General features: G+C 44.4%; 3 protein-coding genes and 1 pseudogene across 6 annotated transcripts; 3 read left to right on the top strand and 1 right to left on the bottom strand.

Annotated features, from left to right (window-relative positions):
• The first annotated feature begins 10,716 nt into the window (after positions 1-10,716).
• LOC311141611 (inactive carboxypeptidase-like protein X2) lies at positions 10,717-40,811 on the top strand. Its single transcript, XM_084176990.1, has 23 exons — positions 10,717-11,647; positions 14,130-14,438; positions 14,583-14,630; positions 14,835-14,993; positions 17,016-17,099; positions 18,160-18,237; positions 19,191-19,262; positions 24,833-24,910; positions 25,064-25,173; positions 26,853-26,992; positions 27,691-27,775; positions 27,926-28,070; positions 28,175-28,266; positions 28,480-28,603; positions 28,750-28,946; positions 30,296-30,472; positions 30,678-30,862; positions 31,155-31,487; positions 31,566-31,696; positions 31,938-32,077; positions 36,160-36,259; positions 36,527-36,693; positions 39,079-40,811. The coding sequence occupies exons 1-23, from the start codon at positions 11,407-11,409 to the stop codon at positions 39,454-39,456; spliced, it is 3,573 nt and encodes a 1,190-aa protein (XP_084033116.1). The 5' UTR covers positions 10,717-11,406; the 3' UTR covers positions 39,457-40,811.
• A 35,715-nt stretch (positions 40,812-76,526) lies between these two features.
• On the top strand, positions 76,527-95,501 carry npc1l1 (NPC1-like 1). 2 transcript variants are annotated; one of them, XM_084176989.1, is made up of 22 exons: positions 76,527-76,670; positions 76,762-76,882; positions 77,139-77,298; positions 78,591-78,752; positions 79,004-80,215; positions 80,413-80,636; positions 80,796-80,896; positions 81,251-81,423; positions 81,658-81,786; positions 82,212-82,394; positions 82,631-82,745; positions 87,876-88,141; positions 88,257-88,346; positions 88,529-88,719; positions 90,276-90,403; positions 90,545-90,674; positions 90,761-90,816; positions 92,861-93,011; positions 93,164-93,395; positions 93,656-93,769; positions 93,909-94,071; positions 94,198-95,501. In XM_084176989.1, the coding sequence occupies exons 3-22, from the start codon at positions 77,242-77,244 to the stop codon at positions 94,464-94,466; spliced, it is 4,146 nt and encodes a 1,381-aa protein (XP_084033115.1). In that variant the 5' UTR covers positions 76,527-76,670; positions 76,762-76,882; positions 77,139-77,241; the 3' UTR covers positions 94,467-95,501. The 2 variants fall into 2 exon arrangements, with proteins under 2 accessions (XP_084033115.1, XP_084033114.1); XM_084176988.1 differs by lacking the exons at positions 76,527-76,670; positions 76,762-76,882 and having other exon boundaries at positions 76,904-77,298.
• Positions 95,502-111,373: 15,872 nt separating this feature from the next.
• On the top strand, positions 111,374-120,411 carry LOC311141136 (cytochrome P450 2J2-like; annotated as a pseudogene). Its single transcript, XR_014615525.1, has 5 exons — positions 111,374-111,512; positions 114,838-115,014; positions 115,472-115,595; positions 115,916-116,098; positions 119,960-120,411. The product of XR_014615525.1 is annotated as a cytochrome P450 2J2-like (transcript).
• Positions 120,412-122,612: 2,201 nt separating this feature from the next.
• LOC311141622 (uncharacterized protein) lies at positions 122,613-140,635 on the bottom strand. Of its 2 annotated transcripts, none has more exons than XM_084177010.1 (6): positions 140,510-140,635; positions 137,343-137,488; positions 136,521-136,567; positions 131,168-131,245; positions 123,957-124,041; positions 122,613-123,508 (listed from the first exon to the last, which is right to left on the bottom strand). In XM_084177010.1, exons 1-6 carry the CDS (start codon positions 140,524-140,526, stop codon positions 123,462-123,464), a joined length of 420 nt encoding a protein of 139 aa, XP_084033136.1. In that variant the 5' UTR covers positions 140,527-140,635; the 3' UTR covers positions 122,613-123,461. The 2 variants fall into 2 exon arrangements, with proteins under 2 accessions (XP_084033136.1, XP_084033137.1); XM_084177011.1 differs by lacking the exon at positions 137,343-137,488 and adding an exon at positions 140,117-140,200 and having other exon boundaries at positions 122,614-123,508; positions 140,510-140,629.
• Positions 140,636-144,179: the final 3,544 nt, after the last annotated feature.

Here is a 144,179-nt window from a genome sequence, read left to right as displayed (position 1 = left end):
CATCAAGGCAAAGGGTGGTTATTTGAAGAATCTCACATATATCATATATTTTGATTTGTTTAACACTTTTTTGGTTATTACATGATTCCATATGTGTTATTTAATAGTTTTGATGTCTTCACTATTATTCTACAATGTAGAAAATAGTAAAAAATAAAGAAAAACCCTTGAATGAGTAGGTGTGTCCAAACTTTTGATATATATATATATATATATATATATATATATATATATATATATATATATATATATATACAGTACCAGTCAAAAGTTTGGACACACCTGCTCATTCTTATATATTTTTTTAACTGTTTGGATTATGTGTGTATTGTTATTGTATTGTTACATTTTACTGCACTGTTGGAGCTAGAAACATAAGCATTTCGCTGCACCTGCGTAACATCTGCATATCTGTGTACATTACCAATAAACTTTGATTTGATTTGACGTGTGTTTATTGGGGTTGTGAAAAGAGTTTCGCATGAAGGTCACTGACATTTGGGATAATGTCTGATTTAGTTTTGTAATATGACACAATTTTTAAATGGTGTCATATGGTACCATTGCCTCTCTCGCTCTCTCTCCATGGGCCCAATTCCGACCTAGTTAATCTCACGTAAATGGAACGTAATATAATTTGTATGCACTTTTCTCTCTATGCGTATTCTGACCTTGAATTTAAGCATGCTATTCACCTGCTATTCGTTTGGGGTGGAGATCGAATAAATGAATGTGTGGTGGAGGTGTGTCTACATATACGCTGTATTCTGACCATGACTTCCCTAATAATTCCACAATTTCTACTGGCGCAGAAACTATAAATAAGGTCTAGCGAATCTACCAGTTCCAAGTGGAAAAAGCATCTGCTTTATTTAATTCGATAGAAATAACACCATTCTCCATGCACTGTAATTTACAGCTTGATAAGAGCTATTGATAAGAGCTAGGTAAATTAGTAATCTGTTTGGAGAAGGGAATTGTAAATATAATGACACTTGTTTTAGATCTATTTTACCTTATAATTGCTGGAGGCAAATGTGAAACCAGTCATATGGCAGCAAACTGAAGCATATCAACATATCAACTTTCCCACAGTAAAGATCATGAAATGCTGTGCCATTATGCAGAATTTAAATTGTACAGCCTTTTAACTTGCAGAGATGGGCGCTCTCGAATGTCTTAATTATAGACTACCCCGACTTTCTCTTTTTCCTATTTCTATCATGTTAAATATGATCCACTATCAGTATCGATCTGTTTCCTATTTCTATCATGTTAAATATGATCCACTATCAGTATCGATATGTTTCCTATTTCTATCATGTTAAATATGATCCACTATCAGTATCGATCTGTTTCCTATTTCTATTATATTAAATATGATCCGCTATCAGTATCGACTGTCAGTAGGCCTAATAACCACTCATATTTAACAGCCAATTTACTGTCAGTTCCCTTCAGCTGGTATAGCCTACATTATCATTTCATTGAATTACATTGTTTTGTTTACCTTCATTTGCTTCCACTGTAAACGTCATCATGGCTGTGTGGTTGTTGCTGAGGATCATTAGTAACAGTTGATAATATATAGTGAACAAAAATAAACGCAACATGTAAAGTGGTGGTCCCATGTTTCATGAGCTGAAATAAAAGATCCCAGAAATGTTCGATTTTCTCTCAACTTTTATGCACAAAGGTGTTCACATCCCTGTTAGTGAGCATTTCTCTACTTTGCCAAGATAATCCATCACCTTACAGGTGTGGCATATCAAGAAGATGATTAAACAGCATGATCATTACACAGGTGCAGCTTGTGCTGGGGACAATAAAAGGCCACTCTAAAATGTGCAGTTTTGTCACACAACACAATGCCACAGATGTCTCAAGTTTTGAGGGAGCATGCAATTGGCATGCTGACTGCAGGAATGCCCACCAGAGCTGTTGCCAGAGAATTGAATGTTCATTTCTCTACCATAAGCCACCTCCAACGTCGTTTTAGAGAATTTGGCAGTACGTCCAACCGGCCTCACAACCGCAGGCCATGTGTAACCACGTCAGCCCAGGACCCCCACATCTTCTTCACCTGCGGGATCATCTGAGACCAACCACCCAGACAGCTGATGAAACTGTGGGTTTGCACAACCGAATAATTTCTGCACAAACTGTCAGAAACAGTCTCAGGGAAGCTCATCTGCGTGCTCCTCGTCCTCACCAGTGTCTTGACCTGACTGCAGTTCGGCATCGTAACCGACTTCAGTGGGCAAATGCTTACCTTCAATGGCCACTGGCACGCTGGAGAAGTGTGCTCTTCACGGATGAATCCCAGTTTCAACTGTACCGGGCAGATGGCAGACAGCGTGTATGGCGTTGTGTGGGCTAATGGTTTGCTGATGTCAATGTTGTGAACAGAGTGCCCCATGATGGCGGTAGGGTTATGGTATGGACAGGCATAAGCTACGGACAATGAACACAATTGCATTTTATCGATGGCAATTTGAATGCACAGAGATACCGTGACGAGATCCTGAGGCCCATTGTCGTGCCATTCATCTGCCACCATCAACTCATGTTTCAGCATGATAATGCATGGCCTCATGTCGCAAGGATCTGTACACAATTCCTGGAAGCTGAAAATGTCCCAGTTCTTCCATGGCCTGCATACTCACCAGAAAGGTCACCACCCATTGAGCATGTTTGGGATGCTCTGGATCAACGTGTATGACAGCGTGTTCCAGTTCCCGCCAATATCCAGCAACTTTGCACAGCCATTGAAGAGGAGTGTGACAACATTCCACAGGCCACAATCAACAGCCTGATCAACTCTATGCGAAGGAGATGTGTCGCGCTGCATGAGGGAAATGATGGACACCAGATACTGACTGGTTTTCTGATCCACACCCTACTTTAAAAAAAAGTGTATGTGACAAACAGATGCACATCTCTATTCCCAGTCATGTGAAATCCATAGATTAGGGCCTATTGAATTTGTTTCAATTGACTGATTTCCTTATATGAACTGTAACTCCGTAAATCCTTTGAAATTGTTGCATGTTGCATTTATATTTTTGTTCTGTTTAGGAAAAAAAAACACATAGGCTAGTTAAATCGTTATGGGGCGGTACGCAGACCAAGCCAAGCGGTAACAGTTTGAACCCGACATATGGTGCAATACTTGGCCGTGTTATCACACAGTTCCATGGTTTGTGCAGGCAATAGCCGAGGGTATAGCCTACCATTGTACACTATTCACCCTATTATAATTATATATACACTAATCTTCCAACATTACCATGGGTTGAAGAACTGAATGTGGCAATTTTCAGAATGAATCAAACCACCGTTTAGTTTCTTTCGTGTGTAAAGGCTATCCAAACCTGTTTTTTATGATTCATAAATACTTTCCTAAACCTAAATAATCTACAAGATAAGAGGATTTTTAAATCTGCCAATTGGTTCTGAAACGGAGATGAATATGCATATATTTAGATGGCTCGATATATTCTAGTGAGTCTGTTGACAAAATTCGAACTAAAAGGTACACCGTATTTAATGGGATGGCTTAAGATAAATGTGCTGAAAACTCTATTGAATGAAAACTCCACGAGAAAATCTGTTGGCCAGGAAGTGGGAGGGTGCGCGCAAGTGAGCCACACCTGCAGAGCGCGTTACGCGACTAAATAAGGTAAGTCTGAATACTAAATACTGAGAAGTGCATAGGAAAGGCGTGCGTAGGAAAGGTGTATTTCGGAATTCGGAATCGAGCCCTATGTGCATTTGTGGAAACTTATTGGGAATATGAAGAAGGGAATACCGGCCAAAATACTATAAATCCAGCTTGCTTTCATCAAGCAAACAGAGACAAAAACAAGATTGGTCAAAAACAACCCTGCTTACTCACTTTAAGTCATTTTCAACCAGATGCTTTTAACTTGATTTGTGGGCTATAACTTTAAACACATTTCATCAATAAGTCCTTTTGGCCAAATCTCAAGAGACACAGTACTACTCATCATCTAAACAATCCTGCTTAGAATCTGTTCGTTTTTTTGTTACTGTTTTTTTTTCTTCTGTAGCAGGTTGGTCCAGTCTGTGAGTCAGCCGAATTGTAAACATATCGGTTTCTTTTTGCAGCACTACAATTTAGTGCTGAAAAACATGCTGTTTGTTTTACGATGAAGAACTTTCCATTCAGATTTCCTCCAGTGGCTGCATATCTTTTGCACATTTAGTTTGCTCTCCAATTCATCCATCTTGGTTAAATGGTGAAGGTACTGTAATAGGGGACTACTCCTCCCTCACACTGCTGACACACACAGGAGGATGGGGAGGCCATAGACAGGGCAGAGCAAAGAAAACACAAAGCCCGAAAAGAGCAAACTTCTGTCATCTTCTCAAATAGTTCTCCTCTGTGTGTGTGTATGTGTGTATGTGTGTGTGTGTATGCAACTGTGTGCATATATGTGTGTGTGTGTGTGTGTTTGTGTGTGTGCGTGTGCGTGCGTGCGTGCGTTCAGGCTTGGCTGTGAATGAGTTTTCCTTCAAACTAATAAGAAGGTTTGCTAAGCTACATTCTAAGGAAAGAATGCTGCAGTTCCACTGAAATCTGGATAGAAAGATGAGCAGGACATTGTTAATCAAAACAAACGTATCCAGTTTGAGCTGGAATATTAAAATCAAATCAAAGTTTATTGGTCGCGTACAAAGTCACATAATCCAAAAAGTAAAAAAAAAGAAATTAAGAAATGTCAGAACGAATCCAATTAACAACCCAAATAGCACTGTTACATTAATCCAAATGCAATCTATACGTATCTATCTACACCGGGTGAATTTACACAAGATATACTAGGAATGATACAGTGCCTTCAGAAAGTATTCACACACCTTGACTTTTTCCCAACCTTTCTCGTATTACAGCCTGAATTTAAAATTGATTACATTTGGATTTTTTGAGTCAGTGGCCTACACACAATACCCCATAATGTCGAAGTGGAATTTGTTTTTTGATGTTGAAACTTTTACAAATTAATTAAAAATGAAAAGCTCAAATGTCTTGAGTCAATAAGTATTCAACCACTTTCTTATGGCAAGCCTAAATACATTCTGGAGTAAACATTTGCCTAACAAGTCACATCATAAGTTGCATGGACTCTGTGTGCAATAATAGTGTTTAACATGATTTTTGAATGACTACCTCATCTCTGTACCCCACACATACAATTCTCTGTAAGGTCTCTCAGTCGAGCAGTGAATTACAAACACAGATTCAACCACAAAGACCAGGGAGGTTTTCCAATGGATAAAAAAACAAAAACAACAACAGACAGACAGACATTGAATATCACTTTGAGCATGGTGAAGTTATTAATTACACTTTTGATGGTCTATCAATATACCCAGTCACTTAAAAGATACAGGTGTCCTTCCTGACTCAGTTGCAGAAGAGGAAGGAAACCGCTCGGGGATTTCACCATGAGGCCAATGGTGACTTTAAAACAGTTACTGAGTTTAATGGCTGTGATAGGAGAAAACTGTGGATGGATCAATAACATTGTAGTTACTCCACAATACTAACCTAATTGACAGAGTGAAAAGAAGGAAGCCTGCAACAAGGCACTAAAGTAATACTGAAAAAGAATTGGCCAAGAAATTAACTTTTTGTCCTGAATACAAAGTGTTATATTTGTGGGAAATCCAATACAACACATTACTGAGTACCACTCTCCATATTTTCAAGCATAGTGGTGGATGCATCATTTTATGTGTATGCTTGTGATCATTAAGGGCTGTGGAGATTTTCCGGCTAAAAAAGAAACGGAATGGGGCTAAGCACAGTCAAAATCCTAGAGGAAAACCTGGTTCAGTCTGCTTTCCACCAGACACTGGGAGATTAATTCACATTTCAGCAAGACAATAACCTAAAACACAAGGCCAAATCTACACTGAATTTGCTTACCAAGAAGACAGTGAATGTTCCTGAGTGGCTGAGTTACAGTTTTGACTTAAATCTACTTGAAAATCTATGGCAAGACCTGAAAATGGTTGTCTAGCTACAGTTGAAGTCGGAAGTTTACATACACCTTAGCCAAATACATTTAAACTCAGTTTTTCACAATTCCTGACATTTAATCCTAGTAAAAATTCACTGTCTTAGGTCAGTTAGGATCACCACTTTATTTTAAGAATGTGAAATGTCAGAATAATAGTAGAGATAATTATTTATTTCAGCTTTTATTTCTTTCATCACATTCCCAGTGGGTCAGAAGTTTACATACACTCAATTAGTATTTGGTAGCATTGCCTTTAAATTGTTTCACTTGGGTCAAACGTTTCGGGTAGCCTTCCACAAGCTTCCCACAATAGGTTGGATGAATTTTGGCCCATTCCTCCTGACAGAGCTGGTGTAACTGAGTCAGGTTTGTAGGCCTCCTTGCTCGCACACGCTTTTTCAGTTCTGCCCACAAATTTTCTATAGGATTGAGGTCAGGGCTTTGTGATGGCCACTCCAATACCTGGATTTGTTGTCCTTAAGCCCTTTTGCCACAACGTTGGAAGTATGCTTGGGGTCATTGTCCATTTGGAAGATCCATTTATGACCAAGCTTTAACTTCCTGACTGATGTCTTGTGATGTTGCTTCAATATATCCACATAATTTTCCTTCCTCATGATGCCATCTATTTTGTGAAGTGCACTAGTCCCTCCTGCAGCAAAGCACCCCCACAGCATGATGCTGCCACCCCCGTGCTTCACGGTTGGGATGGTGTTCTTCGGCTTGCAAGCAACCCCCTTTTTCCTCCAAACATGACTTTGGTCATTATGGCCAAACAGTTCTATTTTTGTTTCATCAGACCAGAGGACATTTCTCCAAAAAGTACGATCTTTGGAGATGTGCAGTTGCAAACCGTAGTCTGGCTTTTTTATGGCGGTTTTGGAGCAGTGGCTTCTTCCTTGCTGAGAGGCCTTTCAGATTATGTCGATATAGGACTCGTTTTACTGTGGATATAGATAGTTTTGTACCGGTTTCCTCCAGCATCTTCACAAGGTCCTTTGCTGTTGTTCTGGGATTGATCTGCACTATTCGCACCAAAGTACGTTCATCTCTAGGAGACAGAATGCGTCTCCTTCCTGAACGGTATGACGGCTGCGTGGTCCCATGGTGTTTATACTTGCGTACTATTGTTTGTACAGATGAACGTGGTAACTTCAGGCGTTTGGAAATTGCTCCCAAGGATGAACCAGACTTGTGGACGTCTACAATTTATTTTCTGAGGTCTTGGCTGATTTCTTTTGATTTTCCCATGATGTCAAGCAAAGAGGCACTGAGTTTGAAGGTAGGCCTTGAAATCCATTCACAGGTACACCTCCAATTGACTCAAATGATGTCAATTAGCCTCTCAGAAGCTTCTAAAGCCATGACATCATTTTCTGGAATTTTCCAAGCTGTTTAAAGGCACAGTCAACGTAGTGTATGTAAACTTCTGAACCACTGGAATTGTGATACAGTGAATTATAAGTGAAATAATCTGTCTGTAAACAATTGTTGGAAAAATGACTTGTGTCATGCACAAAGTAGATGTCCTAACCAACTTTCCAAAACTATAGTTTGTTAACAAGAAATTAGTGGAGTGGTTGAAAAACAAGTTTTTATGACTCCAACCTAAGTGTATGTAAACTTCCGACTTCAACTGTATGATCCACAACCAATCTGACAGAGCTTGAAGAATTTTTAAAAGAATAATGGGCAAATGTTCCACAATCCAGGTGTGGAAAGGTCTTAGGTCATGTCTACACTTGACACTTACATGCGACATCTGCTATCAGAATTCAAATCTCGCATTGAAAATACGGGTCTGTTTGACCACATGTTTGACCACATCCCTGACCACAGGAGGTGGTCAAGGATGCATTGTGTGCGGAGTTCTCCTCAGTCTGGATGCAATCAGGCTACTGAAAGCGCATACAGTGGGCGACGTCATCAGCACTCCCCCCACAAGTCTCCAAGAAACGTATGTTTTCGGGACCGAGAGGTACCTTTTCATTATAACGCTGGAGGAAATACGGTTCTACCGTGTGAGGAACGTGTTTGCTGGCCTCATAAATGCTAGCCAGCTATCTAATATTTTGCAAAACGAGAGTTATGCTAACCCGTTTGCAATCCCTTTAGCGTTGCTTGCTATCTTGCTTTCTAGCTACAGAGGTTAGCTGGCTAGTTAGCTACAGTAGTTAGCTAGTGCCATCAGTTGTTGTTGTGTTATTATGATATTTGGCCTATTCCACCATTTGTAGAATGCATAATGGCATTTGATTATAGCGTGGGAACGGACACAATATGGACATGGTGGACACATTTAAATGTAAATGTAGATGCATGATGTGTTCAGAATTCCATGATCAGAACTCCATTATCAGAATACAAAAGCTGCATGAACTGTCAAGTCTAGACACGGCCTTCAAGACTTAACCAGAAAGACTCATAGCTGTAATCGCTGCCAAAGGTGCTTCTACAAAGTATTGACTCAGGGTTGTGAATACTTGCGTAAATGAGATATTTCTGTATTTAATTTTCAATACATTTGCTAACTTTTAAAAACATTTCACTTTGTCATTATGGGGTATTGTGTGTAGATGGGTGAGGAAAAAATATATTGAATCCATTTTGAATTCAGGCTGTAACACAACAAAATGTGGAATAAGTCAAAGGGTATGAATACTTCCTGAAGGCACTGTATGTACAGCAGTAGGTATATTAGAGTGAGATATGTCAAGAATCCAGTATATAAAATAAAATAAATATTTGGTGTGTATAAACAGTGTAACTAAAATACAATGTATAGTAGTAGAAATATTAGAATAAGCTACACTACCGGTCAAATGTTTTAGAACACCTATTCATTCAAGGGTTTTTCTTTATTTTTACTATTTTCTACATTGTAGAATAATAGTGAAGACATCAAAACTATGAAATAACACATATGGAATCATGTAGTAACCAAAAAAGTGTTAAACAAATTAAAATATATTTTATATTAGAGATTCTTCAAATAGCCACCCTTTGCCTTGATGACAGATTTGCACACTCTTGGCATTCTCTCAACCAGCTTCATGAGGTAGTCACCTGGAATGCATTTCAATTAACGTTAATTTGTGGAATTTCTTTCCTTCTTAATGCGTTTGAGCCAATCAGTTGTGTTGTGACAAGGTAGGGGGGTATACAGAAGATAGCCCTATTTGGTAAAAGACCAAGTCCATATTATGGCAAGAACAGCTCAAATAAGCAAAGAGAAACGACAGTCCATCATTACTTTATGACATTAAGGTCAGTCAATACGGAACATTTCAAGAACTTTGAAAGTTTCTTCAAGTGCAGTCGCAAAAACCATCAAGCGCTATGATGAAACTGGCTCTCATGAGGACCGTCACAGGAATGGAAGAGCCAGAGTTACCTCTGCTGCAGAGGATAAGTTCATTAGAGTTACCAGCCTCAAAAATTGAAGCCCAAATAAATGCTTCACAGAGTTCAAGTAACAGATGCATCTCAACATCAACTGTTCAGAGGAGACTGTGTGAATCAGGCCTTCATGGTCGAATTGCTGCAAAGAAACCACTACTAAAGGACACCAATAATAAGAAGAGACTTGCTTGAGCCAAAAAACACGAACAGTGGACATTAGACCGGTGGAAATGTGTCCTTTGGTCTGGAGTCCAAATTGGAGATTTTTGGTTCCAACCGCCGTGTCTTTGTGAGACACGGTGTGGGTGAACGGATGATCTCCGCATGTGTATTTCCCACCGTAAAGCATGGAGGAGGAGATGTTATGGTGTGGGGGTGCTTTGCTGGTGACACTGTCTGTGATTTATTTACAATTCAAGGCACACTTATTCATCATGGCTACCACAGCATTCTGCAGCGATACGCCATCCCATCTGGTTTGGGCTTAGTGTGACTATCATTTGTTTTTCAACAGGACAATGACCCAAAACACACCTCCAGCCTGTGTAAGGGCTATTTTACCATGAAGGACAGTGATGTAGTGCTGCATCAGATGACCTGGCCTCCACAATCCCCTGACCTCAACCAAATTGAGATAGTTTGGGATGAATCGGACCGCAGAGTGAAGGAAAAGCAGTCAACAAGTGCTCAGCATATGTGGGAACGCCTTCAACACTGTTTGAAAAGCATTCCAGGTGAAGCTGGTTGAGAGAATGCCAAGTGTGCAAAGCTGTCATCAAGGCAAAGGGTGGTTAGTTGAAGAATCTCAAATATAAAATATATTTTGATTTGTTTAACACTTTTTTGGTTACTACATGATTCCATATGTGTTATTTCATAGTTTTGATGTCTTCACAATTATTCTACAATGTAGAAAATAGTAAAAATAAAGAAAAACCCTTGAATGAGTAAGTGTTCTAAAACTTTTGACCGGTAGTGTATGTCGATAATACCGTATATAAAAACACAGTACAAAACCCTATAGAAAAATGGATAGGATTGCAGTAAATTTGCTTCTAGACCTGAGTCAGGAATATCAATTATATATATGTATGGACAGTATGTGAATAGATAAAGGTGTGTATAGCAGTAGTATTATGTTCTTCTGTTCCTTAAATATCTGTGGGGTTCAATATTGTTAGCACAAACACACTCTGTCCTCGACTCCTCCCCCACCTTCTCTCCCCCCCTTTCCATTCCTGTGGCAGTCTGCAAAGGGGAAAGCAGGCAGTGTGGAGGAAGAAGTGGAAGAAGTGCTCTGCTGCAGGACTAAGCTCTTTTCACCTCTCCAACCAGGAGTTACAGCCTCTATAGAGCCAACCTGGATTCTTCCTTCCATCTCCTGGCTTCTCCAGTGAGCTGCTCTGCTCAATCTATGCTGAGATCTCCTTTTGCTCTCTGCACCTGTTGCAACTCATCAGTTTAGTGAAGGGGATTATATCTCTCTCAATAATAATTTTTTCAGCTGTCGATCCAGGAGAAATGTGGATCTCGTTTTTCCTTTAGTTCAATTGCAGGACAATTGGACTGATCTCCCTCCCTCTTCCTTCCTCCCTCCCTCCCTCCCTCACTCTTTCCTTCTCTCTGTGTCCAGCCCTGCCTCATGCTCTGAGTGAGTCTGGTTCTGGCTGTGACTTGGAGCTCCAGAATCTTCCTCACCGGAGAGAAGGCATGGAACACTAGAGTAGAAAACTGAGACAAACTGAGGTGTTTTGGTGAGGTAGAATTCTGTGGTAGAATACAGATATAGAACACTTCGGTAGAATTTCTGAGTAGCGTTCTGAGCTGGAACTTTTAGCAAGAATTTGGGAAATCTGAACTAGAGTACTGAGGTGGGATACTTAATTGGAACACTGAGCTGGAACTCTTCAGTGGAACATTGAGGTAGAATCCTGAGGCAGGTAGAGTAGGGAGGATGGGAGGTCATACTGCAGTGGTGTGTTTGGTTCTGCTGGCCTTATGCTGTGTGCTACTGCCCAGAGCAGGCGAGAGTGCAGGAGGCATTGTCTCTTTAGGCCAGGCTGGGGAGGAGGGAGGGATGCCGGCCCTACATGGAGAGGAGTCCCAGGCTGAACCAGCTAAAGAAGAGGAACTCACAGAGACACAAAGCCAGACTAGCAAGGCAAAGAGAGCCACAGAGGAGGATGCCCTACCAGGTAAGAACAAAACCAACCCACTGGGCACAGACATCAGTTCAACATCTAGTTTTTATTTACATTTGGTCGAGTTGTCAACTAGCGTGAATTCAACTCAACCAAAAATGTCACCCTGTCATTGGAATTAGATTAAACAAAATTTAAAAAACAAAATTCCCTTACGTTGAAGACTTTTTGCAAATTCAGTTTTCCACGTTGATTCAAAGTCATCACATTGAATTTTTTGGTTGAAATGACGTGGAAACAAAGTTGATTCAACCAGTTTTTGCCTAGTGGGTACCTTCCTATTATAATGCTATATATGTTATTAAGTGGATAATTGGGTCCCAACTGAGTTGTGGCTAGAAACATGGATGGTTTTATCAGCAAACTGTTTTGGAACCCCTGGCTTATGTTGCATCAGTGTTCTTGGATCCTAGTCCTAGGACTCACCGGGTGTACAGGCCTTTGTTCCAGCCCAGCAGTAACACATCTTATCATCGTATGAACTAATGATCAAACCCTTAGTAGTAGAATAATCAACAGTGTCTGGTTGTTGGGCTGGAACAGATGCCTCCTTCCAGGATGAGGATTGGAGAACATTATATTACATCATCAGGCAGGCACAGGGGACAGGGCACAGGGCAGGTGGAGGAGGAGGATGAATGGAGAGTGTTGGTCTTGAAAGAAGCCAGCGGTTTCCTGAATTACCCACACACTGTTCAGTCAACAGTGTCCGCGCCCCACAAACACACACCACACCACACCATACAGTACTCTTACCTTTCTGTCTCCAGCTCACACATATCTGGACTGTGTCTTTTGGCCCAAAGCAGAGTAGACCTGGGACTGGGGAAGATTCAGTCTGCTGCAGTAGCAGAACTGGCTGGGCTCTGAACTGAGCATTTTGCAGAAAGATTCGTACAGTTAACTTTTATTTTCCAAGGTACTGTGCTGTACCATAGAACCCAGCTCCACAGTGGAAGGATTCACCCTCTGAGACGGACTGATGATATAGTGTTAGTTATAAAACATTTTGTTTCTGAGATTCACAGCTTAACATCGAGGAAACTTCAGCACACACATCTGTTAGTTTAATCAGTCCCATTTCCCAATTAAATTGCACTAAAACCTTGTATTTACATGGTAATTACATTAGCTAATAGGTACTGTATAACTATGTAAAACTTACTACTACTGTTATAGGCTACCTATTTGTGGCTTGCACAATTGAAAATATATTAGAAACACCAACTACACAGAATCAGATTTCTTAAGGACAGGGACAGGACAATGTTGATGATGCTCTGACAGCGTGCCATTACAGTTTGACTGGGTTTACAAAACGGAGAGGAATATTTTCCTTGAATACACAGCCTCTTTTCCACAGATGTCACTGGCACAGGTACTCAGAAAGCCACTAATAGAGAGAGGGAAATACCAATGAGACACTCCACTGACTTCTGTAGTTACACAACTTCTTGTTTCCCAATACAATACAATATAATACAATACAATACAATACCCTCCGTGGCAATTTAGGCAGCACCATCAGTAAGTAGCACAAGAGCACAAGAGCACAATTACATCCACATCCTATACATAGCATGCAGAAAGAAGAAGATATTTATATTTTATCCATTACACATCAGATAGAAACTGATTATGTGATTATGGAATGTTTTAATGTTATGTGACGTAATGTGGAAACATTTATAAAAACCCAGATGAGATCTCCTTGACCTTCGGTGTGATGATGTCACTACAGTCCCTCTCCTTGATGTGTTTGTGTGTGTGTGTGTGTGTGTGTGTGTGTGTGTGTGTGTGTGTGTGTGTGTGTGTGTGTGTGTGTGTGTGTGTAGAGGACCCTATTGTTTCACCATGCGAACAGAGGAGCCTTTCTTCTGCACAGGACACCGTCATCTCCTCTACGTCACACACGCACGCACGCACGCACGCACGCGCACACACACACACACACACACACACACACACACACACACACACACACACACACACACACACACACACACACACACACACACACACACACACACACACACACACACACACACACACAGCCTGTCTGCCAGACGTTAGCTCAGCTGTGCCCCCTGCTAGAGTGATTCTGTCTGGCAGATTCCCCTTCCCCGTTACACCTGTCTGGACCGGGATTTCTGTCAGTATGTCTGTCTGTCTGTCTCTCTTTTTCGCACTCTCTGTCTCCATTTCTCTCCATCTCTCTCGGTCCCCTCTCACTCTATCACTCTATTTCTATTTGTTTATATGTCTCTCTATCTCTCATCAGTCTGTTTCAGTAGCAGAGAGTTGGTTTTGATTTATAACCTTTGTTTGAATGCCGTCTTGTCATATCCTGGCATATCCGACTGCTATAGGAGTGTTATATGCTGTTAAACTTGACGTTGGACCCTCAGGGATCAACACGTCAAAATTACCAAGTTTATTCACTTTCCTTTCCTCTGCTCCGTTGTCCATCTCCAAGCCAGGGTCAGGAGAGCCTCAGAGGAAGAGGAGGGCAAAGGGAAGAAAAAGAAGGACAAGAAGGACAAGAAGGACAAGAAAGACAAGAAAAACAAGGAGCCCAAAGAGCCCAAGGCCACCAAGAAGCCTAAAGCAGACAAAAAGCCAAAAGAGAAGGGAGGCCGCCGGGGCAAAGACAAGGAGCCACAGAGAGAAGCACCTACAACTCCACCACCCACTACTACCACACCACCACCCACAACTACCACACCACCACCCACAACTACCACACCACCACCCACAACTACCACAGAGGTGTACAGAGAAGCAGGTAATGCAGTAGCACACCACTTTACTACTGTAATCAACGTTTTCAATCAAAACAGACTAGAATTGGTTGATTAGATTTTAAAGGCTTTGTATTGTGTGAGGAACTAAGTTGTTTGTAAGACTTTGATCTCTGTCCCATCTGAAGCTCCCACAGAACCTGACCCATACCCAGACTACCCCTACCCAGACAACGGTGAGATCATGTGTACAGATGACAAAGCATTATATAATTTATCTGAAGCCGGTGCCTCAGTGTTCTAATACCACTCAAAACTTTATAGCATAGCCACTTTGTTTATGGTTTTATTTGTACGTTGAAAAACCATGTGGATTTTGTTTAAAAAAAAATCTCCACACTAATAATTTTACCTCTACTGTCCATGTGTCCCTCTGATAGAGGATGACTACTGGAAGCCAGATGAGGAGGAGCCTGCAGGCCCAGTGGTCGACCCAGAAGATGACTATTGGAAGGGAGAAGACCCAACGGCCACGCCCCCCACTTCTGTGGTGGATGGAGAGGGGGACAAGGGAGACGAGGACTACTGGGACGCCAGATGTATGTTTCATCTCCCTCTGTGTTCTAAAATGACTGACTCATTGACCGAATGAATGAATGAATCAGGGGAGAACGACTTCCCCCTTTCATTGAAGCCATGAAGTTCAAGGTCGACCGGGGTACAAAAGGCTGTTATGGCCAGGAAGCAGGATCCCCCAATATAGGCAATGGAAAAATGGCAATCTTAATGCTCAATATTCATGTAAATAAAATAAAAATTAGAAGACAATCATGGTACCAATACTTGCTTCTATTACATCAGATGTAAGTCCTTGAATCGATTATTTCGAAATCACACACAGTATGCCTTTCTAGACAATCAGAAACGAGTATTCAACAGTGCTGTGGAATAAATAAGGAAAATAGAGGAATATAAGGATAATTTATTTGCTGCAGCCTGCAGTACTTGAAATACTCAATGAGAGGGGGCAGCACTGAGCTAGCTTGAAACGTCACTTCCTGGAGTAACTCAAACTGCGCATGTTATGTCTAGCAAGCTAAAACCGACTTCCTGAGCTTCAAATGTGCCATTGAGTCTTCACATTTAATTGAATGGTGTGACGTCATTGATGGTTGTCCATTTACACTGAGTGTACAAAACATTAAGAACACCTTTCCATGACATAGACTGACCAGGTGAATCCAGGTGAAAGCTATGATCCCTTATTGATCCACTTCAAATCAGTCTAGATGAACGGGAGGAGACAGGTTAAAGAAGGATTGAGACAATTGAGACATGGATTGTGTTTTTGTGCCATTCAGATGGTGAGTAGGCAAGACAAAATATTTAAGTGCCTTTGAATGGGGCATGGTAGTAGGTGCCAGGCGCACCAGTTTGTGTCAAGAACTGCAACGCTGCTGGGTTTTTCACGCTCAACTGTTTCCCGTGTGTATCAAGAATGGACAAAGGCACCAACTACAAAAAAATACCAGATTGAAATAACTTTGATTATACATTTCAAGTATTTAGTCAAGTATTTTTTTAAATACTAGCTATTAGTTTAAACGTGTATAGGGTTATAACCTACCAGCTCTCACAGTATCATGTCAGAATTAGATGTTCATCCATGTTTCTCAAACGTCAAATTGCGAAGTTGTTCCAAATGTCGAATTTCAAAGTCTTTAAGGTTAAGTTTAGCTATTAACTCAGAATTTTTAAGGTTAGGGTTAAGTTCAGGCATTAACTCCAAATTCTTAAGGTTAGGCATTAACTCTGAATGGTTAAGCTAAGGGTTAAGGTTTGGGATAGGGTTAAAAAAAACCATCAAAAATTACTTTCTATTGCTGGATTTTAATTTGCAGCTTCTGGAATCAGAGGTAGATGCTTACACCCATCAACCATCCCCGTTCACAATGCCCTAGTAAAACCGAAACCTACTTGAAGGTAACAGCGCTCACTGTTGCCCCTAGTGGCCGGTTTACACATCATCTCCCGACGTCCTCAGACATGGATGGACGTCGAATACTGACTTGTATCACAGGTGACCTGGATGTTATAACAGCACATGTTGAACAGATTGGCCTTGTGCATTTCTCCTCCAGATCCTCTCTAAATCGAACCCTTTATGATATTTGCCAACTGGACTCTTTAACCAATGAGTCAGGTTTTCCACCTTATATGATGGAAATCTCATCTCATGTGAAGGTTTGTCAGTGACATTCATTGCAAAGCTCAGCTCATCTGTACTTTATATGATGGCTGCAACAGGTTTACATTACGTTTACTGTGTCCATAATTCCACTACTGTTTCACTCTACCATTCCTCCAGATTTCCACTCCTACAGTAACTCACTCTCCTGTACCTCTCCATTTCTCTCTGTTCTCACTCCATCATCTCTCTCCGTTCTCATCCTCTCCTTTCTCTTCTTTCTCTACTCGTACTTCTCCATCTGTCTCCTTCCTTACTCTCATGTGCGTCTTTTATCACGCGCTCTTCCATTTTGCTCTCTCTTTTCTATTTTCTGCTCTCTTTATTCTCTGAGATCTCTCAATTTCTCATTTTCTCCATTCTCCAATAACAGACGAGGTGCCCGAGAATCTTCCTTTCCCTGACGGTAAAGAGGTCGTCCCCACAGAGAAAGATGACTGGAGCTACGCTGTCACAGGTGACTTACATCTCAATTAACCAATCAGACAGTCAGTCAGTCGGTCAATCAGTCAGTCGGTCAGTCAGTCAGTCAGTCACTGTTTAGAGGGCCATAGTGTATGCTGCTATTCCTCCTTTCTAAGAATGAAAAACAACCCCTGTTTTAGGGTTTATAGTGTGGGAGTAGATCCTATAAACCATACGCTTAGACCTAGATTCAATCAGATCAGCTGATGTTTTGCCGGTGTCATTGGAGCTGTCAAATCGGTGAGCAGCTGCTCTTGATCATTGTCACAAAGCCACACCCGTCCCACTGGCATTAGAATTTCAGAACAAGAAAGTGTAGGCTATATAGAAATAATGGCGCTCAAATAGAAAATCATTAAACTAAATAATGAGGATTTCTATCAGCCTAGTCGAGGTATAGATTACACTTCTCACATTCCTGTGTTTGAACTAAGCTGCATGGGATTTCTCTTAATGCAACTCAGTGCAGCCAATGCCAAAAACAACCGCTATGCGGATGTCAGCTAAAGCGGATCAGATTGAATAGAGCTCTTAGTCCAGGGAATGACATCAGAGTAGGAGGCTAGATCATCACTCTGCTTTTTAGATGAGAGTGTAGTGCTAAACAATCAAAGGCTTTTCATGGTTTTGTTTTTGAGCGAGAAGCCTTTCACAAGATGGCTGCTCTGTTATATTCCTTGTAAATTTAAATTAAACATTTAACTAGGCAAATAACAGGCAGCGTGTTACGCTAGCTTTATGTGGGTCCAAACAGAGAGTGTCTGTTGTGGCTGCAGAAATAAAGGCACTGTTCCACCATCACTGTATTGGAAGATTACTGTATTCATGTTTTGAAACTATATACTACATTTTAGCTTCAGAGAGCTTTGGAAAGAGACTCTCTCTGTGATGTTGTTTAGTAAAAAGCTAATAGTCCTACTAGACAGGCTGCCAGTCTGCTCCTGCTTGAGCCAAGTTGTCGTGGTTTTGCCTGTTGAATCAATGCAGAAACAGTGTGCTAATCAGTCTAGGCTACTGTAATGATGTGTTTGTGTTTTCTCCCTCCAATACAGAGGAGCCTGTTACACCACCAGCCACCTATGAAAGCCCATGGTACGAGGAGTATGACTACGGGCATAGTGGTGGACAGAGTATGTACACACACACGCACACACACACACGCACACACACACACACGTTTGTTTTACTGTCCTTGTGGGAACCAAACAATTGATTCCCATTCAAAATCCTATTTTCCCTAACCCCTAAACCCAACCCTAACCCTTAACCTAACCCTAACCTTAACCCCTAACCCTAATTCTAACCTTAACCATAATTGTAACCCTAAAACTAACCCTTAAGCCTAAAATAGCCTTGTGGGGACTGACGAAATGTCTCCACTTGTCTGTATTTTTCTTGTTTTACTATCCTTGTGAAGTAAAACCAAAAACACACAGACATACACACACACACACACATACACACACATGCACTCTGACCTGTAACATTAACCCTTGGCCATATCTTCAATAGAAATATGTTTTTCATTTCAATTGGACCCTGCGGTAAAATGAAGATTAGATAGACACAATAAAGAACTGGACCTTTACCACAGAGTCAAAAGTAATGGGTTTACACTTCTCATTCCCCACAAGAATGAAGAAGAGTGTATACTGTCAGACTGTTTCAATTACATGGTCTGGGTTTAGCAAGACTTTGGCAGCTGATGTTACAAACAGCCAAATAAGCAAATACCAAGTAACTGGAACAAACAACAGTCAGGTCAATGACTAAGATTATTACCCCCTTCAAACGCTTTGTCATGTTTATCATTTGGATATGTGGCAAACCTTAAGAAACACCTGGGCCTGTTCAGGAGGGGGAAACTGTAAATGTATTGTGTATATTATGATTGATTGTCTGTCAGGTACAATAGGAAATCATGACAGCTATTTGTTATTCTATCTCCAACATTGTAAATGTTTCACTCCACTGAAAACACCCCACCTACACAGTATACTGTTACATGGAATGGGGAGGTGGGGGAAATGAATTCACCCTCTAATTCATCCATGATTGTTTTTCACTCCTTTGTTTACCACAGCGAAAAAACAGGAGGAGGGGGAGGAGAAGGAGAGAGAGACACAAAGGAAAGAAAAGGAGAGAGAGGATAGAGGTATTGTGCACAGCCTATTTTCCATTATGATCTGAAGGACTGTGATCCATCTATCTTCAGTTGTAGATACTTCACATTATACAGTAACATTTGCATTTATCCAGAGCAACTTACAGTCAACGCACTCACAAAAAAATGCTGGGTTAAAATCAACCAATTGTTGGGTTTTTGGTAACCCAGCGCTGGGTAAATATTGGATAGAACACACACTGGGTTATTTTGACCCAGCCAACCAATTGGGTTGCGTGAATAACCCAACATGTTGGGTTGTTGGGATTACCCAAACATTAATTTAACAATCAGTTGGGTTTTAATTAACTTTTATTCTGGGTTGACAAGCATTCTTTGGAATCATGTTGTTGATTTTCAAAACAGAGTCCATAAGACACAGAACTCCCTTTTGCAAAACAGTAAATGTGTTTTCAAAATGTAGTTGCCTTCTCAAAACATAAATACAATCATCAAAACTATATTATACAGTCGAAATTGCAAATACATTCATCAAAAGAACATGACTGCCCTGCAAAAAGATTAACGCAACCATACTTTTGTCCAAGCAGACAAATCAGAAAGTTAGTCTGTCTTTTAAAAATCCCAGTAGATCAAAACATTTTCTTTGCATTCACTAAATCATGATAATTAAAATTGGAAGTATAACTATACAAACATGCAAAATTATGGGCAATTATTCGCCTTTAATGCATATTTCACCAAACACTTTCATACACATCAAATCAAATATTATCCCTGATATAAAATGATATAAAAAATAAGCACATTGTGCAGGATTCATTCATGGGTATCATCAAAATCCATTTCCATGTACAGTATTCAATTACATAGGCTAGGTTGCTCATAGTTTTGTAGAGTTTCCAATTGGGCACAGAAACACAATCCCACAATAGAAATAGGAAAGGTAAATACAATGGAGGAACACAACTGATATGAATGTATAGGCCTCAATCCACACCAAAGCAAAGCTCCATAATGGAAGGTCACAATGTTGGAGATGATGATTTAGGAGTAACCCAGAGTTAGAAGTAACCCAACTTCATTCTCTGCATAGCTGCATGTCCGCAATATTGTAAAACAATCCTAACAATTAGACAGTCCCCATTGCCTAGATCTTTCTATATATTGTACATGGCGCTGATGGGATGATTTAGAATTTCGTGCATTAGTATTTACTGATTACCAGTAACAGTGAACACAATTGGACACATTTCTCTTCTGATGAAAACAATGTGTTAATATTCTGTGTGAACAAAACACTTAACAGTGAATTTTGTATTCACCGAATCATTTGCATTTAATGTTTTGCAAAAGGTGGTCTAAGATATGCAAGTCAGGTACTAAGGCAAGAAAATTATCAGAAGTTTTGTAAATTTATTTGAGCATTTGATGATTGCTTTTCTGCTATAGATACGTTTCAACACAGATCCAAAATGTTGTTGTACGCGATTGAGAAAAACTTTAATGTAATCCTTAGGTAATTTTCAGGAGGCGTGGCTTATTAGAGGTGTGGCTTTCAGATAGTTATTTCTGGCCACCCATGAGAGTAAATGTCATTCTTGTTCATCATGTTAAGTTTGAACACTGCAAGTTTATATTAATAACATTATTATTTACTAATTGAAAATTCTAACATTGTGATTTTCATAGGCTCTTAAGGAACTCATACAGTTGTATAAGCCTCATTAAAGCTACAAAACTGTCAGTGTTCAACCTTAACATGTGATAACAATACAACATTTGCTCTCACTATCTGAAAGCCACTCCCCTATTAAGCCATGCCTTCAGTCTTCTGATCTGATCCACTGGATTACAGTGGCTTGCGAAAGTATTCACCCCCCTTGGCATTTTTCCTATTTTGTTGCCTTACAATCTGGAATTAAAATGGATTTTTTGGGGGTTTGTATCATTTGATTTACACAACATGCCTACCACTTTGAAGATGCAAAATATTTTTTATTTTGAAACAAACAAGAAACAAGACAAAAAAAAAGAAAATTTGAGCGTACATAACTATTCACCCCCCCAAAGTCAATACTTTGTAAAGCCACTTTTTGCAGCAATTACAGCTGCAAGTCTCTTGAGGTATGTCTCTATAAGCTTGGCACATCTAGCCACTGGGATTTATGCCCATTCTTCAAGGCAAAACTGATCCAGCTCCTTCAAATTGGATGGGTTCCGCTGGTGTACAGCAATCTTTAAGTCATACCACAGATTCTCAATTGGATTGAGGTCTGGGCTTTGACTAGGCCATTCCAAGACATTTAAATGCTTCCCCTTAAACCACTCAAGTGTTGCTTTAGCAGTATGCTTAGGGTCATTGTCCTGCTGGAAGGTGAACCTCCGTCCCAGTCTCAAATCTCTGGAAGACTGAAACAGTTTTCCCTCAAGAATTTCCCTGTATTTAGCGCCATCCATCATTCCTTCAATTCTGACCAGTTTCCCAGTCCCTGCCGATGAAAAGCATCCCCACAGCATGATGCTGCCACCACCATGCTTCACTGTGGGGATGGTGTTTTCGGGGTGATGAGAGGTGTTGGGTTTGCGCCAGACATAGCGTTTTCCTTGATGGCCTAAAAGCTCAATTTTAGTCTCATCTGACCAGAGTACCTTCTTCCATATGTTTGGGGTGTCTCCCACATGGCTTTTGGCGAACACCAAACGTGTTTGCTTATTTTTTTCTTTAAGCAATGGCTTTTTTCTGGCCACTCTTCCGTAAAGCACAGCTCTGTGGAGTGTATGGCTTAAAGGGGTCCTATGGACAGATACTCCAATTACCGCTGTGGAGCTTTGCAGTTCCTTCAGGGTTATCTTTGGTCTCTTTGTTGCCTTTCTGATTAAAGCCCTGCCTGGTCCGTGAGTTTGGTGGGCGGCCCTCTCTTGGCAGGTTTGTTGTGGTGCCATATTCTTTCCATTTTTTAATAATGGATTTAATGGTGCTCCGTGGGATGTTCAAAGTTTTGGATATTTTTTTATAACCCAACCCTGATCTGTACTTCTCTGCAAAATTGTCCCTGACCTGTTTGGAGAGCTCCTTGGTCTTCATGGTGCCGCTTGCTTGGTGGTGCCCCTTGCTAAGTGGTGTTGCAGACTCTGGGGCCTTTCAGAACAGGTGTATATATACTGAGATCATGTGACAGATCATGTGACACTTAGATTGCACACAGGTAGACTTTATTTAACACATTATTTGACTTCTGAAGGTAATTGGTTGCACCAGATCTTATTTAGGGGATTCATAGCAAAGGGGGTGAATACATATGCACGCACCACTTTTCCGTTATTAATTTTTTAGAATGTTTTGAATTTGACTTCACCAATTTGGACTATTTTGTGTATGTCCATTACATGAAAATCAAATAAAAATCCATTTAAATTACAGGTTGTTATGCAACAAAATAGGAAAAGGGCCAAGGGGTATGAATACTTTTGCAAGGCACTGTATATTTCAATAACCCAGCATCAACAACTCAAACTTGCTCTTTTTAAAGAAAAACAACCCAACTAAGTGACCCAATGTCTGCAACCCAGCAGTTGGGTCAGCCAAACAACCCAGCATTTTTTTGTGTCCATTCAACTAAGGTAGGTAAAACAACTAAGGCAGGTAAATCAACCACATATCACAGTCATTGCAAGTAAAACTTAGTAACACTGCAATGTCATACTTTGCACTGTCAAAGCTCCCAGTCAAGCAGATTAACATTAGACAATGTCACTCACAGATTCATAATGTAGTGAAGTCCCTATTGGTTCATGTTTCCGCTTAAAGCGAATGCGGGGAAAAAACACAGATGTCAGTCTCTACCTGGGAATTGCAAACATGTGGCTGTGAAGCTTCAGTATGGCTTCACTTGCTAAGACGAGGGACAAAAGTTCATTCTCTCTAGAACAGGTCAATTCTCCACCATAGAAATGTGTTGTGAGGGAAGGTAGGGAAGGAAAGCCTGGGGTAGAGTGAGAGCGTTAGGTCAGTAACCGAAAGGTCACTGATTCGAATCCCTGAGTCGATTAGGTGAAAGATCTGTCAATGTGCCCTTGAGCAAGGCACTTAACCCTAATTGCTTCTGTAAGTCCCTCTGGATAACAGAGTCTGCTAAATGACTAAAACGTAAATCTCTTTAATGTGTATTGGTGCATGGAAGAAGTTTTGGAGCTTTGAGCTGGAGCAGAAAGAAAGGGAGAGACGGGGCAGCCAAGAGAGGTTACAGAACATGCTGGAAGGAAAGATAGAGGGAAAGAGAGAAAACAACATAAAGGATAGAAACAGAGTAGAGAGTCTAACAGTAAGGGGAGAGATGTTGAAATCACGAGCTTAGAATCAAGATCTAAACACTTGGGATGAGAACCAACAGCTGTTGCCACATGTTCTATTCTGTACTGCACCTCCTGCACAGCGAGGAGGGTAGAACCAGATAAATGTATAATCAGAATGGAACCAGGGACATTTGTCTATGGGAAATTACACTGAGTGTACAAAACATTAAGGACATCTGCTCTTTCCATGACATAGACTGACCAGGTGAATCCAGGTGAAAGGTATGATCCCTTATTGATGTCACTTGTTAAATCCACTTCAAATCAGTGTAGATGAAGGGGAGGAGACAGGTTAAAGAAGGATTTTTAAGCCTTGAAACATTTGAGACATGGATTGTGTATGTGTGCCATTTAGAGGGTGAATTGGCAAGACAAAAGATTGAAGTGCCTTTGAACGGGGTATGGTAGTAGGTTCCAGGTTCACTGGTTTGTGTCAAGAACTGCAACGCTGCTGGGTTTTTCCACGCTCAACAGATTCCCCTGTGTACCAAGAATGGTCTGCCATCCAAAGGACATCCAGCCAACTTGACAGAACTGTGAGAAGCATTGGAGTCAAAATGGAACTCAATATTAGGAAGTTGTCCTTAATGTTTTGTACATTCAGTGTAGATATATATTGTGTGGGGTTAACCAGTGAAAGGATGACAGATATACAGCATTTTCAGCTTGGGATAATCTTTATAAGGTTATAAACCAAAACCACTCAACTGAAGTCACTGAGTTATTAAACAGGTGTGTGCTTGCTTGTGTGTGTGCAAGTGTGTATGTGTGACAGTGTGTGTGTGTACATACTCTGTCCACCACTGTCTGTGACTGAACATGTGTATGTAGAACAAAACCACACTGAATAAAAAATGTGGCAGCTTTCACATCCAGTTATAGATGTTGACACTTTTAGCAGGGTTACCCATAAAATGTGACTGGTGGTTATGAAAGCTTGGATACAACAGTGTGCAACCAACGTAGGGAGTATGCTGCGGCCTGTCTTTGATTTACTGAAGAAAAAAAAGAACAATCTGAATTTAATCAGCACATTCCTGAATTTTGAGAAATAGAATACATCTGGTTTCCTTCCTATCTGCAACGTGAAGGCATGTGGGTCCTCTGAGGCATTACTGCATTTGCCCATACACACACACACACACGCACACGCACGCACGCACACACGCACGCACGCACGCACGCACACAGACAATCCATTACTGGAATTGTACTTAGTGATTGACTATGGTGCTGTTTGACAGAGAGAGCTCAGCAGAGGAGGGAGGAGGAAGAAAGGGCCAAAGCCAAGAAGAGACCACAAGTATTCAAGGAGCCCAAAAGTAAGTAACTTGCTACCATCCAATGATACAATACTTACATTTATTTGAGATAATCGGTTGGCAAGAGTTTTAGCAAACGCGTAAGAGGTTTTTCATTGTGGTTAGAAGTTTTTGAGATGTGTGTGTGACTGAGATGTTTTCCCCTGGTGGCAGAGTGTCCTCCCCTGGGTATGGAGTCTCACAGGATAGAATCAGACCAGCTGCTGGCCTCCTCCATGTCTCACTATCGCTACAGCCAGGGCAGGGCACGACTCAACATGCAGGTAACACTAACCCTCACACACTGACCCTAATCCTCACACACTGACACTAACCCTCACACACTGACCCTAACCCTCACACACTGACCCTAATCCTCACACACTGACCCTAATCCTCACACACTGACACTAACCCTCACACACTGACCCTAACCCTCACACACTGACCCTAACCCTCACACACTGACCCTAACCCTCACACACTGACCCTAACCCTCACACATAACCCTCACACACTGATCCTAACCCTCACACACTGACCCTAACCCTCACATACTGACCCTAACCCTCACACACTGACCCTAACCCTCACACATTGACCCTAACCCTCACACACTGATCCTAACCCTCACACACTGACCCTAACCCTCACACACTGACCCTAACCCTCACACACTGACCTTAACCCTCACACATATCCCTCACACACTGACCCTAACCCTCACACACTAACACTAACCCTCACACACTGACCCTAACCCTCACACACTGACCCTCACACACTAACCCTCACACACTAACACTAACCCTCACACACTAACACTAACCCTCACACACTAACACTAACCCTCACACACTGACCCTAACCCTCACACACTGACCCTCACACACTGACCCTAACCTTCATACACTAACCCTCACACACTGACCCTAACCCTCACACACTGACCTTAACCCTCACACATAACCCTCACATACTGATCCCAACCCTCACACACTGACCCTAACCCTCACACACTGACCCTAACCCTCACACACTGACCCTAACCCTCACATACTGACCCTAAACCTCACACACTGACCCTAACACACTGACCTTACCCTCACACATAACCCTCACACACTGATCCTAACCCTCACACACTGACCCTAACCCTCACACACTGACCCTAACCCTCACACACTGACCTTAACCCTCACACACATCCCTCACACACTGACCCTAACCCTCACACACTAACACTAACCCTCACACACTGACCCTAACCCTCACACACTGACCCTCACACACTAACCCTCACACACTAATACTAACCCTCACACACTAACACTAACCCTCACACATTGACCCTAACCCTCACACACTAACACTAACCCTCACATACTAACCCTCACACACTGACCCTAACCTTCATACACTAACCCTCACACACTAACACTAACACACTGACCCTAACCCTCACACACTGACCCTCACACACTAACACTAACCCTCACACACTAACACTAACCCTCACACACTGACCCTAACCCTCACACACTAACCCTCACACACTAACACTAACACACTGACCCTAACCCTCACACACTAACCTTCACACACTAACACTAACCCTCACACACTGATCCTAACCCTCACACACTGATCCTAACCCTCACACACTGATCCTAACCCTCACACACTGATCCTAACCCTCACACACTAACATTAACCCTCACACACTGACCCTAACCCTCACAAACTAACTCTAACCCTCTCACACTAACCCATAACCCTTATACACTAACCCTCACACACTAACCCTAACACATTGACTAACCCTAACCCTATGTCTCAGTACTGCTCCAGCCAACACAGAGCATGACTCAACATGCAGGTACACTCCTCACACTAATTCGAACCGTACCTGTAAGCCCCCTTACCCTCATCTCCAACACTGTATGGTTTCCATGGTTTCCAGGCTTCGGATGATGAGGAGGACATGCGTGGTGGGGCGTGGTGTCCTAACCCAGAGGACAATATTCACTGGTTTGAGATGGACGCTCGCAGAGCAACAGAATTTACTGGGATCATAACACAGGGACGAGACTCACGCAACGAGTAAGACACACACACACACACACACACACACACACACACACTTATTTTACTATCCTTGAATCCTCCAAAATCCTATTTTCCCTAACTCGTAACTCTAAACCTAACCCTTAACCTTAACCCTAACCCCAAACCCCTAACTCTGAAACAAAATCTAACCCTAACACATTTACATTTACGTCATTTAGCAGACGCTCTTATCCAGAGCGACTTACAGTTTGTGAGTGCATACATTATTTTTACATACTGGCCCCCCGTGGGAATCAAACCCACAACCCTGGCGTTGCAAACACCATGCTCTACCAACTGAGCTACATCCCTGCCGGCCATTCCCTCCCCTACCCTGGACGACGCTGAGCCAATTGTGCGCCGCCCCATGGCTCTCCCGGTCGCGGCCGGCTACGACAGAGCCTGGAATCGAACCAGGATCTCTAGTGGCACAGCTAGCACTGCGATGCAGTGCCTTAGACCACTGCGCCACTCGGGAGACAAATAACCCTAAACCTAACCCCTAATCTTAATTCTAACCCATAAACCTAAAATAGCCTTTTTCCTTGTTTTACTATCCTTGTGGGGACTTTGGTCCCCACAAGGATAGTAAAACCACACCACACACACACACAAACACACATACAAGCGCACAGACAATTTCAGAAATATCAAAGACAAAATGGTGACAAAATTTGTGTGCATCTTTTCAGGAGTGACTTTGTGACGTCCTACTACGTGCAATTCAGTAATGACAGCAGAGAATGGAAAACCATCCATGACGGTTACTCTGACTGGGTGAGTCTGTCAGCCTCACTTCTTCAAATGTGCTTTGGACCCAGGGTTCACTGTCATGCTCTTTTTGTGGGGCACAAAAGTTTACCATGTCAATATATTTGTCTCTCCCTCTCTCTTTACCTCTCCCCCCCACCACCTCTCTCTCTCTAGTTGTTTTTTGGTAACTCCGATAAGGATACCCCAGTGCTGAATCAGTTAGCTGAGCCCATACTAGCACGTTACATCAGAGTTATCCCTCAGAGCTGGAATGGCAGTTGCTGTATGAGGCTTGAGGTACTAGGCTGCCCTCTGCCTGGTGAGTGACACACGTACCCACCCTACCAGACTTCTGGTCCCCACACGGATAGTAAAACATAAAACACACACAAACACTCACACTGTGTGTTTTTATCTCCTCAGACCCCACCAGTGCCTACCAGAGGCTGCAGAATGAGGTGACTCCAGTCCAGTACCTGGACTTCAGACATCACAACTACTCAGACATGGTCACGGTGAGATGGAACACTCCTATTTCAGGGGACTTCAATCCTTAAGGTCATCAGTACCACCTGTATGAACCTAATGTTTTGTGTGCCAGCTTGTGACAACTGACTTCAACACTGTCTTGACACTTAATTGAATAAGATGTGTTGCACATACTCACTGTAGGTGTCTAGGACCAGGGTTGGTGACTGCTGCTTTCCCCTGTATGTCTCTTCTGTTAGCTGATGAAGTCTGTGTCGGAGGAGTGTCCCAACATCACCAGTATGTACAGCCTGGGCCGCAGCTCCAATGGACTGGACATCCTGGCCATGGTGATATCAGGCAACCCCACAGAACACGAGATAGGTGGGATGAAACAAATATTGTGTCTGTGTCCACACTTTTCAGAACATGCACCCATTAGTTATTCCAGGCTAACTTTCATAGAAAGCTCTGTACTTGTGTCCTCTCAAGCATGGAAAGACAATGACAATCTGTGTTTTTCTCCTTAGGTGAGCCGGAGTTCCGCTACACGGCCGGTCTCCATGGAAACGAGGCGACGGGACGGGAGATGGTTCTTCTTCTGTTGCAGTACCTGTGTAAGGAGTACAGGGATGGCAACCCCAGAGTGCGCCGCCTGGTGGAGGGAATACGTATCCACCTGGTGCCCTCACTCAACCCTGACGGGCAGGAGAAGGCCCTCACAGCGGTCAGTACTGGGTATAATACGGTTAATTCTTGAATTGCGGTGGTAAATTCTGTCCCTTGACTTTGGCACCATGTAAAAACAATAAAACATGACAAAAACATGACAAATAATACATTCTAATTTTATTTCACTGTTATTTAATAAGAAAACATATGTAAGTCCTTTATACTGCAAAACATATATTTGTATGCATTTTTGAAACTACTGGGGGCTAGCAAAATGGCTTGTCCCACTGGTGATGTGTAGGGGTGTAGTGACATGTTTTGGGGTTTAGAGATACTGTATCTATCTATTATTTTGAATGCTAGACAGTGAACAAAAGTATTTAATATTGTATACTTTAGATACCTCAAACTCAACTCTGGACCTCGAAGCCAGTTCCACTGTATTTTTTCATTGTTCCCCTCTAATCAGGGACTGATTTAAACCTGAGACACAAGGTGGGTGCAATTAATGATTGGGTAGAACAGAGAAGCTGCAGGCTGCGGACCAAGTAGTGTAAGAGTTGAATACCCCTGCTGTAGATCAATAAAAACACCTATTTTTTTACTAGTATAATGTGTGTCCCTCTGTTTTATGTCATTGGTGTTACCGCCTTGAAAATCACTGATTACAAAGATATACAAGGACCTTGAGCATTCTCTCCAGTGGCAAACTGTTATTGAGGGAGGGTTCTATATTAAATTAAAGTATAAGCTATTCACAACCTTTAAGTATGTCATAGATTTGAGAATTCTATTAATACTTTTGTGTCACTTGCTGTCAGCCAATTTAAATGAATGGAAATAATTAATCTTATCACTTTAGTAAATTATTTTTTAAAGGATTGATGACCTTTGATTTGAGCATTTGTGACCTCCATTTCAGAAAATCCTCATTGGTGTTACTACTCCACTGGTGGCACAATGTTATCATAATGGTAAAAAGATATTTCAAGTCATTACGCTCCCATAGTACTTGATTTAGAATGGGAAGATGTACCCAACTACATTTAAATTAAAAAATTAAGTAATTATTTTCCAAAATGCCATGCCCAAATGCCTGTATTTATACTTTACTCTTCCAAATCTGTTTTCTTCTATTAAGGAAAAGGGGTGCCAGACAGTTTCTGTTTTAGCCAACTTCATGTCCTGTAGGAAAGTATTGTTGTATGCAGGAACAGTCTGGCACGCAGCTTTATTTTCCTCAAGAGAAGAAAACATATTTGATATGTTAAGTCAAGACTAGATACATTCAAGCAAATCCTAAGACGTTTGGTTTGAACACGTTGATATTACTGTAGTAAATATGCAGTCCTGCTCGGTTCTGTAAGGTTCTCTCCATAACATCCTGTCCCATTGCCACCACAGGGTTCCGAGCTGAGTGGTTGGACCACAGGCCACTGGACGGAGGACGGCCATGACATCTTCCAGAACTTCCCTGACCTGAACAGTGTTTTGTGGGAGGCCGAGGACAAGGGCATGGTGCCCAAACTGATCCCCAATCACCATGTCAAGATCCCTGCAGACCAAGAGGGGGATGACAGGGTGTGTGGAGGAAGGAATTGAAGGAAGGGAGAGGGCAGGGAGGGAGGGGAAGGTAGGGGAGAAAGAGAGGGGATAAAGACAGGAGGGGAGAAACAGGAGGGAAGGAAATGTAGATGGTGTGAAGAGCAGAGACAGTACAAGCAAGTTCATTTTTCTGTCTATTAACTCAACAAGACGGCTGCTGTTTGTTCTTCTTGTCCTGCAGATTGCTGTGGAGACTCGAGCCATCATCTCGTGGATGGAGAGCCACCCATTCGTACTGGGGGCCAACTTCCAGGGGGGGGAGAGGCTGGTGGCGTACCCCTACGACAATCACCGCCTAACCAAGACCACCGGCGCCAGCACCAGAGAGGGCGACAGAGAGAGGGCACAGAGCCGCAAGAAGAGACAGTACGAGGCGCTTCCTCTCTCTTTCTCTGTTTGTCTTCCCGTCTCTCTCTCGCTCTCTTTCTCTTCCTGCACTCTCTCTCTCTCTTCCTGCACTCTCTCTCTTTCTCTCTTCCTGCACTCTTGCGCTCTCTCTCTCTCTTCCTGCACTCTTGCTCTCTCTCTTTCTCTCTTCATGCACTCTTGCTCTCTCTCTCTCCCTCCCTCTCTCTTCCTGCACTCTTGCTATTTTTGGCAGATTAATAATGACATGAAACCAAATAAACAATAAACTAAATCTAAATCATTCTTCTAGGTACGAGGAGGAGTTTGACCTGACGGCATGGGGGAGGGGCTATGACCGTGAGGAGCCGGAGGAAGATTATAACATCAGGGGATACCAGCAGCCAGAAGAAGACCAGTGGAACAGGGGATACCAGCAGCCAGAAGCGGACCAGTGGAACAGGGGATACCAGCAGCCGGAAGAAAACCAGTGGAACAGGGGAGACCAGCAGCTGGAGGAGGAGTGGAGGGGACATGGCTATGGCCACAGGGAAGAGGAAGAGGAGGATGACAGAGGGAGAGGGGGAGGGGGGTACACAGAGCCTGAGGATGAACCCAGGGCCGCAGCAGACGCCTCCTTTTTCAGGTGTGTAGCATGAAGTTAACCACAGATCTAGGACCAGATTACCCTATCTGACTGTATGTGTGTGTTTGTGTGTTATAGGTGGTTGGCCATCTCTTACGCCTCTACTCACCTGTCGATGACATACACTTCCCACGGCTCCTGTCACGGCAATGACGTCACTGGAGGCGTTGGAATCGTCAATCGCGCCAAGTGGCAGCCCGTCACAGGAAGTAAGGACACAGTCTGACCGACAACATCCCATTTTTATTCCATTGTTGTCTGCTGTTCATTAAGCCATTTTAGTCGACATTACATACAGTAGTTCAAAAAGGTTGAAAGCTGTAATGTAACATTGATCAGAGTAAAGTACCCAGTTTTGAGGATAATGGTGCTCTCTGGTGACTCATCATGTGCATTGCAGATTCTCATTGCCACCTATCTTCCCCTCCCATCCCCTCCTCTCATCCTCAGGTATGAATGACTTCAGCTACCTGCACACTAACTGTCTGGAGCTGTCAGTGTTCCTGGGCTGTGATAAGTTCCCCCATCAGAGTGAGCTGGTCATTGAGTGGGAGAAGAACAGAGAGGCCATGCTCACCTTCATGGAGCAGGTACACACACACACACACACACACACACACACACACACACACACACAGACACATGTATGCAGACACACATACAGACACACACACACACACACAGACACATGTATGCAGACACACATACAGACACATGTATGCACACACAGACACATGTATGCACACACACAGAGAAACAATATACAAAGTTGGAGAATATACCAAACACACACAGTCCTGGAGTGTGGCTATAGAGCAGTGGTATTCAAAGTCTGGGTCGCGCCAAAATGTCATACAGTATTCAGACCCCTTGACATTCTCCACATTTTGTTACGTTACAGCTTTATTCTAAAATTGATTAAATTATTTATTTCCCTCATCAATCTACACACAATACCACATCATGACAAAGTGAAAACAGGTTTTTCTAAAATTTTCTAAATGTATTTTAAAAAACGGAAATATCTTACTTACATACAGTTGAAGTCGGAGGTTTACATACACCTTAGCCAAATACATTTAAACTCAGTTTTTCACAATTCCTGACATCTAATCCTAGTAAAAAACCCTGTCTTAGGTTAGTTAGGATCATCACTTTATTTTAAGAATGTGAAATGTCAGAATAATAGTAAAGAGAATGATTTATTTCAGCTTTTATTTCTTTCATCACATTCCCAGTGGGTCAGAAGTTTACATACACTCAATTAGTATTTGGTAGCATTGCCTTTAAATTGTTTAACTTGGGTCAAACATTTCGAGTAGCCTTCCACAAGCTTCCCACAATAAGTTGGGTGAATTTTGGCCCATTCCTTCTGACAGAGCTGGTGTAACTGAGTCAGGTTTGTAGGCCTCCTTGCTCGCACACGCTTTTTCAGTTCTGCCCACACATTTTCTATAGGATTGAGGTCAGGGCTTTGTGATGGCCACTCCAATACCTTGACTTTGATGTCCTTAAGCCAGCAAAGCACCCCCACAGCATGATGCTGCCACCCCAGTGCTTCACGTTTGGGATGGTGTTCTTCGGCTTGCAAGCAGCCCCCTTTTTCCTCCAAACATAACGATGGTCAATATGGCCAAACAATTCTATTTTTGTTTCATCAGACCAGAGGAAATTTCTCCAAAAAGTACAATCTTTGTCCCCATGTGCAGTTGCAAACCGTAGTCTGGCTTTTTTGTGGTGGTTTTGGAGCAGTGGCTTCTTCCTTGCTGAGCGGCCTTTCAGGTTATGTTGATATAGGACTCGTTTTACTGTGGATATAGATACTTTTGTACCCGTTTCATCCAGCATCTTCACAAGGTCCTTTGCTGTTGTTCTGGGATTGATTTGCACTTTTCGCACCAAAGTACGTTAATCTCTAGGAGACAGAACGCATCTCCTTCCTGAGTGGTATGACGGCTGCATGGCCCATGGTGTTTATACTTGCGTACGATTGTTTGTACAGATGAACGTGGTACCTACAGGCGTTTGGAAATTGCTCCCAAGGATGAACCAGACTTGTGGAGGTCTACCATTTTTTTTCTGAAGTCTTGGCTGATTTCTTTTGATTTTCCCATGATGTCAAGCAAAAAGGCACTGAGTTTGAAGGTAGGCCTTGAAATACATCCACAGGTACACCTCCAATTGACTCAAATGATGTCAATTAGCCTATCAGAAGCTTCTAAAGCCATGACATCATTTTCTGGAATTTTCCAAGCTGTTTAAAGGCACAGTCAACTTAGTGTATGTAAAGTTGCCTTACCTCCATAACTTACTACATTTGCACACACTGTATATTGATTTTCTATTGTGTTATTGATTGTACGATTTGTTTATCCCATATGTAACTCTGTGTTGTTGTTGTTTTTACCGCACTGCTTTTCTTTATCTTGGCCAGGTCGCAGTTGTAAATGAAATCTTGTTCTCAACTGGCTTACCTGGTTAAATAAAGGTGAAATAAATACAATAAATAAAAAAGTTCTGACCCACTGGAATTGTGATACTTTTTTTACATTTTTACATTTTAGTCATTTAGCAGACGCTCTTATCCAGAGCGATTTACAGTTAGTGAGTGCATACATTGATACAGTGAATTAAGTGAAATAATCTGTCTGTAAACAATTACTTGTGTCATGCACAAAGTGTAGCTCAGTTGGTAGAGCATGGCGCTTGCAACGCCAGGGTTGTGGGTTCGATTCCCACGGGGGGCCAGTATGAAAAAATGTATGCACTCACTAACTGTAAGTCGCTCTGGATAAGAGTGTCTGCCAAATGACTAAAATGTAAAAATGTCCTAACGGACTTGCCAAAACTGTAGTTTGTTAACAAGAAATTTGTGGAGTGGTTGAAAAACAAGTTTTAATGACTCCAACCTAAGTGTATGTAAACTTCTGACTTCAACTGTAAGTATTCAGATCCGCTGCTATGACACTCGAAATTGAGCTCAGGTGCATCCTGTTTCCATTGATCATCCTTGAGATGTTTCTACAACTTGATTGGGGTCCACCTGTGGTAAATTCAATTGATTGCACGTGATTTGGAAAGGCCCACACCATTCTATATAAGGTCCCACAGTTGACAGTGCACGTCAGAGCAAAAACCAAACCATGAGGCCGAAGGAATTGTCCGTAGAGTGCCGAGACAGGATTGTGTCGAGGCACAGACCTGGGGAAGGGTACCGAAAAATTTCTGCAGCATGGAAGGTCCCCAAGAACACAGTGGGCTCTATCATTCTTAAATGGAAGAACTTTGGAACCACCAAGACTCTTCCTAGAGCTGGTCGCCCGGCCAAACTGAGCAATCGGCGACGAAGGTCCTTTGTCAGGAAGGTGACCAAGTACCCGATGGTCACTCTGACAGAGCTCCAGAGTTCCTCTGTGGAGATAGGAGAACCTTCCAGAACGACAACCATCTCTGCAGCACTCCACCAATCAGGCCTTTATGGTAGAGTGGCCAGACGGAAGCCACTCCTCAGTAAAAGGTAAATGACAGCCTGCTTGGAGTTTGCCAAAAGGCACCTAAAGGACCATGAGAAACAAGATTCTCTAGTCTGATGAAACCAAGATTGAATTCTTTATCCTGAATGCCAAGCGTCATGTCTGGAGGAAACCTGGCACCATCCCTACGGTGGTGGCAGCATCATGCTGTGGGGATGTTTTTCAGCGGCAGGGACTGGGAGACTAGTCAGGATAAAGGGAAAGATGAATGGAGCAAAGTACAGAGAGATCCTTGATGAAAACCTGCTCCAGAGTGCTCAGGGCCTCAGACTGGGGTGAAGGTTCACCTTCCAACAGGACACCAACCCCAAGCACACAGCCAAGACAACGCAGGAGTGGCTTAGGGACAAGTCTCTGAATGTCCTTGAGTGGCCTAACCAGAGCCTGGACTTGAACCCGATCGAACATCTCTGGAGAGACCTGAAAATAGCTATGCAGCGACGCTCCCCATCCAACCTGACAGAGTTTGAGAGGATCTGCAGAGAATAATGGGAGAAACTCCCCAAATACAGGTGTGCAAAGCTTGTAGCATCATACACAAAAAGACTAGAGGCTGTAATCGCTGCCAAAGGTGCATCAACTATCATCAAGGCAAAGGGTGGCTACTTTGAAGAATCTAAAATATAAAATATATTTTGATTTCTTTAACACTTCTTTGGTTACTACATGATTCCATATGTGTTATTTCATGTAGAAAATGTAGAAAACAGTAAAAATAAAGAAAAACCCTTGATTGAGTAGGTGTGTCCACCTTTTTTGACTGGTACTGTATATATTGATTTTTTTGATTTTGGAAATTCTCCTGCGACCCCATTTTCATATCAGGTGACCCCACATAGGATCGCGACCCCTAGTTTGGGAACAGCTGGTACAGATTATTGTATGGGACAATATACAAATGTATTTTAGGAAGATAGCATTTTCATCTCTTATCAAAATGAAAATAAACCTATGAATTGACTGATTTCAAGGTTCTGTCATTAGATTTAGGGTGCGGTGGGATCGCAAAATAAATTTGAGGAAAAAAATGGGGTCCCCAGAAATTATTTTGGGGAAAAATGCAGTCCCTGCTGAAAAAGTTTGTATGCCACTGCTGTAGAGTTACTGACCTTTTGATCCTTGGTTTTCACCCCACCCAGGTGCATCGTGGGATCAGGGGTGTGGTAAAAGACAATGAGGGAAACCCCATCGCTAATGCCACAGTTTCTGTAGAGGGTGTCAACCATGATGTCTCTACAGGTGGGTACAGTGTCTGGCTTTATGTCAGCCATAACCCATAGCCTACTGCCCTTGGCATTCTGACTGCTGTGAACACATCAGTGTAGCAATGCACCGTCATATTGGTATATTCATTCAACTACAGGTGAGATAGATAGAGCACTATTGGTAACAGCCTGCTGTCCCTTACCCCTGAACAAACCTATATGCAGTGGATGTCCAGGAGAATGCTGGTGCTATCCTTACTGAATGTGCAGTCTAAGCCCTCTCCTCTCTCCTCCCTCCCAGCTGTAACAGGGGACTACTGGCGCTTGTTGAACCCAGGTGAGTACCGTGTGACGGTGCGGGCAGAAGGCTTCACCTCCCTGACCAAGCTGTGTGTGGTGGGCTACGAGCCAGGGGCAACTACCTGCAGCTTTAACCTGGCCAAGTCCAACTGGGACCGCATCAAACAAGTGGGTTCTGTTTAGCAAAAATGTTTATTTTCAATTCACAAACTGTAGAAACAATGAGAATAGAAAGGTTCAGAACTTTTGTAAAACATCACAGTACAGTTGAAAAATATATGGCAAATAGAAATCCAATATGGTTGGTGTTAAGAGATAGATGGGAGGTGTTGAATGGAGCTGAAGGATGGGACTAACAACAAAAACTAATAACAACAAGATAACTAGTGTAAGGCATGCTGTGTCCATAATAAGTATATACAGTGGGGAAAAAAAGTATTTGGTCAGCCACCAATTGTGCAAGTTCTCCCACTTAAAAAGATGAGAGAGGCCTGTAATTTTCATCATAGGTACACGTCAACTATGACAGACAAAATGAGAAAAAAAAATCCAGAAAATCACATTGTAGGATTTTTAATGAATTTATTTGCAAATTATGGTGGAAAATAAGTATTTGGTCAATAACAAAAGTTTTGTCAATACTTTGTTATATACCCTTTGTTGGCAATGACACAGGTCAAACGTTTTCTGTAAGTCTTCACAAGGTTTTCACACACTGTTGCTGGTATTTTGGCCCATTCCTCCATGCAGATCTCCTCTAGAGCAGTGATGTTTTGGGGCTGTCGCTGGGCAACACGGACTTTCAACTCCCTCCAAAGATTTTCTATGGGGTTGAGATCTGGAGACTGGCTAGGCCACTCCAGGACCTTGAAATGCTTCTTACGAAGCCACTCCTTCGTTGCCCGGGCGGTGTGTTTGGGATCATTGTCATGCTGAAAGACCCAGCCACGTTTCATCTTCAATGCCCTTGCTGATGGAAGGAGGTTTTCACTAAAAATCTCACGATACATGGCCCCATTCATTCTTTCCTTTACACGGATCAGTCGTCCTGGTCCCTTTGCAGAAAAACAGCCCCAAAGCATGATGTTTCCACCCCCATGCTTCACAGTAGGTATGGTGTTCTTTGGATGCAAATCAGCATTCTTTGTCCTCCAAACACGACGAGTTGAGTTTTTACCAAAAAGTTATATTTTGGTTTCATCTGACCATATGACATTCTCCCAATCCTCTTCTGGATCATCCAAATGCACTCTAGCAAACTTCAGACGGGTCTGGACATGTACTGGCTTAAGCAGGGGGACACGTCTTGCACTGCAGGATTTGAGTCCCTGGCGGCGTAGTGTGTTACTGATGGTAGGCTTTGTTACTTTGGTCCCAGCTCTCTGCAGGTCATTCACTAGGTCCCCCCGTGTGGTTCTGGGATTTTTGCTCACCGTTCTTGTGATCATTTTGACCCCACGGGGTGAGATCTTGCGTGGAGCCCCAGATCGAGGGAGATTATCAGTGGTCTTGTATGTCTTCCATTTCCTAATAATTGCTCCCACAGTTGATTTCTTCAAACCAAGCTGCTTACCTATTGCAGATTCAGTCTTCCCAGCCGGGTGCAGGTCTACAATTTTGTTTCTGGTGTCCTTTGACAGCTCTTTGGTCTTGGCCATAGTGGAGTTTGGAGTGTGACTGTTTGAGGTTGTGGACAGGTGTCTTTTATACTGATAACAAGTTCAAACAGGTGTGATTAATACAGGTAACGAGTGGAGGACAGAGGAGCCTCTTAAAGAAGAAGTTACAGGTCTGTGAGAGCCAGAAATCTTGCTTGTTTCTAGGTGACCAAATACTTATTTTCCACCATAATTTGCAAATAAATTCATAACAAATCCTACAATGTGATTTTCTGGATTTTTTTTTCTCAATTTGTCTGTCATAGTTGACTTGTACCTATGATGAAAATTACAGGCCTCTCACATCTTTTTAAGTGGGAGAACTTGCACAATTGGTGGCTGACTAAAGACTTTTTTTCCCCACTGTAGGTTATATATTGTGAGCTTTTGTGAAAGAGCACAGTTAGAAAGATATGGCATATAGAAGCATACCAGCCAGATGGACATCATGAAAATGATCGGAGGAAGTTCAGGAGTAAAAACAAACAAAATATAGTTATTGACTGTGTCCATAAAATGTATATAGTATGTATCAGCATGAAGTAGAGGCCTAAGCATTGTTGTTCACTAGTTTACTCGTATTAGGGAAGGGATGGTGGGGTTGGAAATTAATAAAGGGAAATATATATATATATGCGCGTGTATGTATGTATGTATATATATATATATGCGAGAGAAAAAAAAAAAAAAAACATATGGGGGATTGGAAGTGATGCAGACAATTACATTGATGGAAGTTACAATCTATCTGCAATATTAAAGCTGATATACCCCCTTAAAAAAAATATAAAAAAATACTAGTGGGTACTGTTACACCTACAATTATAATTAGATTGCCTATTAGCCACTTTAGAGCCAATGAAGCACTATATAAATGCTATCTATTCATCCACAGATCATGGCCCTGCACGGCAACAAGCCCATTCGCCTGCTCAGCCACGGCAACGGGGGAACACGACTGAACACAGTCTCCAATGGTAACAGGCGTGTGGTGCATAACAACGGTGGTACCGCCATGGATCCTGAGATGCGTCGCATGCAACAGCGAAAGCTAAGGCTCGCCCGCCTCCATCGTCTACGACAACAGAAACTGATGAGATCGACAACAACGTTGCCCCCGACGACCACACCGGTTCGCACAACAACAGAGGCGGAGCCCACCACTGCCTGGTACGACTCGTGGTTCATAGGAGAGGGGCAAACGTCAGCGCCGGAAGGTTTCACGGACTCCATCTTGGATTACAACTACGAGTACAAGATCAACGATTACTAAACTAAACACTAAGGCCTTGTTCCAATACATTTACAATACATCCTTCCTCCCCACTTCCTTGAAGTAATCAAGGTAGGCAGGAAGGAAGTATGCATTCTAAGGTATTTGAACAGGACCGATGTCATAGGCCTAAGCCCAGGCTGTTAACTCAATTCTTAGAGTAGACAACTAAGTGACCCCTTAAAAGGATACTTCAGGATTTTGGCAATGATGCCCTATATCTACTTCCCCAGAGTCAGTTAGGTCTCTGTGTCCAGAATGAAGGAAGTTAGAGTTAGTTTCGCAAGCCAATGCTAACTAGCATTAACACGATGACTGGAAGCATGCTAGCAGATACCCATAGACTTCCAGTCATTGCGCTTAAGCTAGTTAGCAATTGCGCTAGCGCTAGTTAAGAACTTCCTTCAAACTCCACACATATACATAAAAATGGTATCCACGAGTTCATCTGATTCTGGGGAAGTAGATAACAATCCCTTTAAAGAACTGACAAGTAGGGATAGGTTTAAGCAATATGCCTGAAACTCCAATAACTCTGGTAGCCCCTCACCCATCCATTCCTTCAGATCAACAAAGGAGCCGCAAGAAGTGTTTAGGTATATTTGCAAAAACTGATCAAAGGAACAATGCAATGTTGTTGAATGCAAAAACAGTCAGACACACAAGCTAATGTCAGTGGTCTGTATAATTGCTTGATTAGGTCTTTTGATACAACGTTTTTAACACACGAAAATGTCACTTTAGAGTAGAAAAATAGAACCACTGATATCTGGAAAATAAATGTTATACCAATTCAATTTGAAGAGTTGTTGTAAAGCTTTCCTAGAGAATGTACTTCAGAGATAATGTAGATGTGCTGGTTGCAGATTACAAACTTTTTATTACTATCGCCTACACCCCTGAAGAGTCAAAACAAAGAATCAAAGTTTATATTTTTCTTATAAAGGTGTCGATTCATTTACATTATTTTCACACATTGAAAGCAAAAGCCATAATATCAACAGACAGTAACTTGACAAAATGTTTGTTGAAGGTTAAGAGAGAAATCAAGAGAGATTTCCTGAAATGTTCCTCATAATTTAGTGGAGGTAGAGGAGAGTTATTTTTTCAATTAATAAAGGCTTGTTTACGTACAGCATTTGTGTTTTGTTCTTCATGTGCACCACACTGAACAAAAATGTGACCGACCGCCTCGATTCGGTCTTATGTAGCAAAATTTGAAATTGTGTTTTTTTTACATTGGATAAAAGTAGAGACTCAGAGCTAGAAAATGGTATATCATACACTGCAGTTGAGGAACAATGGGAAAGTAATTCTGCTTTGAAAGTTAATAAACTTGTAACCACACTTTTGAGAAAATGGCCCTTGAATGTTTTGTTACACCTACTGGAGAGCTCTTCTTTGTCTACACCCATTCAGCATCGTTCACACCCTCTTAAGCCTTAGCCCCACCCATCTCTTTAAGGATTCACATGTGAGGCCATGTGCTAAACAGAGTGAGTAGTTTAGTAAACAACCAAAGATTAAGACTAAAAGTGGTAAAAGTAGTAGCCTACAATAAGGAAAAAATACAGGTAAAAATACACTTTATCTAGTCCTTGGCCTATATCCTAATCTGACTTTGGTGCAGGTGATGTTGTTCTTCACATTACCGTCTCTGGTAAACACACACTATATCAAATCAAACCTAAGTTTACTTGTCACATGCACAGGATACAGAAGGTGTAAAATGTACAGTGAAATGGTTACTAGCATAGTAGCAATAGCAAAAAGAGAAAGTGGCCAGATAATTTTTTAAAATAATTATTAGATGGCGCTTACCCGACACACTTGTCTAAATTAATGGGTTGTGTGAAGAAAATGCTATAACCACCCCCAGCCACATCTAGCGGATGTGGATGGGTCACTATTGTCTAGACATGTACACATGTTCATGAAATACAATAGATGGCCATAATCACCCCCAGACACACCTGGCTAACTTGATGGGTCATGTAATCATCTGGTGAAGTGGAGTGTTTTGTGTAGACATGTAGCTAGCTAGGTTGCTACCTAAACAATGAACCGGCATAATCCCAACTCATACTACTACCAATACAAACATTGTCATAGCGGTAGTATTAATGTGCAGGTAGCTAAATCTAACAACTAGGTTCAATGTTAGCTAGCTAACATTAGGCTATAACTAGCAATGCAAATGTCTTTCTGATTTGAATAATATTACTACACAGATCATACACGTAACGTTAGCTAGCGAGCCAGCAAGCTAACGTTCACTAGCTAGCGAACAGTACGCTTTAACTTGCAATGAAAACGACTTTCTGACAAAATTAGAAACTTATAATATCTGAAAATGTAGCTAGACTTACCCATATACAGTGGTGAAAAAAAGTATTTAGTCAGCCACCAATTGTGCAAGTTCTCCCACTTAAAAAGATGAGAGAGGCCTGTAATTTTCATCATAGGTACACGTCAACTATGACAGACAAATTGAGGAAAATCCAGAAAATCACATTGTAGGATTGATAATGAATTTATTTGCAAATTATGGTGGAAAATAAGTATTTGGTCACCTACAAACAAGCAAGATTTCTGGCTCTCACAGACCTGTAACTTCTTCTTTAAGAGGCTCCTCTGTCCTCCACTCGTTACCTGTATTAATGGCACCTGTTTGAACTTGTTATCAGTATAAAAGACACCTGTCCACAACCTCAAACAGTCACACTCCAAACTCCACTATGGCCAAGACCAAAGAGCTGTCAAAGGACACCAGAAACACAATTGTAGACCTGCACCAGGCTGGGAAGACTGAATCTGCAATAGGTAAGCAGCTTGGTTTGAAGAAATCAACTGTGGGAGCAATTATTAGGAAATGGAAGACATACAAAACCACTGATAATCTCCCTCGATCTGGGGCTCCACGCAAGATCTCACCCCGTGTGGTCAAAATGATCACAAGAACGGTGAGCAAAAATCCCAGAACCACACGGGGGGACCTAGTGAATGAGCTGCAGAGAGCTGGGACCAAAGTAACAAAGCCTACCATCAGTAACACACTACGCCGCCAGGGACTCAAATCCTGCAGTGACAGACGTGTCCCCCTGCTTAAGCCAGTACATGTCCAGGCCCGTCTGAAGTTTGCTAGAGTGCATTTGGATGATCCAGAAGAGGATTGGGAGAATTTCATATGGTCAGATGAAACCAAAATAGAACTTTTTGGTAAAAACTCAACTCGTCGTGTTTGGAGGACAAAGAATGCTGAGTTGCATCCAAAGAACACCATACCTACTGTGAAGCATGAAGGTGGAAACATCATGCTTTGGGGCTGTTTTTCTGCAAAGGGACCAGGGCGACTGATCCATGTAAAGGAAAGAATGAATGGGGCCATGTATCGTGAGATTTTGAGTGAAAACCTCCTTCCATCAGCAAGGGCATTGAAGATGAAACGTGGCTGGGTCTTTCAGCATGACAATGATCCCAAACACACCGCCCGGGCAATGAAGGAGTGGCTTCGTAAGAAGCATTTCAAGGTCCTGGAGTGGCCTAGCCAGTCTCCAGATCTCAACCCCATAGAAAATCTTTGGAGGGAGTTGAAAGTCCGTGTTGCCCAGCAACAGCCCCAAAACATCACTGCTCTAGAGGAGATCTGCATGGAGGAATGGGCCAAAATACCAGCAACAGTGTGTGAAAACCTTGTGAAGACTTACAGAAAACGTTTGACCTGTGTCATTGCCAACAAAGGGTATATAACAAAGTATTGAGAAACTTTTGTTATTGACCAAATACTTATTTTCCACCATAATTTGCAAATAAATTCATTAAAAATCCTACAATGTGATTTTCTGGATTTTTTTCTTCTCATTTTGTCTGTCATAGTTGACGTGTACCTATGATGAAAATTACAGGCCTCTCTCATCTTTTTAAGTGGGAGAACTTGCACAATAGGTGGCTGACTAAATAATTTTTTCCCCCACTGTACATGGATGAACGCTTCACGGCAGACTGGAACCATTTAACTCAGTTTTGTTTGTAGCTACATCTTGTTTGGCCAGTGTTGTGTCAAATCACTTCAGTTCACACTGACTGTGGCGGGTGCAGAAAGTAGCTCATCACTTTTTCCAACTGATCTGTCTATAGCGCGTGCTAAATTCAGGGCATCAATGTCGTTGAGAAAAGTAGCAATACTTTTGTAGTTTTTGAGGACTAACGTTATATCTTTCAAAAACGACGCGGTAGAAAGGACTATCAACACACACTGTGCAGCTCACGTTATAGACAGACACATGCTACATGGCAGACCAATCCAAACCCATCTACCGGCATGTCCAGCCCATCCGTAATCTCAGCCAATCATGGCTAGCAGGACGGTTTCTGTCTTTTTCCGTGGCTAAACCAACTAGGCTCGTAATTTAACAATTGTATTGTATTTATGGATGGAATACATGTTTGAATTTAAGGCACATGAAAGTTCACATGTTCCCGAGGCATTACACCAAAGTAACGCATTTTGATAAAAAATAAATGTTTACATTCAAATGCCTGTCCTGTGAAGTAGTGACGTGCGACATATGCCTAGTTTCCTGAAACCAGTCACAAATATAAACACAACACGTAAAGTGTTGGTCCCATGTTTCATGAGCTGAAATAAAATATCCCAGAAATTCTCTATACACACAAAAAGCTTATTTCTTACAAATGTTGTGCACAAATTTGTTTACATCCCTGTTAGTGAGCATTTCTTCTTTGCCAAGATAATCCATCCACCTGACAGCTGTGGCATATCAAGAAGCTGATTAAACGGCATGATCATTACACCTTGTACTCAGGACAGTAAAATGCCACTCTAAAATGTGCAGTTGTGTCACACAACACAATGCCACAATGCAATTGGCATGCTGACTGCAGGAAAGTCCAAAGTATCTGTGACCAACAGATGCATATCTGTATTCCCGGTCATGTGAAATTCATAAATTAGCGCCTAATTAATTTATTTCAATTGACTGATTTCCTTATATGAACTGTAACTCAGTAAAATCGTTAAAACTGTTGCATGTTGCGTTTATATTTTTGTTCATTATAAATTGGGAACCATGTGTTGACAAATACAGGAGTGTGGGCACTGGCACAGATACGAAACGCTTCATTAGAAATTAAGTTCCATCACAATCCTTTTCACACCACACACACCTTTCATTCGTAAGAGCTTTCAACTCAAACAGTACTGGGATACTGGGATGACTGCACAGCATTGTTGAACCAACATATTCACAAAATACACTGCTCAAAAAAGTTAAGGGAACACTTAAACAACACAATGTAACTCCAAGTGAATCACACTTCTGTGAAATCAAAGTGTCCACTTAGGAAGCAACACTGATTGACAATACATTTCACATGCTGTTGTGCAAATGGAATAGACAACAGGTGGAAATTATAGGCAATTAGCAAGACACCCCCAATAAAGGACTGGTTTTGCAGGTGGTGACCACAGACCACTTCTCAGTTCCTATGCTTCCTGGCTGATGTTTTGGTCACTTTTGAATGCTGGCAGTGGTTTCACTCTAGTGGTAGCATGAGACGGAGTCTACAACCCACACAAGTGGCTCAGGTAGTGCAGCTCATCCAGGATGGCACATCAATGCGAGCTGTGGCAAGAAGGTTTGCTGTGTCTGTCAGCGTAGTGTCCAGAGCATGGAGGCGCTACCAGGAGACAGGCCAGTACATCAGGAGACGTGGAGGAGGCCGTAGGAGGGCAACAACCCAGCAGCAGGACTGCTACCTCTGCCTTTGTGCAAGGAGGAGCAGGAGGATCACTGCCAGAGCCCTGCAAAATGACCTCCAGCAGGCCACAAATGTGTATGTGTCTGTTCAAACGGTCAGAAACAGACTCCATGAGGGTGGTATGAGGGCCCGACGTCCACAGGTGGGGGTTGTGCTTACAGCCCAACACCGTGCAGGACGTTTGACATTTGCCAGAGAACACCAAGATTGGCAAATTCGCCACTGGCGCCCTGTGCTCTTCACAGATGAAAGCAGGTTAACACTGAGCACATGTGACAGACGTGACAGAGTCTGGAGACGCCGTGGAGAACGTTCTGCTGCCTGCAACATCCTCCAGCATGACCGGTTTGGCAGTGGGTCAGTCATGGTGTGGGGTGGCATTTCTTTGGGGGGCCGCACAGCCCTCCATGTGCTCGCCAGAGGTAGCCTGACTGCCATTAGGTACCGAGATGAGATCCGCAGACCCCTTGTGAGACCATATGCTGGTGCGGGCCAACCGTGGCCCTGGGTTCCTCCTAATGCAAGACAATGCTAGACCTCATGTGGCTGGAGTGTGTCAGCAGTTCCTAAAAGAGGAAGGCATTGATGCTATGGACTGGCCCGCCCGTTCCCCAGACCTGAATCCAATTGAGCACATCTGGGACATCATGTCTCGCTCCATCCACCAACGCCACGTTGCACCACAGACTGTCCAGGAGTTGGCGGATGCTTTAGTCCAGGTCTGGGAGGAGATCCCTCAGGAGACCATCCGCCACCTCATCAGGAGCATGCCCAGGCATTGTAGGGAGGTCATACAGGCACGTGGAGGCCACACACACTACTGAGCCTCATTTTGACTTGTTTTAAGGACATTACATCAAAGTTGGATCAGCCTGTAGTGTGGTTTTCCACTTTAATTTTGAGGGTGACTCCAAAGCCAGAGTTGATAAGCCATGGGTTGATAAATTTGATTTCCTTTGATCATTTTTGTGTGATTTTGTTGTCAGCACATTCAACTATGTAAAGAAAAAATTATTTAATAAGATTATTTCATTCTTTCAGATCAAGGATGTGTTATTTTAGTGTTCCCTTTATTTTTTTGAGCAGTGTACTTGTGTCATTGCTTGTCTTTGCTGATCAAGAGAAACCAACGAGAGACTTCAGACACTATGTCCCAGTCTATGAAGTCAAATTCATTTAGAAACGCATTGTGAACACTTCATGAAACATGTTCCAATGTCAATTAGCTCTCTGTCTGTGGCTTCTGCAAGGACATTAGATGTGAATTCTCTGTAAAACTTGTGGTTAACATTTGCTCCATCCATCGAAATTTGTAGGAGGAGAGACATCTTAAGTTTATCTGTCAACTCTGTGAAGGACAGTCCTTAGCTGTGCCATGTCCCATGAAAGGTGAGTCCAGGTAGTGTGTGGTAACCTTGTTGGTTGTGGGGTCTAAAAACCTTACGTGGACATCCATTTGCTTGAGCTGAAGTGGTTTGTTGTGCGATTCGTCAACAAGCAGCACATTACAGTCCCGTGTGGCTCATTTGGTAGAGCATGGCGCTTGCAACGTCAGGGTTGTGGGTTTGATTATCAGGAAGTGTATAGGTGATGTTGTGCCCACTGTGACTATTAAAACCTACCCTAACCAGAAACCGTGGATAGATGGCAGCATTCGCGCCAATCTGAAAGTGTGAACCACCGCATTCAACCATGGCAAGGTGACTGGGAATATGGCAGAATACAAACAGTGTAGCTACTCACTCCGCAAGGCAATTAAACTGGCAAAACATCAGTATAGAGACAAAGTGGAGTCGCAATTCAACGGCTCAGACACGAGACGTATGTGACAGGGTCTACAGACAATCACGGACTACAAAAGGAAAACCAGCCACGTCGCCGACACCGACGTCTCGCTTCCAGACAAGCTAAACACCTTCTTCGCCCGCTTTGAGGATAACACAGTGCCACTGACGGGGCCCACTACCAAGGACTGTGGCCTCTCCTTCTCCGTGGCCAACATGATTAAGACATTTAAGCATGTTAACCCCCGCAAGGCTGCCAGCCCAGACGGCATCCCTAGCCGCGTCCTCAGAGCATGCGCAGACCAGCTGGCTGGTGTGTTTATGGACATATTCAATCTCTCTCTTTCCCAGTCTGCTGTTCCCACATGCTTCAAGATGGCCACCATTGTTCCTGTACCCAAGAAAGCAAAGGTAACTGAACTAATGAAGTGTTTTGAGAGACTAGTCAAGGATGATATCACCTCTACATTACCTGTCACCCTAGACCCACTTCAATTTGCTTACCGCCCCAATTGATCCACAGACGATGCAATCATCATCACACTGCCCTATCCCATCTGGACAAGAGGAATACCTATGTAAGAATGCTGTTCATTGACTATAGCTCAGCATTCAACACCATAGTACCCTCCAAGCTCATCATCAAGCTCGAGGCCCTGGGTCTGAACCCCGCCCTGTGCAACTGGGTCCTGGACTTCCTGATGGGCCGCCCCCAGGTGGTGAAGGTAGGAAACAACATCTCCACTTCGCTGATCCTCAACACTGGGGCCCCACAAGGGTGCGTGCTCAGCCCCCTCCTGTACTCCCTGTTCACCCATGACTGCGTGGCCAAGCACGCCTCCAACTCAATCATCAAGTTTGCAGACGACACAACAGTAGTAGGCTTGATTACCAACAATGACGAGACAGCCTACAGGGAGGAGGTGAGGGCTCTGGGAGTGTGGTGCCAGGAAAATAACCTCTCACTCAACGTCAACAAAACAAAGGAGATGATCGTGGACTTCAGGAAACAGCAGAGGGTGCACCCCCCTATCCACATCGACGGGACCGCAGTGGAGAAGGTGGAAAGCTTCAAGTTCCTTGGCGTACACATCACGACAAACTGAAATGGTCCACCCACGCAGACAGTGTGGTGAAGAAGGCGCAACAGAGCCTCTTCAACCTTCAAATTCGGCTTGGCACCTAAAACCCTCACAAACTTTTACAGATGCACAATTGAGAGCATCCTGTTGGGCTGTATCACCACCTGGTATGGCAACTGCACCGCCTGCAACCGCAGGGCTCTCCAGAGGGTGGTGCGGTCTGCCGAACGCATTATCGGGGGCAAACTACCCGCCCTCCAAGACACATACAGCACCCGATGTCACAGGAAGGCCAAAAAGATAATCAAGGACATCAACCACCCGAGCCACTGTCTGTTCACCCCGCTATCATCCAGAAGGCGAGGTCAGTACAGGTGCATCAAAGTTGGGACCGAGAGAATGAAAAACAGCTTCTATCTCAAGGCCATCAGACTGTTAAATAGCCATCACTAGCACATTAGAGGCTGCTGCTGCCTATTGAAATCACTGGCCACTCTAAGAAATGGAACACTAGTCACTTTAATAATGTTTACAGTCACTTTAATAATGTTTACATATCTTGCACTACTCATCTCATATGTATATACTGCATTCTATTCTATAATATTCTACTGTATTTTAGTCCATGCCGCTCTGTCATTGCTTGTCCATATATGTATATTTTCTTAAATTCCATTCCTTAATAGTTTTGTGTGTATTATGTATATGTTGTGAAATTGTTAGATATTACTTGTTAGATATTACTGCACTGTCTGAGCTAAAAGCACAAGCATTTCACTACACCCGCTATAACATCTGCTAAACACATGTATGTGACAAATAAAATTTGATTTGATTTGAAACCAATGCCTGTAATCATTGAACAGACATAGAAAACAGACATTAAACAAACATAAATAGAACAATGATGGTATTTAAAACCATGGTTTCAAGAGAAATGTATGAAATGTCTATCATTATAGTTTGCCATAAGTAAGGTGCAGCTGTAGAAACTACTTTCTTCAACAATCGTTCATAACGCAGCAGATCTTGACTGGCTTTGTTGGAAAAATGTACTGTTCTATATCCAGAAATGAACAGTGGTCGAATTTGCAAGCTAGCTAGCCAAATGTTACCAAGCTGATTACTCAATATTAATTACAGTGGGGAAAAAATTATTTAGTCAGCCGCCAATTGTGCAAGTTCTCCCACTTAAAAAGATGAGAGAGGCCTGTAATTTTCATCATAGGTACACGTCAACTATGACAGACAAAATGAGAAAAAAAAATCCAGAAAATCACATTGTAGGATTTTTAATGAATTTATTTGCAAATTATGGTGGAAAATAAGTATTTGGTCAATAACAAAAGTTTCTCAATACTTTGTTACATACCCTTTGTTGGCAATGACACAGGTCAAACGTTTTCTGTAAGTCTTGACAAGGTTTTCACACACTGTTGCTGGTATTTTGGCCCATTCCTCCATGCAGATCTCCTCTAGAGCAGTGATGTTTTGGGGCTGTCGCTGGGCAACACAGACTTTCAACTCCCTCCAAAGATTTTCTATGGGGTTGAGATCTGGAGACTGGCTAGGCCACTCCAGGACCTTGAAATGCTTCTTACGAAGCCACTCGTTCGTTGCCCGGGCGTTGTGTTTGGGATCGTTGTCATGCTGAAAGACCCAGCCACATTTCATCTTCAATGCCCTTGCTGATGGAAGGAGGTTTTCACTCAAAATCTCACGATACATGGCCCCATTCATTCTTTCCTTTACACGGATCAGTCGTCCTGGTCCCTTTGCAGAAAAACAGCCCCAAAGCATGATGTATCCACCCCCATGCTTCACAGTAGGTATGGTGTTCTTTGGATGCAACTCAGCATTCTTTGTCCTCCAAACACGACGAGTTGAGTTTTTACCAAAAAGTTATATTTTGGTTTCATCTGACCATATGACATTCTCCCAATCCTCTTCTGGATCATCCAAATGCACTCTAGCAAACTTCAGACGGGCCTGGACATGTACTGGCTTAAGCAGGGGGACACGTCTGGCACTGCAGGATTTGAGTTCCTGGCGGCGTAGTGTGTTACAGATGGTAGGCTTTGTTACTTTGGTCCCAGCTCTCTGCAGGTCATTCACTAGGTCCCCCCGTGTGGTTCTGGGATTTTTGCTCACCGTTCTTGTGATCATTTTGACCCCACAGGGTGAGATCTTGCGTGGAGCCCCAGATCGAGGGAGATTATCAGTGGTCTTGTGTGTCTTCCATTTCCTAATAATTGCTCCCACAGTTGATTTCTTCAAACCAAGCTGCTTACCTATTGCAGATTCAGTCTTCCCAGCCTGGTGCAGGTCTACAATTTTGTTTCTGGTGTCCTTTGACAGCTCTTTGGTCTTGGCCATAGTGGAGTTTGGAGTGTGACTGTTTGAGGTTGTGGACAGGTGTCTTTTATACTGATAACAAGTTCAAACAGGTGCCATTAATACAGGTAACGAGTGGAGGACAGAGGAGCCTCTTAAAGAAGAAGTTACAGGTCTGTGAGAGCCAGAAATCTTGCTTGTTTGTAGGTGACCAAATACTTATTTTCCACCATCATTTGCAAATAAATTCATAAAAAATCCTACAATGTGATTTTCTGGATTTCTTTTCTCATTTTGTCTGTCATAGTTGACGTGTACCTATGATGAAAATTACAGGCCTCTCTCATCTTTTTAAGTGGGAGAACTTGCACAATTGGTGGCTGACTAAATACTTTTTTTCCCCACTGTAACTTGGCTAACGTTTGATGGCTAGCATCATTTCGCCCAAATCATTCATCACACTCACTATCTGATTTAAAGGAAGCATAGATAAAGTGTCACAAGCCGGGTTAGAACTCCGGTCTCAGATGTGTAGAGCTGGGGGTACTACCCCTTAGCCACAGAGGAGATGTTGTAGGACCCAAATGAAACACCCAAGGCAATACTCCAGGCAAGTAGATTTAATATTCCAAAACAGGAGGGTCAAAACAAAACAACTCCACGAGGGGAGAAAAACAAACTAAAGATAACTTCAACAACTTACTAGGACAGACACGGTGAGACAAAGCAGGAGACACACAGTCAGGACGCAATAACCAAGTGAGAAACAAGGGGAAAACACACAGCTAAAATACACAAGGGGAAACAAGGCACAGGTGACATGGATAAGCTAATTAGGACACATGAGGAAGAACTAAGGCAGAGGGGAACACAGCTGACCTCTAGAGGCCAGGAGACAAACAGGAGAAGCAGGAAGCTGACAGGACCCCCTCCTCTAGGAACGACTCCTGACGTTCCTTCCAGAACACCCTGGCCTCAGGGTGCGAAAATCTCGGATCAACCCTGGGTCCAGGATGTCCCTGGCTGGAACCCAGGAGCGCTCCTCTGGCCCGTAGCCCTCCCAGTCCACCAGATACTGCAGAGAGTTCTGGACCCTCCGGGAGTCCAGTATCCGGCGGACTGTGTAGGCTGGCTGGCCGTCTATGATCCTGGGAGGTGGCGGGGGTCTGTGTGGGGGGGCAAAAGGAGAAGACAAGACAGGTTTAAGGAGTGAAACATGGAAAGTGGGGTTAACTCTAAGGGAGCGAGGCAGAACCAAACGATACGATACAGGGTTAACCTTTCTAGCAATGCGGAACGGGCCGATGTATCTCTGGGAAAGCTTCTTGGATTCGACCCGGAGGGGCAAGTTCTTAGTGGCCAACCAAACTCTCTGACCAGCTCGGAAACTAGGGGCCGTCCGGCGGTGGCGATTAGCCTGACTTTGGTATCTCTGGGAGGTCCGAAGGAGGGTACACCTGGCCTTCTTCCAGGTCCGCCTACAGCGTTGGACAAAGCGCTGGGCCGAGGGAACACCAACTTGCGCCTCTTCCTCTGGAAATAATGGAGGGTTGTAACCGAACTGGCATTCGAAGGGGGACAATCCGGTGGCTGAGGACTGGAGGGTGTTGTGGGCATATTCAGCCCAAATGATATAGGTGGCCCAAGACGTGGGATTACTGGCCGCCATACACCGCAGGGTGGTCTCCAGATCCTGATTAATCCGTTCCGTTTGGCCATTAGACTCTGGATGGAATCCTGACGATAGGCTGGCTGTGGCCCCAATAAGCCTGCAGAAGGCCCCCCAAAACCGGGACGAGAATTGGGGACCTCGGTCAGAGACCACGTCCAGGGGAATGCCAAATATCCGGAAGACATGGTTCATGAGGAGCTCAGCAGTCTCCTTAGCCGAGGGCAGCTTGGGCAGGGGAATAAACCGGGCAGCCTTAGAGAAACGGTCTACCACCACAAGGATGACGGTGTTGCCCAGGGATAGAGGAAGTCCCGTAACAAAGTCCAGAGAAAGGTGTGACCATGGCCTTCGAGGAACAGGTAAGGGATGGAGCAGTCCCTGGGGTCGCTGGCGTGTCGACTTTCCCTGGTTGCACACAGGGCAGGCCTCAACATAGACCTGCACGTCCTTCTTGATGGACGGCCACCAAAACCGCCGTCGGAGGAACTCCAGTGTGCGAGCACTGCCAGGATGGCATGTCAAGGGCGACTCATGACCCCACTGCAAGACGCGGGCCCGAACCGAGAGAGGAACGTACAGGCGACCGGCAGGACCACCGCCTGGATCGGGCTCATGGGCAAGAGCTTCTCGTACCCCTCTTTCTAGTTCCCACTGAAGAGGTGCGACGATCCTAGACCTCGGAATAATCGATGCCAAGGGCTTCTCTTGTACCTCGGGAGAATAGACTCGAGACAGAGCATCCGGCTTGACGTTCTTGGTGCCAGGTCGGTAAGTCAGGATGAACTGGAATCGATTAAAGAAAAGGGACCATCGTGCTTGCCGAGGGTTCATCCGCTTAGCCTGTTGGAGATATTCCAGGTTCTTGTGGTCTGTGAGAACCTGGAAAGGGTGCTGAGCCCCCTCAAGCCAATGGCGCCACTCTTCCAAGGCCAGTTTAACCGCAAGCAACTCTAGATCCCCCACGTGGTAGTTGCGCTCGGCCTCAGACAGGCGGCGAGACATGAAGGCACAAGGGTGTAATCTCCCATCCGCACCCCTCTGTGACAGGACGGCTCCCACCCCCACCTCTGAGGCGTCCACCTCCACCACGAAAGGTCTCTCTGGGTCAGGGGTCACCAGAATCGGAGCAGAAGTGAAGCGGCGCTTGAGATCCTCGAAGGCCCCTGCTGCTTCCGGACCCCAGTGAATCTTGGTCCCTCCTCCCTTGGTAAGCGTCGTCAAGGGGGCTACCACCGAGCTGAAATTCTTGATGAACTTCCGATAGAAGTTAGAAAAGCCAATGAACCGTTGAACCTCCTTGACCGTGGCAGGTGTGGGCCAATCGTGGACCGCCTTGACCTTCTTGGGATCCATCTCTAGGTGCCCGGGAGTGACAATAAACCCGAGAAACTGAGTCTGAGAAACATGAAATTCACACTTCTCAGGCTTAACGTAGAGGTGATTGTCAAGGAGCCTCTGGAGAACCCGGCTAACATGCCCCTCATGCTCCTTCAGTGACCTCGAGAAGATGAGGATATCGTCCAGGTACACGAAGACGAACAGATTAAGCATATCCCGGAGAACATCATTAATCAGGGCTTGGAATACTGCGGGGGCATTGGTGAGCCCGAACGGCATCACCCGATATTCATAGTGTCCCGTGGGCGTGTTGAACGCCGTCTTCCATTCGTCTCCTGGCCGGATCCGCACGAGATGGTAAGCATTGCGGAGATCCAGCTTAGTAAAAATGGAAGCCCCTTGAAGCAGCTCAAAAGCAGTGGCCATGAGAGGAAGAGGGTATCGATTCCGAACCGTGATCTTGTTGAGTCCCCGGTAATCAATACAAGGCCTCAGACCCCCGTCTTTCTTTTCAACAAAAAAGAAGCCCGCCCCAGCCGGGGAAGTAGAGGCATAGATGAGGCCGGCTGCCAAGGACTCCTTAATGTAGGTGTCCATAGCTGCGTGCTCGGGGGAGGACAAGGAAAAGATCCGACCCCTAGGAGGGCAGCACCCAGGGAGTAGATCAATGGCACAGTCATAAGTGCGATGAGGCGGTAAGGCAGTAGCCCGGGCCTTGCTGAACACTGCTTTGAACCGATGGTAAACACTGGGGACTCGGGAGACGTCAACAGACTCTTGAAACTGGGTACTAGGGGCTGAGGAACTCTGAAGCATGCAGGTGAGTTGGCAAGTGGGACCCCAGCTAAGAATGGTGCCAGTAGGCCAGTCGATCTGGGGATTATGTCTGCATAGCCAAGGGTGACCCAGGATAATAGGATACTCGGGAGAGTCAATGAGATAAAAGGTCTCCTCCTGCTGGTGTTGAGAGATGGTAAGTCGCAGGGACTTAGTCGCCTCAGTAACTTTTCCTGGTTCCAGAGGTCTGCCATCTAAGGCTGTAACTGCCTGGGGTTGAGGAAGTAGTTGGGTAGGGATCTTAAGTTCCTTAGCCAAGGTTACATCCATAAAATCACCTGCGGCACCGGAATCGATCATAGCCTGGACCCGATGCTGGTGGCCCTCCCAGGACAGAGTGGCTGGAATAGCTAGGACCGCGTTAGTAGGAGGAGCTCTAACTTTCCCCATCACAACCCTCCTGTAGCTGGGCGGGGACAGGCGTTTCCCGAAAGCTCGGGGCAAGTAGGGCGGAAGTGGCCGGCAACCCCGCAGTAGAGGCACCGACGCTCCCTCATGCGACGTTCCCTTTCGTTGGAAGAAAGCCTGGAACGGCCTAACTGCATGCTCTCCGGGGAATCCTGGGGCAGTTCAGGAGCCGGGGCAGCTCTGAATGACGGAGTCCAAACAGGAGAAACAGAGCTGCTCAGAGGAACTTGGGACTGAGACACCTGACGGCGAGCCGTTCTCCGCTCTCTTAGACGATTGTCCAGGCGGATGGCCAAGGCTATGAGGGACTCGAGATCTTCAGCTGGTTCACGGGTGGCTAACTCATCTTGAAGGGGCTCAGATAACCCTCCCTGAAAGCAGACCCTCAGCGCTTCATCATTCCATCCGCTCCTTGCTGCTATGGTTCGGAACTCAATGGCAAAATCTGCCGTGCTTCGGGGGCCCTGACGGAGAGACAGTAGGCGCTTGGAAGCCTCCCGCCCACTGACAGGATGATCGAACACCCGCTTGAACTCTTCTACAAATGCAGCGTGGGAGTCACAACAGGCCTCCTGGGACTGCCACACCGCAGAGGCCCAGGCGAGCGCCTTGTCTGAAAGAAGGGTAATGAGGTAGGCAATCTTGGAACGGTCTGTGGGAAAACTTGAGGGTTGGAGCTCGAAGGTGAGGGAGCATTGGGTGAGGAAACCCTGACAAGAGCTTGGATCCCCAGAAAAGGGCTTGGGAGGTGGTAGTCGGGGCTCCGCCAACCGAGAAGGCCTGTCGTCACTGGGAGGTGACCGGGGGGAAGGGGGAGAACCAAGGAGGCGTTCAAAGAGCTGGTGAAGGGAACTCATCATTTCGGCCAGGAGTTGAGAATGTCTAGCCATCAGCTCCTCTTGTCGGCTGAGAACGGCTTCATGGCGCTGGAAAGAAGCCTCATGTCGAATGATCACCGCCAACAGGTCCTGGGAACTGAGTGTTTCTGGGTCCATGATTGACTTGGTTATTCTGTCACAAGCCGGGTTAGAACTCCGGTCTCAGATGTGTAGAGCTGGGGGTACTACCCCTTAGCCACAGAGGAGATGTTGTAGGACCCAAATGAAACACCCAAGGCAATACTCCAGGCAAGTAGATTTAATATTCCAAAACAGGAGGCAAAACAAAACAACTCCACGAGGGGAGAAAAACAAACTAAAGATAACTTCAACAACTTACTAGGACAGACACGGTGAGACAAAGCAGGAGACACACAGTCAGGACGCAATAACCAAGTGAGAAACAAGGGGAAAACACACAGCTAAAATACACAAGGGGAAACAAGGCACAGGTGACATGGATAAGCTAATTAGGACACATGAGGAAGAACTAAGGCAGAGGGGAACACAGCTGACCTCTAGAGGCCAGGAGACAAACAGGAGAAGCAGGAAGCTGACATAAAGTGCTATAGTTATCTAGAAATCGTTTAATAATTTAGCTTGCGTTCCATTGTGTTGGTGCTGTCATCTTCAGGACAGGAATACCGGCTTACTTAACGGAGGAATAAACACACATGTTCATCGTTGGTGTTTCAACCAGAACGCGGGAAAATGCCCTTTCTTTATTTTCGCACATGCGCAGTTGTACATCTCTCATAGGGCATAACTGTACCAGTGTAAGAACACAATTTATAACATATTAGTCTATATGTTAACACATTGGCTAAGAGAACTAGTTAGCTAGCTAGTAAACTATTTTCATCATTTACACGTAGCTAGCTATACAGAGAACTAATTGATGTTTGAAACATTTCTTTACCTGATGGACTGGTTGTGCAGCTGGTTGTGATGTTGCTGCCGATGCTCTGGAGGTTGTTGTCGATAAAATGTCACGTAATGTAGAACTAGTGCCAGCCCGGGCTGCAGCTTTGTATCTCTCCCCCTTCACGTGGCTCTTCAGGGCCGATTCACCCATGCTCGCAATGTCAAAGCCTTGGACGCATTTTTTGCACCTTGCACGGTGTGTACTGTACTGCTAGCCCAGAGTGGTGGCATGATCCACTAAAGGGATCTAATCCACGGCATCAGCATGTGGTGGCTGCGAGGTCGAATCCCATTCAGGGGTATTCATGGATGCCAAAGGAAGCCAGGCTTCCCAAAAAAATAAACAAAGTAATTTATCTTTCATCTCTCTGTGTTTCATACATTTTCTTCAATTCGCAAAGGGCTGAATGTATCTCACCGGAGATAGCATTAGAGCAAACAAAACAGCGCCCCTCTGTGTAGTGTATCTATCTCATGCTGTCTGGTCAAAAGGATTATGACATTGTTGCCGCCCATAGCATTGATGCAAGTAAGTTAATCTTTTTTATTTGACGGATTCTTTCTCGCTGATGAAAGATAAGGGCCATATGTTTCGAAAACCATATCGCAAGGGATGATTATTGATGTTTCTAAATGTTAAAACACAGCGTTGGAATTGTAGTTCACATGAGGTAGTTGTAATCAATGACGTACAACGCTTTGTTTGATCACATGCTTTTTCAAACTGTGTGCTGCAAAATGCGAGATCCCACAGATTTCGCCGTGGTTCTGGTACTTTCTTCGATTCCAAGCTGCTTTCAAATACCGACCTCTACTGGACACTGTACTTACAAATATAGTTTGGATTTTGTACAGAAAGTTTCACCTGACCTTAACACGTAGAGCAGGGTACTATGGAACATTCAAGGACGCGAGGGTATGAGGTCGAATCCATTTGAATGCACACCATTTTGATTTGTTAATGTGACACCAAACTTTCTGCACTGTTGTTCAAATAATTTGTATTATTTAGTAAAGTATAAGCTTCTGTCTTAAGCATCCTAAATAATGCCATACAGTGAGTGAAAAAAGTATTTGATCCCCTGCTGATTTTGTACGTTTGCCCACTGACAAAGAAATTATCAGTCTATAATTTTAATGGTAGGTTTATTTGAACAGTGAGAGACAGAATAACAACACAAAAATCCAGAAAAACGCATATAAAAAATGTTATAAATTGATTTGTATTTTAATGAGGGAAATAAGTATTTGACCCCCTCTCAATCAGAAAGATTTCTGGCTCCCAGGTGTCTTTTATACAGGTAACGAGCTGAGATTAGGAGCACACTCTTAAAGGGAGTGCTCCTAATCTCACCTTGTTACCTGTATAAAAGACACCTGTCCACAGAATCAATCCATCAATCAGATTCCAAACTCTCCACCATGGCCAAGACCAAAGAGCTCTCCAAGGATGTCAGGGACAATATTGTAGACCTACACAAGGCTGGAATGGGCTACAAGACCATCGCCAAGCAGCTTGGTGAGAAGGTGACAACAGTTGGTGCGATTATTCGCAAATGGAAGAAACACAAAATAACTGTCAATCTCCCTCGGCCTGGGGCTCCATGCAAGATCTCACCTCGTGGAGTTGCAATGATCATGAGAACGGTGAGGAATCAGCCCAGAACTACACGGGAGGATCTTGTCAAAGATCTCAAGGCAGCTGGGACCATAGTCACCAAGAAAACAATTGGTAACACACTACACCGTGAAGGACTGAAATCCTGCAGCGCCCGCAAGGTCCCCCTGCTCAAGAAAGCACATATACATGCCCGTCGGAAGTTTGCCAATTAACATCTGAATGATTCAGAGGAGAACTGGGTGAAAGTGTTGTGGTCAGATGAGACCAAAATGGAGCTCTTTGGCATCAACTCAACTCGCCGTGTTTGGAGGAGGAGGAATGCTGCCTATGACCCCAAGAACACCATCCCCACCGTCAAACATGGAGGTGGAAACATTATGCTTTGGGGGTGTTTTTCTGCTAAGGGGACAGGAGAGCTTCACCGCATCAAAGGGACGATGGACAGGGCCATGTACCGTCAAATCTTGGGTGAGAACCACCTTCCCTCATCCAGGGCATTGAAAATGGGTCGTGGATGGGTATTCCAGCATGACAATGACCCAAAACACACGGCCAAGGCAACAAAGGAGTGGCTCAAGAAGAAGCACATTAAGGTCCTGGAGGGAGCTGAAGGTTCGAGTTGCCAAATGTCAGCCTCGAAACCCTAATGACTTGGAGAAGATCTGCAAAGAGGAGTGGGACAGAATCCCTCCTGAGATGTGTGCAAACCTGGTGGCCAACTACAAGAAACGTCTGACCTCTGTGATTGCCAACAAGGGTTTTGCCACCAAGTACTAAGTCATGTTTTTGCAGAGGGGTCAAATACTTATTCCCCTCATTAAAATGCAAATCAATTTATAACATGCGTTTTTCTGGATTTTGTTGTTGTTATTCTGTCTCTCACTGTTCAAATAAACCTACCATTAAAATTATAGACTGATCATTTCTTTGTCAGTGGGCAAATGTACAAAATCAGCAGGGGATCAAATACTTTTTTCCCTCACTGTAGATTCAGTTTTTGAAAAATAGTATACTTGAAGGTAAAAAATGGAAACATGATGTAAGATGCGAACCTAGTATTCCAACTGATTATAGGCTACTAAAGCCAACAACATCCCACTGTCTCAAATCCTTTTATGAAAACAGTGGGGGGGAAATGTTTTTATTTGATAATCACACGCTGCTATTTATTGCTGACCAGCAGATGCCACTGATGTTCATTGTGAACAGATAATGAAGTGCTGAGAAATTAACCGTTTTTCAACACAATTTGGTGAAAGCGCCGAAGCCTTCAGAAAGCCTTGGTTTCCCATCATTACTATTAACTAGCTTGGCTAGTGTGCGCATTAGTATCTAGCTAGCTAGTATCCTGCGAAAACAGAAAAACGTCAAATAAAGTTAACGTTACCTTTGGTCTTTTCTAGGTGACAAAATACCGATTTTATTGAAATACACATTTACTTGTTGAGAAAAGAGTTAGGGCTTTCTTCTTCTCTCTGGCGTTCACTGTTTGGGCTTTCAAAAGAGCATAGCAGCTTCTTCTTCTTCTTCTTTGGTATTATGGCGGTCTTCAAACAAATATTATAGGTGCATGCTGCCACCTACTGTATTGGCTGTGTATCAGCCTGTTATTCTGTAGTATGAATTCATTACACTTTGTGAAAAATTGCTATACCAACTAACCCTGCACCCATTAAAAACTCACCACTATTCCACTACTCTGGCCCTATCTGATCCTACTCCAGGCCAGCAGCCTGGGAGGACGGGACACTATCGTTCAAAACATATTGTAACTCTTCTGCAGTAAAATCTCATACACCCAAGTACTTCTCTGCAGCTGCCACCACAACTATCCTCTGTGATTTACATTCCATTCCTGCAGTACAACTGACAACCATGGCCAACCTTACTGAAGCACATGTTATTCCTATCACTCTCCATTGGCTTCAGCCTACTCACAGGGATCCTCACCCTGGACCCATCTTCCTCTACTACTCTTTTCACTGCCTCAGAATATGACACCTTCTGCACTACTCTGATCCTGGCAACCTCAACCTACCTTTCTCTCACCGGACACCTCTGATCTCCAGCACCATGGGTAACCCTACAGTTTATACACACAACGTTTTCCACTGATACTACACATTCCTTTGTCTCATGTCCTCCTGCACACTTCTCACATCTAGGAATCTTGCTCCTACACACTGCTGCCAGAGCATAGCATCGATATCTCCTGCGAAATTTGACAGTTCACCCGTGTACGTCGACGTCGCACAACGTCATACGTAACAGCCATGTTTGTAAGGTCAGAAATGAGTTTTGCTCGCTTGAGTGCTGTGACGAGTACTGAGGATACGAAGAGGCAGGACGCAGACGCAGGAATTAACAAAGTCAAGGTTTACTCAAACAATGACAAAGATAATTAACAAAGATAGAGTACATGACACAAAGCAAAATAATCACACACAACATCCTACAGAACCAGGGATAAATAGGGGTAGTGATGAGATGATGAGGTGTAGGTGCGCTGGAAGTGATTAGGGTGCGTTGGGTTTCCATTCCGGTGTTGCCAAGGTGGTGCGCTCAGACCGGTAGCTCAGTAGACCAGTGAATCCGAGCGCCGGAGGGGAGCAACGGGAGGAGATGTGACAAGTACCGACAACAGTAAGTCCAATACATCCACTAAACGCTTCAGCTCGCTTCTTTCCAAATGTATGCCCACTGCTATGGTAAGGAGGAGTTATGTTATGTTGATAGAGGGACACACGTGCCTCTATCTATCAGAATATGGCACACCCACCCACACAGGTTATGAGCAGAGGCATGCCCTGCCCATTGAGTGAATACAATAGGCAGTAGGTGTGTGACACTGGTGGCCGTGACACACACAGACATCCACATCATGACAATAAAACCATGATTCAGCCTCCAATAGGGACACATAACAGAGCATCAGAATAACACCATAGATGTCACTGTGTGTGTCAAATCAAATCAAATCAAATTGTATTGGCCACATGCGCCGAATAAAACAGGTGCAGACATTACAGTGAAATGCTTACTTACAGCCCTTAACCAACAGTTCATTTATTTTAAATAAAAAAGTAAAATAAAACAACAACAAAAAAAGTGTTGAGAAAAAAAGAGCAGAAGTAAAATAAAATAACAGTAGGGAGGCTATATATACAGGGGGGTACTGGTGCAGAGTCAATGTGCAGGGGCACAGGCTAGTTGAGGTAGTAATATGTACATGTGGGTAGAGTTAAAGTGACTATGCATAAATAATTAACAGAGTAGCAGCAGCGTAAAAACATGGGGTGGGGGTGGGGGGGCAGTGCAAATAGTCTGGGTAGTGTCACGCTCTGGCTCCGGGACTTTGTATTTTGAGCCAGGGTGTGTTCGTTTTGGTTGTGTTTTGTTTGGTTGGTTTGTCATTGGTTGTGTTTGGTCAAATGACTCCCAATCGGAGGTAACGAGTGTCAGCTGTCGGCTCGTTATCTCTGATTGGGAGCCATATTTAAACTGTGTGTTTTCACCTTGTGTTTGTGGGTTTTTGTTCTATGTTCAGTCGTTGTCACTGAGGACTTCATGATCGTGTTTTGTTTTGTATTCTCGTGTATTTCATTAAAGTCAATATGTTCGCTACCAACGCTGCGCTTTGGTCCTACTTCATAGACGGTCGTGACAGGTAGCCATGATTAGCTGTTCAGGAGTCTTATGACTTGGGGTAGAAGCTGTTGAGAAGTCTTTTGGACCTAGACTTGGCGCTCCGGTACCGCTTGCCGTGCGGTAGCAGAGAGAACAGTCTATGACTAGGGTGGCTGGAGTCTTTGACATTTTTGGGCCTTCCTCTGACACCGCCTGGTATAGAGGTCCTGGATGGCAGGAAGCTTGGCCCCAGTGATGTACTGGGCCGTACACACTACCCTCTGTAGTGCCTTGCGGTCGGAGGCCAAGCAGTTGCCATACCAGGCGGTGATGCAACCAGTAAGGATGCTCTCGATGGTGCAGCTGTAGAACTTTTTGAGGATCTGAGGACCCATGCCAAATCTTTTCAGTCTCCTGAGGGGGAATAGGCTTTGTCATGCCCTCTTCACGACTGTCTTGGTGTGTTTGGACCATGATAGTTCGTTGGTGGTGTGGACACCAAGGAACTTGAAGCTCTCAACCTGTTCCACTACAGCCCCGTTGGTGAGAATGGGGGTGTGCTCAGTCCTCTTTTTTTTCCTGTAGTCCACAATCATCTCCTTTGTCTTGATCACGTTGAGGGAGAGGTTGTTATCTTGGCACCACACGGCCAGGTCTCTGACCTCCTCCCTATAGGCTGTCTCATCGTTGTCGTTGATCAGGCCTACAACTGTTGTGTTGTCGTCAAACTTAATGATGGTGTTGGAGCCGTGCCTGGCCATGCAGTCATGGGTGAACAGGGAGTACAGGAGGGGACTGAGCACGCACCCCTGAGGGGCCCCCGTGTTGAGGATCAGTGTGGCAGATGTGTTGTTACCTACCCTTACCACTTGGGGGCAGCCCGTCAGGAAGTCCAGGATCCAGTTGCAGAGGGAGGTGTTTAGTCCCAGGATCCTTAGCTTACTGAAGAGCTTTGAGGGCACTATGGTGTTGAATGCTGAGCTGTAGTCAATGAATGGCATTCTCACGTAGGTGTTCCTCTAGTCCAGGTGGGAAAGGGCAGTGTGGAGTGCAATAGAGATTGCATCATCTGTGGATCTGTTGGGGCGGTATGCAAATTGGAGTGGGTCTAGGGTTTCTGGGATGATGGTGTTGATGTGAGCCATGACCAGCCTTTCAAAGCACTTCATGGCTACAGACGTCAGTGCTACGGGTCGGTAGTCATTTAGGCAGGTTATCTTAGTGTCCTTGGGCACGGGGACTATGGTGGTCTGCTTGAAACATGTTGGTATTACATACTCAGTCAGGGACATGTTGAAAATGTCAGTGAAGACACTTGCCAGTTGGTCAGCACATGCTCGGAGTACACTTCCTGGTAATCCGTCTGGCCCTGCAGCCTTGTGAATGTTGACCTGCTTAAAAGTCTTACTCACATCGGCTACGGAGAGCGTGATCACATAGTCATCCGGAACAGCTGGTGCGCTCATGCATGCTTCAGTGTTGCTTGCCTCGAAGCGAGCATAGAAGTAGTTTAGCTCGTCTGGAAGTCTTGTGTCACTGGGCAGCTCGCGGCTGTGCTTCCCTTTGTAGTCTGTAATAGTTTTCAAGCCCTGCCACATCCGACGATCGTCAGAGCTGGTGTAGTACGATTCAAACTTAGTCCTGTATTGACTCTTTGCCTGTTTGATGGTTCGTCGGAGGTCATAGCGGGATTTCTTATAAGCTTCCGGGTTAGAGTCCCGCTCCTTGAAAGCGGCAGCTCTACCCTTTAGCTCAGTACGGATGTTTCCTGTAATCCATGGCTTCTGGTTGGGTTATGTACGTACGGTCACTGTGGGGACGACATCATCGATGCACTTATTGATGAAGCCAGTGACTGATGTGGTGTACTCCTCAATGCTATCTGAAGAATCCCGGAATATGTTCCAGTCTGTGCTAGCAAAACAGTCCTGTAGCTTAGCATCTGCGTCATCTGATCACTTTTTTATTAACCGAGTCACTGGTGCTTCCTGCTTTAGTTTTTGCTTATAAGCAGGAATCAGGAGGATAGCGTTATGGTCAGATTTGCCAAATGGAGGGCGAGGGAGAGCTTTGTATGCGTCTCTGTGTGTGGAGTAAAGGTGGTCTAGAGTTTTTTTTCCTCTGGTTGCACATTTAACATGCTGGTAGAAATTAGGTAGAACGGATTTAAGTTTCCCTACATTAAAGTCCCCGGCCACTAGGAGCGCTGCATCTGGATGAGCGTTTTCCTGTTGATTTATGGCCTTGTACAACTCATTCAGTGCAATCTTAATGCCAGCATTGGTTTGTGGTGGTAAATAGACAGCTATGAAAAATATAGATGAAAACTCTCTTGGTAAATAGTGTGGTCTACAGCTTATCATAAGATACTCTACCTCAGGCGAGCAAAACCTCGAGACTTCCTTAGTATTTGATTTTGTGCACCAGCTGTTGTTTACAAATATACACAGACCGCCACCCCTTGTCTTACCGGAGTCAGCCGTTCTATCCTGCCGATGTAGCGTATAGCCCGCTAGCTGTATGAAATCCATGTCGTCGTTCAGCCACGACTCGGTGAAACATAAGATATTACAGTTTTTAATGTCCCGTTGGTAGGATAACCGTAATCTTAAATCATCCAATTTATTTTCAAATGATTGAACGTTGGCTAATAGGATTGATGGAAGAGGCAGTTTACTCGCTCGCCGTCAGATCCTTACAAGGCACCCCGATCTACGTCCACGATATCTCCGTCTCTTCCTCACGCGAATGACGGGGATTTGGGCCTTGTCGGGTGTCTGTATGATATCCTTCGAGGCCGCCTCGTTGAAGAAAAAATCTTCGTCCAATACGAGGTGAGTAATCGCTGTCCTGATATCCAGAAGCTCTTTTTGGTTATAAGAGACGATGGCAGAAACATTATGTACAAAATAAATTTCAAATAACGCGGAAAAACACACATAATAGTACAATTGGTTAGAGGGCTGTAAAACGGCAGCCATCTTCTCCGGCGCTGTCTTAGGAGCTAGGGTTGGGTTTAGGGTTAGGGTACGGGTCAGGGTTAGGGTTATGTTTAGGGTTAGGGGTTAGGGAAAATAGGATTTTGAATGGGACTGAATTGTATGTCCCCACAAGGTTAGCTGTGTAAGACTGTGTGTGTGTGCGTTGCTTTGTACTGCTTCCCCTTGATTCAGGTCATACCGAGACACAAACTCCTGACCTCCCTCCTGAAGCATTCCAACCCATCACACAACCTAAAAAGGCCTTCCTTAATGGTGCAAGGAGCGACACCTTAGGCTGAGGAGTGAGTTTCACAGATTCCCATCTGCTATACGTACATGTGTGTGTGATGTGTATATTTGAATGTGAGGATGTGTGTGGGTGCACCACAGAGATACTAACAGAGATACTATGTGCATAGTAGAGATATATTTTCCAGACAATGCCCCCCACCCCCCAACCTTACAATACAGTACTCCCCTCATCCTGCTAATTACATGACTAAAGCTGCTTTATAGTCACTTTTAGTGTAGGGTCATGACTTTTCCACTCTATCACATCAGAGTATGTCCACACAACTTTCAGATCTCAGGTCCAGATATCACTGGTCTGGATACCTGGTTCTGATCAAGGCCACATCAGGGTTTATGGAGCCTCCATGTCTGGCCAAGGTGTTATAACATGCTGGTTATCTACCGTACAGGTGAAGGGTGCCTGTGACATTAGGTATCAGATGAGCGCTGTAGCCTAGCTATCTAGTGATTAGACTTTTACACTACACAGATAGAGCATGGGATCCTTCTATCTACAGTTGAAGTCGGAAGTTTACATACACCTTAGCCAAATACATTTAAACTCAGTTTTTCACAATTCCTGACATTTAATCCTAGTAAAAATTAGGATTAGGATCAGTTAGGATCACCACTTTATTTTAAGAATGTGAAATGTCAGAATAATAGTAGAGAGAATTATTTATTTCAGCTTTTATTTATTTCATCACATTCCCAGTGGGTCAGAAGTTTACATACACTCAATTAGTTTTTGGTAGCATTGCCTTTAAATCGTTTAACTTGGGTCAAACATTTCGGGTAGCCTTCCACAAGCTTCCCACAATAAATTGGGTGAAATTAGGCCCATTCCTCCTGACAGAGCTGGTATAACTGAGTCAGGTTTGTAGGCCTCCTTGCTCGCACACGCTTTTTCAGTTCTGCCCACAAATGTTCTATAGGATTGAGGTATGGGCTTTGTGATGGCCACTCCAATACCTTGACTTTGTTGTCCTTAAGCTTAAACTTCCTGACTGATGTCTTGAGATGTTGCTTCAATATATCCATATAATTTTCCTTCCTCATGATGCCATCTATTTTGTGAAGTGCACCAGTCCCTCCTGCAGCAAAGCACCCCCACAGCATGATGCTGCCACCCCCATGCTTCACGTTTGGGATGGTGTTCTTCGGCTTGCAAGCTGCCCCCTTTTTCCTCCAAACATAACGATGGTCATTATGGCCAAATCGTTCTATTTTTGTTTCAACAGACCAGAGGACATTTCTCCAAAAAGTACGATCTTTGTCCCCATGTGCAGTTGCAAACCGTAGTCTGGTTTTTTTATGGTGGTTTTGGAGCAGTGGCTTCTTCCTTGCTGAGCGGCCTTTCAGGTTATGTCGATATAGGACTCGTTTTACTGTGGATATAGATAATTTTGTATCCGTTTCCTCCAGCATCTTCACAAGGTCCTTTGCTGTTGTTCTGGGATTGATTTGCACTTTTCGCACCAAAGTACGTTAATCTCTAGGAGACAGAACGCGTCTCCTTCCTGAGCGGTATGACGGCTGCATGGCCCATGGTGTTTATACTTGCGTACTATTGTTTGTACAGATGAACGTGGTACCTTCAGGCGTTTGGAAATTGCTCCCAAGGATGAACCAGACTTGTGGAGGTCTACAATAGTTTTTCTGAGGTCTTGGCTGATTTCTTTTGATTTTCCCATGATGTCAAGCAAAGAGGCACTGAGTTTGAAGGTAGGCCTTGAAATACATCCACAGGTACACCTCCAATTGACTCAAATAATGTCAATTAGCCTATCAGAATCTTCTAAAGCCATGACATCATTTTCTGGAATTTTCCAAGCTGTTTAAAGGCACAGTCAACTTAGTGTATGTAAACTTCTGACTTCAACTGTATCTCTGTGCAGACCACAGGGGTCTTATATCAGTGGGTTTACACATTGTCCAATTTGATCATAATAATTATTGGATAACCAGGAATTTTGGAGTATAGGCATGCGGCTGCTTGTGCTGCAAGATTGCATGTTGAATCAGGATAAGTTAGGTTAAAGTTATAATTGAGAAAAGTTTGAAATAAAATATTATTTGTGATACAATTGGTTTTATTGATGCAATTGGAACAAACATTTCCTAGTGCAAGAGGAATGTTAACTTGTTACGCGTATAAAAACCACAACGTAGAATAGCCTGGCCTGACAATAATAAAGTTCTGGTAATTATGATGTTTTATTTGGTAGGTGATTTACATATAGTTTGACCTGTAGGCTGCTCAAATGCTACGTGCTGCAGAGGAGATGAGTAATAGACTGTAAAGGTTATGGCTTTAGGGCAGCCACAGTATAGGTACTTTGGCAATAAGCCAATTATTCTCACACACACTGACAAGACGAAGAGGAGATTGTTATATTGCTGATGAGAACTGTATAAAAACTGAAAGATTACTTTGGCATCATATTGTGTTTGCCAATAAAGGACAGTCGGCCAGTTTAATTATTGTTTAATATTTATTTATTATATTTTTACTGTCACCCTTCTACCCAGTCAGCTTTTCTGAGATATTTGATTTATTATAATGGTAACACTTAATTTTACAGACCACAAACTATAACAGTGTGATTACATCATTTAAACTCAATAATACTTAATAATAGTATTCGTATCGAATACCAGGAAGTACCAATTGTCACCAAGACGTTACCAAATATGATTGTGTGTTTGTGCCAGACAGGGCTTTCATAGATGCAGTATAAAGAGTGTGTTGTCACGGATTCAGCCGAAGCTGTTCCTCCTCCTTGCTCGGGCAGGCTTCGGCGTTCGTCGTCACCGGAGTACTAGCTGCTACCGATCCATGTTTCTATGTTCTACTGGTTTTGTCTGTATTGGTCTCACCTGTTTCCCATTATGTAATTATGTCTTCCATATTTAACCCTCTGGCTCACACTGTGTGTTGTGCGTGTTTGTTCATGTTTTGGTTGTCGTATGTGAGCGGGTTTGTTCCTCCCTGCATGGAGGTATGTTCATTAAGTTACCTACGAGTAAAGTACGTTTTTTGATTAGCTCTGTGTCCTGCGCCTGACTTCGTCCTACCGCATTACACTGATGCCTTGACAGAAACACGCACCAAATATGGAGTCAGCAGGTACAGCCATTCCGGCCGGATCGATGGAGGAACGCGTCCAACAACAGGCGACCATGATCCAGGCTCTCGGCACCGCAATGGAACGCGTGGTGAATACCATGGAGCGATGGGAGAGAGGTGGTTTTCCTATACCTCCTCCAACTACACAACCACCCACACCGCTGTCCACCTTTTCACCACCTGGGTCCAGTGGGATTCGGCTCTCGCTCCCGAGGACATACGACGATACAGCTGCCGGGTGTCAGGGTTTTCTGCTCCAGGTAGAGCTATACCTGGCAACCATCCACCCGGCTCCCTCGGGATACGAGAGCGTGTCCGCCCTCATCTCCTGTCTGTCGGGGAGAGTGCTCGGGTGGGCCAACGCCGAGTGGGGAGGAATAGACGCAGCATCTGTACGTTATGAGGAGTTTACCCGCCGCTTTCAGGCAGTATTCGATCTTCCACCGGAGGGGAGAGCGGCGGGCGAACGTCTATTCCACCTCAGACAGGGGAAGAGGAGCACACAGGATTTTGCACTGGACTTTAGGGCTCTGGCTGCCAGCGCAGGATGGAATGAGAGGGCCCTTATCGACCACTACCGATGCAGCCTAAGGGAGGACGTTGGTCGGGAACTGGCCTGCAGGGACACCAACCTTAACCTGGACCAACTGGTGGATATGTCTATCAGGCTGGATAACCTGTCGGCCACCCGCGGACGTCCGGATCAGGGGCCGTCCATTCCATCCCCCAGCACCTCCGATCCTACCCCTATGGAGCTCGGAGGTACTAATCTTAGGGAGACCAGTAGAGGGGCCGTCCCCTGCACCAACTGTGGCCGCAGAGGACACACTGCTGGTCGGTGCTGGGGAGGGTCTTTAAGGAGTCGAGGCAGTAGGCAGAGCACTGGTGGACCGTTTCAGGTGAGTAGGCACCTGACTCACCCAGAGCTCCCTGTTGCGCATATGTTTATTGATGTTGTATTTCCAGAGTTTTCCCCTCATTTCCAGCATAAGGTGCTAGTAGATTCAGGCGCAGCTGGGAACTTTATTTATCGTCAGTTTTCCCGTAGTTTAGGGATTCCTATTGTGCCTGTTGATGTGCCCTTCCCTGTACATGCCCTAGATAGTCACCCTTTAGGGTCAGGTCTGATTAGGGAGGTCACAGCTCCACTCTGGATGAAGACGCAGGAGGGTCATGAGGAGAAAATTAGTCTCTATCTGATTGATTCTCCTGCGTTTCCAGTGGTGTTGGGGCTTCCCTGGTTAACCTCTCATGACTCCACTATTTCATGGCAACAGAGGGCTCTCAAGGGATGGTCAAGTCAGTGCTCGGGGAGGTGTGTAGGTGTTTCCGTAGGGGCGACTATGGTGGAAAGTCCAAACCAGGTTTCCACCATGCACATTCCGCCTGAATATGCCGATTTGGCTCTCGCCTTCTGTAAAAAGAAGGCGACTCAATTACCACCCCATCGACAGGGGGATTGTGCGATAAACCTCCAGGTAGGCGCTGCACTTCCCCAGAGTCACGTGGATCCTCTGTCACAGGAGGGGACGGCAGCTATGGAAACATATGTCTCCGAATCTCTGGGGCAGGGATACATTCAGCCTTCCACTTCACCTGTCTCCTCAAGTTTCTTTTTTGTGAAGAAGAAGGATGGTGGCTTACGCCCGTGCATTGACTACCGTGGTCTTAATCAGATCATAGTTAAGTACAGCTATCCTCTACCTCTGATTGCTAGTATGATGGAGTCATTGCACGGGGCGCGCTTCTTCACTAAATTGGATCTCAGGAGTGCGTACAACCTGGTGCGTATCTGGGAAGGAGATGAGTGGAAGACAGCATTCAGTACCACCTCTGGGCACTATGAGTACCTCGTAATGCCATACGGGTTGATGAATGCTCCATCAGTGTTCCAATCCTTTGTTGATGAGATTTTCAGGGACCTGCACGGACAGGGGGTAGTGGTGTATATTGATGACATTCTCATATACTCCGCTACACGGGCCGAGCATGTGTCCCTGGTGCGTAAGGTGCTTGGTCGACTGTTGGAGCATGACTTGTATGTCAAGGCGGAGAAATGTCTGTTCTTCCAAGAGTCCATCTCCTTCCTAGGGCACCGCCTGTCCGCGTCAGGTGTGGAGATGGAGATTGACTGCATTTCGGCCGTGCGTAATTGGCCGACTCCAACCACGGTGAAGGAGGTTCAGCGATTCTTGGGTTTTGCCAACTACTACCGGAGGTTTATCCGGGGCTTTGGTCAGGTAGCGGCTCCCATTACCCCCTTGCTGAAGGGGGGACCAGTGCGACTGCAGTGGTCAGCTGAGGCGGACAGGGCTTTTGGTCACCTGAAGGACCTGTTTACCTCGGCTCCAGTGCTGGCTCATCCGGATCCCTCCTTAGCATTCCAGGTAGAGGTGGACGTGTCCGAGGCTGGGATAGGAGCTGTACTGTCTCAGTGCTCGGGTACACCACCAAAGCTCCGTCCCTGTGCTTTCTTTTCAAAAAAGCTCAGCCCGGCGGAGCACAACTATGACGTGGGGGACCGGGAGCTGTTAGCTGGGGTTAAAGCTCTGAAAGTGTGGAGGCATTGGCTTGAGGGGGCTAAACAACCTTTTCTCATTTTGACTGACCACCGCAATCTGGAGGACATCCGGGCGGCGAGGAGATTGAACCCTCGCCAGGCAAGGTGGGCCATGTTCTTCACTCGTTTTGTGTTCACTCTCTCTTACAGACCAGGTTCCCAGAATGCTAAGGCAGACGCCCTGTCCGAACTGTATGACACAGAGGAGAGGTCCATGGAGCCTACTCCCATACTTCCGGCGTCATGTCTGGTGGTATGGGAGGTTGACGCGGACATCGAGTGAGCGTTACGTACCGAGCCCACTCCTCCCCAGTGTCCAGAGGGTCGTATGTACGTGCCGCTCGAGGTTCGCGATCGATTGATCTATTGGGCTCACACGTCACCCTCCTCTGGTCATCCTGGCATCGGTCGGACAGTGCACTGTCTCAGTGGGAAGTACTGGTGGCCCACTTTAGCAAAGGACGTGAGGGTTTATGTTTCGTCCTGCTCGGTGTGCGCTCAGTGTAAGGCACCTAGACCCCTGCCCAGAGGGAAATTACAACCCCTACCCGTTCCACAACGGGCGTGGTCCCACCTGTCGGTGGATTTTGTTATGGACCTTCCCCCCTCACAAGGGAACACCACGATCCTGGTCGTTGTAGATCGGTTTTCTAAGTCCTGCCGTCTCATTCCTATGCCGGTCTCCCTACGGCTCTACAGACTGCTGAGGCCCTATTTACACACGTCTTCCGGCACTACGGGGTACCTGAGGATATTGTATCGGATCTGGGCCTGCAGTATCTCGTGGAGTGGGAGGGGTACGGTCCGGAGGAACGGTGCTGGGTCCCTAGGAGGGACATCCTCGATCCCTCCATGTTGAGGGATTTCCACCGGAGTCATCCGACTCGCCCTGCGCCGCGTCCTCCTGGCCGTCCCCGAGGCCGGTGTCTGGAGCCGCACGTCAATGGGGGGGTACTGTCACGGATTCAGCCGACGCTGTTCCTCCTCCTTGCTCGGGCAGGCTTCGGCATTCGTCGTCACCGGAGTACTAGCTGCTATCGATCCATGTTTCTATGTTCTACTGGTTTTGTCTGTATTGGTCTCCCCTGTTTCCCATTATGTAATTATGTCTTCCCTATTTAACCCTCTGGCTCACACTGTGTGTTGTGCATGTTTGTTCATGTTTTGGTTGTCGTATGTGAGCGGGTTTGTTCCTCCCTGCGTGGAGGTATGTTCATTAAGTTACCTACGAGTAAAGTACGTTTTTTGATTAGCTCTGTGTCCTGCGCCTGACTTCGTACTACCGCATTACACTGACGCCTTGACATGTGTGGAGATAGAGCCCCATAAAGACACCAATATAAGTACCCTGTACCCTGCTCAAGGACAAGCCTGCTGAGGAAAAGATAGTGCAAGATAAGAGGAAAGCACTATAGACTACAATACCGCCAGATTTCACACATCAGCCTTGGGATTTGAACCGACAACCCTCTAATAATGTCCCTTAGTTATTGAATATAGGGACTACTACTATGAAATACTGCACCTGCCATCACCAGTGAACTGTCCCCTATATCAACTGTGGAGGCAGAACTGTCTCTGGCAGATCACCTCGTCTTATCACCCATTTGCATGTTATCACAAAGAGATTGAAGCACCTCTTCGTTCCCCAAAGCCTCAGCCATGGAGCTGCAGAGGCTGTACCTCACAGATGACCTTGAAGTGTAATAATGATGGACAACAGTCCAAGCAGGCCAAACATAATCATAGATCTTATGATAAGATGACTCTTGTCCTGTTATAATAGCATGATGGGTTGCGAATGTCTTTTGGTCTAATTACCCATCTGAGAGGTGAGTGATAGACAGTGATCGCCCTGTTCCAAAAACGACCCCATAGCCCTGAACCCTATGCAATTCTTGTAGATCTGGAAGGTTTGATAATGTGATGATTGCTACCTCCCACTTCAGATGGCTTGCCAACATTTTCATCAGTCATTCTTGAAAAAGAACAGACCCCTGTATTTTCTCATAAGAAATATGCGAACCACCGTAAGTAAAGTGAACCATATAGTCAAACACAAGTGCAATTGCTGGGCCATGTAATGAGTCTCTTTGTGCTGATATGTTCTGATGCTACACTGTAAGCCTGAAAGGAATGTCCTAACTGATAACAAACTACCTAACATTCTTTGCCCCTTTACATCAGCCCAGGGTATGATAAACATGTGGACAGAGAAAGCAGCCTCTGGCCATCATTATTACATGATTACATATGGGTGAGAGAATAACAGGCTAAAGTTTGTCAGAGACTGTGTAAGGTGTGTCCAGAGAATGATCAATGATCACTCAGATAGGGGCTGTCATCCCTCTCTCCTCTTCCACACAAAGGGCACCGTGGCTGGGAACAGGAACGGGACCTTGAGCCAACTTCAGGCCATGGTCTAATGTTCACACTCTTGGAGTAGAGACCATGCCCCAAGCAGGCCCTGATAAGATTAATGAGAAAGGCTTTAGCTACACTATATACAGTGAGGGAAAAAATTATTTGATCCCCTGCTGATTTTGTACGTTTGCCCACTGACAAAGACATGATCAGTCTATAATTTTAATGGTAGGTTTATTTGAACAGTGAGAGACAGAATAAATAAAATAAAATCCAGAAAAACGCATGTCAAAAATGTTATCAATTGATTTTCATTTTAATTAGGGAAATAAGTATTTGACCCCTCTGCAAAACATGACTTAGTACTTGGTGGCAAAACCCTTGTTGGCAATCACAGAGGTCAGACGCTTGGGGTCATAGGCAGCATTCCTCCTCCTCCAAACACGGCGAGTTGAGTTGATGCCAAAGAGCTCGATTTTGGTCTAGTCTGACCACAACACTTTCGCCCAGTTCTCGTCTGAATCATTCAGATGTTCATTGGCAAACTTCAGACGGCCCTGTATATGTGCTTTCTTGAGCAGGGGGACCTTGCGGGCGGTGCAGGATTTCAGTCCTTCACGGCGTAGTGTGTTACCAATTGTTTTCTTGGTGACTATGGTCCCAGCTGCCTTGGGATCATTGACAAGATCCTCCCATGTAGTTCTGGGCTGATTCCTCACCGTTCTCATGATCATTGCAACTCCACGAGGTGAGATCTTGCATGGAGCCCCAGGCTTAGGGAGATTGACAGTTATTTTGTATTTCTTCCATTTGCGAATAATCGCACCAACTGTTGTCACCTTCTCACCAAGCTGCTTGGCGGTGGTCTTGTAGCCCATTCCAGCCTTGTGTAGGTCTACAATCTTGTCCCTGACATCCTTGGAGAGCTATTTGGTCTTGGCCATGGTGGAGAGTTTGGAATCTGATTGATTGATTGCTTCTGTGGACAGGTGTCTTTTATACAGGTTACAAGCTGAGATTTGGAGCACTCCCTTTAAGAGTGTGCTCCTAATCTCAGCTCGTTACCTGTATAAAAGACACCTGGGAGCAAGACATCTTTCTGATTGAGAGGGGGTCAAATACTTATTTCCCTCATTAAAATGCAAATCAATTTATAACATTTTTGACATGCGTTATTCTGGATTTTTTTTTGTTATTCTGTCTCTCACTGTTCAAATAAACCTACCATTAAAATGATAGACTGATCATTTCTTTGTCAGTGGGCAAACGTACAAAATCAGCAAGGGATCAAATACTTTTTTCCCTCACTGTATATGTAATGGATGTTATCTAGCACCTTTCCTTTAGCTTTGACATACACTATATGGCCAAAAGTATGTGGACACACCTTCAAATTAGCGGATTCGTCTATTTCAGCCACACCTGTTGCTGACAGGTGTATAAAATGGAGCATGTAGCCATGCAATCTCCATAGACAAACATTGGTAGTGGAATGGCCTTACTGAAGAGCTCAGTGACTTTCAACGTGGCACCGTCATAGGATGCCACCTTTCCAACAAGTCAGTTCGTCAAATTTCTGCCCTGCTAGAGCTGCCGCGGTCAACTGTAAGTGCTGTTATTGTGAAGTGGAAACATCTAGGAGCAACAACTGCTCAGCCGCGAAGTGGTAGGCCACACAAGCTCACAGAATGGGACCGCCGACTGCTGAATCGCGTAACATGTAAAAATCGTCTGTCCTCGGTTGGAACACTCACTACCGAGTTCCAAACTGCCTCTAGAAGCAAAGTCAGCACAATAACTGTTAGTCGGGAGCCTCATGAATTGGGTTTCCATGGTCGAGAAGCCGCACACAAGCCTGAGATCACCATGTGCAATGCCAAGCGTCGGCTGGAGTGGTGTAAAGCTCGCCGCCATTGGACTCTGGAGCAGTGGAAACGCGTTCTCTGGAGTGATGAATCACCCTTCACCATCTGGCAGTCCCACAGATGAATATGGGTTTGGCGGATGCCAGGAGAACTTTTGGCCATGTAGTGTATCTTTTTTTATTTTATTGAATGCATCTCAATCCACCGCATTCGTCAGTGTCGCACTTCCGCATCTGCGGTGAAAGTTGGCAGAGCTTGAGCGGTGTTTGTCAAACCATGAGACATCCCAAAAATTGGTCTTCTCACGTAAATGTTTGTAGCGTCCGAATGGTTTATGGTGTTCTTTGCTCTACGAACCCCACAAGTGTCAGGAGACTCGTCTGTAGTCGGTACCGTTAATGTGCCAACTTCTGTTTGGTAGTGTCCGAACCGTTTGGGCTACAAACTAATGAAACCCACTGTGGAAAGTGGAGATTCTCACGAACACGGTGGTGTTCTCCGTTTTGCTCTACGAGTGTCACGGAACTCGTCTGAAGGTAAACCGGTACCGGTTTTAAAAAACGAATGGAAGTATGAACGTAGTTTTGTGCCTACCGAAAAAAAAAAGGTTAAATATGTGTAAAAATAAAACAAATTATTTCCTGAGTTTTTTTATTTCTCCTAGATTTAGGACAGACACTTTTTATTTCATTTGTCATTTAGCAGATGCTCTTATCCAGAGCGACCTACAGGAGCAATTAGGGTTAAGTGCCTTGCTCAAGGGCACATCGACAGATTTTTCACCTAGTCGGCTCGGGGATTAGAACCAGCAACCATTTCGGTTACTGGCACAACGCTCTTAACCACTAAGCTACCTGCCGCCACACTGCAAAACATTGTTTGTTATGATACATTTTTTGACGGTCCTTTTGCCATTTATGAATGTGTTATTCAATGCGTTTCTGTGGGCTTTAGTAGTAAAAGCCAAAATCTATATTTTATCAAATAATGTTTTATACCTAACGGGGTCCTAAAATTCCAAGTCAAATAGCTAAATGATCCATAGTATGACCATCTTAAAACAATTCCATATGTCAGCTTAGCACCCGCCCTCCCCCAAAGTCTTAGACTCTAAGGAATGAATGGCCACGATTTTGGAATGAGATGTTCGATGAGCAGGTATCCACATACTTTTGGTCATGTAGTGTATGTCAATGTGTTAAATAGTAGCCTATCCACATAATGACTACTCACTAGGCACACACTGGTTGAATCAATGTTGTTTCCACGTCATTTCAATGAAATTATGTTGAACCAACGTGGAATAGACGTTGAATTGATGTCTGTACACAGTGGGTAATCAGCCTAAATGGATTCTTACTGTGTGATATCAGAGGGACCCAAACACAACTCTAAACTAATCTCTGATACCGCCTGTTGTACTGTAGGTCATAAAGTGCTCTGGAATAGAAGCTCCCATTGATCCAGAAGTATTTACATTCAGTTACACAAACACCCATGCTCATGGGATGGACTTCAGCCTGTGAATTACAGAAACTCTATCTCTCTCCCACTCTCACCACCCCTCTCTTTTCTAACTTTTCACTCTTCCTCTCTTGTAACTCCTTTCCACCACCCACCACCCACTTTCTCTTTCTCTGTTTCTATTTCTCTGTCTCTTTCTCGCTTCCTACTTGTTCATTGACACAAATACAAGTGAACCAAACCTTGAATGAATGGGGTAAAGCTGGAATAGGGGTAAGGGGATAAGGGCAGGGGTGCCGTGGGTCGTAGAGGGCGGTGGCGTTATGTCTGTTCTTTTAATTATCCTTTGTTTTTGCTTTCCCAGCTTCTCTGTGTCTCCCAGGCAACATTCCACCATCCTCACCCTCCCTGGTTAATGATCAATCAGATTAATGTCTCTTTGCTTGTTCTGATTGGCATTCGCTGCATCAGGCCAGATAAAACAGGTGACACCCCTGATTCTAGTCATGGGGCGGGGTGGCTGATGTCTTCGCCTGTTCCTACCCCTTGGCTCTCTTACCTGGGACTGAAAGACAGAGAGACAGACAGGCAGACAGAGAAAGAGAGAGAGAAGGACTAACACATAGAGGCCTCTCTCACTATCTCACCCCTTCACAGGACAAATGTTCTAAATTATTTTCTATTTAGCCTTTTGTTATTTATTCAAGTGATCTAATTGAGATTAAAACTCTCTTTTCAAAGGGGAGACCTGCCATAGTACGACGGCAACTAAACCGACACTCCGTCCTATTGTACCTGGGCTTCCAGGCTCTTTCTTAGCTGTGAGGTGCTGTGGAATAGCAGCATGGGCAGACCCACTATGAGCCGTGCCACTGCCATGCTCACACTCCTGGCTTGTCTGGTAAGTCCTTCTGTTTCTCCCTGATGGCTGTTATCCAGTGGTGATGATGGAACCCCCTGGAACTGGGTCCCAGGATGCATTTTGTTGTTGATGGCAATTCCATTTCCACCACTGGTGTTACAGGGTGTGGTAGTTAAACAACTTGCAAGTGTCTACGTTGCCATTCAACACTAACAGAATCAGATTAACTAAGAATCCAGTACTTGAATTAGACTACATTTCTTTGAACATAATAATAGACTTAAAGGAAAGTGTAATTGTAATATCTACTGGGATGTGTTTATTTGAATGAATGTTTTGTTGTATTTACATATTATACAATTCATTATAAAATAGAGGGACTGTAGTTTTATACTTTTTCACCAAGGGGCGACCGTCAAGTTTACCTTCTGGTCATGGTCCATTAACGCTTCCTCTATTTTTATGATTATTTTCAAGTGTTGTCTAATGTGTTGTTTTAGGATATCTACAACAGAGATGCCTGGCACTTGACTGTATTGATGCAAATGAATGGACTAATTGAGGGAGTGAATATATTCTTTCACTACCAATTTATTGTCATTTTACTAAACAAGGCAAAAATATAATCCAAATGTTTAAGCTAACTTGTCAGTGATTTAGCCATGTTGAATGCAGAAACAGTCAGGTACTTAGAAACAGTAAGCTGATCTGCCATTTTGTTTCCTTATGTTGAAAACTGTCACTAATCTCTCTATTCCTGTACATACTAACACTATCTGTGCTGGTGATAAAGCCTTGAACAGAGTAATTAACTATCTCCACCCTTTTATTGTCATTATGACCAAACAGCAAAAAGCAATGTAGAAAACAACCTGACATGGCCGATTATATTGTATCCATATAATCTCATTGATAAGACGTTTCAGGAAGGCGAATACAGAATATTTGTAGGCCGGAACTGTTTATCAGTTGAAAAATAGATAGTGTTACGTAGAAGAGTATCCCAACCAGAAGGATAAAAAAGTGAAAATGTGTATTATGGTTACACAACCAATATCTCCCCTCAGCCTTACTAACTCTGTCCATTCACTAACTCAGTCTGTCTACAGATATAGGATCTTAATTTGAGCCAGTTTGCTCCAGCAGGAAATAATCCTGTTGCAACAGGAAATGTGAATTAATGGAAATTTTTGTAGTGATTGATACATTTTTTGTTAGGGTAAATCAAGTCAAAGTGGTAATGACAAGTGTGCATTTCCTGCTGTGCAGGACAATTCTCAGCAACAAAATAGTGATCAAATTAAGATCCTACAACTGTATGTCTCCCCCAGGTTGTCTCAGAGGCCCGTCATGAGCCAGGATACTGTGCCTTCTACGATGAGTGTGGTAAAAACCCAACAGTGGAGGGATCCCTCATACCCCCCATAATCCCCTGCCTCAACTACAGCCGTGCTCGAACCCTCGAGGGGGAGCACTACCGACAACTCAAAAAGGTCAGTGGTTCTAGCCCAGTAACTCTCTGGGTGATTCTGAGAGAGAGAGAGAGAGAGAGAGAGAGAGAGAGAGAGAGAGAGAGAGAGAGAGAGAGAGAGAGAGAGAGAGAGAGAGAGAGAGAGAGAGAGAGAGAGAGAGAGAGAGAGAGAGAGAGAGAGAGAGAGAGAGAGAGAGAGAGAGAGAGAGAGAGAGAGAGAGAGAGATAACCTTACCTTTCAGGTAAATGACCATACAGTTTTTTTTATTTTAGGTGTGCCCCATGCTGGACCGTGGAGAGGGCAGCACCACCGCCTGCTGCTCTATAAAGCAGCTCAAGTCCCTGGAGACGAGCCTGATGCTGTCCAAGGCAGTGCTCATCCGCTGCCCCTCCTGTGCTGACAACTTTGCCCACCTCCACTGCATCAACACCTGCAGCCCTGACCAGTCCACAACCGTTAACGTGACACGCACCATTGACGTGAACGTCACCAGCTTGGGGATAGTCAAAGAGGCTGTGGTGGGTTACCAGGCCTACTTGTCCACCTCGTTTGCCGACAAATCCTTTGATTCCTGCAAGAACGTGAGGATTCCCGCCACGGGGGGGTATGCCATCGCTACCATGTGTGGACGATACGGCTCAGCACTGTGTACGGCTCAGCGCTGGTACGACTTCCAGGGAGACTCCAGTAATGGCCTGGCCCCACTGGACATCGACTTCAGGCTGATTCCAGAAGGGGTCACCGAGGGGATACCCGACGGGGTAGTGCCTTACGCTGGAAGGGCGCTGGGGTGTAACGAGATGACCCCAACAGGGGCAGAGGTTTGCTCCTGCCAGGACTGCCAGGCCTCGTGCCCGGTCATGCCCTCTCCCCAACCCCCCGCAGGACCCTTCACCATCGGGGGGATGGACGGCTACCTGGTGCTGTGTGTGATCGTCCTCTGTGTTCTCATTCTAGCTTTCCTGCTTTTTGTGCTCTCCACCTACCTCCTGAGGAAGGAGGAGGGCAAGGACTCTGAGAAAGGGAAAGGAAAGGGGAAAGGGATGGATAAGAATGGGAACAACGTGACTGAGAGGCTGATTGAACCGTGGGAGGTGACGTGTACAGACAAGAACAGCCTGGCTACTCAAGAGTTCCTGGGCTCTGCGTTCCAGGCATGGGGCACCCTCATCGCCTCACACCCCCTCAAGGTGCTGCTAGCGTCGGCTGTGGTCATAGCGGCCTTCGCCACGGGACTCATGCACATCGAACTGACCACCGACCCGGTCCAGTTGTGGTCCGCCCCAAACAGCCGCGCCCGTATGGAGAAGGACTTCCACGACAAGTACTTCGACCCATTCTTTAGAACCAACCAGCTGATCCTGACAGCGCCGGGCCGACCTGGTCACTTCTACGACTCGTTGCTGTTCGGAAAGCAGAACTTCAGTGGAATCATTGCCAAAGATCTGATCCTGGAACTTCTGGAGCTGCAGAAAAAGATTCAGGTAGGGTAGTCAGTGGCACTATAATTGGTATTCCCGAAATATCATGAAAATTGTGTTAGTAGTAGTTCTACCAATTAACATGCATAGAGAACATGTGATTATTGACATATTGCATTTATTTGCAACGATTGTGAAAATCAGAAATCACTAAAGTATTGCAATACTAAACTCCATTATTGTTCCAACACTATCTGCAGAACATTGAGTTCTGGTCGAATGATCTGAACCGTACGGCAAGTCTGAAGGATGTGTGCTTCGCGCCTCTCAACCCCTCCAACCCCTCCCTGACCGACTGTGCTGTCAACAGCCTGCCCCAGTACTTTCAGAACAGTGTGGACAACCTCAACGCTAAAGTCAACATGACGGAGCTGGGAGTGACCAAGGAGGTGGACTGGAGAGACCACTTTATCTACTGCGTCAAGTAAGTCTGATTTGTGATGTCCCTCCCTTTCTATCAGTGAAAACACAATCAGATTCTAGAGCTGTTTTTAAATATTCATTATCATTGTTCAAATATGTTTTATCATTGACAGTAAGGCAGTTAAATTAAACATGATCTTGTATACTCCATTCCATGCAGCTCTCCCCTGTCGTTCAAAGACATCACTGACCTGCAGTTGAGCTGCATGGCTGATTATGGAGCACCAGTCTTCCCCTTCCTCGCAGTGGGAGGATATGAGAGTAAGTCTTCATGTCGTTTTCTTTTGTAATAATACTTTAGTAATCCATAGATGGCATTCTTTTTTTTGCTCTGCTACCAATCCCCCAGAACAGACACAAACACTAATCTAATAGCTTGATGACACTTCATAGAATAGATGATTAGTGGTTGTCTGTAGCTCAGTTGGTAGAGCATAGCGCAGCTTTGGCGCTTGCAACGCCAGTATAGTGGGTTCAATTCTCAGGACCAACCATATATAAAATGTATGCACGCATGAGTCGCTTTGGATAAAATCATCTGCTAAATGGCATTTATTATTATATATTAGATGAATCCTGTGTATTAACCCAGCTTTCGTTATCTCCCTCTCTCAGATGAGGGCTACACTACAGCAGAAGCGCTCATCCTGACATTCTCCCTCAATAACTACCCACGAGACAACGTTAAGTTCAAGGTGGCCCTGGAGTGGGAGCAGAGGTTCCTGGACATTGTCCAAGAGTACCAGAAGAGTCCAGGCAACCCATTCACCTTTGCATACATGGCTGAGGTACGTACGTACGCACACAGACAGGGATAGCTCCCATACAGACAGTCTACTTCTTACCTGCTATTTACCTGGAAGACATTACATGGTCATAATATTGTAATACATTGCTTTATTAGTCTATAACTACCTCTCTCTCTCCCCTCTCTCTCTCTTCTTTATATCCTTATCTGTCACTGCTCTTCTCTCTCCCATCTCTCACTCCTTCTATGAACCCCTCTATTTCTCTCTCTGTAGAGGTCTCTGGAGGATGAGATCAACAGGACGACAGCGGAGGACATCCCCATCTTCATGATCAGCTATGCTGTCATCTTTGTGTACATCGCTGTGGCTCTGGGGGAGTACACCTCCTTCAGTCGAATACTGGTGAGACCACTCACTGAAATACAATGTGGCAATGCCAATTTGAATTTCAACTGCTGCCATTTTAGCACTTTAGCTACACACACACACACACACAGAAAACACTTGGCCCTAAGCAGAAAGTAAAATCAATAAGATAGTGCTTATCCTTAGTATTATACAAGGAAAGAAATTAGGAAACGACTGTATAGAAACAGCATGTCTAGATGCAGACAGTCATATTCTCTAAAATGGATGATTTAGCCTTTTGGAGGGCTAGATGGAACAAAAATGGAATGTTCCGTAATGTTAAAAACTGTAATGCTAGTTTGTAAAATAGATGAAACACTGTACTGTATATGACTAGGGTGGACTAGAAGGTATTCCTATGCCATACAGGAAACTGTAGTAAACAGGAACTGCCCCTGACCTCTGTGGTGTCCCTACAGGTGGACTCGAAGTTCCTAGTGGGTCTGGGTGGTATCCTGGTGGTGGGCTGCTCTGTCCTGGCCTCCATGGGTTTCTACGCCTGGATCGGTATCCCCTCTTCTCTGGTCGTCCTCCAGGTGGTTCCCTTCCTGGTGCTGGCCGTAGGAGCTGACAACATCTTTATCTTCGTCCTGGAGTACCAGGTGTGTGTGTTTAAACCTGGTTATCACTCTGCTGGGCTTGGCCCACGGTATCATATTCCTACCTGTACTGCTCAGCTACTTTGGTGAGTGTGTGTGTGGCTGCTAGACTATTGAACAGTAGCCTGATACCTGACTGTATTCCTCAACGATCATTAGTTCAATCGGTTCACTCATAATGTTCTTCATTAGGTGGTAGTATTCTCTCTCTCTAGTAACAGTAAAACTCTCTCCCTCAGAGGGACGCACGGAGGCCAGACGAGAAGAAGGAGGAGCAGATCGGACGTGTCCTTGGAAATGTAGCTCCCAGCATGCTCTTGTGCTCTCTCTCCGAGTCTGTCTGCTTCTTCCTGGGTGAGCTCCCATTGGTGCATTTGACATTTTAGTCATGTAGCAGACACTCTTATCCAGAGCGACTTACAGTTAGTGAGTGCATACATTTTCATACTGGCCCCCTGTGGGAAACGAACCCACAACCCTGGCGTTGCAAGCGCCATGTTCTACCAACTGAGCTACAGGGGAATTTATTACAGTAAAGACTAAAAACAGCCGAATTCATTCATTAATGCAATTTCTGAAATGGAACTAATTATTTAAGGCTGGCTTTGTTTTTAAACTAAAATGCTTGATTGCAATTCAAAGTCATGAATGACTTGTATGCTGACATGAACAAATGAACGATACAGTAGCCTATAGAAGTATTTAAATGTAGGCCTAAGTAAGTTATGGTATTAAGACCAAGTAAGTTACGGTATTAAGACTAAACAGGATGTGCTCTTAGGCCTACAGCTCGATGGTGTTTATACAAGGCTGCTATGCTAAGCCTACTAATGATAATGACATTACTTATTATTAAACAAGCATTATTATCGATAATACCAAACATAGAACAAACACGCACACAACACAGTGGGAGCCAGAGGGTTAAATAAGGAACAAATCATAGACATAATGGGAACCAGGTGTGTACAATGAAGACAAAACAAGTAGAACACAGAAACATAGATTGGTAGCAGCTAGTACTCCGGTGATGACGAATGCCGAAGCCTGCCCGAGCAAGGAGGAGGGGCAGCCTCGGCTGAATCCATGACAGCACCCCCCCCCCTTAACGCGCGGCCCCAGCCGTGCGCTGACACCGGCCTCGGGGACGGCCAGGAGGACGCGGCGCAGGGCGAGTCAGATGACTCCAGTGGAAATCCCTCAACATGGAGGGATCGAGGATGTCCCTCCTAGGGACCCAACACCGTTCCTCCAGGCCGTACCCCTCCCACTCCACGAGATACTGCAGGCCCCCCACCCGACGCCTCGGATCCAGGATGGAATGGACAGAGTATGCCGGTGCCCCCTCGATGTCCAGTGGGGGCGGAGGAACCTCCCGTACCTCAGACTCCTGGAGTGGACCAGCTACTACCGGCCTGAGGAGAGACACATGGAACGAGGGGTTAATACGATAATCAGGAGGAAGCTGTAACCTATAACAAACCTCGTTCAATCTCCTCAGGACTTTAAACCATTCATCCACCGCAGGTGCCTCGATCTGGCTCTGATGCCATGGTGCCAGGACCGGCTGATAACCTAATACACACTGAAATGGAGACAGGTCAGTAGAGGAGTGGCGGAGAGAGTTTTGGGCCATCTCTGCCCAGGGGATGAAAACGGACCACTCCCCCAGCCGGTCCTGGCAATAGGACCGCAGAAACCTACCCACATCCTGCTTTACTCTCTCCACCTGCCCATTACTCTCGGGGTGAAACACTGAGGTCAGGCTGACCGAGATCCCCAGACGTTCCATGAACACCCTCCAGACCCTTGAGGTGAACTGGGAACTCCGATCAGACACTATATCCTCAGGTACCCCGTAGTGCCGGAAGACGTGTGTAAATAGGGCCTCCGCAGTCTGTAGGGCCGTAGGGAGACCGGGCAGAGGAATGAGACGGCAGGACTTAGAAAACCGATCCACAACGACCAGGATCGTGGTGTTCCCTTGTGATGAGGGAAGGTCCGTAACGAAATACACCGATAGGTGGGACCACGGCCGTTGTGGAACGGGTAGGGGTTGTAATTTCCCTCTGGGCAGGTGTCTAGGTGCCTTACACTGGGCGCACACCGAGCAGGAGGAAACATAAACCCTCACGTCCATAGCTTAAGTGGGCCACCTGTACTTCCCACTAAGACAGTGCACTGTCCGACCGATGCCAGGATGACCAGAGGAGGGTGACGTGTGAGCCCAATAGATCAATCGATCGCGGACATCTAACGAAACGTACATACGACCCTCTGGACACTGGGGGGGAGTGGGCTCCGTACGTAACGCCCACTCGATGTCCTTGTCAACCTCCCACACCACCGGTGCCACCAGACACGAAGCCGGAAGTATGGGAGTGGGCTCCATGGACCTCTCCTCTGTGTCATACAGCCGGGACAGAGCGTCTGCCTTAGCGTTCTGGGAACCTGGTCTGTAAGAAAGGGTGACATGGCCCACCTTGCCTGGCGAGGGTTCAGTCTCCTCGCCGCCCGAATGTACTCCAGATTGCAGTGGTCAGTCAAAATGAGGAAAGGGTGTTTAGCCCCCTCAAGCCAATGCCTCCACGCTTTCAGAGCCTTAACAACAGCTAACAGCTCCTGGTCCCCCACATCATAGTTGCGCTCCGCCGGGCTGAGCTTCTTCGAAAAGAAAGCACAGGAGCGGAGCTTTGGTGGCGTACCCGAGCACTGAGACAGTACAGCTCCTATCCCAGCCTCGGACGCGTCCACCTCTACTGTGAGGAGGGATCCGGATGAGCCAGCACAGGAGCCGAGGTAAACAGGTCCTTCAGGTGACCAAAAGCCCTGTCCACCTCAGCTGACCACTGCAGTCAAACCGGTCCCCCCTTCAGCAAGGAGGTAATGGGAGCTGCTACCTGACCAAAGCCCCGGATAAACCTCCGGTAGTAGTTGGCAAACCCTAAGAATCGCTGCACCTCCTTAACCGTGGTTGGAGTCGGCCAATTACGCATCTCCACCCCTGACGCAGACAGGTGGTGCCCTAGGAAGGAGACAGACTTTTGAAAGAACAGACATTTCTCCGCCTTGACGTACAGGTCATGCTCCAACAGTCGACCAAGCACCTTGCGCACCAGGGATACATTCTCGGCTCGTGTAGCGGAGTATATGAGAATGTCATCTATATACACCCTGTCCGTGCAGGTCCCTAAAAATCTAATCAACAAAGGATTGGAAGACTGATGGAGCATTCATCAACCCGTACGGCATGACAAGGTACTCATAGTGCCCAGATGTGGTACTAAATGCCATCTTCCACTCATCCCCCTCCCGGATACGCACCAGGTTGTACGCGCTCCTGAGATCCAATTTGGTGAAGAAGCGCGCCCCGTGCAATGACTCCGTCACACTAGCAATGAGAGGCAGTGGGTAACTGTACTTCACAGTGATCTGATTGAGACCACGGTAGTCAATGCACGGGCATAAACCTCCATCCTTCTTCTTCACAAAAAATTAACTTGAGGAGGCAGGTGAAGTGGAAGGCCGAATGTATCCCTGTCCCAGAGATTCGGAGACATATGTTTCCATAGCAGCCGTCTCTTCCTGTGACAGAGGATACACGTGACTCCGGGGAAGTGCCTACCTGGAGGTTTATCGCACAATCCCCCTGTTGATGGGGTGGTAATTGAGTCGCCTTCTTTTTACAGAAGGCGAGAGCCAAATCGGCATATTCGGGGGGAATGTGCATAGGAGACCTGGTTTGGACTTTCCACCGTAGTTGCACCTATGGAAACACCTACACACCACCCCGAGCACTGACGTGACCATCCCTTGAGAGCCCTCTGTTGCCATGAAAACGTGGGGTCATGAGAGGTCAACCAGGGAAGCCCTAACACCGCTGGAAACGCAGGAGAATCGATCAGAAAGAGACTAATTCTCTCCTCATGACCCTCCTGCGTTTTCATCCAGAGTGGAGCTGTGACCTCCCTAATCAGGCCTGACCCTAAAGGGTGACTATCTAAGGCATGAACAGGGAAGGGCACATCAACAGGAACAATAGGAATCCCTAATCTACGGGAAAACATACGATCAATAAAGTTCCCAGCTGCGCCTGAATCTACGAGCGCCTTATGCTGGGAATGCGGGGAAAACTCAGGAAATTCAATGTCAATACACATGTGCGCAACAGGGAGCTCTGGGTGAGTCAGGTGCCTACTCACCTGGGACGGTCCACCAGTGCTCTGCCTGCTGCCTCGACTCCCTGAGGACCCTCCCCAGCACCGACCAGCAGTGTGTCCTCTGCGGCCACAGTTGGTGCAGGGGACAACCCTCTACCGGTCTCCCTAAGAGCAGTACCTCCAAGCTCCTTCGGTGTAGGGTTGGAGGTGCTGGGGGATGGAATGGACGGATCCCGATCCGAATGTCCGCGGTTGGCCAACAGGTTATCCAGCCTTATCGACAAATCCACCAGCTGGTCCAGGTTAAGGGTGGTGTCCCTGCAGGCCAGCTCCCGACAAACGTCCTCCCATAGGCTGCATCGGTAGTGGTCAATCAGGGCCCTCTCATTCCATCCCGCTCTGGCTGCCAGGGTCCTGAAGTCCAGTGCGAAGTCCTGAGCGCTACTCTTCCCCTGTCTGAGGTGGAACAGACGTTCCCCCGCCGCTCTCCCCTCTGGAGGATGATCGAATACCGCCCGGAAGCGGCGGGTGAAATCTTCATAGCGCACCGATGGCCCACTTGAGCGCTCTCCCCGACAGACAGGAGATGAGGGCGGACACGCTCTCGTATCCCGAGGGAGCCGGGTGGATGGTCGCCAGGTAGAGCTCTACCTGGAGCAGAAAACCCTGGCACCCGGCAGCTGTACCAGCATATGCCCTCGGAGCGAGAGCCGAATCCCACTGGACCCAGGTGATGAAGGGGTGGACAGTGGTGTGGGTTGCTGTGTAGTTGAAGGAGGTGTAGGAAAACCCCCTCTCTCCCATCGCTCCATGGTGTTCAACACGCGCTCCATTGCTGTGCCGAGACATGGTCCCCTGCTGTTGGACGCGTTCCTCCACTGATCCGGAAGGAATTAATGTACCTGCTGACTCCATTTGAGGTGCGTGTTTCTGTCAGGCGTCAGTGTGTAGTGGTAGGACGGAGTCAGGCGCAGGACACAGAGCTAGTAGACAACGTACTTTACTCGTAAATATAAATGAACAGAAACTCCACGCAGGGAGGACAATCCCGCTCACCAGTCGATAATACCAAACATAGAACAAACACGCACACAACGCAGTGGGAGCCAGAGGGTTAAATAGGGAACAAATCATAGACATAATGGGAACCAGGTGTGTACAATGAAGACAAAACAAGTAGAACACAGAAACATAGATCAGTAGCAGCTAGTACTCCGGTGACGACGAACGCCGAAGCCTGCCCGAGCAAGGAGGAGGGGCAGCCTCGGCTGAATCCGTGACAGTTAATGACTAACTCCTCCTGTTCCTCACCTCTGTCTCCCAGGCGCTCTGAGCACCATGCCTGCTGTCAAGTCCTTTGCTCTGTACGCTGCCCTGGCTGTACTCATGGACTTTGTGCTGCAGATGACGGCCTTCGTGGCATTGCTGTCCCTGGACGCCAGACGGCAGGATGGGAACCGCTGCGAGCTAGCCTGCTGCGTCACCGTCAAGACCCCGGCCCCGTCCAAACCCAACGAGGGTTTCCTTCTGCCCGTCATGAGGAAATACTATGCCCCCGTCCTCCTCCACCCCGTCACCAGGGTCATAGTGGTAAACAAACTATTGCCTTTTTACTTTTATACATTGATGTTCCCTCTAGTTAGCTCAGTTGGCTGGTTGTGGTTATGGTTGTGGTTGAAGTCCTCCTCCTCTCTCCCTCTGCCAGATGGTTGTGTTCATCTTTATGTTCATCTCCTCCATCTACCTGATGTTCTATGTGACAGTAGGCCTGGATCAGGAGCTGGCTATGCCCCAGGTGAGTAACACCTGGACTACTGCTTGAATGCATCTCCCATGACACTTTATTCATTCATTCGTTCGTTCATTCATGAATAACAACATACAGTATGAACAACATAAAGAAACACCATAAATAACAGTACATTTGTGTCCTTGTACTGACCACTTGACACCTTCTCCTCTCATCCTCTGTCTCAGGGTTCCTACATGTTGGAGTATTTCAAGTACCTGTATGCATACTTTGAGGTGGGCGTCCCAACCTATTTTGTCACGACAAAGGGCTTTGACTTCACCAAGATAATGGGTATGAATGCAACCTGCTCCAGTGTGGGCTGTGACCCCTTCTCTCTCACTCAGAAGATCCAGTACGCCACTGAATACCCCGACCTGTGAGTAGTCATTTGAATTTGGATTGAATGTAGGATAATAATAATAATAATAACAATTACATTTATAAAGCTAGTTATTTTCACCTGGTCTCAAAGCACTTTATATTGGGCGGGGGTAAATTGGCTTGTATACACTGAGTGTTCAAAACATTAAGAACACATGCTCTTTCCATGACATAGACTGACCGGCTGAATCCAGGTGAAAGCTACAATCCCTTATTGATGTCACTTGTTAAATCCACTTCAATCAGTGTAGATGAAGGGGAGGAGACAGGTAAAAAATTATTTTTAAGCCTTGAGACAATTGAGACATGGATTGTGTATGTGTGCCATTCAGAGGGTGAATGGGCAAGACAAAATATTGAAGTGCCTTTGAATGGGGCATGGTAGTAGGTGCCAGGCGCACCGGTTTGTGTCAAGAACTGCAATGCTGCTGGATTTTTACGCTCAACCGTTTCCCGTATGTATCAAGAATGGTTCACCACCCACACTCTTAGAATAAAAAGTACTATCTAAAACCTAAAAGGGTTCTTCTGCTGTCTCCATAGGAAAACCCTTTGAAGAACCCTTTTTGGTTCTAGGTAGAACCCTATTGGGTTCAATTTAGAACATTTTCCCCAGAGGGTTCTACATGGAACCCAAAAAACTTCTACCTGGAACCAAAAAGGGTTGTCCTATGGGGACAGCTGAAGAACCCTTTTGGAACTCTTTTTTTCTAAGAGTGCAAAGGACATCCAGCCAACTTGACACAACTGTGGGAAGCCTTGAAGTCAACATGGGCTAGCATCCCTATGGAACGCTTTCGACACCTTGTAGAGTCCATGCCCCGACGAATTGAGGCTGTTCTGAGGGCAAAAGGGGGGGTGCAACTTAAGATTAGGGAGGTGTTCTTAATGTTTTGTACACTCAGTGTATATTCAAACACCACTTCCTTCTAACGGTGTTGTTGTTCTGTTTCCAGTCTGTCTCTCTGACTCCTTCCTCACCCTTTTCCCCACTACACCCAACCTTGAACTTACTGATATCCACACAGCAACCTGACACACAGCCAATCACAACACTTAATGATCAACCCAGTTATATAAAACACATCCAAGAATAGATCAGGGACTAGATGACCATATTCGAGAGGATAAAAAGGCCGATATCATAAAATCTGATGAGCAAACTATTTATTCTTAGTCTGGGGTTAGGATTAATGTTAATGTTAGGGGTAAGGGTTAAGGTTAGGGTTAGTGGTTAAAATAGCATTTGTGGTCAGGAAGCACCATACTTCTGTCCTCTCTAGCGTGGAGATAAGGTCTCAGGGCTGCTGGTATCACCACCTCATTAATGCACCTTTACTTTCGATCTGCCATATCAGCAGCTGATATTGTAAATGTAAAATGTAATATTCCAAGGCCAAAGCTTGGCTGACTCTAGGGGTTTTGTGTGAACGTGAATAAAAGTGAAATAAAAGAAGGGGGAAGTTTGTAACGATGTCAGAATGATGGGTACTTTCTGATACAAAATGGTGCTTGTTTTAATGAGTCTCAACTCATTGATATGATTAACAGATCTTACATGGCTATCCCAGCAAACTCGTGGATGGACGACTTCATTGACTGGCTAAACCCTGGATCCAAGTGTTGCCGGCTCTATACAGCCGGTCCTAACAGAGGGAAATTCTGTCCTGCGAGCGAACGTGAGTACCAAGTACCTCAGACAACCAGACAACCTGAAATAAAAACAAACAACGTTATCCTCTTTGTTCGTTATGCATTAACAAAACATAAAGAAACATTGTGTAGTTTCTAACCTGATGTATAATGTGTTGTGTGCGTAGCGACCTTAATGTGTCTACAGAAGTGTATGAAAATTCCCGAAAACGGAGTATTGAGGCCCAGCATGGAGCAATTCAACCGCTTCCTACCAGACTTCCTAGGCAATAAGCCCGACCTGCAGTGCCCTAAGGGGTGAGCGTCACACACACACACACACGTTCGTACACATGCACGCACACACATGCGTGTGTGTAATGGTCTGTTTCTCTTCCTAACAGAGGTCTAGGAGCCTATGACAAGGCTGTGATCAGAGATGAGAGTGGAGAAATTATAGGTGAGGAATACTGGATATTATCTTTAAAAAACAAACAAAAACGAAATCATGTTTTAACCTACAGTGTATTTGGAAAGTATTCAGACCGCCTCCCTTTTTCCACATGTTGTTACATTACAGCCTTATTCTAAAATTATTTAATTATGATTTTTCCTCATCAATCTACACACAATGACCCATAATGACAAAGTGAAAATAGCTTTTTTATAAATTTTTGGATTCAAATTGATTAAATTGAGATTGTCACTGGCCTACACACAGAATGTCAGTGGAGTTATGTTTTTCTAAATGTTTACAAATTAATTAAATGAAAAGCTGAAATGTCTTGTCAAGTAATCAACCCCTTTGTTTTGGCAAGCCAAAATAAGTTCAGGAATACAAATGTGCTTAACATGTCACATAATACTTTGTGTGGACTCACGCTGTGTGCAATAATAGTGTTTAACATGATTTTTGAATGACTACCTCATCTCTGTACCCCACACATACGGTGCATTCGGAAAGTATTCAGACCCCTTAACCTTTTCTACATTTTGGTACGTTACAGCCTTATTCGAAAATTCAATTAATCTACACACAATACCCCATAATGACGAAGCGAAAACAGTTTTCTTTTTTTAACAGATACCTTATTTACATAAGTATTCAGACCCTTTGCTATGAGACTCGAATTTGAGCTCAGGTGCATCCTTTTTCCATTGATCATCTGTGGTAAATTCACTTGATTGGACATGATTTGGAAAGGCACACACCTGTCTATATAGGTCCCACAGTTGACAGTGCATGTCAGAGCAAAAACCAAGCCATGAGGTGGAAGGAATTGTTCGTAGAGCTCCGAGACAGGATTGTGTCAAGGCACAGAGTTGGGGAAGGGAACCAAAAACTTTCTGCAGCATTGAAGGTCCCCAAGAACACAGGGGCCTCCATCATTCTTAAATGGAAGAAGTTTGGAACCACCAAGACTCTTCCTAGAGCTGGCCGCCCGGCCAAACTGAGCAATCGGGGGAGAAGGGCCTTGGTCAGGGAGGTGACCAAAAACCCGACGGTCACTCTGACAGAGCTCCAGAGTTCCTCTGTGGAGATGGGAGAACCTTCCAAAAGGATAACCATCTCGGCAACACTCCACCAAGCAGGCCTTTATGGTAGAGTGGCCAGATGGAAGCTACTCTCAGTAAAAGACACATGACAGCCTGCATGGAGTTTGCCAAAAGGCACCTAAAGGACTCTCAGACCATGAGAAACACGATTCTCTAGTCTGATGAAACCAAGATTGAACTCTTTGGCCAGAATGCCAAGCGTCACGTCTGGAGGAAACCTGGCACCATCCCTACGGTGAAGCATGGTGGTGGCAGCATCATTCTGTGGGGCTGTTTTTCAGTGTTAGGGACTGGGAGACTAGTCAGGATCAAGGGAGAGATGGATGGAGCATAGTACAGAGAGATCCTTGATGAAAACCTGCTCCAGAGTGCTCAGGACCTCAGACTGGGGCGAAGGTCAACCTTCCAAAAGGACAACGACCCTAAGCACACAGCCAAGACAACATAGCAGTGGCTTCGTTACAAGTCTTTGAATGTCCTTCAGTGGCCCAGCCGGAGCCCAGACTTGAGCCCAATCGAACATCTCTGGAGAGACCTGAAAATAGTTGTGCAGTGACGCTCCCCATCCAACCTGACAGAGCTTGAGAGGATCTGCAGAGAAGAATAGGAGAAACTCCCCAAATACAGGTGTGCCAAGCTTGTAGCGTCATACCCAAGAAGAGTTGAGGCTGTAATCGCTGCCATAGGTGCTTCAACAAAGTACTGAGTAAAGGTTCTGAATACTTATGTAAATGTGATATTTCCATTTTATTTGTATGTATTTTTTTGCAAAAATTTCGAACAACCTGTTTTTACTTTTTCATTATGGGCTATTGTGTGTAGAAAACTATTTAATCCATTTTAGAATAAGAAAAAAGTCAAGGGGTCTGAATAATTTCCGAATGCACTGAATACACAGACAATAAAGCTGCTGAAGTTGAAGGTGACCTGTGTCTCTGGGTTGTTAGCCACCAGGTTCATGGCGTACCACACAGCCCTGACCACCTCCAAGGAGTTCACTGCAGCGCTAAAGATAGCCAGAGAGCTGGCCCACAACATCACCCTCAGCATGAGAGCCATACCTGGCACATCACCAGACTTTGAGGTCTTCCCCTACACGTATGTTAGCTCAGCGTCCTCCTCCATTCTTCTCTTCATTTTCTCCTCTTCTCACGTCTTTCCTTACACATACACCTCTTCCTCCTTTCCCCTCTGGGAGATGCTGTGCTAAGCATCAGTTAATCAGACTATCCTCCTCCTCTCCTTTCCAGGGTGACCTATGTGTTCTATGAGCAGTACCTGACCATCGTGTCTGAGGGACTGTTTAACATCTCCCTGTGCCTACTACCAACCTTCGTGGTGTGCTGTCTGTTGCTGGGCATGGACCTGCGCTCCGGCGCTCTCAACCTCCTCACCATCATCATGATCACCGTGGATACCGTGGGCGTCATGACACTGTGGGGCATCGACTACAACGCCGTGGCTCTTATCAACCTGGTCACGGTATGGAACCATAGCACTACTTGTGTTGGTGTGGGTGAAACTTGTTGCAATGTGTCTCACCTTCAGCACTAGTTTGAAACCTCATAAATCTTAACCTGTTTGTACACGTGCTATAGATAGTGTCCCCTATTTTTATATCCTGAAATGGGCTATAAGCTCAAAGACAAAGGAAGCAAATGTCCCCACCCAAGCGGCACTTGACATAAGCAAACATGCGTTTTACACACTAACCCTTCCCCTTCTCTCTCTCTGGTCTGCAGGCGGTTGGTATCTCTGTGGAGTTTGTATCTCACATGACACGTTCCTTTGCCATGAGCATCCAGCCTACACATGTAGAGAGAGCCAAGGAGGCTACTGCTACTATGGGCAGTGCGGTGAGTTCAAGTGCCAGACCATTCAATCACTATACAGCCATTAGATATATAACCATGTTATAATCACATAGATATATGTGGACACTTAATGGACTATTTGTTATACTGAATGTATGTTTGTCCCTGTGTGGTTCTACAGGTGTTTGCTGGCGTTGCCATGACGAACCTGCCTGGAATAGTGGTGTTGGCATTTGCCAAAGCCCAGCTCATCCAGATCTTCTTCTTCCGTTTAAACCTGGTTATCACTCTGCTGGGCATGGCCCACGGTCTTATATTCCTACCCGTGCTGCTCAGCTACTTTGGTGAGAGAGTGTGTGTGTGTGTGCGCGCGTGTGTGCGTGTCAACCAACAGATTAGTCACTATATTAAGGTTTTCACTCAGACTTTTTTGGACTAATACCTTTTTCCCAATCCTGTGTGTCTCTCAGGTCCTGGAGTGAATAAAGCAGTGTTGCTACGGATACAGCAGGCCAAGGCCCAGGAGCTGGAGCTGAGTAGCAACGCCATGCACATCTATGACAACATCAGCTACGAAGACCAGGAGAAGAGCCCCAACCTAGACACCACCCCCATCACCCCGTACGAATCCCACACCTATGAGGAGCTAGAAAATGTTGCGGTAGAAGACACAATATCCCCCCCAGAGACAATCTCTGAGGAACAGCTGGAGAAAATGGCGAGAGTGGACCATTTCTGAACACCACCACCTAACCAACAAACAAACTGAGTTTAGTCTGTTTCCAGTTCATCTACATATACCTCCGTAACCATAGGAACCACAAGAGCCGAAGCAATGACAATATATGTGGCAAAGAAGGGTCTAATAGAGATTCTATATATTGAGTCATATGTGCAGATCTTTATCTATGGCACTAGTCGCAATGTCCTCTTATTGTTATTTTTTGTAATTATTTTTACAATGACGGCCTACCCCGGCCAAACCCGGATGACGCTGGGCCAATTGTGCGCCGCCCTATGGGACTCCCAATCACAGCTGGATTGTGATACAGGAAAGGCAGGACTGAAGGCCGCAACAGACACAACTGTGTAATATCTACTACCAGATTAACTATGTGGAGTGGAGATACATAACCACGTACTGAACTGAGGGACCTATTGGTCGTTCAACAGATGGAAGAGACACGTTGCGTATAATGGTATGTAATGTAGATATGTAGCCTCTCATCTCCATATTCTGTATGTGACAGTTTCTGCCTTAGTTGACAGGAGGAACCGACGGGATGATTTCTGTATTGCAAATTAGGCAGGCACAAAGTGGTTCCTAGGGAGAAATTACAAACGTTTATGCTAACAAATTCGTTTTTTTTATACTATTAGAATTGTTTCATGTGTGAGTTAAATGTATGTTTATTTAATTTAAATATTTTGTACCTATAAATTAAATCAGCTACAAATTAGTTTAATTTACTAAATCTGTTCACCAAGTATTCCCACAAATAAAAAAAGAGATATGTGATCATGTCTCAATGTAATCAAGGCATGAAATTATTGTTATTTTCAAATACAATCTATTTTTGGTTGTGGTCAATTTGCAGTGTACAAATTATTATAATTATGTTACGGTCCCCCTACCATCCACTCCGACAAAATTCGGCCAGCAGCCTACCCCTAAAGTATAGTAAGAGAAAACACTCCGGATGTTGATAGTAGATAGTCTTGAAAATTATTTTCTGTATTGTTTCGATCTAATATTAAACATGTTTGTAAAGTATGTGTGACTTGACTTTGTAGGCTGTGGTAAACCCAGGAATAGAATGGCATAATGGCATAGTTCATAATACATGAATTACATAAGCACAACAGCGCCTTTCTTCAGCCTCTTCAACCTCAGGAGGCTGAAGAAATTTGGCTTGGCACCTAAAACCCTCACAAACCTTTACAGATGCACAATTGAGAGCATCCTGTCGGGCTGTATCACCACCTGGTACGGCAACTGCACCGCCCGCAACCGCAGGGCTCTCCAGAGTGTGGTGCAGTCCACCCAACGCATCACCGGGGGCAAACTGCCTGCCCTCCAGGACACCTACAGCACACGATGTCACAGGAAGGCCAAAAAGATAATCAAGGACAACAACCACCCGAGCCACGGCCTGTTCCCCCACTATCATCCAAAAGGCGAAGTCAGTACAGGTGCATCAAAGCTGGGACCGAGAGACTGAAAAACAGCTTCTATCTCAAGGCCATCAGACTGTTAAATAGCCATCACTAGCTGGCTTCCACCCGGTTACGCAACCCTGCACCTTAGAGGCTGCTGCCCTATATATATAGACTTGAAACACTAGTCACTTTAATAATGTTTACATATTTTTGCTCTACTCATCTCATATGTATATACTGTATTCTGTTCAAATATTTTTTATTGAACACACACAAGAATGGTGTATAGGTATGAAAGACATGTACAGTTCTTATCTAAACATAAGAGAACAGACATGAACAACAAGACCCAGAGTTCTGGACACAAAACAAATATTACAAAACACGACATACAGAACAGGGACAGGTAGAAAGAAAAAGGGTAGATGTAACCCCCCCACTTATACCCCCCTTTATCCCCCCCCCTTATTCCACCCTATTCCCCTCCCGACTGCTCGAGTGTCGGGGCCAGCACACGCTGCCCAAAGGTAGATTACAATATGACAATTGAGAGTGCGTTAAAAAGTACAAATTCACAGCACCGACTGGTCCAGGTAAGAGAGGAAAGGCTGCCAGATTTGATCAAATGTTGATAATTTATTGTTCAGAATATATCTAATTCTTTCTAAGTGTACAGTTTTTGCCAATTCGCTGAGCCATAATTTGGTAGAGGGCGCTTCCCTCCTTTTCCAAAACAACAAGATTAATTTTTTTGCCGAAATGAGACTGTAAGAGATTAGTTGTTTTTGGGAGTTGGTTAATCCGTTTAGGGAATCGGACACTCCCAGGATTATCAGAAGCGGGTCTGGGTCTATTGAAGACTCCAGAACTTCAGAGAGGACCCCAAATATTCCACACCAATAACCATACAGACTAGAGCATAGGGCAAAGCAGTGGAGTAGTGTACCCTGCTCAGCCTGACATTTATCACACATAGGGGATGTATCAGGAAATATCCTATGCAGTTTAGTTTTGGAATAGTGTAATCTGTGTAATACCTTAAATTGTATGAGACGATGTCTGGAGTTAATGGAGCAGGTGTGGATATACTCCAAGCTATCCTCCCAGTCTGCCACCGAAATATCAGTCCCTAGTTCTTCCTCCCATTTTGCCTTAATGGCATCTGTAGAGGGTGCGCTAACAGATTGAAAAGCGTCATATAGACGAGATATCAGTTTGTCTGAGGTGGGGCATATTTTTATGCATCCGTCAAACATGGAAGGTTTAGCATTCTCAAATGTTGGGAGGTGTTTTCTAACATAGTCTCTAATTTGTAGGTATCTGAAAAAGTTACTTCTGGGAAGGTTATAAATTTCCCTCAGCGCTTCAAAGGAAGCAAAGGTCCCTCCTATATATAAATCCCCTATGGTACTTATCCCCAACTCTCCCCATCGCTCAAAGGTGTTAACAAGGTTAGAGGGGGCAAAGGAGGGATTCCTGGCAACAGGGAGCATGAATGATATTGGTCTAAGCTCAAAGTGGACTTTAATTTGCTTCCAGATTCGGACTGTGCTATGTATAATAGGATTGTTATGGTAAAGTGACATCTCCAGATTGACAGGTGACAAAATCACGGCACCAATAGAGAAGGGGTGACACTCCTCCCGCTCCATGCTAAGCCAGCTGGATGGTGGGGTTGCGTCATCCAGCAAAAACGTAACAGCGCGGAAGTTAGCGGCCCAATAGTAAAATATAAAATTTGGGAGAGACAATCCTCCTTCCATCTTGGATTTACATAGGTGTTTTTTACCTATCCTATGTGTTTTATAATCCCAGATGAAAGGATTGATAATAGAGTCCAGTTGTTTATGAAATGATTTAGGTATGAATACTGGGATGTTCTGGTATAGGTAGAGCAGTTGTGGGAGGAAGACCATTTTAATGGCATTAATTCTTCCGAGCAGAGAAATTGGGAGAGTTCTCCAAAACTGTATGTTTGCCTTGAGATTTTGCATCAGAGAAGGGAAATTCTCTTTAAATAGTAAGGAGTATTGTTTGGTAACTACAATTCCAAGGTAGATACATTTTTCTGAAGATAACTTAACTGGAAGATGTTCTAGCCAGGAGGTGTTTTGCAACCGTATGGGCATTAATTCACTCTTGTTCCAATTTATTCTGTATCCCGAGAAGGTACCAAACAAATTAATCACCTCAAGAATAGCTGGAATACTAGCTTGGGGTTCTGTTACATAGAGGAGAATATCATCTGCGTATAGGGAAATCTTATTTAGAGTATCTTTAGTATTATAGCCGTGTATTGCTGAATGAGATCTGATCGCTTGAGCGAGAGGTTCAATAATTAGGGCGAAGAGCATAGGCGACAGCGCACAACCCTGCCTTGTCCCTCTGTGAAGGTTAAATCGGGGCGACATTGATTGGTTAGTGAGTATTCTCGCACAGGGGTTCCTATATAAAAGCTGGATCCAATTTATGAACCCATCTCCAATATAAAATTTCTGTAGGACCTTGAATAGATAGGGCCACTCAACTTGGTCAAAGGCCTTTTCGGCGTCAAGAGATATAACGGCAAGGTCCACGTTAGGTAACCTCTGAGAATACATAATGTTGAAGAGGCGCCTGAGATTGAAGAATGAGTTTCTATTAGGGATAAAGCCAGTCTGGTCCGAATGGACCAATTTGCCAATTAAAGTGCTAAGCCTGTTAGCCAGAGTTTTTGCTAAAATCTTTTGGTCTGTATTAAGGAGGGATATTGGTCTGTATGACCCTACCTCTTCCGGATCTTTACCCTTCTTATGTATAACTGTAATAAACGCCTCATCCAAAGTAGATGGGAGAGCTCCATCCTCATTGGCCCGAACCAACATTTTGTGCAGGTAGGGAGATAGCATGTTGCTGAATGTTTTATAGAATTCACCAGGGTATCCATCTGTGCCCAGGGTCTTGCCACTCTTTAGAGATTTAATTGTTTCTCTAATTTCTTCAAGAGATATTTCCTTATTCAGGAAGTTAGAGTCTTCCTGGTTCAGGGCAGGAAGATTACAGTCCTCCAAAAAGTTTTGCATAATTAAGGGATTAGGATCCGCTTTAGATGTATATAGAGTCTCATAAAACTGACGGAATCTGTCATTGATGTCTTTGGGGGAGGAGAGTAATTCCCCAGATGCAGATTTAACTTTGTGAATCATTTGGTCACTCACGTTTTTTCGAAGTTGTCTGGCGAGTAATTTGTGTGGTTTGTCACCAAACTCAAAATATTTTTGCTTGGCATAGAGAAAAGATTTAGCAATTTTAGCCGAGAGGATCTGATTGTATTTAAATTTTAAAGACATAATTTTTTTATGTTTCTCCATAGATTGATGTCTAGCATTCTCCCTATCCAGTAAGTGAATTTGTCCCTCCAGTTCTACCAATTTATTTCTGTTTTGCCTACTCCTGGCAGTCTGAAAGGAGATGATACAGCCTCTCAAATAAGCCTTCAGCGTTTCCCACAATAATGCTGGGGAAGTCTCTGTGTTGTCGTTGGTATCAAAGAAAAATGTAATTTTGTCTTTAAGATGTTCACAGAATGTTGGTTCTGTGAGGAGCTGAGGATTCAACCTCCAGACCAGGGTTCTTCAATTCCGGTCCTGGAGGGCCGAAACACCTCTGTTTTTCATCCTCTCCTTCTAATCAGGGGCTAATTCAGACCTGGGACACCAGGTGAGTGCAATTAACTACCAGGTAGAAATAAAAAACAGAGGTGTTCCGGCCCTCCAGGACCGGAATTGAAGAACCCTGCTCCAGACCCTCTCGTTTGGTACGATGTCACCAAATCTCAGGGAGAAGGTGAGTGGACTGTGGTCAGAGATTATAATATCATGATATCTCACATTACAGGTATAGGGGAGTAGTTTAGCATCAACCAAAAAGTAGTCAATTCGAGTATATACATTGTGAACATGAGAGTAAAAGGAGTATTCCCTACCCGTAGGATTAGAGATCCTCCATATATCAAATAAGTTAGAATTTTTTATGTAGGTATTCAAGAATTCGCTTGAATAGGAGGTAGGGGTTCGCCGGGTAGAGGATCTATCCAAATATTGGTCTAGTACACAGTTAAGGTCCCCTCCAATGACCAGATTAGTATGGGAGATATCTGGAATCAGGGCAAGGACTCTTTTGAAAAAAGAGGGGTTATCAATGTTTGGCCCATATATATTTAGTAGAGTTACAGAAGTAGAATGGATCTCTCCTATTACGATCACATAACGACCCTCTTTATCCACAATAGTGGTTTTATGTAGAAAGGGAATTCCTTTCCGTACCAGAATCGCTGTGCCTCTCGTTTTGGCAGAGAAGTTAGAGTGATACACTTGTCCCACCCACTTACATTTAAGTCTGTTATGAGATTTGTTTTTCAGATGGGTTTCTTGCAAAAATATAATATCAGACGAAAGAGCTTTCAAGTGGGCTAGGACCCTGCCTCTCTTAATTGGTTCGTTTAAACCCTTGACATTCCAGGAAGTGAATGTAAGTCCCGCCCTCCTCTCATTTGTAGTTCCTATGGTGGCCTGCATAACATGTAACTCACTAAAAAGGTAAGAAAGCGCACCAAACCATCACGATCAGCATATGTAGCACCTACACCCGAGCAGTATCCAACCCCCCCCGCAAGCACCTTTACTCTCCACCCTGTTCCCCTACTTTCCCCAACCTTTACCCCCCCCCCATCAACCCACATTTAACAGGCATACACACATAGGACAGAAAAAAATATGAAAATAAAAATAACAAACACATTGTCTGGCCGATGCCAAAAAAGCACGGCGCGACCTCGAACAAGAGGTAAAACACAAATAAAAAATCCCAACTATGCGCTCACCTCTCACTATCCTAGAACTTCTACTAACATATGAACTGAGGAGGCTCCCGCACTTAAAGTGTTCAATTAGCATCTAATAAACCTAAACAGAATAAGTTGCAACTTAAACATATTACGCACTTAATGTTCATCTTGGGTCAATCCCTGAGATAAGCAAGATGTATCATCACAAGATTCTATTGCTAAGCAATACCGGTCTAAACATAAACCATCAGTAACCGACATAGACAGCAGTACAGTTACATATTGTGGGTTAGGAGAAGGGAACAAGGATTTTGATAAATTGAACGTACCCCCCAATCAAAAAAATAAAAAGTAAATAAAAATGTAAAAATAATAAAAATGTAAAAATAATAATAATAATAATAAATTATTTTCAAATAATTTAAAAAAAATAGTGATTTATATATACATATGTGCACACATACACATATACACATCCACACACACACACACACACATACATACATACATGTGCATACCTACATACATACACACACACACATACGTATATATATACGCACACACACACATATACACACGTATACACGCACACATACATACACACACACCCAAAAAAATATATACATATAAAATATATATTCTTAAATATATACAGATACATACACACGCATACACACATACATCCATACACAGACATCTACATACACAAATATGCATACCCCAGAATAATAATCTATACAAATTTAAAATATACACATACATAATACTAAAATGCTAAGAGAAAATAATAATAAAGTACAAATAATTATTATTATATGTACGCACAGGAATAATGTAAGAATTGAAAAATAAATAACGAAACAAAACAAAAATGGGGGAATATAAGTATGTCCATCCGAAAGTGTCAATGATCCGACCTGGAAGGCCTCCCAAACAGGCATCGCTCTAAACCCAGTCGGAATGAAAGTGAAATTAACGTTAAGTGAGAGCTCTGACCGCCCTCCATTGGTCAGCTCATCGTATTACATGTTCGGTAGCCCTTGCTGAGACCGTTTAATACGGTTTCACCCGTTATGGTATGGTATGGATTCGAGTCCGTGAGCAGACCTTAACACACAATGACAAGGCACTCTAACCTGTACGGGGGATTGGTGTATATTCCCGGATAAACTTCTCTGCGTCCAGAACCGAGGAGAGCCAGATCTTCTCCCCGGAAGGCGGGGTAATTCTTAGTCTTGCAGGGAAGAGCAAGGCTGGGCGAAGATGGAGTTTGTAGAGTTTGGTCATGACATCTCTGTAGCCAGCGCGGTGCTTTGCCACATCGGGCGCATAGTCCTCATAGACACGAAAGGGGTGCCCTTTATGTAACAGGTTGCCCCTCATTCGAGCCTCGCGCAGGATAAGATCCTTGGTCTTGAAACTGTGACATGTTGGGATTTGTTTTCTAATAATTGGATTTGTATGTGATGAATAGCTTAGAAGGAATGCATTAATGATGAGCATAGGTTTGTACTATACTGATATAAATTGTTTCACATAACAGGCTGTGATTCATGTGTGGAACGTTAGGGACAGATAAGAACTTATGTCTCACAATACCCGAACACTCTCTCTTTGTGATCTGTGAACTGTCCAAGGACGTGTACTGCAAAAGTGCTGACTTTCTGGATAAGTTGCAAAACAGCTAGACACCTGGCAGCAGGGATGCGCCAAGGGCCTGGGACTAGCCTGTGTGCCAACGGATTGGCTGAGTAAGTCTAAACCACGCTCAGTCTCTATTCTGATTGGCCAGCAGAGAGGTGGGAACTCTCTCTCTCTGTCAGAGTATTTGAGGAAGAACCTGTAACAATGGATCAGTTCTCTGTCTGCCCTGCATGGTATTTCAGTGAGCCCGTATACGAACCATCATACTTATCATACATACATTTTGCATATAATAAATTTAGCTTGGATTGAATATCTCTTGATTATGTTTTCTCTTATTCCAATACCAGATTTGAATTACGCAAATTCTAACAGACAACAGGTGATTACTGGGCGAGGACGCTGGCCCGGTCCAGGCACAAGGGCGCGATGTGCACGGTCCAGTAGGGGATCCGACGCCAAAACATCAGGTCCCATTGCATCCTTCAGTAGCTTGGCGAAGAAGTCGGTGGGGCGAGAGCCCGCCTCCACCCCTTCTGCCAGACCCACAACGCGAAGGTTATGACGCCTGGATCTGCCCTCTAGGTCGACCACTGTCACAGAAAGCCTCTGCACATTATCCTGCAATGACGTGCATAGCTTCTCTAACTCGTCGATCCTACCAGTGTTGAATTCAGAAGCTTTCTCAAGGTCCACAATACTCTGGCCCTGCGAAGCGACCGTTCGAATGGTGCTCTCGATTTTAGTGTCCAGTTCAGCAATAGTAGCCTTAAGATCCTCCGCTATAGCAACACGTAGTTCTCCCAAAGCCCAGGTAAGTTCTGTAAGTGTCACGTTGTTACCTGTGCCTTCCGCCATGTTTGTCTCGTTGTTTGGTGGGGAGTAGGCCTCTGATGTGGATTTATTGTCCTTTGGTCGCTTATTACTAGGCATTTTCACATAGAAAGTTACAATATTGTATTAGAAAGAAAAGTTTGTTGTAACAAGTGCAATAAAGTAAGTTAGGTTAGATTATTTCGCAAAAAAGTTGCAGGAGCCTCTCACACACAGCCGTTCACTCCAACATGCTAGCTCCGCCCCGTATATACTGTATTCTATTCTACTGTATTTTAGTCTATGCCTAGTCTAATATTAATATATTTCTTAATTCCATTCTTTTACTTTTAGATTAGTGTGTATTGTGTGTATTGTTAGATACTACTGCACTGTTGGAGCTAGAAACACAAGCATTTCGCTACAACCACAATATAATCTGCTAAATATGTGTATGTGACCAGTAAAATTTTATTTGATTTGATGGGGCAGATTCCAACCCGAGTTAGGCACATGTAAATGAAACGTAATTCCCTTTTAATGCACCTTTCTCTCTATGCGTATTCTGACCTTGAACTTAAGCATGTGAATAGCATGCTATTCACCCGCTATTCGTTCGGGTGGAGATAGAATAAATGAAGGTGTGGCGGAGGTGTGTCTACAGATACACAAAATGCGGACATGGACTTAATTCCCTAATAATTCCACCACCTTTACGTGCAAGGAAACCATGAACTTAAGCAATAGAATAGCATGCTATTCACCCGCAATTTGTTTAGGGTGGAGATCGAATAAATGAAGGTGTGTCTACAGATAAGCCGTATTCCGACCTTGACTTAATTCCCTCATAATTCCACCACCTTTACACAAGAGGAAACCAGAGAACCTGCCGGTTCCAAGTGGAACAAGCATCTATTGTCCATGCACTGTAATTTACAACTTGATAAGTGCTATTGATAAGAGCTAGGTAAATGAGTAATCAATTTGGATAAGGGAATTGTAAATATAAATGACACTTGTTTTAGATCTATTTTACCTTATAATCGCTGGAGACAAATGTAAAACCAGACATATGGCAGCAAACTGAAGCATATCAACATATCAACTTTCCGAAAGTAACGTTTATGAAATGCTGTGCCATTATGCTGAATTTAAATTGTACAGCCTTTTAACTTGCAGGGATGGCCACTCTCGAATGTCTTGAAGGTTACCCCCGACTTTTAAATTATGTTCGATATTAGCCAATATCAGTATCGACTGTCAGTAGGCCTAATAACCACACATACTTAACAACCAATTTACTATCAGTTCCCTTCAGCTGGTATAGCCTACATTATCATTCCATTGAATTACATTGTTTCGTTTACCGTCATTTGCTTCCACTGTAAACGTCATCACAGCTGTGTGGTTGTTGCTGAGGATCATTAGTAACAGTTGATAACATAAAAACTAGACATGTACAGTGCATTCTGAAAGTATTCAGACCCCTTGACTTTTTCCACATTTTGTTACGTTACAGCCTTATTCTAAAATGGATTAAATAGTTTTTTCCCCCGTTATCAATCTACACACAACACATAATGACAAAGCAAAAACTGTTTTTTGTTTTTGTTTTTGCAAATGTAGAAAAAATAAATAAAACGAAAATATAACATTTACATAAGTATTCAGACCCTTTACTCAGTACTTTGTTGAAGCAGCTTTGGCAGCAATTACAGCCTCGAGTCTTCTTGGGTATGACGCTACAAGCTTAGCACACCTGTATTTGGGGAGTTTCTCCCATTTTTCTCTGCAGATCCTCTCAAGCACTGTCAGGTTGGATGGGGAGCGTCGCTGCACAGCTATTTTCAGGTCTCTCCAGAGATGTTCGATCGGGTTCAAGTCCGGGCTCTGGATGGGCCACTCAAGGACATTCAGAGACTTGTCCCGAAGCCACTCCTGCGTTGTCTTGGCTGTGTGCTTAGGATTGTTGTCCTGTTGGAAGGTGAACCTTTGCCCCAGTCTGAGGTCCTGAGCGCTCTGGAGCAGGTTTTCATCAAGGATCTCTCTGTACTTTGCTCCGTTCATCATTCCCTCGATCCTGACTCGTCTCACAGTCGCTGAAAAACATCCTCACAGCATGATGCCTCCACCACTATGCTTCACCGTAGAGTTGGTGCCAGGTTTCCTCCAGGCGTGACGCTTGGCATTCTGGCCAAAGAGTTCAATCTTGGTTTCATCAGACCAGAGAATCTTGTTTCTCATGGTCTGAGAGTCCTTTAGGTGCCTTTTGGCAAACTCCAAGCGGGCTGTCGTGCCTTTTACTGAGGAGTGGCTTCCATAAAGGCCTACTTGGTGGAGTGCTGCAGAGATGGTTGTCCTTCTGGAAGGTTGTCCCATCTCCACTGAGGAACTCTTGAGCTTTGGAACCACCAAAACTCTTCCTAGACCTGGCAGCCCTGCCAAACTTTTTTGGTTACTACATGATTCAATATGTGTTATTTCATAGTTTTGATGTCTTCACTATTATTCTAGAATGTAGAAAATAGTAAAAATAAAGAAAAACCCTTGAATGAGTAGTTGGCCGTGTCATCACACAGTTCCATGGTTAGTGCAGGCAATAGACGAGGATATAGCCTAGTATTGTACCCTATTCTTCCTATTATAAGTATATGTACACTAATCTTCCAACATTACCATTGGTTGAAGAACTGAATGAATCAAACCACCGTTTTCTTTCTTTCATGGTTAAAGGCTATCCAAACCTGTTTTTTATGATTCATAAATACTTTCCTAAACCTAAATAACCTCCAAGATCAGATCAGTTTTTTATCTACCAATTGATGCTGAAACTGAGACAAATATGCATATATTTAGACGGCTAAGTCTAAATACCAAATACTGAGAAGTGCGTAGGTGTCACGACTTCCTCGGTAGCTGCCTCCTCTCCTTGTTCGGGTAGGCTTCGGCGCTCGTCATCACCGGCCTTCTAGCCACTGCCGCTCCTCATCTCATCATTTCATTTGTTTTGTCTTGTTTTTACACACACCTGGTTCATATCCCCTCATCAGTACCTGCATAAGTATTCCCTCTGCCCCCCATGTCTTTGTGTGTGATTGTTTTCATGTGGAGGTGACGATAGCTCGGTGGAGCTTTATGTATTGTATTGCCGGGATATTCACCCGTGTGCTTTGTTTTCTCCAGTGCGCCGTTATACCGCACTGTAGAGTTTTACGTATTGCTGCGTACAGCTGTATTTGCAGAATTCTGTGATTTCCCTCCTGCGCCTGACCAAATCACCCGCTACAGTAGAAAATGCATAAATTGCTGTCTGAATTGGCCCCAAAATGAATGTGACATAACAGCTATAGAGTGACTTGCCTTACAACCTGGAATTAAAATAGATTTTTGGGGGGTTTGTATCATTTGATTTACACAACATGCCTACCACTTTGAAGATGCATTTTATTGTGAAACAAACAAGAAATAAGACAAAAAAACTGAAAACTTGAGCGTGCATAACTATTCACCCCCCCCCCCCCCAAAGTCTATACTTTGTAGAGCCACCCAAGTCTCTTGGGGTATGTCTCTATAAGCTTGGCACATCTAGCCACTGGGATTTTTGCCCATTCTTCAAGGCAAAACTGCTCCAGCGCCTTCAAGTTGGATGGGTTCCGCTGGTGTACAGCAATCTTTAAGTCATACCACAGATTCTCAATTGGATTGAGGTCTGGGCTTTGACTAGGCCATTCCAAGACATTTAAATGTTTCCCCTTAAACCCCTCAAATGTTGCTTTAGCAGTATGCTTAGGGTCATTGTCCTGCTGGAAGGTGAACCTCCGTCCCAGTCTCAAATCTCTGGAAGACTGAAACAGGTTTCTCTCAAGAATTTCCCTGTATTTAGCGCCATCCATCATTCCTTCATTTCTGACCAGTTTCCCAGTCCCTGCCAATCAAAAACATCCCCACAGCATGATGCTGCCACCACGCTTCACTGTGGATGGTGTTCTCGGGGTGATGAGAGGTGTTGGGTTTGCGCCAGACATAGCGTTTTCCTTGATGGCCAAAAAGCTCAATATTAATCACATCTGACCAGAGTACCTTCTTCCATATGTTTGGGGAGTCTCCCACATGCCTTTTGGCGAAAACCAAATGTGTATGCTTTTTTCTGGCCACTCTTCCGTAAAGCCCAACTCTGTGGAGTGTACGGCTTAAAGTGGTCCTATGGACAGATACTCCAATCTCCGCTGTGGAGCTTTGCAGCTCCTTCAGGGTTATCTTTGGTCTCTTTGTTGCCTCTCTGATTAATGCCCTCCTTGCCTGGTCCGTGAGTTTTGGTGGGCGACCCTCTCTTGGCAGGTTTGTTGTGGTGCCATATTCTTTCCATTTGTTAATAATGGATTTAATGGTGCTCCGTGGTATGTTCAACGTTTCAGATATATTTTTTAACCCAACCCTGATCTGTACTTCTCCACAACTTTGTCCCTTTCTTGTTTGGAGAGCTCCTTGGTCTTCATGGTGCTGCTTGCTTGGTGGTGCCCCTTGCTTAGTGGTGTTGCAGACTCTGGGGCCTTTCAGAACAGGTGTATATATACTGAGACCATGTGACACTTAGATTGCACACAGGTGGACTTTATTTAAATAATTATGTGACTTCTGAAGGTAATTGGTTGCACCAGATCTTATTTAGGGGATTCATAGAAAAGGGGGTGAATACGTATGCACGCACCACTTTTCCATTATTTATTATTTAGAATTTTTTGAAACAAGTTATTTTTTTCATTTCACTTCACCAATTTGGACTATTTTGTGTATTTCCATTACATTAACTCCAAATAAAAATCCATTTAAATTACAGGTTGTAATGCAACAAAATAGGGAAAACGCCAAGGGGGATGAATACTTTTGCAAGGCACTGTAGCTGTTATATAGCTATATGACTGTAAAGATAACTGATGTGTGGTGAGCTTCCTAGCACAAAGGCATCACCCAGGTGATGAGGTAAGTTCCAATGCTTTAGGATCTGGAAAAGCTCTAATCATTATTATGTAAAGACTCTAGAATTCAGATTGTCACTCTCTACCTGCTCCTACCTTACTAAGGCAATACAATGTATAGGTCTACACTCCCATCTAGAGGCTTTGGTAACTGAAATGTATTTGACAGAGGGAGTTACAGTCAGGTTGTCAGCCCTAAAAGTAAATAGAGTGAAAGTCCACTGTAGTGTGTTAGTCATCATGGTGGATATGACTGATTCTAGTTGAGCTGATACATGACTACTAGTGAGTGGTACTTCTACGCCACCATAGTTTTCAATATGTGTCTCTATGATCTTCAGGTGAGTCTGGACTTGTTTTCCTCTTCCTCATCGCTGACATCAAGAACTTCTGACATGAGTTGGCTCTGGTTCAGATATCCTAACTTTTGGATGGCTGTATTTTAATTCAATATGAATGCTCTTTGTCAACCTTGTATTTCCAAGTTTCAACAACAGATAACAGTTGGAAGTAGCAGTGAACGGACTGTCGTGGAAATTCTTACACAGGGACACTCAAAGTAAATCTTAAATGAATCATCGTTTTTTGTCAGTGCGCTGGAGAGGTTTTTTATGTGTTCTTTCTTTACATTATTAGCTCAGAAAGTGTTTTGTATTATTAAATACAGCTACTGGATATCAGAACGGCGGTAACTCACCAGCATTATGACCAGCAATACGACTTTCCCGAAGCAGATCCTTTGTTTACTCTCCCCAGGGCAATTGAACTGATTCCAGCTGCTGACCCAAAACAATCGCCAGTGGAGGAGAGGCACTCGGAGTGGCCTGCTGGTTCAAGGCGCGCACACCACCCACCACTTCCAAATATACTACTCGCTAATGTTCAGTCTTTGGATAACAAAGTCGACGAGCTTAGGGCAAGGATTTCTTTCCAGAGAGACATCAGGGCCTGTAACATAATTTGTTTCACGGGAACATGGCTCTCTGGGGATATTCTGTCAAAATCGGTCCAGCCAGATGGGTTCTCAGTTCATTGCTCAGACAGAAATAAATATATCTCCGGGAAGCAGAAGGGCGGAGGTGTGTATTTCATGATTAACGACTCATGGTGTAATTGTAGTAACATACAGGAGCTCAAGTCCTTTTGTTCACCCGACCTAGAATGCCTCACAATCAAATGCCGACCGTATTATCTCCCAAGAGAATTTTCTTCAGTTATAGTCACGGCCGTGTATATCCCCCCTCAAGCCGATACCACGACGGCCCTCAAAGAACTTCACTGGACTTTATGCAAACTGGAAACCACATATCCTGAGGCTGCATTTATTGTAGCCGGGGATTTTAACAAAGCAAATTTGAGGACTAGGCTGCCGAAGTTCTGTCAACATATTGACTGTTGTACTCGGGCTGCTAAAATCCTCGACCATTGCTATTCGAACTTCCGGGATGGTTATAAGGCCCTCCCCCGCCCTCCTTTCGACAAATCTGACCACGACTCCATTTTGCTCCTCCCTTCCTATAGGTAGAATCTCAAACAGGAAGTACCCGTGCTAAGGACTATTCAACGCTGGTCTGACCAATCGGAATCCACGCTTCAAGATTGTTTTCATCACGCAGACTGGGATATGTTCCTGGTAGCTTGCGACAATAATTTAGACAAATATACTGAAACAGTGACTGAGTTTATCAGGAAGTGTATAGGTGATGTTGTGCCCACTGTGACTATTAAAACCTACCCTAACCAGAAACCGTGGATAGATGGCAGCATTCACGCAAAACTGAAAGCGCGAACCACCGCATTTAACCATGGCAAGGTGACTGGGAATATGGCAGAATACAAACAGTGAAGCTACTCACTCCGCAAGGCAATTAAACGGGCAAAACATCAGTATAGAGACAAAGTGGAGTCGCAATTCAACGGCTCAGACACAAGATGTATGTGGCAGGGTCTACAGACAATCACGGACTACAAAAAGAAAACCAGACACGTCGCCGACACTGACATCTCGCTTCCAGACAAGCTAAACACCTTCTTCGCCCGCTTTGAGGATAACACAGTGCCACCGATGCAGCCACTACCAAGGACTATGGTCTCTCCTTCTCCGTGGCTGACGAGAGTAAGACATTTAAGCATGTTAACCCCTGCAAGGTTGCCAGCCCAGACGGCATACCTAGCCGCGTCCTCAGAGCATGCGCAGACCAGCTGGTTGGTGTGTTTATGGACATATTCAATCTCTCCCTATCCCAGTCTAACGTCCCCACATGCTTCAAAATGGCCACCATTGTTCCTGTACCCAAGAAAGCAAAGATAACTGAACTAAATGACTATCGCCCCGTAGCACTCACCTCTGTCATCATGAAGTGCTTTGAGAGACTAGTCAAGGATCATATCACCTTACCTGTCACCTTAGACCCACTTCAATTTGCTTACCGCCCCAATAGATCCACAGACGATGCAATCGCCATCACACTGCCCTATCCCATCTGGACAAGAGGAATACCTATGTAAGAATGCTGTTCATTAACTATAGCTCAGCATTCAACACCATAGTACCCTCCAAGCTCATCATTAAGCTTGAGGCCCTGGGTCTGAACCCCGCCCTGTGCAAATGGGTCCTGGACTTCCTGACGGGCCGCACCTAGGTGGTGAGGTAGGAAACATCATCTCCACTTTGCTGATCCCCACAAGGGTGCATGCCCAGCCCCCTCCTGTACTCCCTAATCACCCATGACTGCGTGGCCAAGCACTCCTCCAACTCAATCATCAAGTTTGCAGACCACACAACAGAGGTAGGCTTGATTACCAACAATGACGAGACAGCCTACAGGGAGGAGGTGAGGGCTCTGGGAGTGTGGTGCCAGGAAAATAACCTCTCACTCAACGTCAACAAAACAAAGGAGATGATCGTGGACTTCAGGAAACAGCAGAGGGTGCACCCCCCTATCCACATCGACGGGACCGCAGTGGAGATGGTGGAAAGCTTCAAGTTCCGTGGCATACAGATAACTGACAAACTGAAATGGTCCACCCACGCAGACAGTGTGGTGAAGAAGGCGCAACAGAGCCTCTTCAACCACAGGAGGCTGAAGAAATTTGGCTTGGCACCTAAAACCCTCACAAACGTTTACAGATGCAATTGAGAGCATCCTGTCGGGCTGTATCACCGCCTGGTACGGCAACTGCACTGCCCGCAACCGCAGGGCTCTCCAGAGGGTGGTGCGGTCTGCCGAATGCACTACCCGGGGCAAACTACCCGCCCTCCAGGACACCTACAGCACCCAATGTCACAGGAAGGCCAAAAAGATCATCAAGGACATCAACCACCCAAGCCACTGCCTGTTCACCCCGCTGTCATCCAGAAGGCAAGGTTAGTACAGGTGCATCAAAGCTGGGACAGAGAGAATGAAAAAAAACATATATCTCAAGGCCATCAGACTGTTAAATAGCCATCACTAGCACATTAGAGGCTGCTGCTGCCTATTGAAATCACTGGCCACTAAGAAATGGAACACTAGTCACTTTAAAAATGTTTACATATCTTGCATTACTCATCTCATATGTACAGTGAGGGAAAAAAGTATTTGATCCCCTGCTGATTTTGTACGTTTGCCCACTGACAAAGAAATGATCAGTCTATAATTTTAATGGTAGGTTTATTTTAACAGTGAGAGACAGAATAACAACAAAAAAATCCAGAAAAACGCAATGCAAAAATGTTATAAATTGATTTGCATTTTAATGAGGGAAATAAGTATTTGACCCCCTCTCAATCAGAAAGATTTCTGGCTCCCAGGTGTCTTTTATACAGGTAACGAGCTGAGATCAGGAGCACACTCTTAAAGGGAGTGCTCCTAATCTCAGTTTGTTACCTGTATAAAAGACACCTGTACACAGAAGCAATCAATCAATCAGATTCCAAACTCTCCACCATGGCCAAGACCAAAGAGCTCTCCAAGGATGTCAGGGACAAGATTGTAGACCTACACAAGGCTGGAATGGGATACAAGACCATCGCCAAGCAGCTTGGTGAGAAGGTGACAACAGTTGGTGCGATTATTCGCAAATGGAAGAAACACAAAATAACTGTCAATCTCCTTTGGCCTGGGGCTCCATGCAAGATCTCACCTCGTGGAGTTGCAATGATCATGAGAACGGTGAGGAATCAGCCCAGAACTACACGGGAGGATCTTGTCAATGATCTCAAGGCAGCTGGGACCATAGTCACCAAGAAAACAATTGGTAACACACTACGCCGTGAAGGACTGAAATCCTGCAGCACCCGCAAGGTCCCCCTGCTCAAGAAAGCACATATACATGCCCGTCTGAAGTTTGCCAATGAACATCTGAATGATTCAGAGGAGAACTGGGTGAAAGTGTTGTGGTCAGATGAGACCAAAATGGAGCTCTTTGTCATCAACTCAACTTGCCGTGTTTGGAGAAGGAGGAATGCTGCCTATGACCCCAAGAACACCATCCCCACCGTCAAATATGGAGGTGGAAACATTATGCTTTGGGGGTGTTTTTCTGCTAAGGGGACAGGAGAGCTTCACCGCATCAAAGGGACGATGGACGGGGCCATGTACCGTCAAATCTTGGGTGAGAACCTCCTTCCCTCAGCCAGGGCATTGAAAATGGGTCGTGGATGGGTATTCCAGCATGACAATGACCCAAAACACATGGCCAAGGCAACAAAGGAGTGGCTCAAGAAGAAGCACATTAAGGTCCTGGAGTGGCCTAGCCAGTCTCCAGACCTTAATCCCATAGAAAATCTGTGGAGGGAGCTGAAGGTTCGCGTTGCCAAACGTCAGCCTCGAAACCTTAATGACCTGGAGAAGATCTGCAAAGAGGAGTGGGACAAAATCCCTCCTGAGATGTGTGCAAACCTGGTGGCCAACTACAAGAAAGGTCTGACCTCTGTGATTGCCAACAAGGGTTTTGCCACCAAGTACTAAGTCATGTTTTGCAGAGGGGTCAAATACTTATTTCCCTCATTAAAATGCAAATCAATTTATAACATTTTTGACATGCATTTTTCTGGATTTTTTTGTTGTTATTCTGTCTCTCACTGTTCAAATAAACCTACCATTAAAATTATAGACTGATCATGTCTTTGTCAGTGGACAAACGTACAAAATCTAATATCAGCTGGAGTTTGGGACGCGCTTTGACTACAGCGACCACAGCTTCCAGACCCTGCTAAACTACCTGTCTGAGGCAATGCTGATAGAGGGATCCCTATGGACCCAGGTTGGGCACGAGCAGTAAGACACCATCAGTAGCACACTAACAGTAAGACACCATCAGTAGCACACTAACAGTAAGACACTAGCAGTAGGACCCAACCAGGTAGGACACCAGCAGTAAGACACCAACAGGTAGGACACCAGCAGTAGAAAACCAACAGGTATGACACCAGCAGTAGGACACTAGCAGGTAGGACACCATCAGGTAGGACACCACCAGGTAGGACCAGCAGGTAGGTCACTAGCAGGTAGGACACTAGCACATAGGACACCAACAGTAGGACATCAACAGTATGAAACCAACAGTAGGACACTAGCACGTAGGACACCAGTAGTAGGACACCAACAGGTAGGACACCAGAAGTAGGACACCAACAGGTAGGACACCAGCAGTAGGACACTAGCAGGTAGGACACCATCAGGTAGGACACCACCAGGTAGGACCAGCAGGTAGGTCACTAGCAGGTAGGACACTAGCACATAGGACACCAACAGTAGGACATCAACAGTATGAAACCAACAGTAGGACACTAGCACGTAGGACACCAGTAGTAAGACACCAACAGGTAGGACACCAGAAGTAGGACACCAACAGGTAGGACACCAGCAGTAGGACACTAGCAGGTAGGACACCATCAGGTAGGACACCACCAGGTAGGACCAGCAGGTAGGTCACTAGCAGGTAGGACACTAGCACATAGGACACCAACAGTAGGACATCAACAGTATGAAACCAACAGTAGGACACTAGCACGTAGGACACCAGTAGTAGGACACCAACAGGTAGGACACCAGAAGTAGGACACCAACAGGTAGGACACCAGCAGTAGGACACCAGCAGTAAGACACCAGCAGTAGCACACTAACAGTAGGACACTAGCAGTAGGACCCCACCAGGTAGGACACCAGCAGTAGAACACTAGCAGTAGGACAGTTGCAGGTAGGACACCACCAGGTAGTACACCACCAGCTAGGACCAGCAGGTAGGACACCAACAGTAGGACACCAACAGTAGGACACCAACAGTATGAAACCAACAGTAGGACGCCAACAGTAGGATACCAGCAGTAGGACACCAACAGGTAGGACACCAGCAGTAGGACACCAGCAGTAGGACACCAGCATTAGGACACCAGCATTAGGACACCAGCAGTAGGACACCAGCTGTAGGACACCAACAGATAGGACACCAGCATTAGGACACCAACAGGTAGGACACCAGCAGTAGGACACCAGCAGTAGGACACCAACAGGTAGGACACCATCAGCAGCGGTGAGACATGGAGGGCAGAAGCCACTATCAGTCTTCTTTGTTTTCAGGGGCAGCTCCCACTCAGGAGTCTATTTCTGCCCGTAGATTTTACTGACAGATCACACCTTCAATGAAGGTGGTGTCCCTCCTTAGTGACACAAACAATCCCACTGAAGCTCCATGTTTTATCCCTTTAGCTGTACGAGGTGTTCCCTGGCATGATGAAGCACCTTCCAGGACCTCAAAATGCCATCTTCAGCCATTGCAACGCCATGGAGGCCGTCATCAGGGAGGAGGTGGAGAAACACAGGCGGGACCTGGATCCCAGCACACCGCGAGACTGCATAGACACCTTCCTCATAGAGATGGGGAATGTAAGCGGCTCAGGCTGTTACTCTGATGCTATTTCCTTCCAATGATTACATTTTGGTCTTTTAGCAGATCCTCTAATAATAATAATAATATGCCATTTAGCAGACGCTTTTATCCAAAGCGACTTACAGTCATGCGTGCATACATTTTTGTGTATGGGTGGTCCCGGGGATCGAACCCACTACCCGGGCGTTACAAGCGCCGTGCTCTACCAGCTGAGCTACAGAGTACCACTCTAAAACACAGGAGGCTGTTGAGGGGAGGACGGCTCACAATAATGGCCGGAATGGAGCAAATGGAATGGCATCAAACACATGGAAACCATGTGTGTGATGTATTTGACACCATTCCTAATTCCGCTCCAGCCATTACCACGAGCCCGTCCTAACCAAATTAAGGTGCCACCAACCTCCTGTCCTCTAAAACCTTAATTTGGGATTGAGTCCTTCACATTGTGAGATGATGAACCCCTACCCTGACACTGACAGCACAGTGGTGCTGTGTTCTCTGGACCTGTTCCTGCCTGGCACAGAGACTACCTCCACCACCCTGCTCTACATGATCACACACCCACATATACAGGGTGTGCCTGTGACCCCACTGATAGGCATTTAACTGAGTATACAAAACATTAAGGACACCTGCTCTTTCCATGACAGACTGACCAGGTGAATCCAGGTGAAAGCTATGATCCCTTATTGATGTCACTTGTTAATCCACTTCAGGAAGGTGTTCCTAATGTCAGGTATACTCAGTGTATGTCTCCCTCATAAAATATTTATGTTAATATTGACAGTTATCAGAACTGAAGCTGATATTCCTCCATAGAGAAGGTCCAGAGAACCACTAATTGATTGATTGATTTTGATTGACTGGTGTTAAACCCTCTGTTGTGACACACAGATAAGGTCCAGGCTGAGATAGACAGTGATAGGCCTGTCCCACCAGCCCAACATACACAGAGCCAAGATGCCCTTCACGGACGCTGTCGTCCATGAGATCCAGAGGATGGGCAACATCGTACCTCTCAACGCACCCAGGATGGCCCACAAAGACACTACGCTGGTGGGGTACCTCATACCAAAGGTGTGTATGTGTTGTGTGTAGGGCAGTTTTTGGAGTTTGTTCTTATATGTGTTTTTGTTTTTGTATTTGTATTATTTTGGGATCCCCATTAGATGCTGCCAAGGCAGCTACTCTTCCTGGGGTCCAAACACATAAAACAAAAGACAAAACAGTACATCACATAACATTATTACACATCTACAATAAAAAAAATGTACAATACAAAATGTATAATACCACCATACAACAATATTACAATGTACGTGTGTGTAGAGTGCGTGTGCTAGAGCTTGTGTGCGTATGCGTGTGTCTGTACCTTTGTGTGTGTCTCTTCACAGTCCCCGCTGTTCCATAAAGTGTATTTTTACCAGTTTTTAAAATCTGATTCTACTGCTTGCATCAGTTACCTGATGTGGAATAGAGTTCCATGTAGTCATGGCTCTATGTACAGTCGTGGTCAAAGTTTTGAGAATGACACAAGTATTGGTCTTCACAAAGTTTGCTGCTTCAGTGTTTTTAGATATTTTTGTCAGATGTTACTATGGTATAGTGAAGTATAATTAGTAAGTGTCAAAGGCTTTTATTGACAATTACATTAAGTTTATGCAAAGAGTCAATATTTGCAGTGTTGACCCTTCTTTTTTAAGACCTCTGCAATCTGCCCTGGCATGCTGTCAATTAACTTCTGGGCCACATCCTGACTGATGGCAGCCAATTCTTGCATAATCAATGCTTGGAGTTTGTCCGAATTTGTGGGTTTTTGTTTGTCCACCCGCCTCTTGAGGATTGACCACAAGTTCTCAATGGGATTAAGGTCTGGGGAGTTTCCTGGCCATGGACCCAAAATGTCGATGTTTTGTTCTCCGAGCCACTTAGTTATCACTTTTGCCTTATGACGAGGTGCTCCATCATGCTGGAAAAGGCATTGTTCGTCACCACTGTTCTTGGATGGTTGGGAGAAGTTACTCTCGGAGGATGTGTTGGTACCATTCTTTATTCATGGCTGTGTTCTTAGGCAAAATTGTGAGTGAGCCCACTCCCTTGGCTGAGAAGCAATCCCACAGATGAATGGTCTCAGGATGCTTTACTGTTGGCATGACACAGGACTGATGGTAGCGCTCACCTTGTCTTCTCCGGACAAGCTTTTTTCCGGATGCCCCAAACAATCGGAAAGGGGATTCATCAGAGAAAATGACTTTACCCCAGTCCTCAGCAGTCTAATCCCTGTACCTTTTGCAGAATATCAGTCTGTCCCTGATGTTTTTCCTGGAGAGAAGTGGCTTCCTCGCTGCCCTTCTTGACATCAGGCCATCCTCCAAAAGTCTTCGCCTCACTGTGCGTGCAGATGCACTCACACCTGCCTGCTGCCATTCCTGAGCAAGCTCTGCACTGGTGGTGCCCCGATCCCGCAGCTGAATCAACTTTAGGAGACGGTCCTGGCGCTTGCTGGACTTCCTTGGGCGCCCTGAAGCCTTCTTCACAACAATTGAACCTCTCTCCTTGAAGTTCTTGATGATCCGATAAATGGTTGATTTAGGTGCAATCTTACTAGCAGCAATATCCTTGCCTGTGTAGCCCTTTTTGTGCAAAGCAATGACGACGCACGTGTTTCCTTGCAGGTAACCATGGTTAACAGAGGAAGAACAATGATTTCAAGCACCACCCTCCTTTTAAAGCTTCCAGTCTGTTATTCTAACTCAATCAGCATGACAGAGTGATCTCCAGCCTTGTCCTCGTCAACACTCTCACCTGTGTTAACGAGAGAATCACTGACATGATGTCAGCTGGTCCTTTTGTGGCAGGGCTGAAATGCAGTAGAAATGTTTTTTTGGGGATTAAGTTCATTTTCATAGCAAAGAGGGACTTTGCAATTAATTGCAATTCATCTGATCACTCTTCATAACATTCTGGAGTATATGCAAATTGCCATCATAAAAACTGAGGCAGCAGACTTTGTGAAAAGTAATATTTGTGTCATTCTCAAAACTTTTGACCACGACTGTAGTACTGTGCGTCTCCCATAGTCGGTTCTTGACTTGGGGATTGTGAAGAGACCTCTGGTGGCATGTCTTGTGGGGTATGCATGGGCGTCCGAGCTGTGTGCTAGTAGTTTAAACAGACAGCTCAGTACAAACAGCTTGTCAACATTCTTACAAAAACAAGTAGTGATGAAGTCAATCTCTCTTCCACTTTGAGCCATGAGAGATTGACATTCATATCATTAATGTTAGCGCTCTGTGTACTTTTAAGGGGACAATGCAAATAGTCTGGGTAGCCATGATTAGCTGTTCAGGAGTCCTATGGCTTGGGGGTAGAAGCTGTTAAGAAGCCTTTTGGACCTAGACTTGGCGCTCCGGTACCGCTTGCCGTGCAGTAGCAGAGAGAACAGTCTATGACTAGGGTGGCTGGAGTCTTTGACAATTTTTAGGGCCTTCCTCTGACACCGCCAGGTATAGAGGTCCTGGATGGCATGAAGCTTGGCCCCAGTGATGTACTGGGCCGTACGCACTACCCTCTGTAGTGCCTTGCGGTCGGAGGCCGAGCATTTGCCATACAAGGCAGTGATGCAACCAGTCAGGATGCTCTCAATGGTGCAGCTGTATAACCTTTTGAGAATCTAAGGACCCATGCCAAATCTTTTCAATCTCCTGAGGGGGAATAGGCTTTGTCGTGCCTTCTTCACGACTGTCTTGGTGTGTTTGGACCATGATCATTTGTTGGTGATGTGGACACCAAGGAACTTGAAGCATTAAACCTGTTCCAATACAGCCCCGTCGATGAGAATGGGGGTGTGCTCAGTCCTCTTTTTTTTCCTGTAGTCCACAATCATCTCCTTTGTCTCGATCACGTTGAGGGAAAGGTTGTTATCCTAGCACCTTACGGCCAGGTCTCTGACCTCCTCCCTATAGGCTGTCTTATCATTGTCGGTGATCAGGCCTACCACTGTTGTGTCGTTGGCAAACCTAATGATGGTGTTGGAGTCGTGCCTGGCCATGCAGTCATGGGTGAACAGGGAGTACAGGAGGGGACTGAGGGGCCCCCGTGTTGAGGATCAGCGTGGCAGATGTGTTGTTACCTACCCTTACCACCTGGGGGCGGCCCGTCAGGAAGTCCAGGATTCAGTTGCAGAGGGAGGTGTTTAGTCCCAGGGTCCTTAGCTTAGTGATGAGCTTTGATGGCACTATGGTGTTGAATGCTGAGCTGTAGTCAATTAATAGCATTCTCACGTAGGTGTTCCTCTTGTCCAGGTGGGAAAGGGCAGTGTGGAGTGCAATAGAGATTGCATAATCTGTGGATCTGTTGGGGCAGTATGCAAATTGGAGTGGGTCTAGGGTTTATGGGATAATGGTGTTGATGTGAGCCATGACCAGCCTTTAAAAGCACTTCATGGCTACAGACGTGAGTGCTACGGGTCGGTAGTCATTTAGGCAGGTTATCTTAGTGTTCTAGGGCACCACAGTGGTAGTCTGCTTGAAACATGTTGGTATTACAGACTCAGTCATGGACATGTTGAAAATGTCAGTGAAGACACTTGCCGGTTGGTCAGCGCGTGGTCGGAGTACACGTCCTGGTAATCCGTCTGGCCCTACGGCCTTGTGAATGTTGACCTGAGCCAATTCTAATTTTCCTTAGTCTCTCTTTGTGGCACCTACTGAACAGTAGTCAAGGTGCGACAAAACTAGGGCCTGTAGGACCTGCCTTGTTGATAGTGTTGTTAAGGCAGCGCAGCACTTTATGATGGACAGACTTCTCCCCATCTTAGCTACTGTTGTATCACTATATTTTGACCATGACAGTTTACAATCCAGGGTTACTCCGAGCAGTTTAGTCACCTCAACTTGCACAATTTCCAAATTATTCATTACGAGATGTTGCTTCTAGGGCACGATGTTGATGACCAACCTGAACTCAGTGCTGTTTGATCAGACTGAATGGGTGACACCTTCAACCCACACCACTTCCTGGATGCTGAGGGACACTTTAGAAGGACCCAAAGAAGGTATGCATGTCTCCTCCTCAGGTAAGTGTGTGTGTCTGGGGGAGGGTCTGGTCAGTATAGAACTCTTCCTGTTCTTCGTCAGTCTGTTCCAGAAGTTTAGTTTCTCTTCACTGGATGGAGTGGAGCTGAGTCTGGAAGGAGCCACAAGAACACCACACCCCTTTAAGATCCACACCAGACCATGATAAACCTCTCACTGTCCTGTAGGAACCCAACTCCCCATGCACTGTGCACCCACACTGTGCTAAACACAGCTGAGACCAAATATGGACAACAGCCCCCTTTTGTGGTCTTTGAGGCACAGGCTCCATTAATTATAACAAGAAAGTTTGAAGAGGACGTGTACAAGTTTATTCTTTACATAAAACCATAAGGATGTACGACTTGAACTCCGTAGATTCATCTAATTTTGTATAACTTCAGGACCTTCCACTAAAACAATAATATGAGCTAGTATTTGACAGAGCTAATTTGGAGCTGATCTTACTCACTTCAAACCTCTCCTTTCCTTTTTTCTTTTTTTTTTTTAAACATTTTTTGTTGGGGGTAGATCAGGTTTAATCTTGCAGATAGATTGTAACTTCCATCAATGTAATTGTCTGCGTCACTTCCAATCCCCCATGGTTTTTTTTTCTCCAGCATCTTCACAAGGTCATTTGCTGTTGTTCTGGGATTGATTTGCACATTTCGCACCAAAGTACGTTCATCTCTAGGAGACAGATGGCGTCTCCTTCCTGAGCAGTATGATGGCTGCGTGGTCCCATGGTGTTTATACTTGCGTACTATTGTTTGTACAGATGAACGTGGTACCTTCAGGCGTTTGGAAATTGCTCCCAAGGATGAACCAGACTTGTGGAGGTCTACAAATTTTTTCTGAGGTATATTAGCTGATTGGCTGATTTATTTTGATTTTCCCACGATGTCAAGCAAAGAGGCACTGAGTTTGAAGGTAGGCCTTGAAATACATCCACAGGTACACCTCCAATTGACTCAAATTATGTCAATTAGCCTATCAGAAGCTTCTAAAGCCATGACATCATTTTCTGGTAGTACCAAAACAAATGGTCTAATGATTCTCTTCGCAGCAAAATCTGCAGAGCTGGGAAGATTCCCCATATAAATAACATTCTATTGGTTGCAAGAATTTTGTATAATAATTTAAATTGAAAAATTCTCAGTTTTGAATCCAGCGTCATTTTGCATATCAGTTCATAAACCATTTGCCATTGAATCGGTACGTCAGAAATCTCTTCCCAACTATTTTGCAATCTATATGGGACGGCTGTCAATCCTTTGGTCCTTAAATGAAACTGGTATACTTCTTTATTTATCACAGTTTTCTTTAACCAATTATGTTCTTTAATGCAGGGCCGACAGACAAGTTCCTTACTTTCTCCCCCTTCCACTTTCCTCTTCCATTTTTGTGGTATTGCTGCAATTATTTGGTTGTAATTCTGGGTAGAGCAGACATTTCCATATGTTTTTGTTAGCTGCATGTGCGACATAACTCTACCAGTCCTACCTATGATATCATTTACGAATACTATACCTTTTTTAAACATTTTATTAATTTTTTTATACTGGCTTTTTATCAATTAATATATTTGAGTTTAACCACAATATTTGTTGCATTATTTGTTCTGTCGTTCCTGGAGGATTAAATTGAAATTGCAACCAACTTTCTATGGCTTGTTTTAGAAATGGTGATATTTGGGAGATTATTTCCTTTTCAAATAACTGAAAGTGAGAGGTTGTAATCTGAATAAAGGGAAAAAGGCCATTCTTGAACATGGGGTGAGACAATCTTACTAATTTGCTAGAGAACCAGTTCGGATTTAAGTATAACTTTTGTATGACTGAAGCTTTTAGTGATAGGTCTAATGCTTTAATATTTAATAATTTCTGTCCTCCGAATTCATATTCATTATATAAATAGGCCTGTTTAATTTTGTCTGGCTTGCCGTTCCAAATAAAATGGAATATTTTTTTCTAATATAATTAAGACCATAAGCAAATAGGTAAACTGGGATAATACTAAAGAGTTAATCTGGGTGATTTTTCAACAAATAGACAGGTATTTACCTTTCCATGGTAGCAAGATCTTATCTATTTTTGCTAACTTTCTATTAAAATGTATTGGAGTGAGATCATTTATTTCATTTGGGATATGTATTACGAGTATATCCACATCACCATCAGACCATTTTATTGGTAAACTACATGGTAATGTAAAGATTGTATTTTTTAGTGATCCAATACGTAATATAGTGCATTTATCATAATTTGGTTGTAATCCAGAGATGTTAGAAAATGTACCTAGATCCTCTATAAGGCTATGGAGGGATTCAAGTTGTGGATTTAAAAGAAAACATGAATCATCAGCGTACAATGCAATGACACCTTTGTTTTTATGCCCTGGATTTCTAATCCCTTGATAACCTTTCCTTTCCTAGTACTGTTTGGTAATTTGCATTGTTTGTCAATCAGTAAATGTACAATCATCACAACAAACTTTTTTAGAGCAAAGGTAAAACTCGGTTGTAAATGTGCAAGAACACATAAATCACAGTTTAATGGAAGGAACAGACAGTCAGTCATGTCTTCAGGAAAAAGCAACATGACAAAACAACCTGGATTTCAGAGCAGACATACCATTGACTCAAATCAAAGAATTTCAATCAAGACATTCATACAAACAAGACATTAAAACATGATTAAATACACCCTAAAACTGCAGCACATTCACCTTAAGTAATTGTACAATTTTATATTGTACAACCCAATATAAAATTGTCAGCAAATGTCCCATTCATAGACTTTCCTTGGCTTTCAAACACATGGAATCAACCCTTATCCTCAGCTACATACACCTTCACCCAGTTGATAAAACCATATGGTTGCCATGCCAGCAGGCTTGTTTACTGATAGGAAGAACAGTGGTCTGTGCTGCCCCTTACCTCAGTAGTACAGAGCTCACAGACCGGTACAAACTACAACTGTCTGACCTGCAGAACAACAGCGTAGCTACGCTTCAGTTAGAATAAAGTTTCACTGAGCAATGTGGAATACAGTGCCTTCAGTGGATCCTAGAGAATCATTTAGATTGTGTGCTCATGCTCTCTAATGCACTTTCAAGTGGATCCTATAAGGGCAATTTAGGGGATCGTTTTAGATCCATTTGACTGGATCCTTAGATTCCAGTCCATCCTCTGAGCATATCCCCTAGCCCTGAGCACAGGTGTCAGGATCTCCCTTCCCTCTCTGTTGTCCAGGAACATCCTGATGAGAGAATATATCCTTTAGGGTCCATTTGACTGGATGGGTTTTGATGAGTTTGAGTTAGATCCATCCTCTGGCCAGATGGCGTAGGTGAGATCCTGATGCTCAGTTAACACACTTGGCTCCGCTGCTCTCAAACCCTCCTCTTCTTCCTGGGTTGAGAGAGTTCAAAGATCACAGCTGTTACTCAGTGACTAACTCTTATTATGCTTCAGGCTATATTTGCTAAATAAGCTAAATATAAAATGATAATTTCTGAATCCTTGGAAAAACATGTTATACATAACTTCATTTTGGGTAGAATTATCCACTTTAATTGTAAACTATGGTGTCAAAAGAAGTGAAGAATTAAACAAGGGCATACTGTAGCAGCAGCAATGCTCAGTGGATAAACAGAGATGATTAATTACATCAGACAGTTGTTAGAGTTCAAACTGACATTACTGGTGACTATTTGAAGAGAAAGATTATTGTGGTGGCAATGTGTGAGATAGGATAACAGAGACTGTGTCATCACAATCTTATCAAGCCTGGACAAGTAATTCTTTTTAAAACAATGTCATATTAGAATGCTGTTTGGATTAGTTTCCTGTTCCTTACTTTTGGGGTGGTGAGACCATACACTTCCACAGGACTGCATAGAGGGCCAGTACGAAACCAATGAACACTGCTGCTGAAATGGCACCTACACAGACACAGGTTTACAGAGAGCAATGCATGTTCACACATTTAGGAGCATACACAGAGGCTTAGTGTCAAAAAGTTGACAAGGAAAAAAAAAAAATCTGTGAAATTCCAACGCATAATATATGCTACCATACCACTTCAAATGTTATACCTGTAACTTCGAATGAAAAAGCTGTCTCAACAGAGAAGCGCAAACTCATCTACTGGACATGGAACAGTTTGCTGCAGTAGGGCGATTCCACACCAGGACAGAATGGAAATATTTTGGGTATCTCAGATTGTTCTGGCAATTCTCACATAGAAACTTAATTGTGAGGAAGGATGTTCGACATGCTTTTAACATTTGTACGTTTGAGAAAATAATGATGAAAGCAGCCATTTTAGGCCCTTTTTAGACCTAAAGTTAGGGGAAAAAGTATTTGATCCCCTGCTGATTTTGTACATTTGCCCACTGACAAAGAAATTATCAGTCTATAATTGTAATGGTAGGTTTATTTGAACAGTGAGAGACAGAATAACAACAACAAAAATCCAGAAAAACGCATGTCAAAAATGTTATAAATTGATTTGCATTTTAATGAGGGAAATAAATATTTGACCCCCTCTCAATCAGAAAGATTTCTGGCTCCCAGGTGTCTTTTATACAGGTAACGAGCTGAGATTAGGAGCACACTCTTAAAGGGAGTGCTCCTAATCTCAGCTGTTACCTGTATAAAAGACACCTGTCCACAGAAGCAATCAATCAATCAGATTCCAAACTCTCCACCATGGCCAAGACCAAAGAGCTCACCAAGGATGTCAGGGACAAGATTGTAGACCTACACAAGGCTGGAATGGGCTACAAGACCATCGCCAAGCAGCTTGGTGAGAAGGTGACAACAGTTGGTGCGATTATTCTCAAATGGAAGAAACACAAAATAACTGTCAATCTCCCTCAACCTGGGGCTCCATGCAAGATCTCACCTCGTGGAGTTGCAATGATCATGAGAACGGTGAGGAATCAGCCCAGAACTACACAGGAGGATCTTGTCAATGATCTCAAGGCAGCTGGGACCATAGTCACCAAGAAAACAATTGGTAACACACTACGCTGTGAAGGACTGAAATCCTGCAGCGCCCGCAAGGTCTCCCTGCTCAAGAAAGCACATATACATGCCCATCTGAAGTTTGCCAATGAACATCTGAATGATTCAGAGGAGAACTGGGTGAAAGTGTTGTGGTCAGATAAGACCAAAATGGAGCTCTTTGGCATCAACTCAACTCGCCGTGTTTGGAGGAGGAGGAATGCTGCCTATGACCCCAAGAACACCATCCCCACCGTCAAACATGGAGGTGGAAACATTATGCTTTGGGTGTGTTTTTCTGCTAAGGGGACAGGACAACTACACCGCATCAAAGGGACGATGGACGGGGCCATGTACCATCAAATCTTAGGTGAGAACCTCCTTCCCTCAGCCAGGGCATTGAAAATGGGTTGTGGATGGGTATTCCAGCATGACAATGACCCAAAACACACGGCCAAGGCAACAAAGGAGTGGCTCAAGAAGAAACACATTAAGGTCCTGGAGTGGCCTAGCCAGTCTCCAGACCTTAATCCCATAGAAAATCTGTGGAGGAAGCTGAAGGTTCGAGTTGCCAAACGTCAGCCTCGAAACCTTAATGACTTGGAGAAGATCTGCAAAGAGGAGTGGGACAAAATCCCTCCTGAGATGTGTGCAAACCTGGTGGCCAACTACAAGAAACGTCTGACCTCTGTGATTGCCAACAAGGGTTTTGCCACCAAGTACTAAGTCATGTTTTGCAGAGGGGTCAAATACTTATTTCCCTCATTAAAATGCAAATCAATTTATAACATTTTTGACATGTGTTTTTCTGGATTTTTTTGTTGTTATTCTGTCTCTCACTGTTCAAATAAACCTACCATTAAAATTATAGACTGATCATTTCTTTGTCAGTGGGCAAACGTACAAAATCAGCAGGGGATCAAATACTTTTTTCCCCTCCCTGTATACATGACTCCTGTAAGACGCAGTGACCCGTGAACAGTACATGATACAGACATCTTCGTGTCACTATACTCCTTATAGTGTGCTCTAAAAATGTAGAGTATGTCTAGATTCTGAAAAACAACTTTTCACATATATTTATTTCAACACTAAAAATATTAATATCTCTTTGATTCTGCTTATTTTTTGACATTGTTTAGAACAATATACTCTTCAAACATGTCAAATTTCCAGAGTGGGCTCTCTGGTACTATTTTATATATAGAAAATGACATTATAAGTCATTAACCAATCACAGCCCTCCTTTAGGATTGCACATTCTGCACATCACCAGCAGAGGGAGTTCCCTTTGAATCCATTTTCCCATTCACTGTGTTAGTGGTGCTCATAAAATGTATCATAACTTCAAAATTAGCAGAGAGCCCACTCTGGAAATGTGTTGTAATTGTAGAGTATATTGTTCCAAACAATATGTCCTAAAATGAACAAAATCAAAAAGGGTACTTCTTTATGTTTAAACTGCCATTTTCTATCTTTAAACTGACGTGAATTCACAATTGATGTGATAAAATTGTGTAAATTCACAATTCCGATATGGTCCTGTGTGTGACCGCTAGAGGGCAATGAAGTTCAATCTACCATTCCTGGCTACCTACCAGACGGCACCTTACTGCTGTCTCCCACCCCACTCAGCAAAGATGGTATTAATGCCGTTTTAGGTTGTGTGCCTCTCCTCCACTTCTCATCAATGTGATGGTTCGTTGCAATGATGTATGACAGGGTGTTCAGACACGTCCAACAATCTGTTGTTAACGCCACGTATGGTGTTTTTTACTTGCAGAGCAATCATTGTACAATTTCTCCATCAGGCCCGTCACATTTTTTTTAGACACGGCATCTTGTAGTCAGGTTCTAGATATGCCATTAGGGTATTGAAGCCGACATCCTCTACCGTTGACAATGGCTGCATATCAACTGCAATCAATTCTGGAATCAGCGCTGTGATTTTCTCACTCCGTCCCATATCATACTGCTGCCAGCAACGGGTTGGGTCTCACGGTGCCTCTCTTTCAGCATTGCACCTATACTGCCACTGTAGCTCAATTCCACCTCGCAATGTTTGCATTTCATCACCTTCTCATTTAACTTCTCAAAGTATTGCCATACAAGACTTCGCTGCTGTCACTTCCCTGTCTCACTCTGCAATATTTCCAACTGTTAACGACGATGACGTGTGAAGCGCTTTATATCCGTCGCAAATAATTTGAAAGATTCATATCTCCTCCTACTTACAGCACTGTTGCGTTAGGCATTTGTTAAATGTTTTAATTTAGCATTTTTGATGATGATCGTGACCTGTTAGTGGTAGTTTTGTGATAACAGCACTGTGATTTTAAATTTTGTAAAAAGAATACGTTTTTGGTTAGGGATTTTTTCGAAACGTTAACGATCCCAAATGTGTTTAAACGTCACCACTAACATGAATATTTATGTTGGTTAAATTATGCATTTCAAAATCTAGACATAAAGTGCCTTCAGAAAGTATTCATACTGACTTATTCCACATTTTGTTATGTTACAGCCTGAATTCAAAATGGATGAAATATATTCTCTCACCCATCTACACACAATACCCTATAATGACAAAGATTAGAGCGTCTGCTAAAAAAAAAAAAAAAAAAAGTGAAATGTGTTTTTAGAAATGTTTGCACATTTATTGAAAATTAAATACAGAAATCTCTCATTTACATAAGTATTCACACCCCTGAGTCAATACATGTTAGAATCACCTTTGGCAGCAATTAAAGCTGTGAGTCTTTCTAGGTAAGTCTAAGAGCTTTGCACAGCTGGATTGTACAATATTTGCCCATTATTCTTTAAAAATTCTTCAAGCTCTGTCAAATTGGTTGTTGATCATTGCTAGACAATCATTTTCATGTCTTGCCATAGATTTTCAAGTAGATTTAGGTCAAAACTGTAACTGCCATTCACTGTCTTCTTGGTAAGCAACTCCAGTGTAGATTTGGCCTTGTATTTTAGGTTATTGTCCTGCTGAAAGGTGAATTCATCTCCCAGTGTCTGGTGGAAATCAGACTGAACCAGTTTTTCCTCTAGGATTTTGCCTGTGCTTAGCGCCATTCCGTTTAATTTTTATCCTGAAAAACTCCCCAGTCCTAAACGATCACAAGCATACCCATACAGTAACATGATGCAGCCACCACTATTCTTAAAATATGGAGAATGGTACTCACATTTACATTTTAGTCATTTAGCAGACGCTCTTATCCAGAGCGACTTACAATTAGTGCATACATATATATTTTTTTTCATACCCCCTGTGGGAATCAAACCCACAACCCTGGCGTTGCAAACGCCATGCTCTATCAACTGAGCTACATCCCTGCCGGCCATTCCCTCCCCTACCCTGGACGACGCTGGGCCAATTGCGCGCCGCCCCATGGGTCTCCCGGTCGCGGCCGGCTACGACAGAGCCTGGATTCGAACCAGGATCTCTAGTGGCACAGCTAGCACTGCGATGCAGTGCCTTAGACCACTGCGCCACTCGGAATACCCATATCTACTCAGTAATGTGTTCTATTGGATTTGCCCCAAACATAACATATTCGGGACAAAAAGTGAATTGCCTTGCCACATTTTTTGCAGTATTACTTAAGTGCCTTGTTGCAAACAGGATGCATGTACAGGCTTCCTTCTTTTCATTGTCAATTTGGTTAGTATTGTGGAGTAACTACAATTTGGTAGATCCATCCTCAGTTTGCTCCTATCACAGCCATTATGTAACTGTTTTAAAGTCACCATTGGCCTCATGGTGAAATCCCTGAGCGGTTTTCTTCCTCTCCGGCAACTAAGTTAGGAAGGACGCCTGTATCTTTGTAGTGACTGGGTGTATTGATACACCATCCAAAGTGTAATTAATAACTTCACCATGCTCAAAGGGATATTCAATGTCTGCTTTTCTTTGCGAGGCATTGGAAAACCTCCCTGGTCCTTGTGGTTGAAACTGTGTTGGAAATTCACTGCTCGACTGAGGGACCTTACAGATAATTGTATGTGTGGGGTACAGAGATGAGGTAATCATTCAAAAATCATGTTAAACACTATTATTGCACACAAAGTGAGTCCATGCAACTTATTACATGACATGTTACGCACATTTCTATTCCTGAACTTATTTAGGCTTGCCATAACAAAGGGGTTGAATACTTGACAAGACATTTCAGCTTTTCATTTAATTAACTTGTAAACCTTTCGAAAAACATATTTCCACTTTGAAATTATGGGGTATTGTGTGTAGGCCAGTGACAATCTCAATTTAATCCATTTTAAATTCAGGCTGTAACACAACAAAATGTGGAAAAAGTCAAGGGGTGTGAATACTTTCTGAAGGCACTTTACGCCATATGTTAAGAGCACATTGTAAGGAGTAGAATGACACCAAGATGTTGTCTGTATCATGTACGGTTCAAGGATCATAGGGTCTTACAGGAGGCATGTATAGGTCTAAAATATGAGATATATATAAAAATATTTTCGGCCTATCCTGGAATAGAACCGCACAGTGCAGAGACGTTACTTAGCAGCGTAATGCTAAATGAACTGCCCCTTGGCTCAAAATCAAACTATTACTGATCATTACTGTGGCTAGAGGAATGTCACGCTGCCTTCCAAACCTCTGGCCTGCTTGGCTCTGGACAACGACGCATGTGTCTGATTAAGGGTTTCTATTTTCCACCAGAGTCGTTCCACCTCAAAAAGCAAAATAAAGAGGATTTCAACAGCCTCTAGCTCAGATTGTTCTGAAATAGTTTCTGTAGTTAGAAACAAATAAGATAACCATTCCTGCAACATTATTTTGTTGTAAGATCATTTGAAATGAAGCTAATTGATTGCACACAAATTGGCCATTTCAATTTGTTGGATTTGTATCATATTTAATCAATATAGTACCCAACATCCAATTTGGACAATGATTAAGACGTGAGGATTAGAAATAAATGGTCAAAAACCACCCACGGATGCCCCAAACCCCACACCAAGACCACACCAATGGCCAGTATACACTGAGTGCACAAACATTAGGAACACCTGCTCTTTCCATGACAGACTGACAAGGTGAATCCAGGTGAAAGCTATGATCCCTTATTGATGTCACCTGTTAAATCCACTTCAATCAGTGTAGATGAAGGGAGACAAGTTAAATAAGGACTTTTAAGCCTTGAGACAATTGAGACATGGATTGTGTATGTGTGACATTCAGAGGGTGCATGGGCAAGACAAAATATTTAAATGCCTTTGAACGGGGTATGGTAGTAGGTGCCAGGTGCACCGGTTTGAGTGTGTCAAGAACTGCAACGTTGCTGGGTTTTTCATACTCAACAGTTTCCCCATATGTTTCAAGAATAGTCCACCACCCAAAGGTCATCCAGCCAACTTGACAACTGTGGGAAGCATTGGAGTCAACATCCCTGTGGAACGCTTTCGACACCTTGTAGAGTCCATGCCCGACAAATTGAGGCTGTTATGAGGGCAAAAGGGGGTGCAACTCAATATTAGGAAGGTGTACTCTCAGTGTACAGTATCAGTTCTCTATGTTTGACAAGTAGTATGAAGCTGCAGCTTGGAGTATTGTTTATTAATACTATGTAATGTATTCACAGTGACTTTGGTGATAGGGTTTTTCTCTTGTTCAGAGAAATTAGCCATTGAATTTGCTTGCATTTTCCGCCATGAATTAATGTTAAAGCACAAGGTTTTGCCCACTAGATTCCACTAATCCTGCTATTGCCACACCCTTTTATCAATTTTGCTATGTTTATTAAAATGGATCACAACATTTACTTTGCAGCTTTGGGTAGAAAACCTATAGCTTTTGCTTATGATGAAAATAAATTGTCCTCACAATTCAAGCCAGTCCTCCATGAAAGCAATTCAGTTTGTCAATCCCTTAGGCTTAATCAGTGTCCAGGAAACAGCCCCCTTTGTGTGTGGTTTAATCTGCCTGACAGATCAATGCACCAACGCAACTGTCATCTTCGTCTCACATAGGCAACACAGACATGCCTTTGTCAATGCAAACAAGTGATGAGTGTGTGTCACCTGGGATGATGCCACTGCCTCTGGCCAGTGGGTCATCTGTGTACGAGGGACGAGGAATGGCCGTTGACCCTTGAGAATCTGAAAAAAGACATACTTTAATAAGATATAGACGCATATATGCTGTGTGCAGGGCCGGTCCTTGCAGTTCTGCCACCCTAGGCGAGACCAACAAATGCTGCCCCCGCAAAACTAGAATAGTCCCAGTAAGCAAAATGACGTTGAAAAGACATCTAAGGACGTAATTTCCAGACATTGAAGTTGATTTCAATTTAGGCTCTGAATGAAAGGTGAAAAGATGTATTTTCCGTAAGTTTAAAATACATATTTTCCAGGACGTTGAAAATACATATTTTGCGGACATTGAAAAATACGTATTTTCCGGACGGTGAAATCAGGTTCATTTTCGGTTCTGCATGAAAGTTGAAAATACTTTTTTCCGGATGTTGAAAATACGTATTTTCCAGACGTTGAAAATATATATTTTCCGGATGTTGAAGTCAGGCTCATTTTCTGAATGAAAGTTTAAAATATGTAATTTATAGATGTCTATGTTTGGGCCAAATCAAGGCTGGTCCAGACTAGGGCTGTGGCGGTCATGACATTTCGTCAGCCGGTGATTGTCAAGCAAATAACTGTCGATCTCACGGTAATTGACAGTTAATTAACATAAACATATTTAGCATCTCCTGGCTTCCACACATAGCCTACAAGCCACTGATGCAGACCTTTGGAATATCTACATTTAAAAAAGTCGAATAAATCCATGTAATATAGCCTACACCTTCACAATAAATCCATTATTTATTTTAGACAGGTCTAAAAAAGCATGATATGAAGAAAATGGAGTCTATTTCAGAAGAACAGAATAGCATACTCTGAGTTGTCCTTATGTTAGGTCATCTATGCACTTAAATTGGGAATAGAGGACGTTTTTCCCGTGGTTCATTTTCATGCCAGCCAGGTAGGCTATACTCCTGTTGTAAATTAAAGGAATGTGCTTAATATTAGGAAAGTTGAGAAATAAATATAGTAGGCCAGGCCTATAGAAAGCTGTTGGGATCCTACTCTTTTTAATAGAGGCCATCACTCTGTTTTCTCGCGCAATTGCATAGCCTGTAGAAATGTTGCGCAATATGAGCTCGTGGGCTCTTATGAAGTGTTTGATTAGATTTTCGATTACATTGCATTGATGTCAGAGTGATTAGAGGGACAATAGAGTGCTGAGTCCCAGGCAGTTAGCAAGTTTGGTAGGCTACTAATGACCAGCAGCAGCACCAGAGCTTGGAGAAGCCTAATTACCGTGACTAAACGGTCACATGGAATTTGACTGCCTTCATGACTCGTGACTGCCGGTGTGGCGGTAATACGGTCACCGCAACAGCCCTAGTCCAGACCGGACAAAATCTGAATCAAACAGACGTCTATGATTGGTTCAGATTTGGTCTGGACCGGACCAAAAACCAATGTCCGTGGATGTGGAAATCAAGGACGGTCTGGACTGCACCAGAAAAAGACGTCCAAAAGGCGTCGGCGTCGGTCCGTGCTTACTGAGGTGTAGCCTACAGTGTTGCCTGAAATGTACTTTTATGAATGCCCATCTATGTGGTAAGCCTACTGTTTGTAAAACACACCAAAAAAAAGATGTCCGGTCTGAACAGGACCAAAAAAAGACTTGTGTGCTTACTGGGGTGTAGCCTACCATGTCAAATCAAATTGTTATTTGTCACATGCGCCAAATACAACAGGTCGTGGTCAAAAGTTTTGAGAATGACACAAGTATTGGTCTTCACAAAGTTTGCTGCTTCAGTGTTTTTAGATATTTTTGTCAGATGTTACTATGGTATACTGAAGTATAATTACAAGCATTCCATTAGTGTCAAAGGCTTTTATTGACAATTACATTAAGTTTATGCAAAGAGTCAATATTTGCAGTGTTGACCCTTCTTTTTCAAGACCTCTGCAATCCGCCCTGGCATACTGTCAATTAACTTCTGGGCCACATCCTGACTGATGGCAGCCCATTCTTGTATAATCAATGCTTGGAGTTTGTTCGATTTTGTTGGTTTTTGTTTGTCCACCCGCCTCTTGAGGATTGACCACAAGTTCTCAATGGGATTAAGGTCTGGGGAGTTTCCTGGCCATGGACCCAAATGTCGATGTTTTGATATCACTTTTGCCTTATGGCAAAGTGCTCCATCATGCTGGAAAAGGCATTGTTCGTCACCAAACTGTTCTTGGATGGTTGGGAGAAGTTGCTCTCGGAGGATGTGTTGGTACCATTCTTTATTCATGGCTGTGTTCTAAGGCAAAATTGTGAGTGAGCCCACTCCCTTGGCTGAGAAGCAACCCCACACATGAATGGTCTCAGGACGCTTTACTGTTGGCATGACACAGGACTGATGGTAGCACTCACCTCGTCTTCTCCGGACAAGCTTTTTTCCGGATGCCCCAAACAATCAGAAAGGGGATTCATCAGAGAAAATGACTTTACCCCAGTCCTCAGCAGTCCAATCTCTGTACCTTTTGCAGAATATCAGTCTGTCCCTGATGTTTTTCCTGGAGAGAAGTGGCTTCTTCGCTGCCCTTCTTGACACCATGCCATCCGCCAAAAGTATTCGCCTCACTGTGCGTGCAGATGCGCTCACACAAGCCTGCTGCCATTCCTGAGCAAGCTCTGCACTGGTGGTGCCCCGATCCCGCAGCTGAATCAACTTTAGGAGACGGTCCTGGCACTTGCTGGACTTGGGCGCCCTGAAGCCTTCTTCACAACAATAGAACCTCTCTCCTTGAAGTTCTTGATGATCCGATAAATGGTTGATTTAGGTGCAATCTTACTAGCAGCAATATCCTTACCAGTGAAGCCCTTTTTGTGCAAAGCAACGTGTTTCCTTGCAGGTAACCATGGTTAACAGAGGAATAACAATGATTTCAAGCACCACCCTCCTTTTAAAGCTTCCAGTCTGTTAATCTAACTCAATCAGCATGACAGAGTGATCTCCAGCCTTGTCCTCGTCAACACTCTCACCTGTGTTAACGAGAGAATCACTGACATGATGTCAGCTGGTCCTTTTGTGGCAGGGCTGAAATGCAGTGGAAATGTTTTTTGGGGATTAAGTTCATTTTCATGGCAAAGAGGGAATTTGCATTTTTTTTTTATTTCACCTTTATTTAACCAGGTAAGCCAGTTGAGAACAAGTTCTCATTTACAACTGCGACCTGGCCAAGATAAAGCAAATCAGTGCGGTAAAAACAACAACAACACAGAGTTACATATGGAATAAAAAAAACGTACATTCAATAACACAATAGAAAAAATATCTACAGTGTGTGCAAATGTAGTAAGTTATGGAGGTAAGGCAATAAATAGGCCATAGTGCAAAATAATTACAATTATAATTTAGTATTAACACTGGAGTGATAGATGTGCAGAATATGATGTGCAAATAGAGATACTGGGGTGCAAATTAGCAAAATAAATAACAATATGGGGATGAGGTAGTTACAAATTACAGATGGGCTGTGTACAGGTGCAGTGATCGGTAAGCTGCTCTGACAACTGATGCTTAAAGATAGTGAGGGAGATAAGTGTCTCCAGCTTCAGAGGTTTTTGCAGTTCATTCCAATCATTTGCAGCAGAGAACTGGGAGGAATGGCGACCAAAGGAGGTGTTGGCTTTGAGGATGACCAGTGAGATATACCTGCCGGAACGCATACTACGGGTGGGTGTTGCTATGGTGACCAATGAGCTAAGAAAAGGCGGGGATTTGCCTAGAAGTGATTTATAGATTACCTGGAGCCAGTGGGTTTGGCGACGAATATGTAGTGAGGGCCAGCCAATGAGAGCGTACAGGTCACAATGGTGGGTAGTATATGGGGCTTTGGTGACAAAACGGATGGCACTATGATAGACTACATCCAACTTGCTGAGTAGAGTGTTGGAAGCTATTTTGTAAATGACATCGGTGAAGTCAAGGATCGGTAGGATAGTCAGTTTTACGAGGGCATGTTTAGCAGCATGAGTGAAGGAGGCTTTGTTGCGAAATAAGAAGCCGATTCTAGATTTAACTTTGGATTGGAGATGCTTAATGTGAGTCTGGAAGGAGAGTTTACGGTCTAACCAGACACCTAGGTATTTGTAGTTGTCCACATATTATTATAGTCAGACCCGCCAAGAGTAGTGATTCTAGTCGGGCAGGCGGGTGCAAGCAGCGTTCGATTGAAGAGCATGCATTTAGTTTTACTAGCGTTTAAGAGCAGTTGGAGGCCACGGAAGGAGTGTTGTATGGCATTGAAGTCTGAGGCATCAGACTTTGTGAAAATTAATATTGGTGTCATTCTCAAAACTTTTGACCATGACTGTAGACCTTACAGTGAAATGCTTACTTACAAGCCCTTAACCAACAATGCATGGATGGGCATTCATAAAAATCAATGGAATTTGATGAATGCCCATCCATGTGGTAGGATCAACATTTGTAAAACAGGCCGTTGCATTGGCTTTATTAGTCCAGTTTCCTGTGACTGATCAATTTGGCAACTTAAGATCTGAATATCAGCTACCCAACTTTATCAGAAGTTATCGTGAGCCTATTTGCAATGGGTTTACACAGCGGTAAATGCAGAAGTATTTTCTTTTTCGCTATGATCAGCTTGTCAAAAAATGACAGATACAAAATTGAAACCAATGATCATGACAATCGAGTGAAACTCCTGGACAACAATTGTGATTGTCCATTCCATATTGTCCATTTTACTTTGACCTGTCCTGTTTTTAGTAAATGTTGTTTGTTAACATGACAGTGCATTTTTTATTTGATTGGGTGCCACTTAGGTTCGGCTATTTGATCGGAGAAACCTGCATGATGTAAAAAGTGTCCGTCTCATTACATTGTCATGCATTTTATCTCCAGCCTGTAGGCTACAGAAAAGGCCACATACTCTTTCTGCCATATCCTATATCTGCTACATTTATGTTAGATTCATTTTTTTTTACAGAACTTTGGTGTTGCGCCACAACGATGCATCTCTCCAACAGCACCCTGAAGAGGCGCGATGGGAATGGACAAGCAAAATATTTTGCACCCCTGCCTTTGACAAAGTGGGCACTGCTTATCAGAGGGCGGCATCAACGCTCACCTAAAAAGCCCTTATGCCACTTGTGAGAAATTGCCATTGTTTTGGGGCAGAATTATGTGAGGTTTCATGTGTTGTTGTCGTTGGAGGTGCGTCTTGGTCAGTTTAGCTCAGAAAATGCCGCCCTCGTTAATCTGCCGCCTATTGGCGGCTGCCTAATCCTGCCTAATGAGTTGGCCGGCCGTGGCTGTGTGTGTGTTGGAGACTGGGACACACTCACCATTGCTTTGATGTGTAGAGAAGACCCATGTGTGCATTGGAACAGCCCTTTGAAAGACAAACACACTGATTGAGAACGCATATACGACACACAAACACAATCCCAATGAAAACACAGTACACACACACAAAAGTTCCTGGAAAAATCACACCAGAGAAGCATTCAGTAGCATCTTCTTGTCTGTGCATTTCATAGACTTATCTTCGGCCTACACCACTCTGATCAAACTAAGAAATATGCTTACTTTAACTCCACTGACCCTTACATGACATATCTTTTTTTGTCTAGAAGGGATACAGCTTTTGTCAAAATTGACTTTTCATAGCAGGTTCAGGAGAACTTATGCAGCAGGTTAGTATAATTAAAATAGCAGGTTATGATAATTAGGTTAAGGTTTGGTGAAGGGTTAGCTAAAATGTAAAAAAAAAACTAACAATTTATGTCAATTTGACAAAAGCTGTATTCCACCTAGACATGACTTGCCATATTGCCACTCCTCAGAAGAAGCAGTCCTCGATAGGAATGAATGGAATTCTACAGTATTTCAATTAAATGTTTCAAAGCCAAAATTGCATGTATTTAAGTATTGTTGTAGTGGGGACAGTAACATTAATACTTCCTAAAAAATAAATACTTTAAGGAAAACATTTTTACAGTTCATAGAAGGAAATCAGTCAATTGCAATAAATTAATTAGGCCCTAATCATGACTGGGCAGGGGCGCAGCCATGAGTGGGCCTGGGAGGACATAGGCCCACCCACTGGGGAGCCAGGCTAGCCAATCAGAATGCGTTTTTCCCCACAAAAGGGCTTTATTACAGACAGAAATACTCCTCAGTTTCATCAGCTGTCCGGGTGGCCGGTCTCAGGTGATCCCGCAGGTGAAGAAGCCGGATGTGGAGGTCCTGGGCTGGAGTGGTTACACATGGTCTGTGTTTGTGAGGCCGGTTGGATGTACTGCCAAATTCTCTAAAATGACAGAGGCGGCTTATGGTAAAGAAATTAACAATCAATTATTTGGCAACAGCTCTGGTGGACATTCCTGCAGTCAGCATGCCAGTTGCATGCTCCCTCAAAACCTGAGACATCTGTGGCATTGTGTTGTGTGACAAAACTGCACATTTTAGAGTGGCCTTTTATTGTCTCCAGCACAAGGTGCACCTGTGTAATGATCATGCTGTTTAATCAGCTTCTTGATATGCCACACCTGTCAGGTAGATGTCAGGTGCGAGCGTGGATGTGGTGTGGGAATCAAGCGCAGGACAACAGAGGCTTCGTCCAAAAGTCTTTAGTTAAAGACACGAAAAACAAACAAACGGCTACAACCAAGCCGGAGGCAAGTGAACTTTACGCACACTGCGTAAACCACAAAATACAAAACAAATGCGCACAAGTGCGGACACTCTCTCGAAATAAACAAATGGAGAGAATATAACTCACAGCTCCTGCTGACCGGTGAAACAATTACACACAACACAAGACTCAAACGACGAGAACTTATAGGACACATAATAAGCACAAAACAGAAACAGGTGTAACCAATCAGACAAAACCAAACAAACATCGAAACATACAACGGTGGCAGCTAGTACTCCGGGGACGACGACCGCCGAAGCCTGCCCGAACAAGGAGGAGGAGCAGCCTCGGCCGAAACCGTGACAGTAGATGGATTATGGCAAAGGATAAATACTCACTAACAGGGATGTAAACAAGTAGCAACAACTTAACAGCTAAGCAAGCACGTTTTGACGAAAATGTGTAGGCTATACATTTAACATATCTTTAAAAAAACATCTAATGTAAACATTCCTCACTTTAAAGTACTTAAGTAAAAATACTTTAAAGTACTACTTACAGTGGCTTGCGAAAGTATTCACCCCCCTTGGATTTTTTCCTGTTTGTATCATTTGATTTACACAACATGCCTACCACTTTGAAGATGCAAAATATTTTTTCTTGTGAAACAAACAAGAAATAAGACAAAAAAACAGAAAACTTGACCGTGCATAACTATTCACCCCTCCAAAGTCAATACTTTGTAGAGCCACCTTTTGCAGCAATTACAGCTGAAAGTCTCTTGGGGTATGTCTCTATAAGCTTGGCACATCTAGCCACTGGGATTTTTTTTCAAGGCAAAACTGCTCCAGCTCCTTCAAGTTGGATGGGTTCCGCTGGTGTACAGCAATCTTTAAGTCATACCACAGATTTGACTAGGCCATTCCAAGACGTTTAAATGTTTCCCCATAAACCACTCGAGTGTTGCTTTAGTAGTATGCTTAGGGTCATTGTCCTGCTGGAAGGTGAACCTCCGTCCCAGTCTCAAATCTCTGGAAGACTGAAACAGGTTTCCCTCAAGAATTTTCTCTGTATTTAGTGCCATCCATCATTCCTTCAATTCTGACCAGTTTCCCAGTCCCTGCCGATGAAAAACATCCCCACAGCATGATGCTGCCACCACCATGCTTCACTGTGGGGATGGTGTCCTCGGGGTGATGGGAGGTGTTGGGTTTGTGCCAGACATAGTATTTTCCTTGATGGCCAAAAAGCTCAATTTTAGTCTCATCTGACCAGAGTACCTTCTTCCATATGTTTGGGGAGTCTCCCACATGGCTTTTGGCGAAAACGTGTTTGCTTATTTTTTTCTTTAAGCAATGGCTTTTTTTCTGGCCACTCTTCCGTAAAGCCCAGCTCTGTGGAGTGTATGGCTTAAAGTGGTCCTATGGACAGATACTCCAATCTCCGCTGTGGAGCTTTGCAGCTCCTTCAGGGTTATATTTGGTATCTTTGTTACCTCTGATTAATGCCCTCCTTGCCTGGTCCGTGAGTTTTGGTGGGCGGCCTTCTCTTGGCAGGTTTGTTGTGGTGCCATATTCTTTCAATTTTTTAATAACGGATTTAATGGTGCTCCGTGGGATGTTCAAACCCAACCCTGATCTGTACTTCTCCACAACTTTTACCCTGACCTGTTTGGAGAGCTCCTTGGTCTTCATGGTGCCGCTTGCTTGGTGGTGCCCCTTGCTTAGTGGTGTTGCAGACTTTGGGGCCTTTCAGAACAGGTGTATATATACACTGAGATCATGTGACAGATCATGTGACACTTAGATTGCACAAAAGTAGACTTCATTTAACTAATTATGTGACTTCTGAAGGTAATTGGTTGCACCAGATCTTATTTAGGAGCTTCATAGCAAAGGGGGTGAATACATTTGCACGCACCATTCTTCCGTAATTTATTTTTTAGAATTTCTTGAAACAAGCTATTTTTTTCATTTCACTTCACCAATTTGGACTATTTTGTGTTTGTCCAATACATGAAATCCAAATAAAAATCAATTTAAATTACAGGTTGTAATGCAACAAAATAGGAAAAACGACAAGGGGGATGAATACTTTTGCAAGGCACTGTAAGTAGTTTTTTTGGGGGTATCTGTACTTTATTATATATATATTTACTACTTTTACTCCACTACATTCCTAAAGAAAAGTGTACTTTTTACTCCATACATTTGCCCTGACACCTTAAAGTACTCATTACATTTTGAATGCTTAGCAGGACAGGAAAATGGTCAAATTCACACACTTATCAAGAGAACATACCTGGTCATCCCTTCTGCCTCTGATCTGGCCGACTCCCTAAACACATGCGTAGTTTGTAAATTATGTGTTGGAGTGTGCCCCTGGCTTTCCGTAAACAAAAAAAAAACAAGAAAATCGTGCCGTCTGGTTTGCTCAATATAAGGAATGTGAAATGATTTATACTTTGACACGTAATTATATTTTTGCAATTGCATTTACTTTTGGTACTTAAGTGTATTTAAAACCAAATACTTTGACTTTTACTCAGTTAGTATATTACTGGGTGACTTTCACTTTTACTTGAGTCATTTTCTATTAAGCTATATTTACTTTTACTCAAGTATGACAATTGGGTACTTTTTCCACCGCTGATATTCCTATATAACCTACCTTTTTAATTTGTTTTACTCTTACCTCTGAGGTGTTTCCATCGTGAAAGATCATTTTGGTGTGGTTTTTCACCTCTGTCCACATTTTTGCATGCAGGTGTTGTTGTTGTCAGAATGAAGCGCTCCTCATTGCTGCTGGTCGGTCGCGAGCTCACCTGGGGGCGTATTCACTAGGAACCCAACTGAACGAAACGGGGAGGGGCCTGAATTTGTCCAATACATAAACTCGTTTTCGTTGCAAAACGTTTTACGTTTGGAGTAAACGGCTTCCGTTTGACGTTTTTGACTAATGATTACACCCCAAGAAACACTCTCGGTCGCATGGTTGCTTTGCTTCCCAGAACATTTTTCATCAGCTGACGTCGGTCTTCAGCCCAAGGGCGGAGAAAGGTGTTGAGTGGTAGTGTTATTTCCTCTCAGACAGGTGGTCTGGAGTAGGACTAGGTAGGGTGAAATAGTGGAATGGGTGTTTTTTTTCGTTTTAGTTGGCAGGGAAATGTTCCTTTTTCCCAATTTTGTATTATTGTATCAAATAATATTGTAATGACCCGCCTGGGTCATAAAGGAAAAAGAGAACACAGGTTTATTCCTAAACTGGGCTATTGTTCAGGCCACAGCCCATGCCGCGAAATTCCAAACGTACACAAATATACCATGTCAAGTTAAGGGTCACCCTCATAGGAGCAGATCAGGGTCCCGAACAGAAGAGAGAGAGATGAGACAGTAACCCCTATTTATGCATTTCAAAACCCAGCGGGATTACCCATCATACCCCCGCAACCTTTCCGTCTGTCCTGGCATATTTAACCACTGCTAGCACCCATGAGAACAACAACACACAACACAATACCGGGTCGTTACATAGCCCCCCCCCCCCCCCCCTTTCTAAACCCTAGCCCCTAGGGTTACAAAACAAAATCCTTCAGCATCAGTCTCTTGGGCCTCCCCGTGACTCTCACCGGTGGACTCCCAGAACACTCATCTGCCCCAATGTCATTTCCAGCGCCCTCCGAAGAGGCAGCCCCCGCCCCCAGGCTCAGGTTGCGCTAGAGTCTCCTTGTTAGACTGTTCCCTTGGGCTCACATCACAGTCCTCACTCCCATTCCCTACCGTTTTCCTCCCTCTGTAGGGCGCCAATCGATCCCGGTGGACCACCACCTTCCTGCTCCATGGGGGACCTCCACCCGGTACGTCACCTCCCCCACTCTCTCTATCACCAGACACAGCCCCACCCAGGCACTGTCCAGCTTTGGGCACCGCCCCTTCTTGCGCGTGGGGTTGTGAAGCCACACGCATTCTCCCGCTCCAAAGTGCCTCCCCCTAGCGCGCGAGTCATAGTGGTGCTTTTGGCGCACCCCTGCGTTCTCGAGTTGCTTTCTTGTGAAGGTGTGAGCCGCTTCTAACCGGTTTTGCAGACGACGAACATAGTTTGGGCCAGGCAAAACCCCGTCGTCGTTATCAGGAGGGTGGCCAAACATCAGTTCGGCTGGGGTGCGCAACTCACGACCTAACATTAGTAGCGCTGGGGAGCACGCAGTCGATTCTTGAACAGCCGACCTACATGCCATAAGAATAAACGGTAAGTGGGTGTCCCAATCTCTCTGGTGTTTTGAGGTAACGATGGCCAGCTGCTGTGCTAATGTTCTGTTAAATCTTTCAACCAGCCCATCAGTCTGGGGGTGAAGCGGAGTAGTGCGCGTCTTCTCCGCGCCTAGTCCTTTGGTGACTGGTGATAGAGGGGCTACTTCCCCCCACGGCGGTCGTCTTCTCTCTTCCACCCTCCTCCTGGCGACGCCTCCACTCCACGACGTCCACAGCCTCAAGCTCCTGGCACTCTGTCACACTCAGCTGACTCACCGTGGCGGTGACTCCCTCCTCCATGCACAGTTCTTTCTCTCGCTCCACCCGTTTGGCGTAGTACACACAGCCGTCCTCAGCACACGGTCGGCAGGACAAGGCGTCTGCATTGCTGTGGCGAAGGCCGGCTCTGTGCTCCACCTGGAAGTCGTAGGGTTGCAGCTCCTCCAGCCAGCGGGCGATCTGACCCTCTGGCTCCTTGAAGGAGAGAAGTCACTGTAGGGCGGAGTGATCCGTCCGGACCACAAACGGCAGGCCCCCCAGGTAGTACTTGAAATGGCGTACTGCTGCCACGACAGCCAAAAGCTCTCTCCTTGTCACGCAGTAGCGTTTTTCAGCCTTATCAAAAGTTCTGCTGTAATAAGCTACTACGTGCTCCCCATCAGGACCACGCTGAGCCAGCACAGCCCCCAAGCCCTCATTGCTTGCGTCGGTGTCCAGGATGAACGGACGGTTCGGTTCTTGTGAGGCCAGGACAGGGGCCTCCACCAGGGCACGTTCGAGGGCCTCAAACGCCCGCTGGTGCTCTTCGGTCCACTGAAAAACAGTGTCCTCCTTGAGAAGGTGGTTCAAAGGAGCCGCTACCCCCGCAAACCCCTTCACGAACCTGCGATAGTAGGATGCAGCCCCAGGAAGCTCTTAACCTCTTTTTTCCCCCTGGAACTGGCCACCCCCTCACAGCCTCTGCTTTGTCTGGCATCGTGCTGATGCCCTCACCACCCAGCTGATGACCCAGGAACGCCACCTCCCTTTGCATGAAATGGCACTTTCCCGGATGTAATTTTAGCCCCGCCCCCAAGATCCTCTCCAACACTCGCCTAAGTGCCCCCAGTGCCCCCTTAAATGATGCGCTGTGCACCAATATGTCGTCTAGGTACACGACACACTCGTCTCTCGGAATCCCCGCCAGCACTCTGTCCATGAGCCTCTCAAAGGTGTCAGGAGCATTACAGAGCCCGAAGCACAGCACCTTGAACTGCCAATGGCCCCTATCCGTGGAGAAGGCACTTTTTTCACATGCCCCTGGCGAGAGGGGCACCTGCCAGTAGCCACTGCGCAGATCAAGGGAGAAGAACCACGAGGACCCTCTCACGTGGTCTAGCGACTCATCGATCCTCGGTAGGTGGTAAGAGTCTTTAGTGGTGACAGAATTTAGGCCCCGTAGTCAACACAAAACCTAAGTTTACCCCCTTTCTTAGGCACCATGACGACCGGCGCGGACCATGGGCTACCTGATGGCTCAATGAAATCAGCCCGCAACATGTCAACAATAGCTGTGTCTGCTGCTTCCCTCCTGGCAAGGGGAATACGACGGGGCCAAATTTTTATGGGTCGGGCGTCCCCAGTGTTGATTTCGTGCTGAACTAGGTGCGTTTGCCCTACCTCATCTTCCCCCCAAGCGAAGCTATCTTTAAAGTCCAACAGCAGCTGCTTTAACTGTCTCTGTTGTCTCTCATCCAGACCCTGACAGTTTTTCAGCCACACAGCCTCGACGGCGTCGAAAGCTTACTCCTTCCCCCCGTCGGGCTGATGGGGTGAAGGAGCCAGTGTGTTTTGGGCTACTGGGCTGCCTGTGCTTGCACCATTATGGGGAGTGAAGGCTGTCACCGCCGGAGACAGCTGCTGGGATGGCACAGCGACCAAGGGAGCAGCCGGGACGACCGGTGGAGTTTTGGCAAGCTTGGAGGAAGCCCCCTGCTGGCCCTCCCGAAGGCGACATTCCCACTGTTGGCCCCCCCGACAGCCTCAAAGTGCCCGCAGCTAAGTCCAACTGAGCCCCACAGTTTTTCAAAAAGTCCATTCCCAGTATACAGGGGTCCTGCACCGCTGCTACCCAC

Source organism: Coregonus lavaretus (assembly GCF_964263955.1).
Source record: "Coregonus lavaretus genome assembly, chromosome: 14".
NCBI classification, from domain to species: Eukaryota; Metazoa; Chordata; class Actinopteri; order Salmoniformes; family Salmonidae; genus Coregonus; species Coregonus lavaretus.
This window is presented reverse-complemented; position numbering and strand designations above follow the sequence as displayed.

Coding starts and splice junctions, on each gene's coding strand:
- LOC311141611 (XM_084176990.1), top strand. CDS start 11,407: ATGGGAGGTCATACTGCAGTGGTGTGTTTGGTTCTGCTGGCCTTATGC. Junction 25,174..26,852: donor GGGCACGACTCAACATGCAG/GTAACACTAACC, acceptor CATGGTTTCCAG/GCTTCGGATGATGAGGAGGA. Junction 28,947..30,295: donor AGGAGAAGGCCCTCACAGCG/GTCAGTACTGGG, acceptor TTGCCACCACAG/GGTTCCGAGCTGAGTGGTTG.
- LOC311141622 (XM_084177010.1), bottom strand. Junction 136,568..137,342: donor TGAAACTGAGGAGTATTTCT/GTCTGTAATAAA, acceptor TGTCTTTCAAAG/GGCTGTTCCAATGCACACAT. Junction 123,509..123,956: donor ATGGTCTCACCACCCCAAAA/GTAAGGAACAGG, acceptor CTCTCAACCCAG/GAAGAAGAGGAGGGTTTGAG.
- npc1l1 (XM_084176989.1), top strand. CDS start 77,242: ATGGGCAGACCCACTATGAGCCGTGCCACTGCCATGCTCACACTCCTG. Junction 80,637..80,795: donor CACTTTATCTACTGCGTCAA/GTAAGTCTGATT, acceptor CATTCCATGCAG/CTCTCCCCTGTCGTTCAAAG. Junction 88,142..88,256: donor CCGTCACCAGGGTCATAGTG/GTAAACAAACTA, acceptor TCCCTCTGCCAG/ATGGTTGTGTTCATCTTTAT.